The sequence below is a fragment of the Marmota monax genome, unplaced genomic scaffold (assembly GCF_021218885.2).
Source record: "Marmota monax isolate L192 unplaced genomic scaffold, Marmota_monax_Labrador192_F-V1.1 WCK01_AAM20220418_F8-fsc00096, whole genome shotgun sequence".
Lineage (NCBI taxonomy): Eukaryota > Metazoa > Chordata > Mammalia > Rodentia > Sciuridae > Marmota > Marmota monax.
The window spans coordinates 7,346,942-7,491,120 of NW_026695236.1; the positions used below are offsets into that span (position 1 = coordinate 7,346,942).

The following is a 144,179-nucleotide window of genomic DNA, read 5'->3' on the forward strand; positions in this document are numbered from 1 at the left end:
GACCGCTATATGCCATCAGAATCCGTACACAGTTTAGGAAATGAATGAATCTGCATTAAAGTGTAACAAAACTCATCATCTCTAGTCATAGTCTCCCATCACAAAAGAGAGACTCCAGAGACAAACAAAACCAAATAAATTTATAAGAATAAACAGTAACTCAGCAGTCAAACAGAACAAGAAGTAACATGAACAGCATGAAAAAGCAAGGAAGAAAAGGAGTACAAACAATGCAGGACAGCCTAAATATACAGGAGGACCTAGAAGCATCAGAAAAATGGTCAAATAAAGAACTCAAGGAATACCTTAGACAGATGGAATGGAATCTTAAAGAGGACATGAGACAGCAAATTCAAACAATGAAAGAACACATTGAAAATGAATTACATAAACAGATAAAAGAATCAAATAAGCATCTTTATCAGGAGATAGAAATTATTAAAAAAATCAATCAATAATTCTAGAAATGAAGGAAACTATAAACTAAATTAAAAACTCAAATGAGAGTATCACTAACAGAGTGGAGCAAGTAGAAGCCAGAACATCAGATAATGAAGACAAAATATATCATCTTGAAAAGAGTCTAGCCAACTCAGAAAGGCTGGTAAAAAATCACGAGAAAAATATCCAAGAGATATGGGATAACATAAAAAAACCAACCTTAAGAGTCATCGGGATAGAGGAAGGTATAGAGGTTCAAACCGAGGGAATGAGCAACCTGCTGAATGAAATAATTATAGAAAACTTTCCAGATATAAAAAAGGAAATGGATGTACAAATTGTAGATGCATACAGGACACCGAGCATACAAAATCATAGTAGACCAACACCAAGACACATTGTTATGAAGATATCCAATATACAGAACAAAGAGAAAATATTAAAAGCTACAAGAGAAAGGAGGCAGATTACATTCAGGGGTAAACCAATAAGGTTAACAACGGATTTTTCATCACAGACGCTGAAAGCGAGAAGATCCTGGAACAACGTATTTCAAAAACTGAAAGACAATGGATGCCAACCAAGAATTTTGTATCCAGCAAAATTAAGCTTCAGGTACGACAACGAAATAAAAATCTTTCAGCATAAACAAAAGTTAAAAGAATTTGCAGCCAGAAAACCAGCATTGCAAAGAATCTTGAGCAAAACACTACACGAGGAAGAAATGAAACAATAACCAAAACCAACAGTGGGAAGTACCTCAGTAAAGCAAGAGGGCAGGGGGAAAGCTAATCATGGAGAAACAAACCAAATTAAAATAAAAAAAGATAAATAATCAAACATGGCTGGAAGTACAAATCATATATCAATAGTAACTCTAAATGTTAATGGCTTAAACTCACCAATAAAGTGACATAGGCTGGTAACATGGATTAAAAAAAAACAAATCCAACAATATGCTGCCTCCAGGAGACACATCTGATTTGAAAAGACATACACAGGCTGAAGGTGAAAGGTTGGGAAAAAACATAGCACGCACACGGTCCTCGTAAGCAAGCAGGGGTGGCCATCCTCATATTGAATAAAATCGACTTCAAGACTAAGTTAATCAAAAGGGATAAGGAAGGACATTATATACTGTTAAAAGGAACCATTAACCAACAGGACATAACACTTATCAATATTTATGCACCAAATAATGGTGCTGTGACGTTCATAAAACAAACTCTCCTCAAGTTCAAGAATCAAATAGACCACAACACAATAATTATGGGTGACTTCAACACACCTCTCTCACCATTGGACAGATCCTCCAAACAAAAGTTGAATAAAGAAACTATAGAACTCAATAACACAATCAATAACCTAGACGTAACTGACATATATAGAATATATCAACCATCATCAAGTGGATATACTTTTTTCTCAGCAGCACATGGATCCTTCTCAAAAATAGACCATATATTATGCCATAGGGCAACCCTCAGTAAATATAAAGGGGTGGAGATAATACCATGCATTTTATCTGATCATAATGGAATGAAACTGGAAATCAATGATGAAAGAAGGAAGGAAAAATCCTACATCACATGGAAAAGAAACAATATGTTACTGAATGATCAATGGGTTACAGAAGACATAAAGGAGGAAATCAAAAAATTCTTAGAGATAAATGAAAATACAGACACAACATATCGGAATCTATGGGACACAATGAAAGCAATTTTAAGAGGGAAATTCATTGCCTGGAGGTCATTCCTCCAAAAAAGAAAAAAACAACAAATAAATGAGCTCACACTTCATCTCAAAGCCCTAGAAAAGGAAGAGCAAAACAACAGCAAATGTAGCAGAAGGCAAGAAATAATGAAAATCAGAGTGGAAATCAACGAAATTGAAACAAAAGAAACTATTGAAAAAACTGACAAAACTAAAAGTTGGTTCTTCGAAAAAAGTAAGTAAGATCGACAGACCCTTAGCCATGCTAATGAAGAGAAGAAGAGAGAGAACTCAAATTACTAACATACGGGATGAAAAAGGCAATATCACAACAGATGTTATGGAAACACAGAAGACAATTAGAAATTATTTTGAAACCCTATATTCCAACAAAATAGAAGATAGTGAAGATATCGATAAATTTCTTAAGTCATATGATTTGCCCAGACTGAGTCAGGAGGATACACACAATTTGAACAGACCAATATCAATGGATGAAATAGAAGAAGCAATCAAAAGACTACCAACCAAGAAAAGCTCAGGACTGGATGGGTATACAAAGGAGTTTTACAAAACCTTTAAAGAAGAATGAATACCAATAATTTTCAAGTTATTTCAGGAAATAGAAAAAGAGGGAGCTCTTCCAAATTTATTCTATGAGGCCAACATCACCCTGATTCCAACACCAGACAAAGACACTTCAAAGAAAGAAAACTACAGACCAATATCTCTAATGAAACTAGATGCAAAAATCCTCAATAAAATTCTGGCGAATCGGATACAAAAAGTACATCAAAAAAATTGTGCACCATGATCAAATAGGATTCATTCCTGGGATGCAAGGATGGTTCAATATACGGAAATCAATAAATGTTATTCACCACATCAATAGACTTAAAGATAAGAACCATATGATCATCTCGATAGATGCAGAAAAAGCATTCAACAAAGTACAGAATCCTTTTATGTTCAAAACACTAGAAAAACTAGGGATAACAGGAACTTACCTTAACATTGTAAAAGCTATCTATGCTAAGCCTCAGGCTAGCATCATTCTGAATGGAGAAAAATTGAAGGCATTCCCTCTAAAATCTGGAACAAGACAGGGATGCCCTCTCTCACCACTTCTATTCAATATAGTTCTTGAAATACTGGCCAGAGCAATTAGACAGACGAAAGAAATTAAAGGCATAAAAATAGGAAAAGAAGAACTTAAATTATCACTATTTGCGTATGATATGATTCTATACCTAGAAGACCCAAAAGGGTCTACAAAGAAACTAGTAGAACTAATAAATGAATTCAGCAAAGTGGCAGGATATAAAATCAACACGCATAAATCAAAGGCATTCCTGTATATCAGCGACAAAACTTCTGAAATGGAAATGAGGAAAAACACTCCATTCACAATATCCTCAAAAAAATTAAAATACTTGGGAATCAACCTAACAAAAGAGGTGAAAGACTTATACAATGAAAACTACAGAACCCTAAAGAGAGACATAGAAGAAGATCTTAGAAGATAGAAAAATATACCCTGTTCTTGGATAGGCAGAACTAACATCATCAAAATGGCGATATTACGAAAAGTTCTCTATAGGTTTAATGCAATGCCAATCAAAATCCCAATGGCATTTCTTGTAGAAATAGGTAAAGCAATCATGAAATTCATATGCAAAAATAAAAGACCCAGAATAGCAAAAGAAACTCTAAGTAGGAAGTGTGAATCTGGTGGTATAGCGATACCAGATTTCAAACTATACTACAGAGCAATAGTAACAAAAACAGCATGGTACTTGTATCAAAACAGGCGGGTGGACCAATGGTACAGAATAGAGGACACAGAGACTAATCCACAAAGTTACAACTATCTTATATTTGATAAAGGGGCTAAAAGCATGCAATAGAGGAAGGGTAGCATCTTCAACAAATGGTGCTGGGAAAACTGGAAATCCATATGCAACAAAATGAAACTGAATCCCCTTCTCTTGCCATTCACAAAAGTTAACTCAAAATGGATCAAGGAGCTTGATATCAAATCAGAGACTCTGTATCTGATAGAAGAAAAAGTTGGCTCCGATCTACATATTGTGGGGTCGGGCTCCAAATTCCTTAATATGACACCCACAGCACAAGAGTCAACAACAAGAATCAACAAATGGGACTTACTTAAACTAAAAAGTTTTTTCTCAGCAAAGGAAACAATAAGAGAGGTTCATAGGGAGCCTACATCCTGGGAACAAATTTTTACTCCTCACACTTCAGATAGAGCCCTAATATACAGAATATACAAAGAACTCAAAAAATTAAACAATAAGATAACAAATAACCCAATCAACAAATGGGCCAAGGACCTGAACAGACACTTCTCAAAGGAGGACATACAATCAATCAACAAGTACATGAAAAAATGCTCACCATCTCTAGCAGTCAGAGAAATGCAAATCAAAACCACCCTAAGATACCATCTCACTCCAGTAAGATTGGCAGCCATTATGAAGTCAAACAACAACAAGTGCTGGTGAGGGTGTGGGGAAAAGGGTACACTTGTACATTGCTGGTGGGGCTGCAAATTGGTGCAGCCAATTTGGAAAGCAGTATGGAGATTCCTTGGAAAGGTGGGAATGGAACCACCATTTAACCCAGCTATTGCCCTTCTTGGTCTATTCCCTAAAGACCTAAAAAGAGCATGCTACAGGGACACTGCTACATCAATGTTCATAGCAGCACAATTCACAATAGCAAGACTGTGGAACCAACCCAGATGCCCTTCAATAGATGAATGGATAAAATAATGTGGCATTTATACACAATGGAGTATTACTCTGCACTAAAAAATGACAAAATCATGGAATTTGCAGGGAAATGGATGGCACTAGAGCAGATTATGCTAAGTGAAGCTAGCCAATCCCTAAAAAACAAATGCCAAATGTCATCTTTTATATAAGGAGAGCAACTAAGAATAGAATAGGGAGGAAAAGCACGAGAAGAAGATCACCATTAAACAGGGACGAGAGGGGGGAGGGAAAGAGAGAGAGAAGGGAAATTGCATGGTAAAGGAAGGAGACCCTCATTGTTATACAAAAATTACAGAAGTGAGGGGAAAAGGGGAAAAAACAAGAGAGAGAAATGAATTACTGTTGATGGGGTAGAGAGAGAAGATGGGAGTGGAGGGGAGGGGGGATAGTAGGAGATAGGAAAGGCAGCAGAATACAACATACACTAGTATGGCATTATGTAAAAAAGTGGATGTGTAACCGATGTGAATCTGCAATATGTATACGGGGTAAAAATGGGAGTTCATAATCTGTTTGAATCAAATGTATGAAATATGATATGTCAAGAACTTTGTAATGTTTTGAACAACTAATAAAAATGTGAAAAAAGTCACTTCTTTTATATCTTTTCAACTAATAGTAATCACTCCCTCCTCTCTAAATTCTTCTAGCACCTTATCTTTATCTCTTTACCACTAGTAACTTTCTGCCTTATATTATCTTTGTTTTTATATTTAAACTCCACGTAAGCATAAAGGTCACAGGGGCAAAGTGTACACCTTATTTCTGTCTATTGAAACTGCTTCACAAAATGTCTTGCACATACTAAGCACTCCAGTTGAATTAAAGGAATGGCTTGAGTTAGGGAAAGGAGAGAGACTCACTAGAAATAACTCTAGGAGTCCAGAGCCCTAGCTTTGCTAACAACTAGCTATATGACCTTGGACTTCAGATTGTCAGTATGTTCATTTGCAAAGTTCGAAGAGTGGGTGAACCAGTTCTTCTTTTTTTAAACTAGACTGTTACATATTAGTTGGGTGTAAAATTAATTTGGAGGTTAGAATTTTTTGTAAATTAAATAAAAAGAATATAAGAAAAAAGCTATGAGAGAAATTTTAAACCAATACCATGAAGAAATCCCTCACAGAATTATGTAAAATATGAGATCAGTCATCTCAGAAGCCTGGGATTTTCCTGAATTAAAGGTAACGCAACATTAATTCAAAGACCACATCCTAGGTGTTTTGTGGAATTCATACAAATATCAGATATTTCTTTGACATATAATACTGATAGATACTTTGCAAATACATCATTCTCTCTGCTTCTTCCCTTTCCTTGAATCTTTATAACGGTGCCTACCTATCCCCTACATTTGCAGGGCTGAGACAAGAGCGCACAGCAGATCCACTAACCAAATGTTCTATATCACACTGACAAACTGTAAAATAAAATATGTTCTAAGGTTCCATTTCCAGGTATGCTACAGAAAATGCACGCCACTCTCTCTCCCACTGAATACAAGTATCCAGCCTGGAGGGAACCCATAGGGTAGTTACAAGGACTCCAAGGAGTAAATAGCAGCAGGTGGGTTAGGGAAGACCAGAATCAGAATTGCCACCAAATCAGCAGGACACTTACCATTTTCTAATCAACACTGCATGTAAACATCTTGATAATTTGAGAAATGTTTTGTCCAAAACTGGAATATAGGGTTAACTTGATTTAGACTTGCCTAGTATCTTCAAGGCTAAGGACACCTACCAGCCACCATGACCAGAAACACCAGACCATAAAAGGAATTGTTATGGTTTAGATATGAGGTGACTTCCAAAGCTCATTTGTGAGACAATGCAAGAATGTTTAGAGGGGAAATGATAAGATTACAAGAGCTATAACCTAATAGTGGAGGGATCCACTGATATGGATTAATTGGGTGGTAACTGTAGGCAGGTAGGGCGTGGCTGGAGAAAAGTGGCTGGGGGTATGGCCCTGGGGTTTATATTTTGTCCCTGGTGAGTTGAGCTCTCTCTTTCTGCTTCTTGCTGCCCTGTACTGAGCCCTTTCATCTGCCATGGCCTTCTGTCATGGTGTTCTGCCTCACTGGGACCTTGAAGAATGGAGTTGGCGGCCAGCTATCAACTGGACCTCTGAACTGTGAGCCAAAATAAACTTTTCCTAGTCTACATTGTTTTTGTCAGGTCTTTAGGTCACAGCATTGAAAAAGGTGACTAAAACAGAAATAGAAAGAGGTGGCACCTGAATTTCTGGATTATTTTTGCCTGTTCTCAGAAGAGACATAAAACTTTCCTCCTCTTCATTAGCCTACCTTTCTCCCTACCCTATACCTGTGATCCTTCAACTCCCTGGAGATGAGAGGCTAATTTGTGAGCTCCCTCCTCTCCATTCTTTGCATACTTGAATAGAGCCTTTCTTTCTCCCAACACTCATCTCTCTGCCTGCTTTTTCTGTGGCATGACCCTCTGAATATGGGTATGGAGAAAATACTAGTGCTTAAGGGAGCTTCCTACACTTTAAATTCAAAGTCTCCAAGTTTGTAAACTCTCTAGGGTTTGGTTTTGTCTTGTGTGTATAAAATAAACTTTTAGCAGATTTCTAGCTTTGATCTAAATTTTATTTTTGACAGAAGAGAGAAAAAGATGTGCAAAGCCTTTACAGAAAGTGGATGAAGGAAGATATTAGAGAAAACTAGTATAATGACCATGGAGTGTTTCAGGCTCTGTTGAGGTTGTTAATCATTAATTTATATGAAATCAGCCTGTCTAATCTGTGCTTTTTGATTTTTTTCCTTTGTAGTTATTTCTCTTATTTTCAGTTTTGTTCTCTACAATGGTGGTTATAAAACTTATCCAATAATACTGCTTTGTTGAACTTAGTACTGCCAGTGGGCTTCTTTCGTAGATAATCCGACTTGATCCCTGCTCAGGGCTCCTTCCAACTTCCTTTTGTTTTCTCCTCTAACTCAGACAACTACTGCTCCAGTCCTGAATCCCCAAAAGAAAAAAATTCGAACCAGAGATACCCTGGATAATCAGAAACCTGAAGGAAATGTGTAGGGAAGTCTCTCCTGAGGTGCCTATCTATAAAGAGCATCCTTCCCCAAGTTGAGGAAAGAGGAAGCTTAAAGAAAGGGGCACACCATTGTCCCATGCAAGGTTCTAGTGTACAGAGGAGGCGAGGACAGAGAGAGGGGTACTTCTGGGTAGGAGAGCAGGATGAAAGGATAGAAGGAAGGAAAGCAGTAGAAAACTAGAGTCTAGGGCACAAGAACGATGCTAATTAAGAGGTTTGAGATACTGCTTGCCAGGGTTCTGAAGTGGAAAGTGTCTTCTAGGTGTTTCCTTTGCAGTTACTTAGTGATGCCTACATCTGTGGTCTCCAAATTATAGATATGCCTGATGCCATGAAAAGGCTCTTCAAGAGAACTCAGATGGCGGTACTTTTAGCCAGATGATTGTCTATAGCCTCAAATTCCACATGTACTTGTGCACCCATTCTTCAGATTGTGCAGGAGGTGGTGTAGGCTCTCACAGTTGTCTTTCTTCTATATAAAAAAGCAACACATAGCTTTACCCATCCCCCTTCCCCTCCTCTTCCCTTCCTTTTTCCTTTCTTTCTATTTTCCTTCCCATCCTGAAGAACTCAGATCTAAAGATTTAGGTGGAGAGGAACAAAGTAGTCAGAGCCAAGCAGTTGGGGTGTCACTCATGGAGGCAGTAGTGGGGAGGAAGTCCACTAGGGTAGATTTCACCTTGGAAGGGAAGACCAGAGCACAATGAGGAACTGAGTATGACAGGAATTATCAGAGCCCAAGCAAGGTGAGGAGGGCATCGTCGTGGACAGAATACTCAGCATTCTGAAGGAGAAGCAACGGAGATGAGAAATCAGCTTTCTAAGGGGCACTGATCAAAAATTGAACATAGTAATGGCAACAAGAGTTAGGGTTCTGGCTTACAGAGAAGAGAGTTACAAATATTGAAGGGAAAGAGAATGAACATAAGCTTGGATGTATTAGATTATAATTGGAGGCTTTGATGTTAACTCACGTTTCATAATAAACTCATTGTATACCTTATATACAATCAGAAATATGATAAATTGTGCTATAAAGGTGTATTAAGAATTGTAATGCAAAAATAATAAGAGAGCTCATGTAAAAAATTAAAATAAAATAAATTTTATAAGTTAAAAAAAGATAGATATAGAAAGAGATACAGATATAAAAGTGGGTTCTCTAGTTCTATGCATTTAGAGGGTCTGTGAATGCCTCAAGGCATAACCGGCTGATTCCAGGACTTCGAAGGTAAAGTACAACTTGAACCTGGGATATGTTTTATACCAGCAAGTAAGGAAATGTTCAAAATATAGACATGCTAAAGGAACTCAAATTATATGATATAATCTTTACTATTTCAGCTGATGAAGCAAAGGATAGAGCTGATGACACATTCCTAAATATTGGTTTCTAGAACAGTTAAAAATAATTTCTTATATTTAAATACATTTTATTAAAAAGCTTTATTTGATATTTAACATTTATTGCCAGTCTTTTGTTTTACTTTCATAAACTCCCCACAGAGGCAGTGTAATTTTTCAATATTCAGATAAAAGGTATAATTGTGGGACAAACTCATTATTCCCACTATTATTTTTCTTCTTTTTATTTTAGCTATGTCTATGGTTTAAATATCTGTCCCCTCCAGGCTATGAAAAAAAAAAAGATTCAGAGACAAATTTGAATGCTGAGAGTAGTTGCTTGCAAAGAGGCCAGCTTCCAAAAGAACTCTTATAACTCAATAAAAATAATAGAGATATTTAAAGAAAAAAAAGCACTAAGTTAGAGTCGTTTATTCATTATTCTCATTGATAGGAGCTCCTCAACCTGATAATAATATATGTACTACACACCTGCAAAAGTGAGCATTGCAAAAGAGTTCGCCATGTACCCAAGCTTTTTCTTGATTTTATTATCCTTTTTTTTTCTCTTGGCCTTGTGCTATGATTGTTTAACCAAATATTAAAAAATGAAAAACTCCATACATTAAAAAATAGTTAGTCATACGGTTATTTTTCAAGAGACTTAGTATCTTACAATGGATCCAAAGTTATGTCTATTTTAGAAACTAATGTTAAGCAGAACTATTAATCAATTTAATGTTTTTTTCTCAAAGTGCAAAGTATGGCTATGTTCCATGATTTTTTTTTGGCCTTATAAGTGAACAGTATTAACTTAAAGGCAAGATGTCAGTTTTCCTTTCTCATCTTCCTGATTCAGCACATCCCAACAAAGGATGGTGGAGGGGTGACAGAGAGGGCGAGAGATAGACAACAAGGGGGGCCTAATGTTATCCCTTTATCAGTCAGGACCCTGCTCCAATGATAATTCACCCCTCTCATCATAGTGACATGACTTCATTCATGAGGGTAGACTCCTCTCTTGGCCTAATAGCCCCTTAATAGCCCCACCTCTTGATAACACCATAATGGCAATTAAATTTCAGAATTAAATTAAATTAAAGTAAATTTAAGAAGCTGTGGACAAAGATGGTAGAGACTCTTAACAAAGAATCTCAGTGCTCTTCAAATAAATATCTTTATACCAAAAAATCTCTTTATACAAACTCACTACAAGATTAAAATATTTGATCCAGTATTTCCTTTGTCTTTCTCCCATACCACACATATTTATGATGGAATTCAAAGGAAGTGTTTAAAAAAGGAAGACAGGAATAAGTCTTATTGTTTTGTTTTTATTTTTGTTTTGGAGGGGACAAATATTTAAACCATAGACATAGCTAAAATAAAAAGAAGAAAAATAATAAAAAGTGCTGCCAATAATATGGAGAGCCTGGCATGGTGGCACACACCTGTGATCCCAGCAACTCAGGAGGCCAAGGCAGGAGGATTTCAAGTTCAAGACCAGTCTGGGCAAGTTAGCAAGACTCTGTCTCAAAATTTAAAAAATATATAAAAAGAACTGGGGATGTAGCTTAGTATTAGAGCAACCCTGGGTTCAATCTCTTGTATCTGAAAAATATAAAATAAAATAAGACAAAATGAAACAAAAATGTGGAAAATTTGGAACTCTCACACATTACTGGTGCAAATGCAAAATAGTGCAGCCACTCTGGAGAATAGTTTGACAGTTCCTCAAAATATTAACATAGAGTTACCCTCTGACTCAGAAATTCCTCACCTAGGAGAATCAAAAAGATATATCCATACCAAAATTTATATATGAATATACATAAAAACATTGCTCATAATAGATAAAAAGGAAATAAACTCAAATGCCCACCAACTTATAAATAAACAAAATGTATGACCATGTAATGGGATTTAAAGGATTGAAGTGCTAATACATGCTACAATATGGATGAACTTTCAATGAATTATGCCAAGTGAAAGAAGCCAAACACAAAAGTTCACAAATTGGGATTCCATTTATATGACATGTTCAAGATAAGAAAATCCACAGGGAAAGAAGATTGTATGCTTTTAAAGTGTAAATTTTATGACATGTGACTTGTACCTCAACCAAGCTGTGTGAAGAAATTTAGCTGTTTCTAGTGACACCCCTTTTATGAACATGTTCAGGGCAGAGGTGCATGTGGGTATGGCTATTCGAAGTGAAAGTGCTGTGGAAAATCTTTCTTTTTCTTCCTTCAACTGACTGGTGATGTAGATGGAGCCCTGCAAAGTAGTTAAGAGGAGACCAGTGAATATCCTAGAGGGATTGTTCAAGAATGCAAAGAAAATTGTGGTTGGGAGACGGCAATCTGATTGTTCTAAATTTGAGTTCTTAACAGGTAAGACTTCTAACTACAAGTGTAATGTGCCACCCAGGAGAGTTGTTTTAAAGAATCGAAGACCTCATACTTCATCAGCTCCTGAACTTTACAAAACAATAAGACTTACTCTTGTTTTCCTTTTTTAAGCATTTCCTTCGAATTCCATCATAAATATATGTGGTGTGGGAGAAAGACAAAGGAAATACTGGATCAAATATTTAATCTTGCAGTGAGTTTGTATAAAGAGATTTTGGTATAAAGACATTTATTTGAAGAGCACTGAGATTCTTTGTTAAGAGTCTCTACCCTCTTTATCAACAGCTTCTTAGATCTATGCATTAATTCCACAAATATTCCCTTCCTTGCTTCTGATGGGTATCTGGTTCTTCCAGCTGGAAAAAATTCAGCTTCTTTTGCCCTAGTGAGATAGTTGCCAAAAATTTTTTTGGTAGCCTGCCATTTCCTAAACTTTCACAATATTTGGATTCAGATGCACCCCCTGCCCCGCCCAATGTAAAACATACGAGTTGAACTTCATTTTTTTCAGAATGTCTTCAAAATGTTTTAGGCTTGTCTTTTTTACCAGATTAGTCACTTAGATGGTGGTGCAAGATGAGCAGCAAAGGTAAGAGTGAACATCTGGTAACCTTTATTCAGCTACAGCAACTATACATTCTGCTTGACCAAGGAAATGCTCAACTGCCTAGCGAGCATCTCCACCAGTCAACTGCACTGAATGCTTCTATCAATAAAAAAGAGATCATAGAGCTCCTGGAGAAGTTCAAGGCACAGGCATCTAAAGAGCACAGATTTGACCCTATCTTTGATTCAATAGAGAGAAGGAGACCAAGGAGTCTAGGCCAGTGGTCCTACTTGGAGTTCAAAGTAACAGAATACAAATTTTGATCTTATTCAGATGTTTCTGTCAATTTGTAAATGATATACAAAACTCATTTCAAAGTAATTATTTTAACACAGCATATACTTCCTGCAAACTAAAATTTTATTTTTTTTTAAATTTTAATGAATTGACCTTATCAGTTTTTTCTTTCCATGGGTCATGCCTTTGCTGTATCTAAAAAGCCTTCATCAAACTCAAGGTCATCTAGATTACTTTTCTATGTTACTTCTAGAATTTTTGTAGTTTTATTTTTACATTTGGGTCTATGGTCCACTTTGAGTTCATTTTTGTGAAGGAGGTAATGTCTGTATCTAGAGTCAGGTTTTCACATGTGAGTGTCTGATTGTTCCAACACCATTTATTGAAAGGACTGTCTTTGTTCCATTGTATTACTTTTACTCCTTTGTCAAGATCAATTAACTAGGGCTGGGGTTGTGGCTCAGTGGAAGTGCTCTTACACAGCCTGTTTGAGGCATTGGGTTCAATCCTCGACACCACATAAATAAATAAATTAAGGTATTGTGTCCATCTACAACTAAAAAAATATTTAAAAAAAGATCAATTTGCTATATAAGTATGCATCTATTTCTGGGCCCTTCATTCTATTCCAATGGTCTATCTGTTTATTCTTTCACAAATACCAAACTGTCTTGACTTCTAAAGCTTTATAGTAAGTTTGAAATCAGGTAATATCAATCCTCCAATTTTGTTCTTTTCCTTCAGTATTATATTGGCTACTTGGTCTTTTGCCTGCCTTTCTATATAAAACTTCAGAATTCATTTGTTAATATCCACAAAATAACTTTCTGTGATCATTATTATCTTGAACAATAAGAAAAATTAATTTGATTTCAAATTTATGCATATATAATATGTATATATTATATTGTAAAGAAAAGAAAGAACTATTTAATTCCTTAAATGTGATTCAAAATGATAATAAAAATATTTTAAAATTTATATCATCAACTTGAACAAATAAAATATCTCACCAATGGTGAATATCATGAAGTTGAAAAGATCATGCTTAATAATCATAATTGATAATTATCTGTAGTAATTTCAAGTATAAAATGGGAAATAAAGGTATTTACTGAAGCAATATCAAATGTTATAAAAATTTAGGGTATTTATACTTATTCTTTTGAAATTTAATATTTAACATGCTTCCTAATAATTTCTACTTCATTGTCTTATCATAATCATAGGATATTTTAAATGTAATTTTTAATGAAGCCTATGTAAAAATCTACAAATCTCCTTCCAGTTTACTACAGTGTGAAAAAGTGGAATCGTTTTTTTTCCATGTGTCAGGATTTACTTCCTACTCTATAAAAAATTACATTCTTTGTCTTTGCAGTTGCTGCCATGGCCATCTAAGACCCTGTATAGTTATATCACATTTCTCCATTGCTCAAGATTCATTCACCCACATATAAAGAATATGTCTTTTGATATGAAGAGAGCATGATCTTTGGAATTCTCTTCCTCTCTATTCTTTGGGCCAACTCCTTCCTAGATAAGCTCTGAGCAACTGGCTCTCTGGGCCCTGGGCCCAGGAAAGCAAACTTCGTAGCTGTAGCCACCAAATCCCTCATCATAGTGGCTTCTGAGTGCGCTACAGTCCCTTCTTCACTGCTAGTAACCATATTTTTCATGTCTTGGTAGGGAACATCAGAATCCTCCCGTGGGCAAGCTAACGTACTAAGATGTGTGAGGAACAGCAAGACTGTGGAAGCCTGGGTGTTTCTGAGTGGCCTGAAAACCAGAGTCCTGAAATGTGTAGGAAAAGGAACAAGAAGCTCAGTCAGTTCCTAACATTAGCACTGTAGATAAGATGTGCCCCTCCTGCCTGGGAGTGAGATTTCTGTGTTCCCTTCTATTCTGCCCCTTGCCTTATATCTCAGAGTTATAATACTAAGATACTGATAGAATTCACCTTATTACATCCATTTCCCAAATCCAGCAATCTAACTTTTCGGGTCCTCGTCGACCTCCCGCTCCCATAAGGAACTAGGTGAGTTAGGTAACATTTCCAAGGCACAAAATTTAAAGAAGCCCTCACTCCTAGGGCTCCTGATCCAAGGGGGAGGGATCCCTAAGCTCCTGGACCCTCTCAAGCAAGTTCATGCTACTGGATCCCCAGACATTATAGACAGAATGTACATTTAGAAGTGAGTCGCTAGCATGTAAAATACACCTGGAGCCATGTATTAGTATTTGTTGTAATAAAATATAAAAAACAAACAATTTATAAGAGCAAATACTTATTTTAATCACAGTTTCAGCATTTCAGTCTATGGTCACTTCGCTCTGGGGCTTTGGGCCTGTGGAGGCACAGTACATCATGGTGGGGAATGCATGGCAGAGAAGGCTGCTCACCTCATGGTGGCTGGGAAGCAAGGAGAGAGGAGAGGCTGGGTTCTGAATATCCCCTTCAAGGGCATGCCTTTCAATGACCTAGGTTCCTTCTCTTAAAGGTTCCACCACCTCCCAACAGTGCCACAGACTGGGAACTAAGCCTCCTTTGGAAGACATTCAAGATCCTGACTATAGCAAGCCATGAGATTATAAGGAATCACCAAGAGAGACTAAGATGCAGGGTGAGAAAGAGGAACCAGAGAAGGAGAATGAGTAGAAGCAGCCAGATATGTGTGAGGAATAGCAAGACTGTGGAAGCCTGGGTGTCCCTGAGTGGCCTGAAAACCAGAGTCCTGAAATTCGTGAGAAAAGGAACAAGAAGCTTAGTCTGTTCCTAACATTAGCACTGTAGATAAGATGTGCCCCTCCTGCCTGGGAGTGAGATTTCTGTGTTCCCTTCTATTCTGCCCCTTGCCTTACATCTCAGAGTTCACTTTTTTTTTTTAAATCCCTCATTATTACAGACTCTCCTTTTGCAGCATGAGCACATATCCTCGGGATTGCCCTGCCTGGGTCATCAAAAAAGTGTCTCTCCAACTTACCATGGCAGCCTCTTCTCACTCTATCTCTGTTTCCAGGTTGCAGGTAGGAACTCCTGTTTTTCTTTCCTATTCTGAGTTTCTGGTTGTATGATACAAAAGAGAGAGTGAAAAAAAAAGGAAGAAAACTCTGAAGAAAGGAGACAAAAGTACAAATAAATTCTTTGAGAGCTCAGAAAAAGTAAATAAATTAGCTTTAAATTTAAAAGTAAATAAATTAGCTTTTAATAAGCCTCACATGGTAATTAAGAAGCACAAATTCTTAGAATCTCATGAAATGCCAGAATAAGACCTTGCAAACATTGGTTTGCATGTCGCATTTTCTCACCCCTTACTTGTGGCAAACATTACTATCTGTTTTCAGTCGTGATTCCCTCTGGGCTGTTTTGGATTTTTTCTTGATACAGTTGTCCATTTATTTGCTCTCAAGCCACCAGGGTTCCTATGTGAACCCTCCCTCTTACAGGTGAGAACGTACTGTAACCTGAAGAAGTTATTACACCTTTTCCCCAAATCCAGCAGTCTAACTTTTCAGGCCCTCACCAACCTCCCACTCCCATAAAGAACTAGGTGAGTTAGGTAACATTTCCAAGGCACAAAATTTAAAGGAGCCCTCACTCCTAGGGACTTGCCGCCCCTGCAATTGCATCCCTAGGTGCCTTGTGAGCTTCCCTCTAGCCCAGGCCCACTGTTCCTATTTTCAACATCTCTTGCCCCTTTCTTGACCTCAATCCTCCCTGACTCCATCTCCGTTTCTCTTTTTTTCAGGGGCATTCCAAATCCAAGGGTCCCATGAGCCTGTGGTGGCTGTGCTGGGTGGTGAAGCAGAGCTGCCTTGCTTTCTCTCATCTCATCAGAGTGCTGAGAACATGCAGATAAGCTGGTCCCGCTCCCTGTCCTCCCAGATTGTACACCTGTACAAGGATGGGAGCAGTCAGCCTGGGGAAGTCATGGAGGAGTACTCAGGGAGGACAAAGCTTGTGAGAGATGCTATCAGTAAAGGCATTGTGATCCTGATAATCTTCAACATCTAAACCTCTGATGATGGGCAGAATCACTGTGGGTTTCAGCATGACTCCTTCCACAGTGATAGACTGACCAAACTGAAAGTGGCAGGTAATGGCCCAGGTTCTGCCCTTGACACTCACCCCCTCAGGGTGAGTTTACTCCCAGATGGATTTCCTTCTCTGACCCATGTTCCTTGGAAATATAAAGAGGTTGTAATAGAAATGCAGGTGACTAATACCTCAGCCTGTCGCATAATTTTATATACCACTGCTAGGATCAGGCTACCTTCAGGGTTTAGGAATAAACATAAAAAAATAGAGTCACGGAGGGAGTCAAGAAATGTGCAAAGCTGAGCGCAGTGGTACATGCTTGTAATCCCCGCAGCTTTGGAAGCTGAGGCAGGAGGAGTGCAAGGTCAAAGCCATCCACAGCAATTTAGCAAGGCCCTAAGCATCTTAGTGAGACCTGGTCTCAAAATGAAAAACTAAGAAGTGCTGAGAATGTAGCTGGTTGCTGGGTGGTTAGCTGCCCCTAGGGTCGATCCCTGGTACCAAAAAAAAAAAAAAGAAAGAAATAAAAGAAAAAAAATGAGCAGTATTGGACTCATCTCTTACCTGGATCCTCATCCATTGATGCCAATTTTCCAGAGCCTCAGTTTCTGTTCTACATACTACAATCTGGTCATCAGTGCCGGCTCTTTAGGGGGAACACAGGGGTCTGTGTGTTGGAAATGGCTTAGTCCTGGCATCTCTTCTTCTTCTCAGCTCTAGGTTCAGTTCCTCACTTCCATGTGGATGTTACTGAGACCAAAGAAATCCAACTGGAGTGCAGGTCAGAGGGCTGTTTCCCTCAGCCACAGGTCCAATGGATAAACTCTAGTGGAGATTAAATTCCACCTGTGTCTGAGTTTCAGACCCAGGACCAAGATGGCCTGTTCCAGGTAACCACATTGCTCCTATTCAGAGATTCTGCAAAGATGAACGCGACATGTTCCATCTGGAACCCGATCCTGAATCAGAACAGAAGAGCAAGTGTCCATAGCAGGTCAGTTTTCTCTCTTCCCTTACTTACTTGGAACCTTGGCAGATTGCTCCTCTACCAGCTATGCTCCACTCCTGCTTCTGCTCTCTTCCATCACACCACAGCAGCCTTTAGACAGGACCGAATTTCCCCCTCTTTTTTCTACTTCCTCCTTTCCTTTCCTCACCAGGCTTTTCCAGTCCCATTCTACTTAACATCTCCTTGAGGACTCTTCATCAAAAAATACTATCAAATCTCCTCTCTAGATCTCCAATACACCAATATCTCCTACTCTGCCTTTTCAAGGTTCCTCCTCAGATATTTTATTAGGTAACTCTCAGCCAGGAAGCAGTGCTGTTTCCAATAAATATTGCTGAAAACAAAACAACAACAAAAAATTGGGGCCGGGGTTGTGGCTCAGTGGTAGAGTGCTCGCCTAGCATGAGTAAGGCATTGGGTTTGATCCTCAGCACTGCATAAAAATAAAATAAAGGTATTGTGTCCATCTACAATTAAAAAAAATATATATGTATATATAATTAATATATATGTATATATATATATATATATATTTATATTTAAAAAAAAACATTTGTTACCTAAGTGTCCTGCTGAAATAATTCTTTTAAACTTAAACACAGATGGGAATTCCCTATAGATAGGCATGATTTTGACATATCTGGTCACCTACATTCTACCTTCTTTCCTATTTATGCAAGGTCCTATTGTCTCTTTCAATTATTTTCTCTATTCTTCATCTGGATAATGCCTACTTACTCTTCTAATTTTTGCTACAATACTACTTCCTTAGAGAAGCTTCTTTTACTGCCCCCTTAGCTGAATTAGATTTTAGCACTATTCTCTGTTATAGAACCTTGTTGTTTTCATAACCTTGGTACCTAACCAAATGTAAGTATCTGTTTTCTTTGTATTTATTTATTTAGTGTCAGTGTAACTCATTACAGAGTAAGTTTTATGAAGATGGGAGGTATGATTTTTTTCTAATCACTCAAAACTTACTGCCTCATATAGTAAGTTTAACTAAGAAATAATTCAATAAATATTTATTGACAAGAGTTTCATGAAGACAAATGTTTTGGATTGCTTGTCCATGTGGACACTGAAGTCACCAAGGACAGTGGCATAACTAACCTGAACAGTGGTATGGGAGCCAGGGCTCCTCCTTCCGTCTGTGCCAAGCGGCCTGCCTCCTCAAAGTTTTCTGTCTCTCCCCTCAAGTTCCATCTACTTTCTTGTCTTAATTAAAACCTGAATCCTACCCCCCCATCAAATACCCCACTTTCCTTACACTCCATTCAATTCCTACCACTATTTACAGACCTTTGTCCTTCTCTAGGGATGAAATGCTTCCGATTTGTTAAGATCAGACTTTGGCACCTGGATTGCCATGTACCTCTCCACCCTGAACCTGTTATCACCTTAGATCACTTTCATGACCAAGGAGACAGCTCATCTGACACTCCAGAATCTCAGATATATAAATGCCACAAATCCACTATTGCATGTTCATTTACTTATTTATTTAACATACATTTATTACAACTTCTGTGAGTCTGCACAGGCTAAACACTAAGAATGCCACAATGGCAAAAATATAGGATGTATACTTACAGAACACGAAGAGAGATTACAGGAAGGGGAAGAAAAGGAATCAAATTATAATATTTAAAGTATTAGAAATATAATTCTCAAATAAATGCATAGAAATCAGGTGCTATAATTTTCATTAATGCATAAATGAGGGAAGGAATAGGTTAACAAAGATAGTTCAAAATCAGTGAAAAAGGAAACCGAAAATATTACTAATTTAATGTCCACTGGGGCAATAAAACCATAAAGAAATTTCTCAGCTATGTTTCTGACTTCTCATGGGATTGCCAGGCCCAGACTAGCCCTCACAGATCCAGTCACTATCCCATGGATCTGAGTTTCAGACACCCCAAACTCAGCCATGGTGCAGTCCCAAGATCTCAATGTCACTCCAATTTGTAGAGAGGCCACCAGGGATATGCTCACACAGAGGAGCAACCCTGAGAAACATCAGCAAAATGGTGCCACCGGCCTCCCAGCTGGAAGAACCCAGGCACAGCCAAACCCACAGGCACTCTGAAACTGGAACTCCAGGTCCTAGCTGGCATCCCCAGACAGAGGCAGCTGCACCTCAAGATGGCAGTGGCAGCAAACCTGCTGACATACCCCAGACCTGGCGTCCCAAGATGAATGAAAACACATGGAATCAAACCTGAAGTCTTCCTGGTAGCAGACCTCTGGGCAACGGTGGCAGCTGCAGTGGGTGGTGGGTTGGTGTCAGTGATGTCAATGGTAAGCTGCACCTAAAAAAAAGGCCTCTAGTGGGCAGCTGCAGTGTCGGGGTAAACCCAAGTAGCCACTTTTAAGTAATCAGAACTGGTTTGGGAGATAAAAATTCTAGGTCAATCAGCCTGCATATTTCTAAAATTTGCAGGTTAAAGGTGAGTTTAGAAGAGTTCAATTATAGATGTGGGTGCCAGTCTGTACTGGTAACTGCTGATGAATTTTTAGTCTTTTGCTTAGTTCAGTTTGACCAGAAATTTCTTGGATGTATCAAATGTTCTAATATAAGTTATGGTCCTTTTTATCAAGGAACTTAACATCCAGTGAGTGAGTGAGACAAAGGGTTGACTGGCTGATGGACGGTGAGATGCTTGAATTCCTGTCCACAGGAAAAAAGTCATGGGGGAATGAGGTACAAGGAATGTTTGGAGAGTCCATGGGCCAATGGCAGCATTCTGTCAGCATGTCATCTCAAGATGCTTGTTCTGAGCTTCCAGATGAAGTCTGTAGTGTGGTTAGTAGGCTCTGTAGCTTTTCTTCCCTGTTCCCAGACTTTCTCTACCATCCAACTTTGCTGATTACCTCAGTATTTTGGTAAAGAAAGAAGTGAGTCTCTTGGGAAGTATATCTTATAGCCTGGGGAGCTGGGGAGCTGATCACTCACTGACTACTCCTTCTCTTTCTCCATTGGAAAAATTAAGGCCTGAGGCCTCCTCTTGACATTTACCTTTTCTGCTTTGGGTAAGGGGTGACATGGGTGATGTGAAACTCTTCTTGTTATCCTCTTCAATGCATTATTTCTCAGAGTTTATTATCCATTGGTGTGCTGGGAGTTGTCTCCTGGGTCCCTGCATTCCCATAAAAGTATTCTCATTTGTTAATAGTTGTCTGTATCAGTGCTTTTATGGAGGGATGATGGTGGAAATATGATGTCTTGCTGATGTCACTCTCTGGAGTCCAAGTAAATTTCCAAAGATAATTGGTAATTCATTAAGTAGGTAGGTTTTTGGAGTAAGGTAATTCCAGGCAGATGGAGGAAAAGGCATAAAGTACAAAACCATGTAGATTATCATTGCATATGAATATCTTCATTATTGAATCCTAGATTTCTGCTAGATATCATGTTCCTTGAGGGAAGAGTGGAACAGGAATTAACATCTATATAATGCCTAGCTCAATGTTATGTGTTCAACAAATAACTGTAGAAACAATGAATGGCTCTTACCTAGCTTTTCTTTTATCTCTATGCTGGCATCACCTATTTTATTAAGTAGTATATTTACTGAAAATCTCTAAGTGTTCTAAGATCAGTTGCATTGAGCAGTCAAGTTGATTTCAGTTAGATAGGATTGACCACACATACCACTGGAGCCATAAGTTGGAGATAAGGGAAGACTCCAAGAGTAGCTGTTGTGTCAAATGGGACTCCTTTGAGTATCTATAAATAGGATGGCTCCTAGTTACCATCAAAACCTGTATATTTTTTGAAAGACAAATATCTACTATTAATAATTATACTGGGGATAACAAGCATAAATTGGTGTTTATCATTGGCAACAGAGAACCAGATTGATGTTCTATCCAAGGATAATAATGACAACAAAAGACTATGGGGGTTCAGTAGAAAGACAGGGGATGGCTTCTGGTTGGAAGACTTAGGGGAATATTCAGTAGAGATCCAGAACTTGAGCTGGGTTTTGAAGGACATTTTCAATTCAGATCCAAACTGTGAAGGTGGGCATTGCGGCCCAAGGGGGAATGGTGTTGACTTTTGGAGGCAGCAGAGTGTATATGGTACATCAGAGTGTGGGGAGAGGAGCTGTTTCATGTTCCTGGTACTATTGGATGGGGAGGATTGAAACTAAAGTTGAACCCAGTCTACATTTTTTTAAGGTCCAAATAAGGAGGTTTAAAAAAATCTGTACTTCTGAGATCATGCACACAAAGTTTGGAAACGCTTAGGTAGTTCACTAGTTCATTACCTTGAGGAAGGCAATCTTTTTTTTTAAAATTTTTTTTTAGTTGTAGATGGACACAATACCTTTATTTTATTTGTTTATTTTTATGTGGTGCTGAGGATCAAACCCAGTGCCTCACATGTGCTAGGCAAGCACTCTACCACTGAGCTATAGCCCCAGCTCGAAGAATGCAATCTTATTTGTAGCTAAATTTAAAATTGACTCTGAGTTCAGAGCATGCTGTCAAATATTCACCTATGATTCCTCTTTGGGTCCATTTCAGTCCTCTGTGGTTTCCTGGAAATCCTTTTCCTATATATCATCTCTCTACATTTTTAAAGATTCTTATTGAGATTACTAAAACTCTTCACCTCTTTTGTCCTGAGTTTTCCCTTTAAGTTCCAGAGTCCAGATTCCCTATGTTAGACTGATTTTTTTTCTTCCTAAAGTTGGCAATATTTCATAAACAGCTTTGTTGTATTATTATGTTAAGAGACCCTTTCCATACTTGACTAAAATGAAAATGGGTTTTGAGGGAACTGAGAACTCCACATTCCTTTATTTGTTTGTTAATTTATTCATTTAACAAGTATTTGTTTTGTTAGGCTGTGTGGCTATAGTGTTAAGTAAAATATTTTATTCACTTCCTTAGGAGACTCATATTTTCATTTGGGAGCTAGTTATAACACAACAGCTAATAATACAACAATTAATATTTAATCATAATGGTGGCAATTGTTACAATAAAAATATTCTAGAGTATTCTAAAAGTGAATAATGAGGGAACTAACCCAGCCTGGAATATGCCAAAGAAGGCTTTTTTGTTGATATTTCTAAAGATTTATTTTCATCACCAACATAATGTTTTTATTGTATTGGCTTTTAAAAATTATTTTAGCTTTAAAATTTACAGATAAAATTATATGTATTCACTGTGTATGTAGTCATGACATTTTGCATTTTGAAATGTATGTGTGTTGTAAGAATGACTAAATATAGACAATTATCACACACATTTCTTCATATAGCTATCTTTTTTTTTTTTTTTTGGTACCAAGGATTGAACCCAGGGGCCCTTAACCATTGAGCCTTATCCCCAGCCCATTTTTGTATTTTTTATTTAGAGATAGGCTCTCACTGAGTTGCTTTGGGCCTCATGAAGCGACTGTCTTTGAACAGTTGCTGAAGCTGTCTTTGAACTCATGATCCCCTTGCCTCAGCCCCCCAGAAGCTGGGATTATAGGTATGTGCTACTGTAGCTATCATTTTTGTGGTGAGAACACTTTACATCCAGTTGTAGCATTTTTCAAGAATACAACATGTTATTAACTACAGTCACTATGTTGTACCATAGATCTCTTGACTTTATTTCTCCTAACTTAAATGTTGTACCTTTTGACCAACCCCTTGTGACCCCAAACCCCTTCACCTTAGTTATTCCTATCCCTAGTAGCCACTCTTCTATCCTCTATTTCTACGAGATCAACTTTTCAAGATTATACCTGTTATGGTATAGATATTAGGCCCCCCCCCCCGCAATCTCCCCCCATAGTATGATACAATGCAAGAACATTCAGAGGTGAAATGATTGGGTTATGAAAGCCTTAATCCAATCAAGGAATTAATCTCTGATGGGAGTTCACTGAATAGTAATTGAAGGCAGAAAGGGTGTGGCTGGAGGAGGTGAGCATTTTGGTGTATGTATTTTGTATCTGGCGAGTGGTGTCTCTCTCTGCTTCCTGGAGTGATGTCTTGAACTACTTCTCTCTGCCACACTCTTCCACCCTGTTCTGTCTTACCTCCAATCCTGAGGAATGGAGCTAGCTATCTCTCTGAAACCGTAAGCCCGCAAATAAACCTTTCCTCTTTAAAATTGTTCTTGCCAGGTCTTACAGCCACAGCATAAAAAAGCTGACAAAACATCACCTGGGTCAGATCATGTGGTATTTTATTTCTATGCCTGGCTTATTTTATCTAACCTAACTTTCTTTAGGTTCATCTGTGTTGTTACAAAGGACAGGATTTCCTTCATTTTTATGGCTGAATATTATTCCATAGTGTAAACAGACCATATTTTATTCATTTGTTGATGGACACTTAGGTTGAATCCATTTCTTGGCTTGTGAATAATGCTGTAATCAACATGGGAGAACAGATGTCTCTGTGACATACTGACTTTATTTCCCTTGGATAAATACCCAGTGGTGGAATTGCTGTACCATAGGGTAGTTCTGTTTTTAATATTTTGAATCACAGTGGCTGTACCAATTTACATTCCCACCAACAGTATACAGGATTTCCCTTTTCTCCATATCCTCCCCAGAACTTGTGGCCTTTTGTCTTTTTGATAACAGATGTTCTAGTGGGTGTGAGGTGATACCACATTGTAATTTTGATTTACATTTCCCTTGGCAAAGAAGACTCTTGTTGATGAATAAACTGAGATTGGAAAGACAATGAGGAATAAGCAAAAGGGAGTAAGGGGAGGGTAGACAAGAACATTCCAGGCTGAGGGTAAAGGCTCTGTGGGAAGAAGTGTATCACCTGTGGAGACAAGTGTGGTTGGGAAATGGAGAAAGAGAATAGGCAAGAGGGATCCAGAGAACTTCACAGGATTCCAGATTATACATGAATTTTCTGAACTCATTCTACTGATTTAAATCTTCATCTCTTCAAAAAATATCCTCACAGATAATGCTTTACCAGCTATCTGGGCACCCCTTAGCCCAAATTGAAGCATAAAATTATGTGGGTAATGTATTGTGCTATGTGATTTATATCCTTGATCATTTTTTTAGTGCTTAAAATAGCTTAAAACATACATTTAATTATGCACACATTATCAACTGAGCCCTAAGTTTCTGAGAATTTATTTAAACTGTTCAATATTGCATGACTAGCAAGTAGAAGAACTGTTGCTTCATCCCATGGCTGCCTGGATCTAAAGTTCATGTTCATTACATAGTAATATGCTTCCTTCTGTTTAAACTTTAGTGTGAACCTGAATGTCCATATCCAAGGAACATTACTATTACATGTATATGTAGGCTTTGACATGTCATGTATAAAACATCACATTACAATTATTCATTCCTCACCCCTCTGTGCTGCAGTAGAGGCCAAAGAGACCTTGAATGGAAACCTAAGAAGAAAGAGGAAGAGGAAATGAAGAAGGGGAAGAAAGATGTGATGAAGAGGAAGATTAACTTATAGAGATCTTTGGAAAGAAAAACAGAGCATAGAATATTTAAATCCACATTTGTTTTATTGGGAAAATACCAAAGAAAAATGCACTGCATGCATGTTAACTGTTCAATACTTGAGTGCTGAATGCAAATTAATTGCTAAAACCATCTGCTAATCATTTGAGTCTGGCAATAAAAGTGATGAGTGAAGCGTTTATCATCAATCTGAAAGCACATTTTTCTAATGGATCCTTTATTCAAGTTCTATGTTTCTGTTGTGAATTTAAGATTTTTTCCAGGCACATAGTGCTTTCAACTTGCGTTTGTAATTAGGATTATCCTAACAACATTGTGGTGACACTTTCAGAAGTAATACTGCATTTGGCCTTTATTGATCAATAGAGTATCTACCTCTTGACCCCACTACATAATGCAAATTTTGATTAAATTAGGAGAAAATCAATTAACATACTTTTATTTTTAGAAAGTTGTTTACAGATTTTACAGTTTGCATAGAATCCTCTGTGTGTGTGTGTGTGTGTGTGTATGTGTCTGTGTGCATGGGAGTGCCTATGTGCACGCATATGTGACATCTGTGGCTTAAGGATACAAATTTAAATTTCTATTGTTCATCATTTCAGGGAGACTTCCCTAATCTTGACAGTGATGTGATATTCAGGAAAGTAATCAAAGGGAAGTGTATCTTTGGTATCAGACTAACAAACATCCTCAGGGAGAGTGTCACCCGTAAGCCCTGTAGAGGAGTCCCTATACAGATCCCTGTGGTTAGTTGGCCCTGCAAATAACAAACACGTGAAAATGAAATGTTTTGAAGAGGACATGGAGACCTCTTTCACCTACAATCTCATGCTCAGCATGGGCACATTGCAACTCATTATCCTGAAAATCAGTTCTTGAGTTTACTACCATTTAAGCCCCAAGGGAAGCTCTTCTGTATCTCTTGACCTGTGTTCTCTAAATAAAAGGCAACTACATGAATTTGAAGATGAGGTTTCATGGGTCTTCTTCAATTCATGTCAGAGATGGATAGCTCTTTTAAATGTGGGGAGAATTTGAGTAGCAGAAACTTTAGGTAATAAGAAAAGGCAAAATAACTATCTTATCAAATCTTTCCTCATAGGTAGCTTGAATGTAATAGATTTTTGCCTAAAACAAACTGTTTTATAGGATTGCCCAGCATCCATTAGGAACTGTTTCTCTTTGTTTTTAATATGTGGTTCCCAGGGTTCTCATAACAGCATGATATTCACAAGAGCTGTAAACAGGTGTGGGGCAATATTTGGGGATATTAAAGTTGCTGAAGTGAAAGTGAACATTTTAAACTTCAAAATGTAGTTGAAATTAATATTTTTAATAAAATATCAACTATTTGCAATTCTAGAGTTCAATGTTACCTATTTTCCAGTGTGAAGAATCAGTCTTAACACTTCACTAGTATATGTTTAAACCTGCATCTGTACAAATTAGCTGGTGAAATTTTAAATTAGCTGGTGAAATACTGAGTGTTTTCAGGGGCCAATTTCAGGACTTCTTAAGATGGAATGGATTTAGGAAAAAAAATCTGGGTAAAAATGATCAGAGGACATTGTTTGGATAAGGAGTTAGATGGATACATAATAATCCAAAGTATGCATTAGTTTTTTAATTGATGCTGTGACAAGTTATCACAATCACAACACCACAACCTTCCATCTCAGTTTCTGAAGTCAGAAGTCCAGGTACAAAGCTCAGCTGCTTCTCTTCTTAGAGTCTCTCGAGGGCATAATCTAGGGGTCAGCAAAATTGCCCTCCATTTTTGTAGGCTCTGCGGAAGGATCTGCTTTCAAGTTTGGGTTATTGCTAGAATTGAGTTCTATGTAGTCTTCTAGGGACTGAGATAGGTCCCCACATCCTCGCCAACATTTATTGGTATTTGTCTTCATAATAGCTGCCATTCTGACAGGAGTGAGATGACATCTTAGAGCAGTTTTGATTTGCATTTCTCTAATTGCTAGAGATGATGAACATTTTTTTTTCATATATTTGTTGATTGATTGTATATCCTCTTCTGAGAAGTGTCTGTTCAGGTCCTTGGTGAATCTTTACAATTCATTCTTCCGCTTTCCTCTTGTGCTTTTAAGTATCCGTGTGATTACATTGGGCTTCCCTGGATGATCTGGGTAATGTTCCTGATTATTAATGTCTGCTGATTAGTAACCTTAATTCTGTTTACAGAGTTCATTCATAGCAGTTCCTGGAGTTATGTCTTATTGAGTCACCACAGGATGGGACTCATGGTGGTGATGGGGCACTTTTAGAGTTCTGTCTACCAGAAAGTACCTGATGATAATAAGGATTTCTATTTTTATTTATAACTTTACTACTTATCATGGATGTTATCATTCATTAATTTGGTTCTTACAATAACCTCATTAGAAAATGTCATCTCCATTTTACTAATATGGAATATAAGCTAGAAGATAATCAATGATTTGTCTCCCTATATCATTCTTGCCATCTTGCAGATACTTCTCCTTTTTGCTGCGTTTTCCAATCATGGTGCCATGATTACCTTTTAGATTTGAGGTCTGGGACCTAGCCTTATAACTCTACCTTTTATTTTTTTTACCACATTCTATAAATTATCTTTATTTCTGTTGCATTCATTTCCCCATTTCCCCATTCAATGACTGTAGAATGTACCACGTCACACTAGCCACTGAAGACCTTTACCTTATTTATGATGCAAAGATAATTTGTATTTAATAAATGCCCACTAGTGATGGTGGTGAATTTTAAGTGGTAAGTTCTTAGGATCTAATGTACAGTACGGTGACAATAGTTAACAATACTAGGGCTCAAGATGCACCTTTGTGGGTAGAATGCATGAGGCTCTGGGTTTGATCTCCGGCCCCACAAAACAAGAAAACCACATTGCATGCTTGAAATTTGTATAGTAATATACTCACATAACTAACTATTGTAAAGCATTTCATAATATATAAATATAGCAAGTCATGCTGTACATCTTGAACATCTTATTTGTCAATATAGAACTTAATAAAGCTAGAACTAATAAACAAACAAGAAAAAAACTCTTAAGGAGTATTATGAAAAAGAATAAATACTGGGCAGAGGATTTGAGCAATTATTTCATAAAAGAATAATGCCCCAAAGTCTAATTAATAAATACAAATTATTTATTATTTTCAATCTCATTGATAAATAAAAATAAAGTGACAGAGTCTCATGATGCAAAAACAAAACAAAACGAAAACCCCAAACAACAACAATAACAAAAAACCCAAATAGACTCATGAATAGGACATTTCATATAATTTTGTAAGAAAACAAAGTATCTACTCATATTCATCAGGCAATGAAAAAAGTTTTATTGGTGAATTATAAGCATATATACTAGTAGTAGGCATCATTGTGATATATTCATACCGGTTCATAGCATTATTTGGATTTATTCACATTCCCATTCCTTCCCTCTGTCTCTCCTCCTTCCTTATCTTAATCTTCTGGTCTCCCTTCTATTTTTCTGAAATCATTCTCCCCCTCCACCTTTTCTCTCTAGCTTCTACATATTAGAGAAAAATATAGCTCTTGACTTTCTGAATCTGGCTTATTTCACTTAGTATGATGTTGTTCAGTTTTATCTGCATTCCTACAAATGAAATAAATGGTATAATTTCATTTTTCTTTATGACTGATTAAAATTACATTTTGAGTGCACAAGTGTGTGTGTGTGTGTGTGTGTGTGTGTGTGTGTGTGTATGTGTCCCATTTTCTTTGGTGACCAACACCTAAGCTTTTATTATTCTTTTGCTGGCTGTGGAGTAGCAGTTATCTACCTATATTCTTTTCTTTGGCCAATCTAGCTGGTGTTCTGGACACCTTCATGGTATCATCTTGTTCCTGTGAATAGCCTGTATCACTTCTTATTTTTGAAGACTTTGTGGTAGAATGGAAAGAATGTAAGCTTTATAGTTAGTGAGACTCTATTGTTATCTGAGTATATGATCTTGGGTAATCGATATAATCTCTTTGAGTAAAAATGTCTTTAATCATAAAAGTGTCAACAATTATATCTGCCCCTCAGAGTTGCCTAATATTTAAAAGAGTTAATAATATATGGGTACCCTTGTCTATAAAGTTGCTATTTTCATAGCTACCAGTTTAAATTCCTGCTTTCCCTTTCCACTGGAGTGCTTGGAGGGCCAAAACACATTTTAGTCATTATTAGGTCTTTGTTTTCTAGCACATAATGGATTCTTAATAATTTCTTTAAATTTAAAATAATCTGTAAGACTGGAATTCTTCTTAAATATCTTCTCATCACTTTATGGAGAAAATACTTGTGATAAGATTAATGTTTCTGATGGCTACTGCTCCTTTGCTATTAGTTGAAAAAAAATGGAACTAGAAGTACATTATTTTTCCTTCTCTTCATTAACTTTATTTGTTTTCACTTGTCCAGGCTCATTTTCATTGACTCTAAATTGCTCCCAGGTGTGTGATTTCATTAGCTTTGCTCTCACACATGCTTTTGGCAGGAACCTGACACTTTTTTGTATTGTGAAATTTTGCAATCCTGTTCATGATCCTCAGATTTAGCTCTGTGTGCAGCATGGTGATGCTCCAGATAACTCCTGTAGCCTTTCATTGTCCCTGGATGGCCTCGCCAGTGAATTTATTTTCAAATACCTCTGTGCTGCCATGGATTGATGGCTAGAGGTGCTTCTCCCTAAATGGAATTTCCCAACACATGCAGGTGCTGCAGACACTTGAATGACTTAATCTGTTTCATCAACTGTTTTTTTTTATTCAATAAAATTGAGAAAAATTTGTTTGTAACATGGGGTCTTTTCTCATCCATTGCCTAGGATGAGGCAGGACTGGAATGTAAAATACATAGGCTAAAATACCAAATCAAAAATTAATGCCCTAGGCCTGGATGCTGTCAACTTTGAACAGGATTAATACATTGATCTTCTACCTGGGATACCTGCATTCATCCCTGCCTCTAAGTTATTCTCCATGAAATATCCAGGGAAATACAGGTATTTTTGAAATGAAGATATCATGTTGTTACTCCCTTTACCTGCCACACTTTTAAACTCTAAAAAGTTCAGTTATTAATATGCTAGTGAATTTGTTGGCATTTTATCAGCTAGGACAAGCTATAAATTTTTTTATTTGTTCAAATTAGTTATACATAATCATACATACACCTGGAGTATAACTTCTCATTCTTCTGGTCGAACATGATGTAGAATTACACAGGTTGTGTAGTCATATATGCACATAGGGTAATAATGTCCAATTCTTTATACTATCCTTTCTACTTCTGGACCCGTCCCCTCTCTTCACTCCCCTTTGACTAATCTAGAGTACATCTATTCTTCCCTAGCTGCCCCCCCCCCCATTATGAATTAGCATCTGCTTTGGTGTAGATCTGTTGTAATTTTGTACATTTGGTGTCCTGTAAGCCTCTTGTATTTGGTTTTCCAATTTGTTCTTCATGCTTGGGAAATTTTCTGATATTATCTCATTGAAGAGATTGTGCATTCCTTTGGTTTGAAACTCTGTGCCTTCCTCTATCTCAATGATTCTTATATTTAGTCTTTTGATGCTGTCCCATAATTCTTGGATGTTTTGTTCATGGTTTCTAACTTTTTTCACTGTGTGACCAACTTTATTTTCCAGATTATATGCTTTGTCTTCATTATATGATATTCTTTCTTCCAAGTGATCTATTCTGTTGGTTATGCTTTCTATTGAGTTTTTTATTTGATTTATTTTTTCCTTCATTTCAAGGATTTCTGACTATTTTTTTTTCAGGGTATCTATCTCTCTCTTGAAGTAATCTTTTTCTACCTGTATTTGCTCTATTATCTCATTGTTGGAGTGATCAATTTTTGCTTATATTTGCTCATTCATGTCGTTCTTTAATTCACAGATCATTTTAATTATGAACCTTCTGAACTCCTTCTCTGACATTTCATCAACTTTGCTGTCCATGGGTTCTGTTATTATAGTGTCCTGGTTTGTTTGGGGCACTTTCCTCCCTTGTTTTTTCATGTTGTCTATGTGTCTTCCTTTCTTGCAGTATATATCTGAGATATTACAGTTTCTTTCCTATATTCTTGTAGTACCCATGCAGATTGTCTGTACTCATCTTGATGTTGGGCTTCTAGACCCTTCTGGTGTCCCTCAATGCACTGCATCTTGGGTCTGGGTCCTGCATAAGTTGGAGTGGGTGGATTTGGGCTGCTGGGCTTGACCTCCCATGATAGTCTGCTGGTTGAAGGGGTGGTCCTGCACCAAAGGTTAGGCTCTGGTGGTGTCTGTTAATGAAAGGATATTTATCCTGTTGCAATGGTTTGATCTTTGATCTTAAAGATTCCCTTGCTACTAGGCTGAGAATCACTTGTTTTTTTCTTGTTCCTCCTTACTGATAACTAGGGGACATCCTTTTTGCTACCTTAAGCGGGGGGTGGGGGAGGGCTATGGTGTCAGCTTGAAGTTGCTATATCTGATTTAAATTTTGATTTTGAGTCTTCTTCTAATAAAAGGTGTTGGATGAGATGTAGATAGGAGGACTGGCCAGTTTATTCTGTCAGACAAACAATATTGAGCTCCATCCTGGATTAGTTTTAATTTGTATGACAAGAATCCAGACTAGGTTAGATAACCTTACTTTGGAGTAAGACAGTGTCCTCTCTCTAACTCTTCATTGACTTTTCTTTCTTTCTTTTTTTTTGAAACTTTTTTTAGTTGTAGATGGACACAATATCTTTATTTTATTCATTTATTTATGTGGTGCTGCCGATCCAACCTAGTGCCTCACACATGCGAGGCAAATGCTCAACCACTGAGCTACAATCCCAGCCCCTTCATAGACTTTTCTACTTCACTTCTGATTAGACTATCAATTCCTTATAGGCAGGGGCTCATGTTGATTATGTTGGAAATTATAGTCTGGCACCTTCACTATCCATTTGGTATTTGAAAAAAGTGTTTGCTGGATTAAACAAAACCAAAGCAAAACATAGCATAGTTAAAAATAATTTTAAAAATACTCTTTATCAGGGAAATAATAGTTTAAAATTGTTTTGAAAAATGTTCTTATGTCCACTCAGACTCACCGTTAGTGCCAAGGAGTCAGACATTTTCATTTCATTCAGAATCTTGTGTATGTCAGTTTTCTATGACATCCTCATATGAGGCTCCACTCTCTTTTCTGAAAAAGAAGTAACTGCAGCTAGAGGGATAGTTGAATTTACCAGCAGAAGTATCCCTTTGCAGCAACAAGCTTTTAAGGACTAATTTTCTTCAATTAAACTACCTGGATCTTGCTGCATTGATCAAGCAATTAAATTGACAGTTGAAGACTTACCTGAAACTGCAAGGCAGCTTTTTATTTTAAACATATTGATTTTTGTTCTCCTTTTCTCCCATTGCCCACCTTCAATATGGATAAATGTTTGCTTTTTTTTTTTTTTTTTGCTTGGTACATGAATATCCTTTGGTCTTTCTCCTACAACTCACTTGGACTCAGAAAATAACATAGTTTCGATCATATAAAGATAGCTCTTCATTTTTTTAGTACACATTTGTGGTTGGGCTTTATCATTTTTTTCTTACTATTTGACTTATTTTCTCTTCAGATTATATGAATTTATATACCCCTAAATAGGTTTGCTATAAGCAAAGATAACAACCTTAATCTTTTCATCTCTGTGACCAAAATTCCTGCCAAGAAGACCTTAGAAGAAGAAACATTTATTTCAGATTCACAGTGTCAGATGTTTAGTCCAGAGTTGGCCAATTCCTTTGTTCTGGGCCCAAGGTAAGGCAGAACATCCTGGTGGAAGGTATTATGGTTTAGATGTGAAGTATGTCACAAAAGTTCATGTGTGAGATAATGCAAGAAAGTTTAGAGGTGAAAGGATTGGGTTATGAGAGCTTTAATCTAATCAGTGGATTAATCTACTGACATGGATAAACTTGAGGTAGGCTGTGGCTGGAGTGGAAAGGTTTCTGGGGCATGTCTTTGGGGCTTATATTTTGTCTTTGGTGAATGGAGCACTTTCTGCTTTCTGATTGCCATGTCCTGAGCTGCTGGCTGGCTCTTCTGCTATGATGTTCTGGCTCAGGTGGAGTCAGCCATCTGTGGGATGAGATCTCTGAAATTGTGAATGCCAAATAAACTTTCCTCCTCTAAAATTGTTCTTGTCAGGTATTTTGGTCACAGTGACGAAAAAGAGTGACTGCAACAGAAGGGCTTTGTGGAGGAAAGCAGTTCAGCTCACAGCATGGGTAAGGCGAGTGCACTAGGGATGAAGTGTAATCTCTAAGGGCACACCCCCAAAACCTACTTCCTCCAGCCATACCCAACCTGCCTATAGTTACCACCCAGTGGTCCTTTGAAATTATTAATCCATCAAATTAATTAATCCAATGACGAGGTCACAGTTCTCATAATCTATTAATTTCCAATCTGAACATTCCTGCATTGTCTAGCACACAAGCTTTTCATGGGACACTTTGTATTCAAATGGTAACAGTTCCATAGCCAAGAGATCTACTGCTATTAAAAAGGGTACTTATTTCAGCAAAGGTGGTTCATGTTGGCTTGGAAAAACCATCAGCACCTCACAGACATTGCTTCTTTCTTGCTTCAGAGATATATTCATTAGTGGTCCAGAATCCATTCCTAAGAGTATACAAGAAAAGGAGATCAGAGATGGGTGCTATGATTGGGAGGTGGAAAGTGAACAGAACTTTCTTTAACATTTTCAGGCAATAGTATAAATGAAAGCCCATGTGCCACATATATAAATATTTCAAAATAATAAATTAAGTTATGCCTGCAACCTGACTCAGGTTTTTACCCTCAGCTTTGTAGCATGTGCCTAAGTATTGTTCACATAGCTAAAAAATACTGTACTTTTCCCCAGATGATCCCTGTCTTCCATAAACCTCAGATGTGCTGAGAGAAGGAAGGTAGAATATGGGCCAGAACTCAGGACTCCCTGGCAGTGACTGTGTTACCAGTCAGCTGAGGGTTCATTTGCTTAATTTGGATAGAAATGATGAACTGGCAAAGTGCAGCTCCCTTAGTGTTAACAGCTCAAAACTTTGAAATGCCCCATGGCCTCCTTGTTACTTTGCTGGCAACCAGAACCTGCAGCTACCAGGAGCTTTCTGGAATTCTTCCAGTGGCTGTAGCTAGCAGCTCCTAGAAACTCTCTTTTGCCCTCCTTCACCCTTCTTCAGGACTCTCTGGCAGCTAACTGCTTCAGTGTTACCAGCTCAGCCTGCTGTATTCATAGAAATAATGAACAGGCAATATAAAATCCATCTGAAAGTAGAAGGGAGACTATTAGAATAGAAGGAGAGAATCAGAGGGAGAGGAGGGTATGGAAGGTAAAGTGGGGGTGGATATGATCAAAGAATGTTATATAAATGTGTGAATATGCCACAATGAAATCTATTATTCTATTAAAACGAACTCAAAAGTTCATCTGAAAGAGGTTTTATTAGGACTTATGCTGCAACATAAGGGGAAGCAGTACATAGACTTTCAATACACCCAAAGGGAAGACTGCTTATATAGAAGAAACGGCTGGCTCATGCATGTGCAATGTCCTTCCAGCTGATCACGGGCTTTTTATTCAATCATGGGTAGAGGAGAGACTTCTTGAAGACCAGATTGGGGATAGCTGAGGTGGTGGCAGAGGGATGGGATCAATTGGGATAGACCCAGGCTGACGCTTGACACAGCCAAAGCAAAAGTCTGAGCTGGCTACAACTGGCTGTGAGGTGTCTTGGCTTTCCAAGAAGGAAAATAAAAATAAAAATAGCTTCTTGAGGAGTGCTGGGGCTTTCTCTTCTGTCTCAAGTGGATGCCAACCATGGTGGCACACACCTGTAATACCAGGTACTCTGGAGGCTGAAGCAGGAGGAGCTCAAGTTTAAGGCCAGGCTTAGCAACTTAGCAAAACCCTGTCTCAAAACAGTATTCATATTGGATCATCTTGAAGACAGGATGGGGACTGACCTGGTTAAGCTCTCCAGGGGTTGAGTTGAGTGTTTCTCCCAAGCATAATACTTTTTCAATTCAGGGATTACAGGCAGTTGTAAATACTTCCTCATACTATACCATCTGAGCAAAAGGGATGAGGTAGAGCAGTTAGCAGGTCTATCTGGCCTGTCTGGATTCTAGAAACTGCCACTTTGGGTGAATTTGGGTTAAATAAATTTAAACAGAAGCAGTATTTCTTTGATTTCCCTGCCAAAAGATGTGTTTGCTCTTTCTTCTGAGTATGCTTGCCAATCCTACATCTTTCAATCTTGGTGAGGCATATAGAAGGGATGCAGCTTGCATAATCCTCTTCTGTAAGTCCTGTTTCTCAAAGGGTTACTAAAATGTAGAGAAAAAATTTCTTTCTTTTTTAGAGGATGGTGAGGTACTGGGGATTGAACTCAGGGGCACTCGGCCACAGAGCCACATTCCCAGCCCTCTTTTGTATTTTATCTAGAGACAGGGTTTCACTGAGTTGCTTAACATCCTATTTTTGTTGAGATTGCCTTTAAACTCGAGATCCTCCTGCCTCAGCCTCCTGAGCCACTGTGATTTCAGGCATGTGCCACCATAACCAGCAAGGAAAATATTTCTTAGGAAAGAAACAAACAAACAGTTGTCGTGAAACACGGGGTCATCCAATACCTGGGTCCCAGATCAAGGGATCCCCTTACCTGGAGTTACGTGTGGGTTGTCTAGGTTTTGACCTGGCCCCTCCAGTGGCTTCAATTTAGAATATCTGAATAATTGAAAGGCTGTGACTTCAAAACCCCTCCGTTATGTATTGGTCAGTCTAAACAAATGACACCAGTGCCTCTTCAACTGTAAGGAGCCACAGGTGGATGGTAAAATCTACTGTGGCTGGACTTCAGGCAGCCAGGAGAAGGGGAATTTGTTGTTTCTATTGGCAACATTGTTGGCATCTCCAGTGTTGGCAATGCCAATGTTAGGAATACTAGGCTGAGGAAGACAATTCTTCCATATTCTTTGATCTCACTGAGATATCTCTTCAAATATTTTTTGAAGATGAGCAAAAGAGTAATTTTCCTTGGAATTTCTATTTTATCTTATTTATAAAATTATACTTAACTGACAAATTACTATTCCTCAGAGACTATGTTAATTCCGTTATCAGCATTTGATTTTCATAGCAACCATATCAAGTAGACATATTTGTACAGGTAAAGAAACTGAGGCATATAGACATATTTGTACAGGTAAAGAAACCCAGTAAGTAAGTTGAAGAGCAGTGATTCAAATACAGGTTTTTCCCACTCCCAAGCCCTTGTCATTAACCTTTCTGCATGATTACCTCTATGAGAGCTCATGTGTATTTATCTACCAGTGAAGTTGGGAGCAGTATCTTGCTCATCTTTTTATTCCAGGTAGCTGAATAATACAGGCATACATCATTTTATTGCAGTTCACTTTATTTAGCATCACAGATACTGCTTTTTAAAAAAAAATTGAAGATTTATGGCAATCCTGCACTGAGTGAGTCTTTTGGAGCCATTCTCCCCCAACCTCCCATAGCTTAGGTGATTATTAGCATTTTTAGTAATAAAGTATTTTTAAATTAAGGTATGTGGCCTGTCTTTTAAAAATAATGTTGTTGCACATTTAATAGACTATGGTATAATGTAAATATAACTTTTATATATAGTGAGAAGCCAAATTTTTTGTATGGCTCACTTTATTGCAATATTCACTTTATTGCAGTTTCCTGGCACTGAACTTGTATCGTCTCCTGGGTAGCCTTGTACATATTTATCTGCCCTGTATATATGTCATCAACTCGAGCCAAGGTTTAGGACATGGGCTGGAAAACTGTTACTCTGAAGGACTGATAGCAAATATTAAATTCTGGGCTATATGATGTAGTAGGAAGAATAAAAGCTTCCCAAAGATGTCCATATCCTAATCCCCAGAGCCTGTGCATGTCATGTCACCTGGCAAAGGGAAATTAAGGTTGCTAGTCAGTTGACATTAGAGAGGTTATACTGGGTTATCTGGGTATCCTGCCCAGTGCAATCACAAGAGTCCTTAAAAGTAGAAAATGGTGGCAGAAGAGAAGGGTGATGTAATGTGAGAAAGCCCTGGCTGGCTGTGGCTGGTTTTGAAGATGGAGACAGTGGGCCATGAGCCAAAGCATGGCAGATTCTGGAAGCTGGAGAGGGCAAGGATATTGAGTCTCCATTGGAGCCTCTAAAATGAAATGCAGGCCTGCTGACACCTCGATGTCAGCTGACTGAGACCTATGTTGGACTTTTAACTTGGAAATTATAAGGTAGTAAATGTATTTTATGCCATTAGTTGTAATCTTTTATAGTGACAACAGATGGCTGATATATAAGGTCCCTGTCAACTGCTAGAATCTGTTGCTGATGGGTGATGGGCAATGTCTAAAGCTATGGGGGTGGCCTGTTCAAATAAAACTATATATGAAAACATGTGGTCAGTCAGATTTGGCCTGTGGAATATAGTTTGTCAATCTGGTTTATGATTTAGGACAGACTTAACTTTATTTTGTAGACAAAGATAAAGATGCTCATGATAGTGAAATGAGGATTAGGGCATGTATCAGTGGGAATTTTACAAGGTAGAATGGAAAAGAAAAGTGGAACAAAGCTAATATTTATTGAGCATCTATTAAGTTATAGGTATCACTCTAGGTGTTTTATTGTATATTTTATTTCTCAGACCTTGAAATAACACTGTAGGATTTGTATTATTGCCCTAAGTTTTTACAAACTGACTTCAAAGAGATTAAGAAATTTAGGTTCACACACCAATGCCGCAGTCTGGCTGGGCACAAATGCCGCAGTCTGGCTGGGCACACAATCACGAGCCACCACACAGCTTGTAGATTCAAACAGCAACTCTTTATTCCCGAACTCACACCAGCCATCTACAAACACGTTCTGGGGAAATCCACGTTCTCTGCCCAAATCCACTCCCACTGGGCTTCTGTCTCCCAAAAAATACTGTCTGAATCCCGTGAGAACTCAAGGGGAACTCAGGCAGCAGGATACGCCCTATTCCTAGCAGGAATAATCTTAAACCTTAAACCTGGAACCTAAACCGGGAACGCCCTAAACCCGATTATCCTAAACCGGGAACACCCTAATCCGCCCTGGTCCTTGAGCAAGGTCACCTACATGCAATGTCACTGCAAAATGTCCTATTTCCACGAGTCCTTCCACTAAGCAACACGGGGTACGCTGGCAAGGAAATTGTCATACCTACTTGGCTAATGGCTCCCAGCACACCAATAAGTTAGGTTTTGATCCTAAGTCTCTCTAGTTCTAGGCACCCATTTTTCTATGCTGGAGTGATATCTTTTTTGTTCTCTATTTGCTGCTTTGAGTCCCCATAATAAAAAGATGCTCTGCTTGTGTGAACTAGACTGAATTGGAGAGACTCTTATATATCCCCTCCCTTCCCCTTTTTTGGACTCAGATTTAGTGATAACATTCAGCACTTGTCTTTTCCTTGTTTTGCCCGTGTTGATACTTCATATAGCCTTGTCCATTCTCCAGAGGACTTAGATGGTTAGAAGGAACAACAGCAGGCAATTGCTAATTTGATTTGGGTTTGAATGTCTTATTAAAGTTAACAGCAGTAACAAAACAAATGACACAATAGGTAAATTCTCATTGGAGTAGCAGATTTAAGTGCACACTTAGGGATATTTCTGCACATCTCACTTCTTATGTACAGAATTATCAATGCATCAATCTTAAGATCATACTGTTATGGTTAGTAATATTCATGCCTGAAATGCTTTATCTTGATTATGCTTTCCAAAGTCCACCCAAATTTGCAAATGGGAATCAATAAAATTAGAACAAAAGGCTATGGCTTAGTGGTAGAGCACCTGCCTGGCATGTGTGAGGCCCAGGGTTTTGATCTTCAGCACTGTGAAACCAACCAATTAACCAAATAAACAAAGTGAGAACCAGCCCCATGATTATATCCTGGATATTATGGTATTAAAAATTTTTCAGGCTCAGAATTCAACCTGATGAAACACTGAGTAAGTATCATACATCTAGCATGTAAATAGTTTCCAAGATGTGTTTCAAAAATATTTTAATGAAGGGTTAAACAAAATTAAATAGACTTCTGAATATGGGAAATCTTACAACCTCAACAATGTCCAGGAGAAAAAAGATGTGCAGTTTTTCTAAAGCTTATTTGACTAATGGTCATTTGTTTTACAGAGCCTCTTGGGGAACAGGTATTTCACAATCTCCCATCGGGAAGCATGGAGGAAAGGGCACTGACAAATACACACAAACTAGCCTGGCATGCCTGGGGACAGTCAGCGTTCACCATGGTGGTGGCTTGTGGATGGGATAAGGCAGAATCCAGGTAACAAAGACAAGTGTAAATAGTTTTGCCCTTATCATAGACATTGAAAACAATTGAAATATTTAAAAAGGTGAACAAATGATCAGATTTTATGCTTTAGAAAGATCCCTATGGGTTTGCTGTGGAGATGATATTTGAAGGACTGAGAACTGGAGGAAGTCAAGATGACCAGTTTGTTCCCTCTTGCCTTAATCCAGATGAGAGATGTTGGAGGACTCAGCCACCACAGAAGTGACATTCTCATTGACTGGAATAGAGAGGAGGGGGAGATAGTGAGCAAGTGGATTCTATGGAACTTGGTGACTGAAAGGTAAGGAGTATGGCTGAGTTGATTTAAGTGTTTGTGGTTTAGATGGGTAGGGGACAGGGGAGGCATTCACCAAGGTAAGGTCTCAGGAGGAATTCAGGTTTGGAGGGTGAGCTAATACGCTCCAGCATGCACTGTATTTATAAATCATCAGTCTCCATGTGGAGCTATTTGGGAAGTTGTCACCATCTTGTTTAGTATCCTGCCATTGTCTATTAGATTTCTTTCTTCACTTTCCAGTAAACTTTAGACTATTAGGCTGTTCCAGTTAAATTCTCCACTGTTTTATGAGTAATTGTAAAAGAAAAAAAGAGGCTCTTATTTATTGAGGGCATAATGTAGCCAGACACAATGCTAAAGTACCTTATTTAAACAGATATTATTTATATTCATTTTTTAGCATCTGTATGTAATAGGTATTATTGTACCCATTTTACAAATAAAATTTTGAGAAAAGAAGACAAAGTAACTTGCTTATGTTCACTTAATTAGAAAGCAGCAGGGTTGGGTGCCAACTAGATTTTTAACCATTAATATTATGCTAAATAGGTGTGCATATTGGGTCCCTCCACAGTAAGTTCTTAGGAGTCAAAAACTTTCCCTGGACCTGCTTAGCAGAATGGGTGGCTCCTGTCTTTTCACGCTGAAGACCTTGGTTTGGTGTCTTCTTAGAGGCCCGACCTCATTCTTTAAAATCTTTGCATTATTCCTGATAGAGTGCTTGTTTTCCTTTCTCCAATGTGGTCATTTTCTTAAGGACAAAGACTCTCTCTGACTCTTATGTTCATCCCCAAAGCCCAGTACAGTGTCGAGTATAGGAAGACTGCCCTATATCCAGATTTTCACAGGCTAGGATGATTATTCTGCTCTTGCCTCTAGATTTACTCAGCATTGTACCACAAGCACCTTAAGTTGGGCATGGATTTATGTGAGCTTCCACATTATTTAGTTGGGTGGCAAGTGCCCACTGTGTGCTTAATGAATGATTCTATTATATTCTTTACCTGCTTACCTTGCTCTGTGTTTCATCATAGAACTTACCCTGATGAAATTTATACGATCCATTAACTTACCATCTGCTGCCTTTACGAACAATGTGAGCATCATGATGGCAAGGATTTTTGTCTCTTTTTCCCAATGTTGTGACAAGATCTACAATAATTCTTGTAACATAGTAGGTCCGCAAGACTTAATGAATAGATGAGTTAATTTTATTTCTTGCTCTATCAATGCTGTGAGATAGATATTATTCAAGGTTAAATGACTTGCCTACCCTCTTTCAGCTAATCAGAGATTTTGAAATCTTATCTTTCTGACACTCCAAAGCTTGTACTTTTCATCATAGCTATCATAAACACAGAAGAAAGTATAAGAACTCAGAAAAGGCATATAGATATAGTGTACAGGGAGTCTTGAAGAGGTACAAAGTAACTTCCTTTCTGCTCTGGTTTTCGAGGGGCCATGTGGTGTGGGAAGAAAGGCACAGTTTTTTAGACAGAAACATTTGAACCTGAATTCTGATTTGTTTCTTATTAGTTGGGTCACCTTGGAGAAGTTTCCTAAATATTCTCCCCCTCAAATTTCCTATTATTAAATGCTTGTAATACTTTCTGTTTAGGATTACTGGGACAATTGGATGAGAGAATATTTGCAACACACTTGCATGTAGGGTAAGGTTAGTAAATGGCTTTTTACCCCATAGTGGCACTTCTCTCCACAGACCTTTCAATTCAGCACTTAATTATTTTATCAGTTTTCATGTGTGTTAGTCCTAGCTCAATGACAGGCTCCTCAAGGACAGAAGAGATCTCTTCACCTACTTATGTATTTCAAACAATACTCCATGGGCTATGATGGGCCACACTTTTCTTTATGAGAAATTTTTTTAATTTTATTTTTTCTGAATCCCAGGAAAATCCATGGCAGTGGGGATGACAGTGGAGATGCTCTTGTTGGCAGAGAAAATTAGTTCTAACAAACTGAGGTAGAAGATGGACCATTTTCCAGGATGAAGGCTAATTATGTTAAGCTTCAAGTTGAACAAACAGAAAAAGTCAAAGTGTCTACATGACACTTAATAAGATGACACTATATTATAGATATTGTCACTTGCTATCTTGTCTTTCTTTTCTATTCCTCCCCCCCACCCCACAAATAAATGCTGTTACTAGAATTGGAGTTACTAGAAAATAAGAGCTAGGAAATTCATTCTTTGAACTAATGTTATATGTTTAAAAACTAAAATGGGTTTGTCAGGTACTTTAAGATTAGATTTCTGGATTTTTTTTTAATAATCTAAGCTTCATTACTTACAAAATATCTATTTAGACAAGAGGCTCAGTACCCTATGGGAAAGTCTTGAAGATGAATTTAAGCAAAACAGAATATTATATAAATAAGTCTTTTAATGTGTGAATTCTAAAGAGATGGTGGTAAAATAGGAAATATGCATTTATTATTAACAACTGAGGTTAGGAAGGCATTTTGATTTACAACAAAGGAGGATTGCAATTTCACTTTCCACTGGGTAGGCTGAAAATGGGCTCTGCCTCATTACATTGTGAGATTAGTGTTTGTGCTGAGTCCCCATCCAAGTGAACTAAGTGACTCATTGAAGGCTGAATTATTGGGTTCCTTTCCAGGAAGCTTTCAGTTCATATAGAGTCTACTGTTCCTCCTTCTGTTTCTTGCCCCACTGTTTTTTCTCCTTATTAGAGATTCAGTTGTGAGCAGGTACAACGAACATTTTAAATTCCCTCACACTATCATGTCAAGCTTACTTGTTCAGAGGCAATGGAGAGCTCTGCTTATTTGTCCATCTCCAGTCTACTTCCATGACTAGCAAATCTAATCTTTCCAGTGACAGGACATGATAGGTATGGAAGCAATTCAGATGCTGCTGCAAATTCCTATTCCTGTATGCTTTGTTGTTGGATCAGTCAGTAATGCTGTGTGATACATTTCTCCCTAAAGTAGCTTAAAAACAACTGTTTAGTGAACTCATGCATTTGGGGTCAGCAGTTTGGGCTGGGATTTTTGAATATTGTTAGACCTTGCTGATCTTGGCTGGACTCTCTGATGGGTATGTATGTGGTCAACAGGGTTGTCTGGGAGCTGGCTGTTCCAACATTGCTCAGGGTATCTTACCTCTGTGTGGTCTATATTATCAGACAAGCCTGGACTTATGATGGTGCCAGTGGCAAGGATCCTAGAGAGAAAGTAGAAGAGTCGAAAGCCTCTCGAGGCTCAGGCTTAGAACTCCTAATATCACCTTCATAGTGTACAAATATCCAAAGGATATTATTAGCCAAGATTTATGGGGGGAGAAATTTGAAATCTTGAAAGAAGGAACTGAAAATAATTGTAGTAACTTTTATAACCTACCATAGGTGTTCTTTGTGGTTTTGTTTGTTTTAAGGATTCCCTTCTATTCATTTGAAGTTCATCAGATCCTTTTGTACTTAAAGGAACTCTCCTATGGAGTTATTTGATTAATCCTTTTGTTCCTTCCTCAATCATTTCCAGGTCTTATCACAAATATTTAGATGCTTTGGCCACAAACTGTGATCATTCCTTATACTTATCACACACTAGGCAGAGAGGTTACACAAATTGAACCTCAGAAATAGTCACTATGGACCAAGGTTCAGTTAAAGTAGTATCCCTAGATTCTGAGGTACTTTGTCATTTACTACCTCTTCCATCCTCGCAGCCGCCCACTGTTCTAAGCAGGAAAGATATTCCTTTCCTTTTTTTCCTGATACAAAACTGAGGCTCAGAGAGTTTAAATAATTTCTGTGAGTCCCCAGTGCATGCATGCGCATGTTTTCTCTCTCTCTTTCCTTCTTTTTTTGTCCCTTGGTGCTGGGGATTGAGCCCGGGGTTTCCTGCATTCTAGGCAAATGCTCTGCACCGGCTTACACCCCTAGCTCCCTCTCCTGACTGTATTAGTGGTAGTGTTTGCACACCGGTGGAGACCATTTCTTGATTCACTGTTTGTGTTGTCCCTAAATGGCTGGCTTTCTTCAGGCTGACATTAGACCAGATTGTCATCCCCTATTGGGCATAAGTAATCCCCTATAGCAGTTCTCCAACTAGAACTTTAGGCCGTAGGTGATAAGGAGGACAGTGGCCTAGAGTACTGAAAAAGGGTCAGAGTAAACTGTAGGGATATCCAAGGGCTAGTCTGGTACTGTGAATGTTGTTCTCATCCTTTTTTGACTTTAATTTTCTGTGGTCTTCCTTAACTACGACATGTTTAAAACAGAGAGGCAGCGGGGAAGAGGGAGGCTGGTGATTAATATATCAACTTGAAAACACTTGAGAACACTGTTTTAGTTTCATATTGGACTTTTGCTGTAATTCTTAGAGTCCTGATAACATTAGGCACAGAAATGGGGTAGTGGAAGGATGAATTTTTGAGTCAGACACATCTGGCTTAAATTCCTGATTTTCCATTTACTACTCAGCCTGTTCATTTGTAAAATGAGGTGAATTATTGATAACTGTAAGTTTATTGAATAAATAAAATAATATATTTAAAGTGCTTCATACAGAGTAAATGCTAAGTAATTTTGTATGTTCCCCAATTGAGAGGTACAGTCATATGAGATTGAAATTTTTCTATTATTCTCTAATTCCAACTCTTGCTGCACAAAAGTGTATGAAATATGGCTTTTCTCTCCTGTCTTCAGTTAAATGGATTTCTCTTTTGATCTGAAGATTTAGTAAATCAATTTGCCCCCAATATATTCAATTAACATACCTTCTACATTAGGTATTGTGTTAGGTTCTAGGCTCTTGGTGGAAACAAAACAAAATGACTGAAATAAATCTTTGCCCCCAAGTTCCTCACTCAAGGAGGGGAAAAGTGAACAAGAGGGTTGTACTGTAATGTAGACTATGATACAAATGGAAATACTGGGCCCAACAAATAGAAGGCTGGTTGTTAGTTGGTTAAACATGGGATATAATGCTGAGTAACAGGCCAAAAGAGAAAGACCAGTAACTTGTACCTGAATAACTGCAAATCTCCCTACTTCTACCCAGATTACTACAAGTCTACTAAAAAGTTTGCCTGCTTCTATCCTTGAATAGACTTGCTTAGTCTATTTTCAACATAGTAGCCAGATAAGTTAGATTATGTTTACCCTTCTGCTAAAAAATCAATATTTTCCATGAGTACTTTATCCAGAGTAAAAACTAAAATCCTTCCAATGGGCTATGAGACCCTATGTGATCTGGCCTTATACTACCTTTCTGACCTCATCTCCTGCTACTCTGCCCTTCTCTTTGTTCAGACATCCTGGTTTTCTTCCACCTCAACTTCACAAAATATGCCTTTGGCATAGTGAATATTCCCTCTGTCTGGAGAATATCACAGACATCTCAAGGGTGACTGTCTCACCTTTAAGTTCCATTCACATGAGGCCTACTCTGATAATGCCATGACTTGTGTCCTCTCTTCTTTTCCCTGTTTACTCTATTACATTACGGTTATTATATTATGCTACACCGTTTAATTTCCTTTTTAAATCTAAGGGTCTTATTTCCGTGTGTTTATGTGTTTCATGTGTAAGCCAAACATCTAAAACAGTGTGTGGTACAGAAAAAAAGCAGTCAAACAACATTTGTTGAACAAATAAATGAATTATGACAGAATTTCTATCCATTTACCATCCTGTCCAAATTCTTTTCTCTGCTTGTTCTGAGTTAAATACATACCATGTTTCAATTGGCAACTCAATTTATTTTTGTAGACTAGTTTAGCTTTTGAAGAACATGATTGTTTATAAGCAATTCAAGTACAATATATAAAACTAAAATTAAGCTATTTTGAAGAAAAGAACATATTTATACAAATATTAATATACGTTTACAGAATCCTGCATTGCGAAAAAATATGTCTTGGGAAACTGATCGACTATGGAACATACTATGCACATGAATTACTACTCAGCTTTATTTCAACAGTTTTTGTGACTGTGTAGGTTTGAGATGAAAACCTTTGCCTTTTGATTTTCAAATCATTCTTTGCAAAGTCTTAACCTGACCTGCCATGTCCACTTACTTTAATGAAACATGAAGCTGCTTAAAATGAAATTTCTCATCTCCACATTCTGTTTCTCTGATTAATTTAGTGTTGGCATTTAAGCATGATTACATTCCCTTGGGAATCAGTGATGTTTTAGGCAATTTCATCTGTTTAATTTACATTTTGTTGAAAGACTTAGGAAGGCAACTGCTTTTTAAATCAAGATCCCCAAATGTCCATGCATTCTGATTATAGCTGATCTTTCTATTTTCATTATGCTTTCATGAGTTGAACTTATTAAAATATGAAAATAAAGGAAAGCAAATCCACCATGTCAAATAAAATGCACCACTGCTTTCTACTCTCCACAAAGAGATGCTTTTCCATCATGCCTCCATGCTTTTTAAATTAAATGTCAGATTTTGCACAGCCACCTCAAGAGACTTGATCATAGGGTGCTTTTTAATTTTTTTTTTTTGCTTTGCTTCATTCTGGATTGTATTAGATTTAGTGCTTATTACCAATAGTACTATTATCAACTAATATTGGATTTTGACATTGAACAGCCAAGGTGTTTTTAAAAACTGATATCTATCATTGCTGTGCCCCATCATTATATATAAAGAAAATAATGAGGATCTAAATCCTTGTTATTAAGATATCTATTTCACATATTCTCTATCATTTTTACTTGGTAGCATAAACTGCAGAAGACAGAAAACCAGAATCACTGTATTTAAGGATTAAGTTTTGTGACTGTGTAGATTTTATTATTTTCTATTCCATTCCATTCCCCTATGGGGAAGGAGCTGATTATCAAAAGCTGGAGAATAAAGAGGGAGAAGAATGAAGATATGTGTGTTAAGAGAGCTATGGAGTAGTACTTCTACTCATCTCACTTGGTGGTATTGTTATGCTCTGTGTAAACAGCACATGTTAGAGTTGTACAGTTTTCAAATTGCAGAGCCATTTATAGTGATTCTTAGGTTACCCTGATGTGAGAGATTAGGGTCTACTATTTATTTAGAGGGCAAACAGTCTTCCACAAATCTTCCCTCACTTCAAACACCAATTGCAAGTTTGATGGAAGGGTTCCCAAAACACCTCAAGTTAGATAGTTTCTAGAAAGTTTCATAAAATTCACTAGAAGCTTTTATCATCAATGCTCATGGTTTATGGTGGGATTTAGGTCAGTGGGCAGAAGACATATATAGAATAGAATACAGAGGGAGACCAGTGTGAAGCTTTTATTGTCCTCTCCTTTGTAACCAGGATGCGTTTTTACTCTTGGTATCAATGTATTACAATATGTATGGAGAATTACCAACCAGGGAAGCTCACCCAAGCCTTGGTGTACAGCCTGGGACTTCATTATGTTGGCATGGTGGATTGATTGCCCATGAAGTTGATCTAGTTTCTAGTATTCAGTTTGAACCACTAAGTCCCTACCCTAAATCACAGGATTGGTATGGATCAAAGTATCTATCTTAAATTACACTGTTACTATTTTGGCTAGCTCCAGGCACTTCATGTGCCAGAAGGTGAGGACAAATGCCAGATATCTTTTTGGGAAAGACTAAATTACTTACTACACATTTGAGAAAATTCCCTAATTTCCTTTAATCTCTTTTGTTCTTTCATTTATAAAATGAGACAAGTTATGTTATAGTTAGTTTTGTATTTTTGGATAATTTTGAAATTTATAAACTACCTAAGAAGTATAGGAATAGTTAGAATTCTTTTTTCAGTGTACCCCTCTCTTTATGTACAGTCAACTCTCTGTATTATTGGGTTATGTATTGATTGGTACGTTCTACATCCATAATTCAACTAACAGTAGATATTTAAAATATTTCAAATATTAAAAATATTTGAAAAAATAAAATAATGCATCTGTGTCCAAGCTTTTTTCCTTCTCTTTATTTCTAAAAGAAATCATATAACAACAGTTTAAATAGCATTATGTTGTATTAGATATTATAAGTTATCTTGACACGATTTGAGGCATGTGGGAGGATATCAGTAGCTTGTGTACAACTACTCTGCCTTTTATTTAGGGGACTTGAGCATCTAATTTTGGTATTTGTGGAGATCTGCTGTGGATATGAAGGGGCAACTCTATACACATGTAGGTTCTGCCAGCCCAGTATTGGCTAATTTTGTGTTTATTCTGAACTCTAATTCTTTTGATGGACACAGCCATAGTCACCCTCACTAGATGTTCTTGGGTTTGGATTTTTTCCTGCTTCACTGCACTGGTTCATTATCTTTATCTGGATTCCGTAATATTAGACCTCTTTAAGTTTTGTTCTGTGCTTTAAGCTCAAGTATTTTCTCAAAGACTTTGCCTCATCAGTGTCTCCATTGTCCAAATGGAATTTCTATGGTCATTCCAGGGAATTCTATTATCAATTTACTTTTTATTTATTTATTTTAAAAATTATTTTTAGTCAAAGGAACTGCCATTTTTTTTTACATGATGGCAGAGTGCAATTCATTTCATATTACACATATAGAGCACAATTTAGGAACTGCCATTTTGGCATAATAGCTGATATATCTCATTCAAATTCTGGTATGCTTTTGTACTTGGGAGGGTTAGGATGGAAAATTTAGGATCTTCTTTGATTTCTGAACCAACTGAAAAATAAGAAGACTAAGTAAGCAGGGCCTGCCTTTTTTATTGACCAAATTTAGGTATTAGAGAATGTGCATTTTATTTGCAGAAAATGGATTCTCTCCTACTGACCCTGTGAATTCAACTGATACAGGCAGCTCTTAAAGTAAAGGGGGAATGTGTGCTCTCTGTAGGCAGACCCATTCCAAATGGGATAAAGAGAACTAGCTGAGCATGTTTTCTTTATTTTCTCTCAAATTTACACACACATACACACACATTCATTCATACTTTCTAGTGAGGAGCAGAAAGTAGACAGAGGCAAAGAATATCAAATGATCTAGCTTCTACTACATAGAAGAAAATATCAGAAATGGCATGGTTGATTATTGTCATAAAAGTCCACAATTTGTTCACGCCTTTTGTGTCCATAACTTTTGCTAGTGTCTTTTCACACTGACTCTAGGTTTTGCTATATACCTTTCTTTGACTAATGGGAAAGTAGTAAATACTTGAGATAAGGTTTGAGAAGTGCTTTGGCTTTGTAGCTTGTCCTTTCTTTCTGCTCCTGGAATTCTGATTCCATGTGAGTAAGAACAGGTAGTGAAACCAGAGATGATACTAGTGTTCCAAGTCCCGTTCCCCTATGTTGACAATTGAACACCTGAGAAACACCAAGTCAAGAGCAAAAAGTTTTATTTAAAGGATAGGAGAGAGACAGAGGGAGAGGGAGAGGGCAAGGGTAAGGGCGAGGGGTATGGGGGGGATCCTCTGCAGAGGAGGGGGTCCAAAGCTGGTGCCTGAAGGAATGGGGGAGACCTCCCCTTTATAGATTTCAGATTTCCTCTGTTCCCATGACCCCTCCTTCCATCTTGCCTATGTGACCTAAAAGGTGGAATGATTGAAGGGCAGGAAAGGAGCAGTTCAGGGGTACAGGCAACCCAGGGGCTACTCATTAATAGCTCATTGCAGGGAGAAACAATTCCCTAGATGCAGGTAACCTTGGCAATATGTTGGATAAGGGGGAAGTGCTCTAGAGGTCTTAAAATTTTATTTCCTTTGAGTCAGCCCCCATCTTCCTGATCCAAATTCATTACCTACACTGACTGTCCTTTGCCCCAGCTTTAATCCCCCCTATGATAATGGAACACTTACTGCTGTAGGGGAAATGGATAATGACCACTTTGGCTGCTTCAGGCTGAGAGGGGGTGATGTGGGGCAAGTAGTCTGGGCTTCCCTTTTAGGAATGTTTTGGGTCACTTGAGGGGTCTGTGGCAAAAGTCTGATTTGGAAGCAACAGGTTGTAAAGTCATCTGGGAAGTGGGAGGTTCTATGAGAGAAACAAAAAGACATGAGTACTGGAATGAGATTAATATAAAATAAATATTATAGCATCTGGAACACGTCAATAAATATCATCATGATGATACAAACCAGGAATCTCTCAATAAGAGGTGCAAGAGCTAAGAAGTTGTTCCTATAATAAGTCTAGTGAGGACATGGCTTCTATTTTTGGAATGTAAATCTTTAATGATATTTGTTAGATTGTCAGAGAATGTAAACATAACACTTAGTTTTTATAATGTCAGAGATGCTCCCATAAGATATAGTTAAGATATCTAATGTCATCTGATTTTTGTAAAATACCTTTCTATTGGCATAACTTCTGTGTTTAGTGGACATCCCTTTATTTTTGTCACTTAGGGCTAGATAATCATACTAGCAAACACAAATCAAGACTGCCTGTGTAGGGGCTGGAGTTGTGGCTCAGTGGTAGAGCACTCACCTAGCACATTCGAGGACCTGGGTTTGATCCTCAGCTCCACATAAAAACAAACAAAATAAAGGTATTGTGTACAACTAAAAAGGTATTGTGTACAACTAAAAAAAATATTAAAAAAGAGTACCTGTGTAGAAGGTTAGGAAGATTTGTAGGCTTTAAATTGACTAAAAAACCACTTATGACTCTGATAGTCTCTTTTGATAGTTATCAGGCATTCTGTTTAAGAATCTCTCTTTCGTAGCCTCCAGTCTTACTTACTCTTGGTGGGGATAACACAATGTACCTCTTAGGTTAAAAGAACTATTGCCTTTCCTTTTTAAATGCCCAGGTATGGCTCTACTTTGGTTATAACTGTTATTTATTTATTTATTTTTGGTCGGTGGTGGTGGGATACTGGGGATTGAACTCAGGGGCACTCAACCACTGAGCCACATCTCCAGCCTATTTTGTATTGTACATAGAGACAGAGTCTCATTGAGTTGCTTAGTGCCTGCTATTGCTGAGGCTGGTTTTGAACTCGTGATTCTCCTGCCTCAGCCTCCTGAGCTGCTGGGATTAAAGGTATGCACCACCATGTCCAGCTGGTTATAACTGTATTTGCTGGGTGTTTAAGACCAAGATGATCAAATTGACCTTGTTCCTATCTGTTGTTAAGAGTCAGCTGAGTTCCCTCAGGGGGTCACTCTTGAGAACTTGAGAGAAGCCTTTTAGCTCATCTATTGCCATCTGCCAGGATAGGTCAGTGTCTCTGTGACTTTTTGTCTTCTCTTTGAAGCATTAGGGACATCTCCCTCTCCAACAACCCTCCTCTTTGTAGCAGTGTACCGGTCATATTTCCATTCTCTAAGCTCTCATTGATTCTCCTGATTGGGAGGTCATGTGGTCCAGAGTTGCAAAGAAATCCCTTTGTTTCCTGGGCTTAAACTGACATGACCCAGAGGGAAAGAGCCAAATATTGGCTATTTTCTTTCTTGATCTTTTTATTTCCTTTAGTCTCCAAATTTTGATCTTAAACAGCCAGCAAGCCAATTTTACCAGTCTTAAAGTAAGAATACTGGGTTTTAATTTTAATGTTTATAACCTTACAATTATTTACCCCTTCCATTTAATTGAGGTCAATATTAGTACTAGAATTCATCCTTACATTTTGTCTGTCTGATAGGCAATGGCCTATTATCTCAAATTAACTCTGGTTGTTTTATTAGAAGTTATACTTCTGTAAGTCACTAACAGATAATAGTTATAAAGTTTACAAAGAAAATACAAAGTGAAACTAACAAGAGTAAAAACATGTTTAGTTTGTATAATAGCTATGAACCAAGAAACATAATTTTTATAATCCCCAAACTTTACTTAAACTTTAATTTGAAGAACCCAAGCTTGGTAAAATGTTCTTTTAAATCTTACACATTAAAGACTTGTATGCTTAGAATATATAAAATACTTCTATTATACCAAGAATACAGTAACAGCACTAAAATTACACTGATGTTCTTATATTAATGAAGTTCACCTTAAAGAATTGACTCTAATTAGTATAATACTCTAATAATTATTGTTTAATGACAGTTGTACAAGTCCAGTTTCTTTAAAGAATAATATTTAACAGACACAAGAAATTATCTTGATAGATAGGAGCAGATTAATGTTTTAAGAAATCTTTGTTACTTCAACACATAGAGGACTAAACTTTGGTTTATAGCAGTTCATAAATATCTGACCTGATGAAGAAACCTTGAATAATTTCAACTGATTGTGCTAATTATATATAAATAACTTAGTTACACACAAACTTTTTAAAATTTACCCTCACAAACCTTCTGCAACCTTTACATTCTATAACTTTTTACTTTATCACACAAAGACTTTATCATCTAGAAATATTTCTTTTTCCTTTTACTTTCATATTAAAACATATTTACATATCTAGAACATTTGAATATCTCTTTCCTAGCTGTTGACTCATTTTGAAATTTACATTCTGAAACAACCATTGTAAAATTTCTGAGTTTAGACAAATTATTCCATTTTAATAAGATGAAATTTCTTTATGTTTTTATGGTACTTTAATTAAAACTCAACCAAAAACTCTGTAAATTTACTATTTGTAAATATATTTACTCTTTGTAAATATATTACCTTATGAAATTTAAGAAGTCAAAAGTTCTTGATTTTTATATGTAACAGTTGGTATTTTAGCACTTTAACTTTGTAAATTAATCAGATGTCTCTTGTAACACATTTATGAAAATTAATCACATTGATGTTAAATCTAATTTATTCATTTTTAACTATAAAAACCAAGATATCAAATAAATGTAGTCAACAGTACTAGCTATATTTTCCTGGTTGAAGAAAAATCCTAGAAGCAATGGACATTATATTCCAGATATTTTATAGAAATCAATACTCTGTTAATTGACCACCTAGAAAACTTTCTGTTAGTAATTTTAAAGACATCTTTACTCCCATCAGTTTATCTAATTTAAATTGAAACTTTTTAAGTCTTGTGAACTAAAAGGTATTTAGATTTATTGTCTTTTAAATTTTGATTTATGGGCACTCATTTATCTATACCAATTTTGACACCATGTACATGATATTTGGATACAAGCGCACATGTAGATACAGTATAATACAGAGAGAGGTATGCATACATACATAAAACAGACAAGAGACAGAGATCTTGTAGCTATTTGTAGGTTGATCTCCACAGGTATGAGGCAATGCTACAAATGTTTATTAAAAGCTCTATTATGTTTAGCTTGTTAGAAATTAAAATAGAGCTTATGAGACTTTCACTTTATGACTTAAACATAGTTAAGGCCTGTACAGTTGGAAATGGTAGGTATAAAGTCTGACAGCCGTGACAGACACTGAAATCAAAGGTTCAGGTGGCCACTTATCCTCCATGCCTGTCTGTTGAGAGTCACAGCCAAACGGGCCCCAGCAAACTTTCAGACTGCCAGCTGATGATTGGCTCACAGTGGCCCCAGCAACTTCTAGCTGATTGGCTCCTCTGCGGTGATGCTCATTGGGCTGTTTCCCTGCCCTTTCAGACTAAGGAGCTGCTCATTGGGGGACTTTTTATTGGCTCCGCCCACGCAACCCAGCCCATCGGCCTCAAGAGCAGGAGGAGTGTGGGAGGTTGAGAGACTGAGGAGAAGCCGTTGGTGGCAGTTGGGCTCTGAGGGTTTTTCCTGAGGAGCTGTTTTGTTTGGCGTGTGTAGTTCTAAAAATAAAGTTTCTTTCTTTTGACAAGTGGCTCCTGAATTGTGCCCAGCCAGACTGCGGCACCTGTCAAATTTATTCTCAACATCACCATGTCTGTGTCTTTAGGATTTTGTAAAAGGAGATTTTCCAATACATTTGAGAGCTAATCCTTGAAAAATTGGCCTCTGAAAAAAGAGTGTAAAAACCTATGTAGTTAGATAAAATAAAACTGATCAGAAAACTATATTAATGTAGGTATGCAAGATCAAGTGTGAATTCACCATAAAACCATGAGCTCAAAAATATAGAGTTTTAAAAAGCAGGAGTTCTAAAAAAATAAAAAATGACATGGCCATAATTACTCTAGTAAAGGAGCATGCAGAATATATCAGATCAGAGTTCACTGTTTTTTTTTTTTTTTTTTGGCTCAGATTACAGCCAGTTCAGATATTCAAAGAATGAGGAAGCCTTGAAATCCTTAGGTAAAGGTTCTCAAGGTAAAGAAGACTTGTATATGAGATCATTCCTTCTTCCCTCCTTGTGCTGTAGTGTTTAGGAAGGAACTTGTTAAGAAAACAGGGTGCTCTATATGTGTAATAAGAATTGTAATGCATTCTGCTATCATGTATTTAAAAAAATAAAATCAATATAAATAAATAAAATGAAATAAAATAAAAGTTAGAAGTAATACTCAAAAAAAAAAAAAAAAGAAAGAAAGAAAGCAGGGTGGTAGAATGAGAGAGCAGATAAGGTAGCCAGCCATTTAGGTCTCACAGTGGCTTGAATTTCAAAGTGACACTTTTTTTTCCTTTGGGTCATTTTGTTCTCTTCAAGCCTTGTAAGTCTTGTAAACTCTGCAATCCCTATAAACCTCTGCAATTTACATTTCAAATGCAAGCCTTGGAGGGATAGAGATTGGGTAGAAGCTAAGTAAGGGAAGTTGCTGTTTTGTGCAAAACCTCACGCACAGGGCATTTAACCATTTTTTTCCCCAGTTGGTAATCAGGCCAAGTTTGGATGCAGAAAATTGTGAGACATTATCTCTCATTACTTTTGAGGATGAGGCTGCTCTCTGAGCAACATGAAACAAACAAATGGAAGAGTTCAGATTCCATAGGTGCCTGCACTGAGGAACGGTCTCTTTGGCTAGGTGACATCTCCCTGATATTGGAGCCTTTAGTGGCCAGCAGTTTCTGCCCCTACTTCCATGCATGACATCTGAATTTAACTGCTACCTTATGACATGGGTCATAACCTATGTGCTTTTTCATGGGTGGTCATGAAAAAGATGTAAGCCTCTAGATTATTTACCCTTACCATGTGATTTGTAATGCCTGGGAGAACATGGGACCTCTTTTTGCAATGAATTTGATCTGTCTGTGTTGAGCCTCCCATTAGTTAATGACCTTGGGGTGGGATAGATTTGGCCTCACCTAGAATGGAAGATCATAGCTGAGTCTAATTTAAATTTTTGGTGCAATTCATGTTTTTTAAACAAGGTCAGAGAAGTCCTTAGGCCTGCACATAGGAACATTGGACTATTTTCTTCCTTTTTATAGAATAGGCTGAGTTGTAGAATGGTATTAAGATTTGTATTTCCCTCTGATGGCCATGATTCTTTATCAGATAGAGAGTTGGTATTGAGATTATGTTTGGCAGTAGAAGAACAGTAGGGGTAAAGGCTGGGATAAAAAGTTTACACTTGATGCGGGCCAAAGGAACCTTCAGAGGGTTATGGGAATATGTCTCTCTTTTTGCCACAGGAGCATAGAAACAACTATGGGAAGAATCCCTACAAGCTTATAAAGGCTTAAAATGTGAACAGAGAGAACCCAGGCATTTCCTTACAAACCACCCTATGTCCCCCTCTCAATCCTAGAATCTGATGGGTGAGGGGAGGGGTGTGCTCAGGAGGAGCGAGTGTGGGAGGGTGCAGCACAGCTCATTAGGAGGTGCATGTGTTATTGGGGCTTTAGTTCAGTGCGGCTTGATGGACCAGTTGCCACAGGATACCCCATATGGGTAGTCAGTAGAGAAGTTGGGAAAAAACCATTGAGGTTCACTGGGGAGTGGCCCTGGCTAGAATCTCACAGTTGTTCCAACTCTTTGTCAGTCTCCATGCATCCAAAGGCAGATTGGGATTAGAGACAAGATATACCCATGCCAAAAGTGCTCTGAACCTGCATAGGATAATGAGAAATGGCTTTGGCAGAACCCCAACATGCCTGGCCCACAGAACAGGTGATTAGGAGCCACCTAGGCCGTGAATCCTGCATGGTGGAGAGCAAGGCCTATGTGGAGAGAGATCCTAGTCTCTGGGCTACCTCAGATGAAACCTACCTGTTGACCAAAGACCTCATAGGAGTAGAAGAGCAAAAGAATCCCCCAGCTGAGTTTAGATCACTTTACAAACTCACAGAATTGTGATATAAATAATGTGGATTTAAGTCACTTAGTAGTAGCAATATGGTAGGCAGCAATAGGCACCTGACAGATGGAAAAAATGCATTCTCACAACACAGGAGGTTTATGGCTTCTGAGAGAAGAGGGGCAATGTGTTTGTCAGAGATCCTACAACAAGCAGCATTTTATTATAGATAAAGAAAGACAATCCTATACCATACTTCCTGCAAACTACAACCATGGAGCCTGCCAATAGGCAAAAAGAGCTCAGAAAGAAGAAGATCAGCTATGACACTGATATTCATAATAGATGATGGTGCTATTTCTGTGTAGTTATCTCAGCAATTAAATCCACCAAGTTCAAGATTCTAAATTGACCTTTGTTAGACTTCCTCATATCATCTTTGTTCTAACTTTATATCCTGTTCTATGTGGGTGAATTAAAAGTTGTATTTTCTCAGGCAATTTACAATCTCTGGTGGTAATTTACCTGATATTTCTCTGGGATAGATAGGTTCCTACCTTTGGATTTATTGTTTTCAGGGCCAGAAATCTCATTTCAGAAGAATTTTCTTTCTTAATTTGATTTCAGTACATAAAATATAAAATATATAAAAAGAAATCAGCAGCTGCAATTATAGAAACTGCTTTCCCAGTGGGAGAATTATACAGCTATTACTAAAGCATAGCACAATGTGACTGCCTGAAATATAAATATGCATACAAATCAACATCACTTCATATTTCAGATAAACACACAGAGCACAAACACTTCTGTACCAAAAACACCCTGATAAGGAGGATATAGGGAAAATGTAGAGTTTGTGTTTTGCTGGGAGAAATATTTGGGGCAATTAATTTAATTCATGCAACAAATCTTTATTGGATATGCATTCTCTGTCAAGTACTCTTCTGAAACTATGGGTACAGAGATACTAGACTTCTTTATTGTCTTCAGGGAAACTGTTGTCTAGTGGGGGCAAGTGGTTTGATTAGTATTATGACAGAGATAAGTATCTGGGACCACAGAGAAAAAAACAACTATATTACTTCGGAATGGAAGGAGGTCTCAGCAGCTCCCCAAAGTTCATCCTGAAGTAGGAGTAGGAGTTAGGCAATTGAGGTTGAGTGGGAAGGTTGATCTGGACAGAATAAATGAATTAGGTAAGAGTGTATTGGGTTGGGGGATTAAGCATTGTGGAGATCTGTTGAACTACTAAGAAACTTTACTAAAACAGCACTCCAGGGTATACATAGGAGGGTTGTTGAGCAATAGACCTCATGAGGAATATTGTCCAGATGATCAATGGAACTTGTAGCACATCCTGAGTACTTTGCAGTTACCATGGCACAGTGGGGGATTACCGAGGGATTTTAGGCAGGACAGTGATATTATGAGTTGATAAGATTTGTTTTTTATTGTATTTTTTTGTGTGTGTGCTGGGAATTGAACTCAGGACCTTGAACATGCTAGGTAAATGCTCTACCACTGAACTAAAATTCTAGCTCCTAAATTTAGTTTTTAGAAAGACATTACTAAATAAGAAAGACATTTCTAAATAAGAAAATGGAGAATGGATTAGAGTCTAAGCAAGAGGCCATTTCTGAAATCCAGGATGTAAAGGAGGAAGTTCCAAACAAGAGCAAAGGCATTAGTATTGAAGAGAAGTGGACAAATTTGAAAAATGCATATAATAAAACTGCATAGGTTTAAATTATGTATTAATCAGAATACGAGAAATTGAGGACATATTTCAAACTAGTTTGTTTATTATACAGTTTAAATAAAGAAACTGTTTACAAAGGTGAGGGCAGAATGTTGATGATTCATAAAGGAGACAGACAGAATGGGAAGTTATTTCCAACCCTAGCAAGTGAAGAGAATAATCACTGGAACCTGGCAAGGAAGTGCTGTGTGGGAAAACCGACAGGCTCTGTGACAGGGTCCAGTTCACAGGGTAATGGAGGGCTGGGGACTTGGGCATAACTACCTGACTTCTTTTTCTTCCTTCTCCTTGATGCCTTCCTGGGACTTTGCATGTAAATTCACTGATACCCTTCATATTGAGCCAGCTTCTAAGGACACAATGCAAGGCAGAGATAAGAAACAGCAGGAGTTTATCCAGCTCAGGAACACATTAGATGTTGGGGATCAAAAGCAGGAGTTAGGGTGATTTCCAGAATTATACTGTGGTACACAGAGTGAATGGTCATCCCATTCATTGATTCAGGAAAGTACAAGGCAGATCAGTTTATCATTGTATTTTTGGAAATGGGAAGTTTGGAGAAAGTGAATATAGTTTTGGAGATGCTGAGTTTCCGCCGCCCTTGTTCATTTAGTAGACCTATGATGGGACATCTCTGTGATGATGGAAAGTTATTTATTTTAAAGGTAATAAGTTCTATCTCCTTCGAGAGTCCTGGACCAACACTTTTTTTACATTTTAGTTAGTATCAGTGATCTTGATGATCTGAGTCAATGAAAAAGTCTAAACAGTTTATTGTGTTTGAGTAAGGCTAGAACCAGTCAAACATGTTTCCATAAAAATGATTAAACTCAAACACATTTTATTGCTTTAATAGCATCAGCTTAACATATCATATTGAGTTGAAGTAGCATGATGAAATGGAAAAAGCTAGATTTGGAGCCAGACACAATTTAATTAGGATATGAGCTCTGTAATTTACTTGCTGGGTGCCCTTGGGCAAGTAATACAAGTAATATAATTTTTCCGAATTTCAGTTTACGATTTTATACATGAGGATAACACTTGATATGTCAAAAGTCACTAAAACAGTGCTGGGAAATGTAGTAGAGGTGCAAAGAGGTTAAAGCAACATTAAAATCTCCCATTTAAAGTTTCTTTTTTAGTTGGAAATAATTTTTAGTGCTAGAAATCAATTCAGTAGTAAAACATGTATAATAAAACTTAGGTTCTCTGTGACACACTTACAAAGATTTTTGTGAATTTGTCAAATGCTAACAATTTATTTCCAATAAAGTCAGAATTTAAGTAGATAATGTTTTTTTGATAATTAACTTTTTAAAGAAATCATAACTGGGCCAAATGTTTTCCCATTGCCAAATGGAATAAGTTTTCTGGAACGGCAACATTCCTTGTCTCTCATACTGTTTGCTAACTGATGAAAGTTTTTCTTGGCATTTCTATAAACCAGGCAAGTTTGGCAATGTGCTACTTTTTTTTCCTGTCATTAACCTGTCCAGTAGCATGAGACTGACCTGGGAAGGCCATTGGGATGGAGTTTTGCAGTTGGGAGAGGTGAAGGAGCTCCAAGTTTCTTGTGGATGCTTCACTACTGTCAACAAACACTCTTAGTTCACCAAGGTCTGCATTGCTAGTGTCTTTTATGACATACAAATATGGTAACACTAAAATGTATAAGCAACACTGTGCCAGTTGAGTTATATATTTCTATCATCAACATACACTCTTAAAATTAGATGTGCAAGTGGCTTTTGAGTGAGACTTTTTGGGAACATTAAAATCAACAAGTAATATTTTAATAAAAGCTTGTTTTGATTATTAAAAGCAAAAAGAGAAACACTAAATAAAATCCTGCTACAACGTAAACGGAAGTTTCTTATACTCTGCTGGAATGGAGAGCCCAGAAGGGGAGCTTCTGAATGTCCGGACCTCACTAAAGAAATTGAAAGTTGCAACTAAGGCAAAATTTCTCATCCTTCTGATCCATGAGGAATCTGTGGTTGCTCTTCAGTGGTATCTTTTCTGCTATCTGTGCATCTTCTTCTTTCTTTCATTCTATAGACCAGCATTCTCTTCCTTTGTCATCATACTGAAAATGACTCATCTTTTAACCTGCATTCTACACCAGCCTTCAGCCATAACATATTCTACCAACTTCAATTAATTCATCTTTATAACTGACAACAATTTCTCAGGTTCATATTCTCAACATTTTATATGACTTGTCTAGCTAACCTTTCGGACCTGGATCTCATTAATTTCAGTCACCAGTCAACTAATGATTGGCTGATGTTGGACTCAAGCTATCCCTAAACCATGTGCTACCACCAGAGGGATGGCATTGTGTGAGGGGATGCTTCTGCAGCATAAGCTGTGAGTGGGACATGCAAAGATAGGTGTATGTTTTACAAATAGAAGCAAATAGAAAAATGTAATCGACCCATACCAATTCCAAAACGTGCTGTGACTTATTCCTGAGTTATATTTCAGTAAGATAGAAGAAGGGAAGGAAGTAATATGCACAAGTTTTGACATGTGGGAAATTACCTTGAAGCAATGGCAGTGTCCTTTTAAGCTACCAGGCAATCTCGGAGGTCATGAGATAGAAAGGTTCACAGACTAAATGGACATGCTTGAGTGGGAAATTAATTCAAAACAGTGAGAGCAAGTAAAACAGAAGCTAGGGGAAAGAGATCAGGTGAACTAATAGACTTGGTCTAAAATGCAATTGATATGTATAGATCACAGTACCCAAGTTATGCTATGTGTCTATTTTCTGTAGATGTTTGTCTTTGTCTGTCTCTCTCTCCCCATTGTCTCAGCCTTCCTCCTTGATGTTCTGTATACAAAGACCAGAATTGAAATTTGGACAAAAGAGCCCCAGGTACCAACAAACAGAAGGCACCTGGGGTCCAAATACAAAACTGGTCTTTTAAGAGGTGCAGGAGCAAGTATACCTGGCTTAGCTGTAACTTGTTAATTAGCCTAGGAGTGATTACAGGTTTGGGATATATTCTCTCATACATTCTGTGTATTCTATCCATTTTGAACTTGTCTTTTGAGTTTCTAAATTACTTACTATTGATATTATATCTTGTGAATTCTACCTATGTTTTACAAAGTACTTGCTGATATCTGGTTCAAGCTTAACATTTCTAATAGATCTCATTAATTCTCTTTATTTTTATTGTCTTCTAGAACAGAATTGACTATTCTCAAAGAATATAGCAAGCACACATTATAACTTCTATGGTGCATGCTGTGAGATAAAAACTTTCACGTATGTTGTCTCATCTAATATCCTCAACAGTCCTTAGAAGTTAGTTACTATTAAAATAGGAAGAAAAAGCTAAATGAAATTATGTAATTTGGGCAAAAATTCACAAGACGATAAATGGCAGTGCTAGAATTCACATAAGTTTTGTTCTTCCTCATGTTACGGGCTCACTGAAAGTTCCGAGTCTTGACGCATGGTGTAAAAGCCTCTAATATGGCCCTTGTATTACAATGAAGACATCTGCTTACAAACCTGTTTTCACATTGTATTATAAGAGCTCACAGACAGGGACTGTGACTCATGTATCTCAGTATCTGCAATGCCTTGCCCAGGATTTCATACAGAATACATCTCAGTAAATGCAAATATTCCCTTTTTGAAAATTGCAAGCTGCAGCCTACCATATTATTTCCTTCTTTTTTTCCTTCCTTATTGAGTGCCTCTCTTCCTTTCTCCCACCCACTCTTTTCCTCAAGGAGTCATAACATTGTTAGATGACCTTAATAGTCTCTGCAGAGGATGCATTTAAATAATTTCCCATCTTATCTTGTCCTTTCCCCTTGCTCACCATCTTTGTTTCAGACTGTGCTCTCACTGCTGAACATCTGTAGGGGGGAGAATGAGCTCTAAATGTCGGTTCAGTTCTCAGGTATTATGACCTGTCTTTTCAATAGCACAGGGAATAGAAAGCAGTTTTATTTAATGAGGCAGAACATCGAAGCTGCTAGTCCAGGAAAGATACCAAAGAAGGTTGCTCATGTAACTTGTCAGCTTCTAGATTTTTACTGTGCAGGCCTTCCTACTTCCCTGGGACATGAAAATGTGTCATTTAAAAAGCACTAGATACATTTTTTTTCTGGTTTAGCATGTTAAACGAATCTCAGACATTATAAAAAGTTGTAGAGCCTATAACTCTTTATGTGCCCAGTGTTTGCAAATTATCTACATGAAGCCACAGGGTAGCATAGAATTATAAAGTGTGGGTTAGTTATCATCTAGCAGAGTGTAAAGTTACTCTCTTTTATATTTTTCAGATAATAAACTGACAAAATTAATTTGGGAATGAAAATGTTTGTAGGAGACATTAAAAAGCACGGGCCTGTGATTTCTTTCGTCTGGAGAGCTGAACAGTCTAACTGGAAAGATAAATGGCATGCCCAAAGTCCTACAGTGATTTCTCAAGATTCTCTCACGCCCTGTGCTATTAATCCATTCACTCATCCAATGCATACACATTTATTGAGTTCTCCTATGCATCAGGCATAATGAATGACTAAGTATCAACTTATCCCTGAAAATACCTTATCTATGTCAAATGCCACAATCCTCCTAGACAGTTAATTTTGCCTGCCTCTGACATACCACAACCCTCTGATTGTGCTGCCTTGTAGATCCTCTCCCTTATCTGTTCCTGCTCTTGCTTCTTTCTTTTCCACTTACTTCTTATTTCCCACCTCCCCTCCCTTCTTTCTTGAAATGGTTGCTAAGTAAACGTGTTCAGGGAACTGGGATTGACACTGAGAAGATAATACAGTCTAAGAGTTTCTGCTTTCAAGAGATCCTCTGTATAAATGAAGAGAAGCATGTCAAGCCCCAAATTACAATACAATGTAATGAAACTCTGGCTTTACATTTATGTAATCTCACTCGCATAGTCCATGGTAATATCTCAATAATTCTTAGGGGACAAATCTTCAAAATTTGAAACTGGTTCCAAGCCATCTTTGTGTGTTTCAGAGTCCTTTGCATTTACTGTACATGCAATAAGTGTTTTCTGAATTATAACTGAATGGATCAAAATGCTGTGCAAATCATATGAGACACAAGGTCCTGGCTTGCTGTCTTTGGTTTCTTGCTGCCTTCTCTTTCTTAGTTTTTTCCCCTGTGTCATGATGAAATAGTTTACTTTTATTGTCCACTTATTATGTGTTAAATGCATTGTGTTAAGTGAAGTAAATAATGTCATCCACATCTTACAAATGAACTAATTGAGGCATAGTTAAATAAAAAATCCAATCAAAATCATGATTCTGTGGAATTGAAGAAGCTTGGATTTGGTTCTGTAAAGTGAATTCTTGTTTACAATTCTAAAGAGCACAGCAAATATAGAATAAGAGGTTTGGAGCCAAGTAGCCTTGAATGCTTTATACAAAATTGAGTAAATTAATTAATTCCTTTGAGTTTGAGTTTGCTGAAAAATGGTGATAGTAATATTTCCCTAAATTATTGCCTTAAGGATTAACTAAAATAAATATTCATCACATGTCTGGCACTGAAGAAATGCTGCTTCTTTCCCTTTTCCTCTCTCTTCAGAAACCCAGTATTCTTGAGAATGGGGACTTCCAAGTTCCTATGGGGAATCAGCATTTTACACCAGTGTGGAAGTTCTCTGTCCCTTTCATAGGACTTAGTGGGAAGCAAGCAATGTGGCAGTGAGAACGATGAAGGGGTTTTGGACTTCTAAAATCAATTATATTCCAGAATTAGAAGAAAGCCACAGTGGCCATGTTATGCAGGGGCTTTAATAAATGTTGCATCTGAATATGGAAGTATTCCTAGAAATTGTGCACAGTAGCTTCTTGGCAAATTTTCTGTCTTTGGAATTTCTTGAGAAAGTTTGGGAGAGTAGCACATGGTTCCTAACCTTAGTGTCCTTTTCTCCAATCACAGAGTGACACTTGGTGTGTGCCCTCTTGTCTTACTCTGATAGGCCCAGGGGTTTTAGAGTGCTCATCTCTTTTTGGAAGCTACTTCTTTGCTCCCTGCTCCATTCTTGGTTGCTTGTAACTCTCCTTGCTTGTTTTTCTTCCTATTTGTTTCTTTCTTTTTTTTTTTTTAGTTGTAGATGGATACAATATCTTTATTTATTTATTTTTATGTGGTGCTGAGGATTGAACCCAGTGCCTCATGCATGCGAGACATGCGTTCTACCACTAAGCTACAACCCCAGCCCTTCCTATTTGTTTCTAAAGGAAAAAAATCTAGAGAAACACTTCTTATTTCAGGGGTTACCGATCATTAAAAAATGTAGATATTTTAAAAACATTTTATTAGTGCATTATAGCTATTGCATTATAGTGGGGTTCACTTTGACTTATTTATGCATACATGGAATATAATTTGCTCTATTCAATCTCCAGTACTTCTTTTTTCCCTTCCCTTCTCCTTTTCCCTGTTTCCTTTCCTCTACTATACTGGTCTTGTGTTTATTTATCTGTTTTATAAATAGGTGCTTTGTAGATATGCATAAAGGCAGAATTCATTGTGGTGAATATATCTATCCCTCTCTCTCTCTCTCTCTCTCTCTCTCTCTCTCTCTCCCCCTCCCTCCATATATATATATATGGGGAGAGAGAGAGAGTTGTGCTTCCAGATCTGATATGAAAACTAGTCCTGTTGCTTTCATTCTAATTAGTGGGGGCTACCAACCTTTCACTTTACCCCTAATTTACCTTTTAAAGACACCAAATTGAATATAGAAAGAAAGATGATAATGATTTGTGTCTCTTAATTTCTAGAAGATAATTTATGCTATGCCAAGAGATCATCTTCTGTGTGTGGTGCACACTTTTTTGACAGTCTAATATAGCTTTTAGAGCACTTACAATTTTTTAATTGTAAAAGATATATAAAATTATGGAGGATATATATATATATATATATATATATATATATATATATATATATAATATTATATTATATTATTTGGTCAAATTCATTCTGCAGTTCTTCCCTTTCCCTTTCCTTCCTCTATCCCCCTCAGTCCCCTTCCTTTACTTCACTGATCTTGTTTCTATTTTCATGGAAATCAGTCCCCACCCCACTTTTTCCCTGCTTACTTTGCTTTAGTTTCAGCATATGATAGAAAACATTTGACTCTTCACTTTTTGATTCTGGCTTATTTCACTTAGCATGATGTTCACTAGTTTCATCCATTTACCAGCAAATACCATAATTTCATTCTTTATGCTGAGTAGCACTTCATACATGTACCACATTTTCTTTATCTATTCATCTGTTGAAAGATACCTAGCTGGTTCCATAAGTTGGCTGTTGTAAATTGCACTGCTATAAACATTGATGTGACTGTCTTACTGTAGTATGATGATTTTAGATCTTCTCTGTAATACCAAGGAGTGGGATAGCTGTGACAGGATAGATAGTGAGGAATCTCTATACTGCTTTCCAAATTGGCCTACTAATTTGCAGGCCTGCCAAGAATGTATGAGTGTATCTTTTCCTCTACATACTTGCCAGCATTTATTTTTATTTGTATTCTTGATGATTGCCATTTTAACTGCACTGAGGTGAAATTTCAATGGAATGTAATGACTATAAACTAAGTAACAAACTTATAGAATTTTAGAGAGTTGGGCTTCCAGACCTGACATGAAAACTAGTCCTGTTGCTAGACAGAAAGACTGTGATTCAGTGTGACTAGGGACAAGTCTAAATACTACTGAAAATTCAAAATGGTGATTGGTGTAAGTGGCTATCCTACATGATCTTTTCTCCTGGTGATAAAGTGACATTTATTGCACAGTTATCTGCTTTGTAATTTATAGTTTATGAAAATGCTGAATTTCAATTAGTGATAAGCAAAAATAAGATCAAATATTTTGTCCATTCTAGTTTTTTTTTTTTAATGAGGGATTGAACCCAGGGGTGCTCAACCAGTAAGCCACATCCCCAGCCCTTTTTTATATTTTATTTAGAGACAGAGTCTTACTGAGTTGCTTAGAGCTTTGTTAAATTGCTGAGGTTGACTTAGAATTTGTGATTGTCTTTGCCTTAGCCTCCTGAGCTGCTAGAATTAAGGCATGTGTCATTGTGCCTGGCTCATTCTGGTTCTTGAACCCCAGATATCTCTTCATAGTCCTGTTAATATTCTATGGACTCTGTCCTAGGGCTTCTTGTCAGCTGTCCTCTCTCCCTTTCCTTTTCACTAGGCTACTGTACCTGCCTTCTGGGTCTTTATCATTGGTCTATAGTTTTGCAAAAATGTAAGGAAAATGAAAAGAGACACAGAGACAAGATTCAGAGGCAGGAAACAATGATGGGAGAATGGCAGAAGGGCCAAGCTGTCATGCTTTGCTTAACCTCTTTATCAATAGGTTCCTTTAGGTTATTGGCATCATTAGTACATATTGTTCATTGTATTACTAGGCAGGTTACAGATTTAGCAACATTATGCAGCTTATTCCTCAGTTACATACTATGATGCAATGTGCAATGATGAGAGCTTTGTGTAGCTCTCAAGGAAGTTCATTGTATAAAGGTACTGTTATGTGGGCAGGTTTAGGTTCAGTGAGACATTGTGGTTGTCTTACAAGAGAGTCCCTTTAATCCTAGGAGCTGTGTGCTTGAGATCAAGGTCAAGGCTGATAAGACTCTAACACAGAGCCTCCTCATGAAGAACATTGCTATAGCAGCCAGGCGTCCTGTGTCTTTGCACAGAAGTTTTCCCAGCAGCAAGGCATTCTGTGTCTTTGCACAGAAACTTCCTAGCCACCAAGCATGCCACAATCATGAAGTTATCAGATACCCCAACCCCAAACACAGAACCCTACACAAAAATATCATGAATTGCCACTAATGTCAGGAAAAATTAACAGCATATGAAAGAATAAGGAAAGTTGAATTGTCAATTTTGTTTGAGACTTCAAAATACAGTGATGAAATTTTGCTTTCCCACCCTTGCCATTACTTGCTTCTTTTTATTTTTTGCAATTTTAAAATTTGTTCCCTTTAGATATACATGACAATAGAGTATATTTGGACATATCATACATACATGGAGTATAAATTTCCCATATTTGTGGTTGTACATGATGTGGAGTTTCACTGGTGGTGTATTCATATGGGAACAAAGGGAAGTTATGTCGGATTCATTCCATTGTCTTTCCTAATCCCATGCCCTTCCCTTCATTTCCCCTTATCTGCTCCAATGAACTTCTATTCTGCCCCTGTTCTCCCATCTTGTGTGTTAGCATCCACATATCAGAGAGAACATTCAGCCTTTGGTTTTTTTGGGACTTCTTGCTTCTTTTAAAAAAAATCAAATATTTACTTGAAGGATCAAGGGGTGGGGGAAGGAATATGGCAGTTGCAGAAGGAGCATAAGGACCACATTGCTCACGGCAAGTTTCCAGATGAGCATGAATATGCAGATTTTAGGCATACGATAATCAAAAGACCTGGAGCTTCTTTTCCTACACTCCTTATATTTCAGTGCTACACTCTGATGATCCTAATTAGGTTTTTCTCCTAGATGTATTAGGATTTCAATTATGATTTTATGTGTATCAATTTATGAGTATAAGGAGATGTTATCTCATCCCTGCATCATCTGATCTCTATTGACACTGCACTGACAGGCAAGGGAGTCTCCTTGTCCCAGTGTCTGGTGCGTTGTGCTGCTGACCTGTGAGCTGAAGTGCCCCATACCTCTGGGCATCTAATGAACATGTTTTAGATGGTGCCAACTGTCATTTTCTTTAGCATGGATGAGCGTGCATATCCAAATTACCACAGGGGTTCTTTCAGGAATTGTATTCATCAGAGTGTAGTGTCCTGAACAAAAGAGATAATAATCTTACTGTTTTTTTTTTTCCATATGTACAGGACCATTTCTCTGTAGGAAAATTTACAAACCCAATGGAATATGGTCTGCAGGATTTGGCCTCTGCTTGTCTTTCAGTCTTTCTCCTGGTACTCTCTCACACTCTCATGTGTACTCTGAGATTGAGGCACACCAAACAATCCTTAGATCCCCAGATGCACCAGGCCATGTCCCCATCTGTGCTCCTGGATGTATTGTCCTCTCTGGCTAGAATTCATTCATCTTGCTGCTTTCTGAACAGCTCAAAAGTTTCCTCAAATTGGACCTTATCCAATTAAGCTTTAGAAATATTTCTTCCTATTTCCAGGAAGAGTTGAACACTTTCTGCCCTGTGTGCTCACATTGCTGTGTTTGGTGTTTGCCTATCAATGGTAGTTTGTTCATTTTTTTAGTATGTACTTGTTTGAGATCTGCTCAGTTTTGGCTCAATTTCTAAGCTGTGAAGAATAAGACAGACATCCCTAGCCTTCCCAGGGCTTATGGCCACACAATCCATAAACATTCCACATCACTGTACCTTCTTGTTTACCAGTTTATTACCACCAGTTTGAATAAGATACATGGTCCTCTTTTCCATAGTTTCTCCTCAAGCCATTCACAAAGAGCATGCATGTTGTAGTACCCTTTCTTTACAGAGGAGTTTTTGCTTTGGAGACTTTAAAAATATAAAATCCAAGATTAGACATCTTCTTTCTTAAAAATTCTTTCATTATATCTCACTAAGTTTCAGTCTTCTGCCAGGCTTATTCCTATCTTTGCTTAAAGAGACAATCACATTTCAATTTCTTATATATTTTTTTTCTCTTTTGAAATTTTTCATTGCTTTAGTGACTTCCAGGCACACTTTCTAGAACCAATAGCTAATTGGAGCACTCCATTAAAATCGTGCTATCTACCAGGTCTTACACTTTGATAGTACAGAATAGGAGGAAATTTAGGATTTTCATCTTTTTTTTTTCATGAAAAGAAAAAGAGAAGTATCTAAGTAGGGATCTTTTTTTTTTTCTTTTCTGAATAAACTTGGTTTAGTTACATCATTGAACTTCTTGAAGGTGAAAGTGTATGTAATCAGATTTGGTTTAAAATAATATAAATATTTCTGTTATGATGCTATGTGTTTATATAGAATTTATAGCTCTATTATAGATCATAATTTCATCTTTACTGATAGTTAATAATAAAAAGATTAGCAAACTGTAAAAAGATAAATTTAGCTTTATTATAAGAGACATGGGTAAGCTAAAACCTGGGGTGGGTTTGCTGAGATTATTTGTAACAGAATACCATTTTGGTAAACCTTTAAAAGACAATCTATTATACTTTTTTTGTAGTCATAAATCAACTTCTTAATAGTTTCCTCCCATTTTTTTCTGATTTTATCACAGAAAGTTTCTGTAGCCTGTGAAAGTATTGAGCCATCATTTCATTATATTTTTGATTTTTTACATGTTTAATGTAGATTTATATACTTATTCAGTTGTTTATTTGTTTCTAGTGGCTAATAATTTCCTGGCTTTTTGGATATGGGCTTGTGTCAGTTTGAATGGAATGGATCTCTATGTTCTTAGCTTGATTATTATTATTTCTACTGTTACTATTATTATTTGGTGTGTTGCATATCAGAAATTTTCATGAATATTTGTTTTAATTTATGTTAGAGAACTGTTATAAAAATCCACATGATATTTTTATATCTGGCTTTGTTCAGTTAATGGTTAGTTTGCATTTTGAGTAGTATTCAAAACCTGAATTTTTAATGACTGCATAATATTTCAGTAAATTTGTATCAGAATTTACTTCATCATTTCTCAAGGTTGAATAATTAAGTTGCTTATTTCCATTTTTGTCATCAGTATAAGTAATTCTGTGATTAACTTCTTCTTGGATTGGACTTTTTCTATATTTTGAATTCCAGAGATATGATTAGTGTCAATAAGTTTGTTTTCATGCCCTTGATTTCTAGTGTTTTTCCAAAGAGAGGAAACAGAATAAAACATTACGAACCATATAGAAAAGTTATACTTTATTGCTTTCCACAATGAGTAAATTCACTAAAGACATATATAACATGAAAGATGTTACCTCACTCTTGATATAGTTAATTACTATATTGCTATAATTGAAGTTAATTTATTAAATAATATTTACATGTTTTATTATTAACTGTGTTTCCTCTTTTGTGACTTTTTGCATTTGTATTCTTTGTTATTCTGTTATGATCCCAGTGCTTGTTTTTTACTTTATAAGGACTTTCGATCTAATAGTTATTTTCATGAATAATATTTTTTGTAAATATTTGATACAATTTTATTCTCCCTTTTATTATTTTTTAAAAATGTGTTATGGTACAAAAGAGATTTTAAATCTTCATATTATCAACTCCATGCATCCTTTTTCATACGTTAGAAGCCAGAAGATTGGAGTAGATGTCTTCACTTCCAGCCTTTTGATTCGGGATTTATGATATTTTTCTTTGTTTGTATGTTTCTTTTTTATTTTTTATTTTTATTTTTATTTTTTTTATTGGTTGTTCAAAACATTACAAAGCTCATGACATATCATCTTTCATACATTTGATTCAAGTGGGTTATGAACTCCCATTTTTGCCCCAAATACAAGTTGCAGAATCACATCGGTTACACATCCACATTTTTACATAATACCATATTAATGACTGTTGTATTCTGCTGCCTTTCCTATCCCCTACTATCCCCCCTCCCCTTCCCTCTCATCTTCCCTCTCTACCCCATCTGCTGTTGTTTAATTCTCTCCCTTGTTTTTTTTCCCTTTCCCCTCACAAACTCTTATATGTAATTTTGTGTAGCAATGAGGGTCTCCTTCAATTTCCATACAGTTTCCCTTCTCTCTCCCTTTCTCTCCCCCCACTCGTCTCTGTTTAATGTTAATCTTTTCCTCCTGCTCTTCTTCCCTGTTCTTTTCTTAGTTGCTCTCTTTATATCAAAGAAGACATTTGGCATTTGTTTTTTAAGGATTGGCTAGCTTCACTTAGCATAATCTGCTCTAATGCCATCCATTTCCCTGCAAAATCCATGATTTTATCGTTTTTTAGTGCTGCATAATACTCCATTGTGTATAAATGCCACATTTGTTTTTATCAATTCATCTATTGAAGGGCATCTAGGTTGATTCCAGAGTCTAGCTATTGTGAATTGTGCTGCTATGATCATTGATGTGGCAGTATCCCTAGAGTATGCTCTTTTAAGGTCCTCAGGGATTAGACCGAGAAGGGGAATAGCTGGGTCAAATGGTGGTTCCATTCCCAGTTTTCCCAGGAATCTCCATACTGCTTTCCATATTGGCCGCACCAATTTGCAGTCACACCAGCAATGTACAAGTGTACCCTTTTCCCCATATCCTTGCCAGCACTTATTGTTGTTTGACTTCATAATGACTGCCAATCTTACTGGAGTGAGATGGTATCTTAGGGTGGTTTTGATTTGCATTTCTCTGACTGCTAGAGATGGTGAGCATTTTTTCATGTACTTATTGATTGATTGTATGTCCTCCTCTGAGAAGTGTCTGTTCAGGTCCTTGGCCCATTTGTTGATAGGGTTATTTGTTATATTAATGTTTAATTTTTTGAGTTCTTTGTATACTCTGGATATTAGGGCTCTATCTGAAGTGTGAGGAGTAAAAATTTGTTCCCAGGATGTAGGCTCCCTATTTACCTCTCTTATTGTTTCTCTTTTTGAGAAAAAACTTTTTAGTTTAAGTAAGTCCCATTTGTTTATTTTTGTATTTAACTCTTGGGCTATGGGCGTCCTATTAAGGAATTTGGAGCCCGACCCCACAATATGTAGATCGGAGCCAACTTTTTCTTCTATCAGGCGCAGAGTCTCTGATTTGATATCAAGCTCTTTGATCCATTTTGAATTAACTTTTGTGCATGGTGAGAGAAAGGGGTTCAGCTTCATTTTGTTGCATATGGATTTCCAGTTTTCCCAGCACCATTTGTTGAAGATGCTATCCTTTCTCCATTGCATGCTTTTAGCGCCTTTATCAAATATAAGAAAGTTGTAATTTTGTGGATTGGTCTCTGTGTCCTCTATTCTGTACCATTGGTCCACCTGCCTGTTTTGGTACCAGTACCATGATGTTTTTGTTACTATTGCTCTGTAGTACAGTTTGAAATCTGGTATCGCTATACCTCCCGATTCACACTTTCTGCTTAGAATTGCTTTTGCTATTCTGGGTCTTTTGTTTTTCCATATGAATTTCATGACAGCTTTATCTATTTCTACAAGAAATGTCATTGGGATTTTGATTGGCATTGCATTGAACCTGTAGAGAACTTTGGGTAATATCGCCATTTTGATGATGTTGGTTCTGCCTATCCATGAACAGGGTACATTTTTCCATCTTCAAAGATCTTCTTCTATCTCTCTCTTTAGGGTTCTGTAGTTTTCATTGTATAAATCTTTCACCTCTTTTGTTAGGTTGATTCCCAAGTATTTTATTTTTTTTTTTGAGGATATTGTGAATGGGGTGGTTTTCTTCATTTCCATTTCAGAAGTTTTGTTGCTGATATACAGAAATGCCTTTGATTTATGCGTGTTGATTTTATATCTTGCCACTTTGCTGAATTCATTTATTAGTTCTAGTAGTTTCTTTGTGGACCCTTTTGGGTCTTCTAGGTATAGGATCATGTCATCTGCAAATAGTGATATTTTAAGTTCTTCTTTTCCTATTTTTATGCCTTTAATTTCTTTTGTCTGTCTAATTGCTCTGGCTAGTATTTCAAGGACTAAATTAAATAGAAGTGGTGAGAGAGGGCATTCCTGTCTTGTTCCAGATTTTAGCGGGAATGCCTTCAGTTTTCCTCCATTTAGAATGATGTTAGCCTGAGGCTTAGCATATATAGCTTTTACAATGTTGAGGTAAGTTCCTGTTATCCCTAATTTTTCTAGTGTTTTGAACATAAAGGGATGCTGTACTTTGTTGAATGCTTTTTCCGCATCTATCGAGACAATCATATGGTTCTTATCTTTAAGTCTATTGATGTGGTGAATAACATTTATTGATTTCCGTATATTGAACCAACCTTGCATCCCAGGGATGAATCCTACTTGATCATGGTGCACAATTTTTTAATATGCTTTTGTATTCAATTCGCCAGGATTTTATTGAGAATTTTTGCATCTATGTTCATTAGAGATATTGGTCTGTAGTTTTCTTTCTTTGAAGTGTCTTTGTCTGGTTTCGGGATCAGGGTGATGTTGGCCTCATAGAATGAATTTGGAAGAGCTCCTTCTTTTTCTATTTCTTGAAATAGCTTGAAAAGTATTGGTATTAATTCTTCTTTGAAGGTTTTGTAAAACTCCGCTGTATACCCATCCGGTCCAGGGCTTTTCTTGGTTGGTAGTCTTTTGATGTCTTTTTCTATTTCTTCCTTTGTTATTGGTCTGTTTAAATTGTGTGTGTCTTCCTGACTCAATTTGGGCAGATCATATGACTTAAGAAATTTATCGATATCTTCACTGTCTTCTATTGTATTAGAATATAGGGTTTCAAAATACTTTCTAATTATCTTCTGTATTTCCGTAGTGTCTGTTGTGATATTGCATTTTTCATCCCGTATGTTAGTAATTTGAGTTTTCTCTCTTGTTCTCTTCATTAGCATGGCTAAGGGTCTGTCGATCTTATTTATTTTTTCAAAGAACCAACTTTTAGTTTTATTAAATTTTTCAATGGTTTTTTTTGTTTCAATTTCGTTGATTTCTGCTCTGATTTTAATTATTTCTTGTCTTCTGCTATATTTGCTGTTTTTTTGCTCTTCCTTTTCCAGGGTTTTGAGATGTAGTGTGAGTTCATTTATTTGTTGTTTTTTTCTTTTTTTGAGGAATGAACTTCAGGAAATGAATTTCCCTCTTAAAACTGCTTTCATTGTGTCCCATAGATTCCGGTATGTTGTGTCTGAATTGTCATTTATCTCTAAGAATTTTTTGATTTCCTCCTTTATGTCTTCTGTAACCCATTGATCATTCAGTAACATATTATTTATTTTCCATGTGATGCAGGATTTTTCTTTCCTTCTTTTATCATTGATTTCCAGTTTCATTCCATTATGATCAGATATGGTGCATGGTATTATCTCCACACCTTTATATTTACTAAGAGTTGCCGTATGGCATAATATATGATTTATCTTTGAGTAAGATCCATGTGCTGCTGAGAAGAACGTGTATCCACTTGATGATGGTTGATATATTCAATATATGTCGGTTAAGTCTAGGTTATTGATTGTGTCATTGAGTTCTATAGTTTCTTTATTCAGCTTTTGTCTGGAGGATCTGTCTAATGGCGAGAGCAGTGTGTTGAAGTCACCCATTATTATTGTGTTGTGGTCTATTTGACTCTTGAACTTGAGGAGAGTTTGTTTTATGAACATTGCTGCACCATTGTTTGGTGCATACAAATTGATAATTGTTATGTCTTGTTGGTGGATGGTTCCTTTTAACAGGATATAGTGACCTTCTTTATCCCTTTTGATAAACTTAGGTTTGAAGTTGATTTTATTCGAAAAGAGTATGGCCACTCCTGCTTGCTTCCGAGGGCCATGTGAGTGGTATGATTTTTCCCAACCTTTCACCTTCAGCCTGTGTATGTCTTTTCCTATCATATGAGTCTCCTGAAGGCAGCATATTGTTGGATTTGTTTTTTTGATCCAGGTTACTAGCTTGTGTATCTTGATTGGTGAGTTTAGTCCATTAACATTTAAGGTTACAATTGAAATATGATTTGTACTTCCAGTCATGTTTATTTATTTATTTATTTTAGTTTGGCTAGTTTTTACTTTTTGGTTATTTTCCTCCCCCTTTACTGAGATACCTCCCGCTGTTAGTTTTGGGCACTATTTTTCAATTCTTCTTCTTGTAGAATTTTGCCCAAAATGCTTTGCAGTGCTGGTTTTCTGGCTGTGAATTCTTTTAGCTTTTGTTTATCATGAAAGATTTTAATTTCATTGTCAAAGCTGAAGCTTAATTTTGCTGGATACAGTATTCTTGGTTGGAATCCATTATTTTTCAGCATTTGAAATACATTGTCCCAGGATCTTCTTGCTTTCAAAGTCTGTGATGAAAAATCAGCCGTTAACCTAATTGGTTTACCCCTGAATGTAATCTGCCTCCTTTCTCTCGTAGCTTTTAATATTCTCTCCTTGTTCTGTATGTTGGCTATCTTTATAATTATATGTCTTGGAGTTGGTCTATTACGGTTTTGGATGTTTGGGGTCCTGTAGACTTCCAGGATTTGGCAATCCATTCCATCTTTCATCTCTGGGAAGTTTTCTAGGATTATTTCATTTAATAAGTTGTCCATTCCTTTGGTTTGAACCTCTGTGCCTTCTTCTATCCCAATGACTCTCAAATTTGGTTTTTTGATGAGGTCCCATATCTCTTGGATAGATTGCTCATGAGATTTAAGCATCTTTTCTGTGTTGACTATATTCTTTTCAAGTTGATAAACTTTGTCTTCATTATCTAATGTTCTGACTTCTACTTGATCTAGTCTATTTGTAATATTCTCGTTAGCGTTTTTAATCTGGTTTATGGTTTCTTGCATTTCTAAAATTACTGTTTGGTTTTTTTTTAAGATCTCTATCTCCTGGTAAAGTTCGTTCTTTGCAGTTTGAATTTGTTTGTTTAGTTCGTTTTCAAAATATACTTTCAATACTTGGACTTGCTGTCTCATGTCTTCTCTAATATTCCGTTCCATCTGAGTTAGGTATGCCTTGATTTCCTTACCTGTCCATGTTTCTGATGCTTCTAGGTTCTCCTGTAGATTTAAGTTGTCCTGCATTATCTGTAATCCTTTTTTCCCTTGTTTTTTTCATGTTGTTCATGTTACTTTCCAGCTCTGATTGACTGCTTTGTAACTGCTTTCTCCTATACATTTGTTTTGGCTTTGTATATCTCTGTTGTCTCTCCTTTGTGGTGGGAGATTATGCCTAGAGATGTTGGGCTTTATTGTACTTTAGAGCTGGTTCATTCAATTTATAAAGGGCTTCCGGATTTTGTATGCATATAGTGATTTGTTGTTTGTTCTTAGGACTTTAGGTTAGGTGCTATGAAGGTATAAGGGTTAGTATGTCTTGGCTACTTTAGAAGATTGCTCTACTGAAGGGGGATACTAACCGTCGATTGGATCAGGGTGTTGGTAGTAGCTAGGTATTTAGGAGCACTATAGATGGCCTCAAAACATTCACCTATTTGCATTTAGACAGTTACACGAAATGGAGGACGTAATGCTTGGGATGAAAGTTGGGGGGAAGGAAGGTGTTCTTGAAAAGAAAGAAGGAGAGGGAGATAGATAGCATAGAGGAGAATGGAGAGAACAATAAAACTTGGAAGGGGAAAGAAAGAGGGGAAAAGGGAGAGAAAAAATAAAATAAAATAAAATAAGAAATAAAATTAGGTCTTAGCGATCCATTTTCTTCTCTTCCCGTAGGCAAAGCTGTGCCCTCCGGGCTGAGTTTTGCCCTCAGTGTGTTGACAGTCTCTCAATCCTGTTGGTCCAGAGCCGTTTCACTTCTACGGCCCCTCCTCCCCTTCCTCCTGCCAGCCAGCCAGGTCCTGCTCACCGGAGGAGGTTCCCCAAGGATCTGGTTACACTTTCAGCCCCACCGCGTGCCCTATTTCCCGAATGACTGAGCACTCTCTCTGTCATTCATCTAAGCCCCAGTGCTGTGGAGCTGTGGTCTGGGAGTCAATAGTTTAATTTTTCCGGACCCCTTTGGTGGGCACACCCTCGGAGGCTGGCAGCTAAGACCTTTGGTGTCGCTGCTGGTGGTAATGGGAGTTGGGGGTCGAGGATCCCCTCTGCTTCCCTCAGCCCCTACAATCACGACCACTCCGCTGGCGGTAGGAGGAGTTGGGGGTTTGGAGTGTCCTCTTTTTCCCTCCGCCCCTACCGTTACGCCCTCTCAGTTGGCGGTTGGGGGAGTTGGGGGTGGGGAGTCTTCTCTGCTTCCCTCCACCCCTACAGTCATGCCCACGTCACTGGCATTAGGGGGAGTTGGGGGGCGGGAGTCCCTTGGCCCTTACGGTCGCGCCCACGGAGAGATTTTTGAAGTTTCCCGGTTGTTTGTGTCTGATGTGGGTGGGAGTCACACACCTGCTAAAGTAGATTCCACTGGGAAGGAATCTCGTTGGCCGAACTTTGGTGACTTCCCCCTCTGCTATGGCGGGCCCCTGGCTCCTTGCCAGAGTGTCCGAAGGGAGGGGTGGAACTGGCTTGTCTCTGGTCTGACTCAATCTCTGGTTTTAGTTCCCAGTTCGTTATTTCATAAAGGCTTGGTTAGATTCCCTTCACGTCGCCTCCTGAGCCGGGCGGGTGGGGCCGTTCACCGATTCCAGTGGGCTGGGGGCCGTTTGCCAGGTGGGCGGGGCCGTTCGCAGAGCCGGGAGGGTGGGGACCCTTCTCGCCGCGCCGGGCCGCCGGGGGCCGCTTGCAGAGCTGGGCAGGCGGAGGCCGTGGGACTGGACCTCTGCGCCGCGTGGTCAAGATTCACTCATCTGGGACAAACTGTCACCTCTAATAAACTTACTAATTCCCGGCAGGTGTCCTTTCAGCGGAATTTTGCTAGAAGTTCCTCAGTAGGTAGAATTTAGGTGTATTAATGGGTCTTTCTGATACCGTTAATGTGGAGATACTGAAAGTGCTGCTTCCTCGCCGGCCGCCATGTTGGATCCCCCTTTTTTATTTTTCTTTCCTTTTTATTTTATTACTGCTGGGTAAGAAATTTAAAGTCTTGAGCATGCTAGACAAATTCTCTAGTATGAGCTGCATCCAGAGCTCATGGGTTTACAATTTTATCATAATCAGCTTATGCATTTTTTATGCTTTAATATGGTCTTAATGTAACCTACATTTGCATCCATGTTTCAGAGCACAATTTCTTCATTTTTTATGGTTCTGGGGATTGAACCCAGGCTTGATGCATGTAGGTAAGCATTCTACCACTGAGTCACATCTCTAGTCTTCAGAGAATAATTTCTTAGAAATAAATTTTATAGTAAATTATAGTGCTATTTGGCACAATTAAAATCCCCCAAACAATGGGGAAAATTCAATGCATAACTCAAGAGACTTTCATATAAAAATGTTTTACAGGATAGTTGTGAGTTATAAACCATAACCATGTATGTTATTGCAACAATAGTCAGGGAAACATAGCTGTGTTGTTTGTCTGGTTGCAGAACCTGAAAGCTTCTGTTGTACTTTTATAGTTGAGTGGTCAGAGGGCTGTTTCATGATAATTTTTTAAACAGCATAATTAATTTAATAACAATCAAAATGTATCAAGGGCCTATGATATACTATGTACTCTTCCAGGAGCTGGTGATACAAATAGACAAACCCTTGCTCTGCTAGAGCTAACATTTGGAGTTGCATTATATAACAGAGAAGGGTGAGGTAACACTGCTGAAGTGCTCCTTCCATTACTGTTCTTTTCCTTTTCCTCTTCTGTTTCTTTCCACCTCCTCGAAAAACAAGGAAGCCCAGAGAAAATATTGTGGCAGGGAGAAACTGATTTTAAATAAATATGACTGAAAAAAAGTCTTTCAATATAGGAGTTAGAAAATCTTGACACTGAGGAAAAGAACTGAAGAAATAAGAAAAAAAAAATCCCCAGAAGATCTGTCTTTGAATAGACAAAGATCCATGGACTTTGGAAATTCATTACTTCTTTGGCGCCTGGGAGATTAACTTGCTATGGCTTTCACCCTTTCTGGAGGGATAAAGGTCACATCTAATATAGTTTCTAACCAACCCTCCATATTCCAAAAGGCTGAATAAATGTGAATGTAACTTCTCAATTTCTTCTAAACTTCAGTTAATTATTAATAAAAACTTCAATGCAAATGTCAACTCAGTCTCCTGTCTCATGTTCTCCTCATGATATCTACATATCAGCAAAGCCTAGGAACTTACTTTAGTAACTTACTTTAGGATAAATGTGGGTTCTAGGTGCTGGAAGGACCAAAGACAGTGAATGCCTTTGCTGGTCTGGACCAGGGCTTCCTCATGGTGCCCTCTGTTCCCTCTTTTCTATCTGCCTCCTACAAGGTGATTGTCTTAGTTGGGGATCTTTGCAATGCATGGAATCAAAACTTACTCTAAGTAGATTCAAGAAAAAGAGAGCTATTGGAAGGGCTCAGTAAAACCTCACAGAAGTATTCTGTGGAGACCCAACTGGGGAGCTCCCTGCTTCTTAGTCTCTACCTCTTTGTATACCTGTCCTGCTCCCATGCTTATTTCTGAATAGGAGCTCATGCTTCTTCCCAGTTGACACATACAAGGAGAGTCTGGCTGCTGATGTTAATTCTCCATGATCTCAACTCATTGCAACAACTTGGTGGAGATTTCCAAGAGGTAAAGGGTATGCTGGCTAGGTTGCTGGCTAGTCAATGAGTTGATTAGCTTTGAGCCAGGTGTCACATGTGTTCAATCAACTATAGCCCAGGGAGGAGGAGTTCATTACAGCCCCATTTATATTAACCAGAATATGGGAAGCTTCTCTGAGAAATAATGAAAGGGCCGGGAAATTTGCTATATTAATTTAATGAAATGATGAATTAAAAAAACGAGCATCTCATAGTAACAAAATAATGACATAAAAGTTCACAACACTTAAATGTAAAAAATGTTTAAAATATTTTTCAAAAGAGAAAAAATCTTGAACAAGAAAATAGTAAATAAAATTGCAGAGGCAAGAATATGTAGCCAATGAAGTTACAAATTCAGCCTTTTAATAGCAGTTACTCAGTATTGGCTTTATTTCTGAACTTCTTCTAGGGGATGATTAGTTACAAAAATAGGCATGTTTTCTACCCTTGGGAGGCTTTCAGTCCACTATTAAGACAGGAATTAAATAATATAAAAATAAATAATAAATAAATAACTGCATTGTTATAAGGCATGAGAGATGCAAAACAATATTAGTAATAGCAACAAAAATGCTACCAACAACAAATGGTGCTGTGAGAACTGGAAATCCATATGCATCAAAATGAAACTAAATTCCTGTCTCCCATCATGCACACAACTTAACTCAAAGTGGATCAAGGACCTGGGAATTAGACCAGAGACTCTGTGCCTAATAGATGAAAAAGTAGGCCCAAATCCTCACCACATTGGATTAGGCCCCAGATTCCTTAACAAGAGTCCTAAAGTGCAAGAAATAAAACCAAGAATCAATAAATGTGATGGATTTACACTAAAAAGATTCTTCTCAGCAAAAGAAACAAACAATGAGGTGAAGAGAGAGCCTACATTTTGGGAACAAATTTTTTGTCACCTGAACATCAGATAGAGCAGTAATCTTCAGGATATATAAAGAACTCAAGAAACTTAACACCAAAAAAAAAAAAAAAAAAAAAAAAAAAACCCAATCAATGGGCTAAGGAGCTGAACAGACACTTCTCAGAAGAAGATAATATATTCAATTAACAAACATATGAAAAAATGTTCAACACTCTAGTAATTAGAGAAATACAAATCAAAACTACTCTAAGATTTCATCTCACACCAATCAGAATGGCAGTTATCAATAATTCAAACAACAAGAAGTGTTGGTGAAGATATGGGGGAAAAGGCACACTCATCCATTGCTGGTGGGACTGCAAATGGTGCAATCAATCTGGGAAGCAGTATGGAGATTCTTTAGGAAACTTGGAATGGAACCACCATTTGACCTAGCTATCCCACTCCTCGGTCTATAACCAAAGGATTTATATCAGCATACTATAGTAACACAGCTATATCAATGTTTATAGCAGGTCAATTCACAATATCTAAACTGTGGAACCAACCTAGACGCCTTTCAATATATGAATGGGTAAAGAAACTGTGGTATATATACACAATGGAATATAACTCAGCATTAAAAGAGAATAAAATTATGGCATTTTCAGGTAAATGGATGGAGTTGGAGAATATCATGCTAAGTGAAGTAAGCCAATTCCCAAAAGCCAAAGGCCAAATGTTCTCTCTGATAAGTGGATGCTGACTCATAGGTAGGAAGCATGGGAAAAATGAAGGAACTATGTTGGGCAAAGGGGAGGAAAAAAGGGGAGGGTACATGGGGGCAGGAAAGATGGTGGAATGTATGTATGTACATGTATGACTGCACACATGGTGCAACACTAAATCATGTACAACCAGAGAAATGAAAAGTTGTGCTGTAATTGTGTACAATGAATCAAAATGCATTCTGTTATTATATGCATCTAATTATAATAAATAAATAAATTAAAAATTACTACCAAGTAACAAACAGGCTATTATGATTGAGAATTTAAGCCAAGATTTAGATAAAAGGATAGAATTAATCATCTACAATCAAGGGAAGGGCCTTGCAGGCAGTAGAAATAGTTGGAATGCAGGATTGACTGTAGGAACAACCTTGATGAATTTGAATAGCCTAAAATGATGATTGGGATGCTAAAATAAACATCTAAATCAGATTTAGGGAAATAAAAGGTTGAGGTTAGAATTAGAAGTTAAAGACATGTTTAAATTAAGTTAGAACAAGGCAAAGAAAGATAAAGACCAATGGATGTGAGATGTCCCGCAAAAGCTCACATGTGAGACAATGCAAGAAGATTCAGAATAGAAATGATTGGGTTGTAAAATTCTCTCTCTCTTTTTTTTTTAAGGAATCAAATAAGTGCCTTTTATTTATTTTTTATTAGTTTTTTTTTTTAGAGAGAGAGAGAGAGAATTTTTGTTTATTTTTATTTATTTATTTTTTTAGTTTTCGGCGGACACAACATCTTTGTTTGTATGTGGTGCTGAGGATCAAACCCGGGCCGCCCGCACGCATGCCAGGCGAACACGCTACCGCTTGAGCCACATCCCCAGCCCCGGGTTGTAAAATTTTTAACCCAGTCAGTGATTTAGTTCCCTGATAAGGATTAACTACTGAGTGGTAACTGAAGTGGTAGGGTGTGGCTGGAGGAGGTGGGAATTGGGATGTGGCTTTGGGTATATATTTGTATGTGGTAGTGGAATCTCTCTCTCTGCTTTCTGATCACCATGGAAGCTACTTCCCTTTGCTACACTCTTCTGCCATGTTGTTCCTGTCTTGACTGGAGCCCTGAAGAATGGAGCCGGCTGTCTAGGATTGAGACCTCTGAAACCGTGAGCCCTGACTAAAAGGTGACTAAAACACAAATCCTTTCCTTCAGTCCATCAATTTTGTTTATAGAGTTTCAAACTGTTTTCTGGCTTGTTATTGATTTTGTTCATCCTTTTCTTATAACTCCACCTTGTCAATCTGATAATCATATATAATTCAACTCCTTATAACTCAGGCTTCCCCTCCTCTTAACCTTGTCCAGCCTTACCTCACTTGTGCCATGGCCAATTTGGGTGCCCTTTTGCTGTAATCCCATAGCATTATACTCTTACCTGTATTATAGCACTTACCAGACCTACCTTCTTTCTCAATATACTGTAAACTCCTTAAGAAATAGATTTTTCCCCTATTTCAAGCATATGGCATATAGAAAGCTTTGAAAAAACATTTAATTGATAATTGAATTATTCAGAAAAATCAACATTTATTGAATGCATACTTTATTTTGGGTTAACAGGTGTATATGTCCTATAATAATCGTTACTTTGAATCTTCAGTATTATCACCCATATTTTACATATGAAAAAATTGAGACTTGCGGAAGGTAAATAACTTTCACTAGGTCACATACAAGGGGAATTGTGATTCAAACCCAGGTACACCTGTACTTCCTCCCCTGCATTAATCTGACTGCCAGTAATTACTACCTTTCATAGCTATAAGGTATTTCAGTATGTCAAAGTTCATACCAGTGACAATAAATATTCTAAAACACATTCTAACATAATATCACATTATGCCTGTGCAGCAGTATAAATTCTAACTGCCCCCCCGCAAAGTGCTCTGATGGCAAATAATTGCTGTGTTAGGTTATATTTGCATAGTGTTTTCTATATGCCAGATCCTCTCCTAAATGTTTTAAAAATTTTAGTCTTCAGGTTTTATAAACCAATGCAGAAAGTACTGTTACCACGCTACTTTAGAGTTGTAGGATTATATTACTTGTCCAAGGTCACCCAACTAGTAATGTTATAGTGCTGAGATTAGAACCCATGCAGTCTGGCTCTAGAAGCCCTTGTTGTAATCATCATACTTTGTCACCTGTCAAGTAATGTTAATAGAGGTTTTTTTGTTATTTTTATTTTTTTTATTCCCACTTTCTCCAGTGTGCCTTATTCTGTTGCTGTAACTGAGAGATGACTTGTTTGAGTAAGTACCTGTCCTGCATCATCACTGGAACTTCACAAGACAGACATTTAATGTCATTGCAAATCTAACAATCACAAAGTGACATTGTGTTTGAGGCAGGAGATTGAAAATTGATTCTGTGGGCTTTGATGAATATCAATCATCTTTTTATTTATAACAAGCTGTTGATGTAAAATTATTCAATACATATTCATAAAATATTGGTAAGGTAAATTAGCAGTCGTAAATTACCAGCTAGAAATCATTTTCATGTCACTTAGCATGGAAGGTGAAGAGTGGGTTGGAGTAGTTCCTGTGTAATGTATTATCAACCCTGTGCAATTTCAATTAATTCTGAATAAATATGACCTCAGTCTAGAAGTGAGCCAATATCAATGTCCAAGGGGCATCAAATATACTGAATATCTTTTATTTCTGAGGACATATGTGTATACACCAACCTCAATGAAATTTAGGAGGCAGTGTGATAGATTCTGATGCAGGTGAACTTTAGAGACAGGCAGATATTAGTTCAAATCTTAATAATAATGAAAACTGTCAGGAATTGACAGTTCACTATGCATATATCATTAGACTAAGTGATGATAAAATAGCAATTGATCCAGGGCTGAACCTGGATCCACCAGATCCCAGCTTGTGATTCTGGCTTTCTTTCTTCATCTGGAAAAATGGACATGTTTTTTCTTGTGAAAGTGAACACTCTTTTCTATTAGAGAAGTGACTTAGCTGATTGTTCGGTCATTAGCTTCTGTTTTGTCAAGTGGGCATGTTAGTATCCAATTTTCTGGGTGATTGTGAAAATTTAAGAAGAAAATTCAGGTTAATAGGTCCCATGCTTCTTAATTCTAAATAGGAGCTGCTCAAACACTTGGGTTTTCTTCTGAATCCCTCCTTTCTGACCTAAGTTGAAATTGTTCAGTTGTCATCAGTGTAAGTACTTATGGAAATATTCCAGTTGCTTATGTAGGGAGCAATGCATTTGAATGAGTAAGAATTATCATGATAATTGAAAGATATTAAAAAGTAGTGAATGTACCAATTTTAGAATTAATGCTAAATAGTTATAAATACTCCAAAGCAACTCAGGTTCTCTTTGTAGTTGGTCTGTAATCACTTTCATCTGGAATCTGATGTTTAGAAAAGCCTAGCCAAATTAAACTTTTAACTTCAAAGCCACTTCTCTTCCTGTGTGCTCCACTGCTACCATCACCAAAGTACGAGCGTATCCATTACTGAGCTGGCTGAAGATTGTTTTCCTCCTGTCCAGTGGCCCACAAATACTGCTCATTTCCTCCAGTTCTTCTCTGACTATGAGTCACACACCTGAATCCAAGTTAACAGGTTTCTGGGAATGCTAGTTGTTCTACCTCTATATTAGGAGGTAGAACTCTGAATGTAAAAAAATTGCCAAAATTTAGGATAGCATTCAAAGCATGGTCTGACTTATGTTCAGTCTTTCATGACTAATGTAATTATTTTCCTATAACTAGGTACTAGAGTTGTCTCTGAATCTTTGTGCTTTTAAATATTGCTATGTTGATAGCTCCTTGTACAGGCCACCACTGATCCCTTAAAAACAAGGGATCTGGCCCTGGTAAGACAATGTAAGGTGGCATTATAGGCCTTTGAGTGAGCCAGAGCAACTTCTCTGCCAAAGTCAGCTTAATTAGACTTCATTGAATTTGGCCATTGCCATCCTATGTATGTCTGTGAGTCTATTCATTTATCTGCCCTTGGCTGATTTTCTCTGACTCGTTGTTTGCTTGCTTGTTTCCTTTGCTTCAGAAGGCTATTCAAGATGTGTTAACCAATCTTTAGGAAGGGAATTGCTAACAAATATTAATACAAAGGGATGGATAAAGGTGGGGAACAGGGGAATGGCCAGGCTTGATGGCTCAAGTATAAATGAATAAGAAATTCTTTAGGAAGTATCAGTTTTGTGATCAAGTGATATAATATAGGAATTGTATAAAAGGAAAGAATTGTCTGCTACTGATGGCTAGAGAGGTACTTCAGAGTCTCCTTGATTTGCATTTTTAAGGTTCCTAAGATTATAGCTTCCCCATTCCTTTGGCTGTATAGCAAACTTTTAATCCACAGTTGTGCCTTATTGTCCTATTATAGTTGTATTCTTTGATCCATCAATAAATACTTGTGGTTAAAACAAATAAACAAAAAAATAATGCTATGTTGAATATTGTTTATAAATTGATTTTCAAGACATCCCTTGGGAGTGTATTTCTACAAAGGGAATTGTTGAGGCCTAACTATAAATAACATCCTGTGATTTTTAGCATGGGTAGAATATTCAATATATACCAAGATTTTGGTAATATTCCACCAGTAGTTTTTTTTTTTTTTTTTTTTGGTACTAGGATTGAACCCAGGGGCACTTAACCTCTGAACCACATCCACAGCCCTTTTTTATATTTTATTTAGAAACAGGTTCTCACTGAGTTGGTTAAGTCCTCAATAATTTGTTGAGGCTGGCTTTGGACTCAAGATCTTCCTGCCTCAACCTCCCAAGCTGCTAAGATTGTAGATGTGCACCACATGCCTGCCCATAAATGGTATCTTTAAATGTTTGATTCACTATAATCATGAGCATTATCAGTTAAAATACTGTATAGAATGTGCTACTTTCATAATTAAGTTGCATTTTCATGACAACTAGAAACAATGACTCTTGTCTGATTTTATTCCTTTAAAAATTTGTATTTTATTTGTCAACTTTATTCCTTTAAAATAGAAATGGCCAACAAATACATACAAAAATGTTCAATATTATTAGCAATTATGGAAATTCAAATCAAAACTATACTGAGATTTTATCTTACACCATTTAGGATGGCAGTCATTGAGAATACAAATAGTAATAAATGCTGGAAAGGATTAGGAAAAAAGGAACATTTTTACATTTTTTGGTGGGTTTATAAGTTAGTACAATTACTATGGAAATCAATATAAAGGCTCCTCCAAAAACTAGGCATGGAACCACCATATGACTCAGTTATACCACTTCTCGGTATTTACCCTGAAGAATTAAAGTCATCTTACTCCAGTGAAACATGCATATTCCTGTTTATAGTAACACAATTAACAATAGCCAATATATAGAACAAGATTTCCATCAATGGATGAGTGGATAAAGAAAATGAGGCATGTATACAAAATAGAGTTTTATTCAGCCATAAAGAAAAATGAGATGATGTCATTTTCAGGAAAATGTGTGGAACTAGAGACATAATGTTGTTAAGTAAAATAAGTAAAACTTAGAAGGTTAACAGTTGTATATTTTCTCTCATTTGTGGAAGCTAGAGAATTAAAAGAAAAAAGTGGAATGTATACCCACAAAATCAAAAGGAGATCAGTAGAGAAAAGGGACAAAGAATTGGGCAGTAGGCAGGGATGGGGGAAATGCTGGAGAGTGATATTGGCCAAATTATATTGTTGTATTGTGTGCACGTATGAAAATATAACAACAATTTAAATCAATATAAATGACTATAATACACCAATAAAAATGTGGGAAAAAAAGAAGTGTCTGATTGATATCTACTTTTGCATACCTAATTTTGTTGTGTTGGGTGTTCTCTCTCTTTCTTTTGATTAGTTGGCTAAATGTTTAACAATCTTATTTATCTTTTCAAAGAACCAATTCTTTCTTGCATTGATCCTTTTTATTTTTTTTTCTTTCAATTTCATTCATTTAAATTCTCGTCTTAGTTTTTTTCCTATCTTCTACTGATTTGGGAGTTAGTTTGTTCTTCCTTTTACAGACCCTTGATATGTAACATTATATTGTTTTCTTGGGTTTTTTAAAATTTTGGTACTGGGGATTGAACACTGTGGTCCTTAACAACTGAGCCACATGCCCAGCCCTTTTTATTTATTTATTTATTTATTTATTTATTTATTTTTTTGAATTTTGAGACAGAATCTCACTAGGTTACTTACAATCTTGCTAATTTTCTGAGGCTGGCTTCAAACCTGTGTTCCTCCTGCCTCAGCCTTCTGAGCTGCTAAGATTATAGGCATGCCCCTCCATGCCTAGCTGATCTTTCTTTTTTTAAATGTAGGCACTCAGTGATATAAACTTTTCTCTTAGAACTGCCTTCATACTCTCCCAGAGATTTTGATATGTTGTATGTCTGATTTTATTTATTTTGAACAATTTTAAAATTTTTTTCCTGTATTTCCTCTATGATTTACTCCTTATTCAAAAGTATATTATTTAATCTTCAGGTATTAAAATAATTTCTTTTTTTAAATAATTTTTATTGTTGGTTGTTCAAAACATTACATAGTTCTTGATATATCATATTTCACATTTTGATTCAAGTGGGTTATGAACTCCTATTTTTACCCCGTTTACAGATTGCAGAATCACATCGGTTACACATAACTGTTTTACATATTGCCATACTAGTGTCTGTTGTATTCTTCTGCTTTTCCTATCCTCTACTATCCCCCCTCCCCGCCCCTCCCCTCCCCTCCCCTCTTCTCTCTCTACCCCATCTACTGTAATTCATTTCTCCCCCTTGTTTTTTTCCCCCTTTCCCCTCACTTCCTCTTGTATGTAATTTTGTATAACCCTGAGGGTCTCCTTCCATTTCCATGCAATTTCCCTTCTCTCTCCCTTTCCCTCCCACCTCTCATCCCTGTTTAATGTTAATCTTCTTCTCATGCTATTCCTCCCTATTCTGTTCTTAGTTACTCTCCTTATATCAAAGAAGACATATGGCATTTGTTTTTTAGGGATTGGCTAGCTTCACTTAGCATAATCTGCTCTAATGCCATCCATTTCCCTGCAAATTCTATGATTTTGTCATTTTTTAGTGCTGCATAATACTCCATTGTGTATAAATGCCACATTTTTTTTATCCATTCATCTATTGAAGGGCATCTAGGTTGGTTCCACAGTCTTGCTATTGTGAATTGTGCTGCTATGAACATCGATGTAGCAGTGTCCCTGTAGCATGCTCTTTTTAGGTTTTTAGGGAATAGACCGAGAAGGGGAATAGCTGGGTTAAATGGTGGTTCCATTCCTAGCTTTCCAAGAAATCTCCATACTGCTTTCCAAATTGGCCACACCAATTTGCAGTCCCACCAGCAATGTACAAGAGTACCCTTTTCCCCACATCCTCTCCAGCACTTGTTGTTGTTTGACTTCATAATGGCTGCCAATCTTACTGGAGTGAGATGGTATCTTAGGGTGGTTTTGATTTGCATTTCTCTGACTGCTAGAGATGGTGAGCATTTTTTCATGTACTTGTTGATTGATTGTATGTCCTCCTCTGAGAAGTGTCTGTTCAGGTCCTTGGCCCATTTGTTGATTGGGTTATTTGTTTTCTTATTGTTTAATTTTTTGAGTTCTTTGTATACTCTGGATATTAGGGCTCTATCTGAAGTATGAGGAGTAAAGATTTGTTCCCACGATGTAGGCTCCCTATTTACCTCTCTTATTATTTGTTTTGCTGAGAAAAAACTTTTTAGTTTGAGTAAGTCCCATTTGTTGATTCTAGTTATTAACTCTTGTGCTATGGGTGTCCTATTGAGGAATTTGGAGCCCGACCCCACAATATGTAGATCAGAGCCAACTTTTTCTTCTATCAGATTCCGTGTCTCTGATTTGATATCAAGCTCCTTGATCCATTTTGAGTTAACTTTTGTGTATGGCGAGAGAAGGGGATTCAGTTTCATTTTGTTGCATATGGATTTCCAGTTTTCCCAGAACCATTTGTTGAAGATGCTATCCTTCCTCCATTGCATGCTTTTAGCCCATTTATACCAGATTTCAAACTATACTACAGAGCAATAGTAACAAAAACAGCATGATACTGGTACCAAAACAGGCGGGTGGACCAATGGTACAGAATAGGGGACACAGAGACTAATCCACAAAGTTACAACTATCTTATAGTTGATCAGTAGTATATTTTAGTCTGGGGAGATTTTACTTAGTTTATGTCTGGTTGACCAATAGATTGGTGTTTGAAGTCAACCAGTATTATTGTATTGGAGTCCATTGTATTTATATGGATGTAGATATACCAAAATTTAAGGCATAACTATTTAAAATCATTATGTCTTGCTGTCAGATGATTCCTTTAGCCAGTATGGGTTAACCTTCTTTATCTCTTCTGATTAATTTCAGCTTGAAGTATATTCGTTAAAAACGAGAATAGCTTTGTCTGGCTTTCACTCTCCACTTGTGTGGCATAACTTTTGCCCCACCATCCTCTTACCTATGGCCTTCAGAGGTCTTTGTGAACTGCTTGTAAACAGCATATGGTTGGGTCTTGTTTTTAAATCCATTATATAAAACTACATCTCTTGGTTGAATAGTTTAGACCATTTATATTCCATGTTATTATAGACAGATAATTTTTATTTGCTTCCGTCTTGATTTATTTCCAAAGCTTACTTCAGACTTGATTTCCTGTTAGTTGACTGTTCTCCTGGTGAGATTCTTCCACATGCTGGCTCTGATATTTATTTTTTACTTCTTTTGCATGATATATATCTTTGAGTGTGTGGTAATACTGGCTTTATGGTTAAAGATTGCAGTTTATGCTTATCATAGATTGTTTTTTATTTCATATTTAATTCTGAAGGATAATTTTGCTGGATATAGCAATCTTGATTTATATCTGTTATCTTTCAGGGCTTGGTAGATATTATTCCAAGACCTATCTTTTAGGGTCTGGTCTGAGAAATCATTTGAAATCCTAATTGGCCTACATCTAAATGTGACCTGCCATTTTTGTCATTTGGCTTTTAAAGTTCTATCCTTATTCTGTATGTTAGGTGTTTTAATAATGATGTGTCTTAGGATCTTTTTGACCTTGCTTATTTGACTTTGTATTTGTATTTACATTGCATTCCTAAGGTTTGGAATCTTTTTCTGATATTATTTCATTGAAAAGCTTTTGCATTCCTTTTGTTTTTATTTTGGTGCCTTCTTCTACACCAATATTTCTTATGTTTGATCTCTTAATGTTACTTTAAATTTCTTGAATATTTTAGTCAGGGTCTTTTAACATTTTTATTTATCATCAACTTAATTTTCAAGATTATGTGCTTTGTCTTTAATGCCTGAGATTTTGTCTTCTAAGTGGTATAAGCTATTGATAATGCTTTCAACTGAATTTTTCATTTGATTTATTGAGTCTTTCATTCCCAAGCTTTTTCTTTGGTTCTTTTTCAGTGTAGCTATGTTTTTATTGATATGATGTTTTATTTCCTATATTTTCTCTCTTTGTTAATTCCTTACATTTTCTTTTAGTTCATTGAACACTTGAACTCTGAACTTCCTAAATTCTTTCTCCAATGTTTCCTCTTCTGTGGTGTCAGGGGATTAGTTGTTGAAGTGTTGTAGACTGTTTGTAGTGGTTTGTTCTCTTGCTTTTTCATTTTGTTTGTATGTCTATCCATCTGCTGGAATTATTATCAGTTCTACTTTAATGCAAGAGATTACTTGGTGAGTTTCTTTCTCTTACTAGCTGTTTTAGACAGCCTTTTCACTGCTGTGACCAAAAGACCTGCAAGAACAATTAGAGGAGGGAGAACATTATTTTGGGGCTCATGGTTTCACAGGTCTTAATCCATGGATGGTTGAGTTCATTCCTTGTGGCTCAAGATGAGGCAGAACATCCTGGAGAAAGACTGCAGTAGAGGAAAGGAACTCAGGACATTACCAGGAAGTAGAGAGAAAGAGAATGTTCCACTCAGGAAAAACGCCAAAGGCATGCTCCTAGGGATTCACCTCCAGCTTCACCCACCTGCCTACAATCACTACTCAGTTAATCCCTGAAGAGAATTAATGCACTGATTACATTAAGGCTCTTATAACCTAATCATTTCAACTCACATCATCTCACACCTGAGCTTTTGGGGAAAACCTCACATCCAAACCATAACATTCCACCACTAACCCCCAGAAGCTCATGTTAACCTCACAATGCAAAATACATTTAGTCTATTTCCAAGAGTCCCCATAGTCTTAACAGTTTCAGGATTGCCCCAAAGTCCAATTCCAAAGTCTCCTCTGAGACTCAAGGTAAAATCTCAAGGTGAGCGCCTATAAAATCAAAAGCAAGTTACATGTATCCACTATATAAAGATACAGAATATAAACATTTTAATACAGGAAAATAGGGGCATAAAAAGAAGGGATAGGACCAAAGCAAGACAGAAATTCAGCTGGGCAAAGAAGTCCTGTAGTTCTGTGTCCAAAGTCTGGGCCTCATCTTGGTATCAATTTCTGTTTTAATCAGATTTTTCCTACTGTGACCAAAAGACCTCACAATAACAATTAAAAGAAGAAAAGTTTATTTTGGAGTTCATAGTTTCAGAGGTCTTGATCCATAGATTGTTGATTCCATTCCCCAGGGCTCAAGGTGAGGCAGAATATCATGGAGGAAGAGTGTGGTGGAAGAAAGTAGCTCAGGACATTACCCAGAAGGAAAGGGAGAGGGAGAGGGAGAGGGAGAGAGTGAGGGAGAGGGAGAGGGAAAGGAAGAGGGAGAGAGAGAGGGAGAGGGAGAAGTCTGAGAAATCAGATGAAATCCTAATTGGCCTACATCTAAATGTGACTTGCCATTTTTGTCAGAGAGAGAGAGAGAGAGAGAGAGAGAGAGAGAGAGAGAGAGAGAGAGAGAGAATGAATGAATGATTGTGTTTCACTTGTCCAGGACAAAATATAAACCTAAAAATCATGCCCACAGAGATCTACTTCCTCAGCCATACCCTTCTTGCCTACAATCACTACGCAGTTAATCCCTAAAAGGGGATTAAGACACTGTTGGGTTAAGGCTCTCAACACATAATTATTTCACCTCAAAATCTTCTTGCATTGTCTCACACATGAGATTTTGGGGAACACCTTAATCCAAACTATAGCAGGAGCCCAGGTTGGATGAATATCTGATATTCTCACTCAATATTTATACTCTGCTATGCTGCTGTGCCATCACTTTGAGGTGAAGATACTAAACTCTATTAACTATAATTGAGTCAGAGCAAAGTCATGTACTAATAAAATTAGATTAAAAAATACTTACTGAAAATGATCTCCACAGTTCCTCTAATCTAGGTATAAAATTATATTCATGTTTTGGAATAGGTTGAGAAGTTAGCTATTAAAGTTAGTAAAATTACTATTACATTAATTAGGTATTGGAAGGGTAATGGGAAAAAGAAACAGAAAAGATAGAAAGGAAAAATACAAAATGTGATAAAATGAAGAAATAATGTGGGGAGGTTTGAAGCAGGAGTAGGTAATGCAAGATGAAAAGAAAAACTAAGAAGAGCAAGTGTAAACTTGAGATAGGAAAGTAAATAAAGAATGATTCCAGTTAATCCTTAAAAAAATTAGAAGGATACAATCAAATGTGTTGAGAGCAGCAATAGTGAATAGTAGGGGAGTATCTGTCTATTCAGTTTGAAAAATAATATCTGTAAGATCAAAATTGGCATTAGAATTATTTATGATAATCCATGCCAATGTGAGAGATTTCTTATTATGTTTTACTAATTTGGATTTCATCAGGATTTGGGATATTTACAAGATACTCATTGCTCTGCAACTTTACCTTTAAATTTCTCTGGGTGTGCAGATTGTGGGCACATTTGCTTCCTTCTGGTACAATTCTAGGAGTCTTCATCTCAATTTTTGGTGTATTCAGGTACATACTAGCTTTCTGTTGGGTCAGAAGAGATGGTCCTTAATTGTCTGTCACTTAGTGGTCAGGTCATTCTGTTAGTAGATGCAGTGTTGTGTGCCTTCCTGGAAAAATTTTCATGAATCCAGTGCTGCCCAACCCAAGGGCTCCCTGTGTATATTTCAGAATGTGTGGGTGTGGTGATCTAAGGTAGATACTATAGTGCGTTGGATGTTGTGTGAGGTGGGCCATGGGGGGTGGGTGTGAGGGTCTGCTGCTTCCTCTGGAGTTCACAGGTTACAGACCAGTGGGCTTGTATCTGAGCACACTGGGTAGTGATTGATTTCTGTTGGATATTCCTCTATAGGCCTCTAGGAATGTAGTGCCATTGCGTATGCACAAGGTTCTCTGTTGACTGTTAGGGATTTCCCCAGGAATTGCCTTCTGTGGGTTAGTGCACATGAATGAGAATTGAGTCAACTGGTGACTCTGCCCCTCACAGTTGTGGATTCCCATAGAAGTGCTGGGGTACAGGAGTTACTTCCCTAGTTGCTATGGTTTTCTCACCAGCTGGTGCTTTGACATCCCAGAGACCTGTGTATATATGCTTAGAGGGTGTTTCATCTACTGTTTTTTTTTTTTGTTGTTGGGGGGGGGGGTTCCTGGGGTGCGGGGTGCAGGCTCAGGACTATTGCTAAGTGCTGTGGGTAGGGGCTTCTTCATAGCAACAGTGATCTTTGTGGCTGTCTGAAACTGTGGAGCCTCTTAATGCAGGCTCTTTCTGGGCAATATTTGGCACAAACGTCTTCACTCTGGCTGCTGAAGATCACCAGGGTTCCATCACCATGAGTGAGGTAGATTGTCATTTGGGCCTCCTTTGTCTGAACTCCTCAGGTTGATGGCAGTGAGTTTATGTGCATTTGCTCCCCTCTGTTTGTTCCTATGTAGTGCTCTATCTAAGCACTTGGTGACTATCTGAAACTGTGTGGCCTGTGGGTGCTGGCTTTCTGTGGCACAGAAGCTTCCATCCTGGATACTGCAGATAACTGGAGCTTTACCCATCACTGTTCTGGGGTCAGGTGTCAGTTAGCCCATCTTTGCTGGAGCTCAAGCATAAGTTAGCACTTCCCTGTGAACAATGTCATGGGAATTTTGATGGGTATTACATTGAATCTATGTATTGCTTTTAGTAGTATGATCATATTAACAATATTCATTCTGCATATCTGTGAACACAGGAGGTTTTTACATCTTCTGAGATCTTCAATTTCTTTTTTCAATGTTCTATAGTTTTTATTGTAGAGATCTTTCATTTTCTTGGTTAGATTTATTCCTAGGTATTTTTTTTTAAGGCTATTGTAAAAGGAATTTTTTTCCTTATTTTTTTTTCCCCAGAAGATTCATTGTTGATATATAAGAAAGCTATTGATTTTTTTGTTGTTGTTGATTTTATAACCTGCTACTTTGCCATATTTGTTTATTAGTGCAAGCAGTCTTCTGGTGGAGTATTTTTGAATCTTCTAGGTATAGGATTGTACCCTCTGCAAACAGTGATAATTTAACTTCTTCCCTTCCTACTTTCATATTATTTCCTTTGTTTGCCTAATTATTCTAGTTAGAATTTCTAGTATATTAAATAGGAGTGGTGAAAATAAACATCCTTGTTTTGTTCCAGAGTTTCAAGGAAATGCTTTCAGTTTTCCCCTATTTACAATGAGGTTGGCTTTGGATTTTTATATATAATATTTATGATGTTGAGTTCTTTCTATCCCTAGTTTCTTCAGGCTTTTATTATAATGGGTGCTGAATTCTGTTGAAGGCCTTCTTCTGCATCTATTGAGATTACTTGTTTTTTGTCCTCAATTCTGTTAATGTGATAAATTACATTTATTGATTTGCATATATAAAACCATCCTTGCATTTCTTGTATACAACCAACTTGGTTGTGGTGTTCAATATTCTCATTATGTTATTGAATAATATTTGCTAGTAATTTTTGCATCTAAGTTTATCAGAGATATTGGTCTGTAGTTTTCTTTCCTTGATGTGTCCTTATCTGGTTTTGGTATGAGTGTGATACTGGCTTCATAGAATGAATTTGAAAATGTTCCATTCGTATTTCATAGAATAATTTGGGGAGTATTGACATTAGTTCTTTTTTAAACTATATTTTTTCTTTTTTCTCTTTTAGAATTAAACCAAGAATCCATCTGGTTCTGGGCTTTTCCTTGTTGGAAGGCCTTTTATTACTGCTTGTAACTCATTATAAAGTATTTGTCTCTTTAGATTTGCTATGTCTTTATTCAGTTTTGGCAGATTGTATTTGTTTAGAAATGTACCCATTTCTTCTAGGCTTTCCAATTTATTGGAGTATATGTTTTCAAAATAGTCCCAATGATCTGCTGGATTTCTGAGATGTCTGTGGTGATTACTTCTTTTTCATCTCTAATTTTATTAATTTTTGAAAATTAAGGACAATGCCTCAAGAAGTATAATTGCTTGCAAAGCTCTTTAGTGACTATTCTAGTAAAGGGAGTCCTGGAAATGTAGTTGAGATTCTCCAAGGAAGAAACACAAAATCAAATAGCTTTGTGAGGCTTTTGGAGGTGTTGTTTTTGACAGGAAAAAAAAACTTTTACAATCCTGAAAAACAGCATACAACAATCAGAATAAGAACGGCCAAATTAATCCTGGAGTTTTTTTTTCCATTCATGTCTTACCATTACAGTGCCAGGATTATGTTTTAGCAGGAAAGGTATGTAAGAGAGTCATTTTGATGATTTTTCTAAAATTCACCCAACAGCAATGGTTTATAATGAGCACTTTGTCCTTGATGTGGTGTTGATTTTATGCAAAATCTAAGCAAGGTTCTACTTGAGATCATCTAGTGGTAACAGCCAGTTGTCTTTGGGGATGTCACAAATTATCTTCATATAACTCACACCCATATAGTTTGTAGCACTTGGTTTTTGATGATGGGACTGAATTTTGGCCTTATACAATGGCTTATTTAAGCACATAAAAGATCTGGGCATTTGAAGAGCCTCACAATGGCAAGTACCTTTTAAAGGATTATCTGCTTGACATAATGATGAACCAGAGTCTCTTAGTTTCTAGATAATCTACTCTTAAAAGAATGTCTGCTTTTAGATGTTACTTCCTTTACCATCTAGAGGTTCCTTGTGTGCTTAATAATTTTGCTGGGGCTCCATTTTATATTTAGAGATAATTGCCCTTTTCAAAGCACCTTAAGACATGGATCATCCCAAATGTCAATCTTTCTCTCTAGATGTGGGCTCTTTGCTTGGGGGAATCCAAGATGGTTTGGGCCTATTCAATTGTTTTACTTTGAAAAGTCATTGATTTGTATTTGAGTCTTCTATTTTGTTCTAAGACCCTCTGGATATATTTGAGAAATTGCTAAATTTCTGTTAGGAGAATTATTTCCCATTCTAGTATTTGTTTTCAAGTTCTGCTTTCTAGCTTAAGGCCATTCATTAAAAATGAGCAGAGTATAGCAGAAACATCTGCTGGTGGTTCTATCTCTCAGGGTTGACTGAAATTATTGAAAAAATGATTCTAAAACCTATGTTGGATTTGCCTTTTCTTTGCTTGGTAGACTAGATTAATATCAGGTAATTCTTTGCTAGAAATATAACAAATGCAATCCTCAGTAAAGGTTATCCCACATTTTGTGCTATTTTGCATCTCTGTTCCCTTTGATGGGTCTCAAGAATAACTTCACATTTTTAAGTATTTCCAATAAGTTGTTTGTATTGGTGGTGGTGGTGGTGGTGGTGGTGGTGGTAGTAGTAGTAGTAGTAGTAGTGTGTTTGCCCCAGCATTAAATGTTGAATGAACCCACTAATGCAAGAATTAGTTATCATAGGTCGGGGAGGTTAGAATAGTAAATTTATAGTATTATTGAAGTTATTTAGTATATTTCTGTCTTTTCTCTTAGAGGTTGAGAAAATGTGATGTTTTACTGTAAGTAAGACTGAATCCAGAGATTAAAACCTGCCTTCCATGTGTATATTCCTGTTTTGGTGATATACTTTTTAAAGGAAATTGTGACTTTTAGTATGGAAATGAGGGTTGGAGGTAGGCTTTAGATAAGAAGATTTGGAAGAAAGGGGAAGATGATCTAAAGAAATGATAGGAAAACTATTGAAAAGAGGAAAATATACTGTGGGATATAGGCAATGATTAGAGCCACAAGACTTTTGCTTGTAAGACATGAAATTATGAAAATACTAGAAGGAAACACTTCAAGACATTGGTATAGGCAATGGTATTTTTAGATAATACTCCCAAAGCACAGGAAACAAAAACAACAAAAAAAAATAGTCAAGTGGAATTATATCAAACTAAGAAAATTCTGTATGTCAAAAGAAACAGTGTGAAGAGACAACTCACAGCTGGGAGAAAATAATGCAAACTATAAATCTGAGAAGGGATGGATATACAGAATATACAAGGACTTTGAAAAACTTAATAATAGCAAAAGACCCAAATAATCCAATTAAAAATGGGGAAAGAATGTGAAAAGACACTTCTCAAAGAAAGATATTCAAATAGACAATAAAGTGATGAATAAAGACTCAACTTTATTATCTGTCAGGGAAATGCAGTCAAAATCACAATGAGATATCATGTTGCCCCAGTTAGAATGGCTATTATCAAAATGACAAAAGAAAGATACCAAATGCTAGTGAAGATATGGAGAAAAAGTACTTTCATATGCTATCAACGATGATGTGAATTAGTGTAGCCACCACAGAGAACAGTATGGAGGTTCCTCTCCCCAAATGAAAAATAGATCCAATATATTGTTCAGTGATTCCACTTCTGGGAAATATACAAAGGAAATGAAATCAGCCTATCAAAGAGACACTTGCATACCTAAGTTTATCGTTGCACTATTCACAATACCCAATATATGGAATTAGCCTAGATTCAAGTCAGTGGATGAGTGAATAAAGAAATGGACTATCATTCACTAACAAAAAAATAATAACATTTGTACCAAAATGGATGGAACGTAAATGAATGAAATAAGTGATACAAAAAGAAATACTTCATGTTCTTTCTAATATGTGGCATTTGAAAAATTTGATTGGAATGCATAATAGTGATTGCTAAAGACGGGGAGGGGTGAGGGTAGAGAAAGGGAATAGTGAAAGGTTGTATAACAGCTACTGATACACAGATAGAAGTAATTAGTAATAACTGTTTCATTACATTATGCGGCAGAAAACTGGAGCAATAGTATTCTATAGAATAGTGTGATGCTATTGTACATAATAATCTGTTATATATTTTAGAAATAACTGGAAGAGAGAACTTCAAAGTAATGATAAGAAAAATAAAAGGCTAATTGTGCTAATTAAATCAGAAAATACTATATTGAAGTATTGCACTGTACCCTGTGAATATGAACAATTATTATATGTTAATCAAAAAAATTGAAAAGATGTTTAAGGAAAAAAACAATTGTTTCTAAAATTTTGTCAGCTTTGGGCAAATAAATTTTTGAAGAAGGTATTTTGAAATACACACAGATATGCACACACACATATGCAAATATATATATATATATATATATATATATATATATATATATAGTATGTGATCATAATGAAGCTTCACTGAAGAATTTTTTTAAAGCAATCTTTTTATTCCCAGAGAAGAGAGAAAATGGTTGATTTTTAGGAATTTTGCTACCTTTTAGCTCTAAGATACCTCCAAATGGGGAATTTTGGTTATATAAAAAGTTCCCCAAAATGCTATTATAATTCAAAAATTATTTCTGGTGAAATTGTGCCATTTTGTGAAATCAGCAAAGAACTGGGATTATAATGAGAATACAGATAAGAAGCAAATATTAAATTTGGCAGTAGCACAAACTTTGACATGATAGATTTTTCCCTATTTCTTGAATGTGACATAGTTATTTTTTTTTTTTAGGCCCACTGTACTTGCCCTACCCTCTGCCTTAGCTGCTACTTTATGTCATTCAGTTTCATTTATATGATACCTGTACAGAGCTGTCTTTCCTTCCCCTTACTTAAAATAGTCTTTGGACTTTCTCTCTTTTTTTTCATAGAAATTATGCCTGGTGTTTATTTATTATATATTCATATGTTTTGGGCCTGCTTCATAAAGGCAGGAATTTATTTGGCATATACATTACTTTATCTTTGCTCTTAAGAATAGTTCCTGTCATGTAGCAGGTGCTTAGTAAATATTTATTTAATAATTAAAATATAGTCTTACATACGCCAGAATCTGTCTGACTAGAGTGATATTTTAGCTTAATAACTCATGTTTAAAAACTCATTTGAAAGAGCACAATTTAATAGTATTTTGTATATTTAATACTATATATAACCATCACAGAAGTTGACTTTAGAACATTTTTATAACCTCAAGAAGAAACCCTGTGCCCTTTAGCTGTCATTCCCTTACTCTTGGTCCCCTTTCCTCACTTATTTTTTCTTGACAAATGAACTGAACACTACCAAAGTCACCATTGTGGAAATTATATTCAACAGATGAAGCACCTTACAGTGCCAGATGCACAGTTGGCTGCAGCGTGTGGATGTTCTCCATCTTCAATCTTTCAACATCTTAACAGCCACAAAGCCAGATATGTTATTCCTCAGTTTTAAGATAAGAAAATTGGAACCTAAGAAGTTAGCAAAGGTGTGAGTGGTTGTATAGCTTCTCTCCATAGCTCTCCTCTATCAGTGGGGGAGACAGGGAATGTGCATGAGAGCCACAACCACATTTCCTATTGGTGATTATATGACATGCAGAATTTGACTCCAGGCAGTAAAGATTGAGAAGGAAGATATTGTATGCTAATGAAGGAATGTAGTTCTATACAAAAGTACACATTGAAGTGTAACTAATGAAGATTCTAACAGTGTTTCTTTTTGGTCACAATGAAAATTTGGACTTGAGTCAGTAAGAACTGCCTAGCACCCACTCCTTTCTCTTAGAACAGCCCTACACATCTTTCAAATTGAAATGGTGACAATTTTCTTATTACTATTCATTTATATATTCATGCATTTAGCAAATATGCTTTCCAAAATTCTACAATACTCTAGTTTTCCAATTTGAAAATTCTTTTTTCCCAAGGAAATTATCTGACATATAGAAAGAGCTTTTTGCAGCAAAGTTATATATTATTGTTTATAACAAAGAAAAATAGGCAACTAACAAATTTCCCAATAATAGGAAATAGTTAAATAAATGGATGCATTTCATGTCTAAATATTATGTAGGAAGTTAAAACAAACATTTTATTACTCAGGGAACACTCAGGATATAGCATTAAATGACCAAAGTAACATATAATGTCAGAAATCGTATTATTCAACTACGTGTAAATAATGCTGACATAGATGGTTTGGGAAAGCCTGTAATCCATCAGATTAGATTTGGTCTCCTGGTTACAAATTCCTAACTCACTCCATACTTTTCCTTTGTTATACTATCACATTCATTATTAGTTATGGAATGTCTACTGTTTCTAGTAGAATGCAGATTCTGTTAGGGCAGAGACTGTCTTTCTTACCCAGAGCCCAGCCTCCAGCACAGGACCACCCCTACTGGCCAGAAGACTACCATTGGAGTCCAGACCCGGCCCAGATCTGCCCACACCTACTTTGTGCAGGACCCAGGTCCAGGGTAGGTCCTAGTTTATCCCCCTACCCCCCACCCACTTGGGAGCCTAGGCCCAACCCATTTCCATCTTGGGACACTGCAGTCATCACCATAGCCTTCCCCACACAGTAGCCCCTAACATTTTGACAATAGACAGCGCCTAGAAGCAGCTGCATCTCAGAGCAAGCATCCCAAAAAGAGTGTGAGGCCCACCCTTTCAGCCCCATATCTGTAAGACATTGCTTCCATCTTAGGGCATCTCAACTATTATCTTGAGTTACGTTGCTATTGCTGCCATCACCTTTAGATGCAGTAGCATACATTGAGGGACACCAGCAGGGAATGTGATGGACATCATTATCCAAAGTACATGTATGAAGACATGAATTGGTATGAATATACTTTGTGTACAACCAGAGATATGAAAAATTGTGCTCTATATGTTTAATAAGAATTGTAATGCATCCTGCTGTCATATATAAATTAAAAAGAAATTAATTTTAAAAACCACAACAAATAAAATAAAATGGCAGGAATTAATAAAAAAAGAAATATTTAAATGAGTAAATACACTAATTAAGTAAAGAAGAAAAATGAGCAACTAGGTGAAGTGGTGCTTGCCTTGTGGAAGATGAGTGTGAGATTTGCAGTAAGACACCCTAAGTTTTTAATTAGGCACTACTCTTTGCTGCTGCCCCCTTTCCTTTACTATAAAATAAGGTAATTTTGATACACACCTCTCTATTTCCTGATGAAGATTATGTGAGATAATACATGCACAACATAATAGAGGGCCCAAAGAAAGGAAAGTGTTCACTAGATGACAGCCATTGTGATTATTATTATTTTTCTGTATTTTTTTACTATGTGAATATATTACATTTGCAGTTAGAAAGATGAAATTTAAGAAAAAAATTCCAAATTGGTATATTTCACAAGTCTTCTTACTTGTCTCAGTAAGTATTTAAAAGATGTAGATCAACTATTTACTGAGATGCTGTCCAGATGTGTTAGAACTTTTGTGAAACTCTTTCTCTTCCATAACTCCCACTTTTTAATGTTTGGAAGGCATGGGACAATCCAAGTTTGCAAAATGTGGTAAAAGCAAAGTTGTTCTCAAGTCAAAGTTTTTATGGCTTAGGAAAACAAATATAGCTAATATAGTTTGTTGAGTGTTCCCTATACATATATAAAGGTTTGTTGAAAATCCTGTAACCAATATGAGTAAAATAGAGAAAATAATAGTTTGTTATTTGGTTTAGAAATCTATCTTGGAAGAACACTTTTAAAAATTTTAAGAAAGAAAAAAACCAGATGATCTCACTTATATGTGTAATTTAAAAAAATTAACCAAATAGAAGCAAAGAGTAGAATGTTGTTTACAGTGTGCTGGGGTGGGGTTGGCTGGGATTAGAGAGATGTTGGTCAAGAGAAACAGAATTTTAATTCCAAGTGTGAATTCATGATATCTATTTTTGTACATCATGGTGACATTAGTTAATTAGTCATTCATAATATATACATATTTCCAAGTAACACATACATTATAAAGTTATATAATTTTCATCAACTAAATACATTTTTGAAAAATAAGTAGGTGAGGTGATGGATAGGTTAATTATCTTGATTTAATTTTATATGATGTCTACATATATAAAAACATTACCTTTAACCCTATAAATATATACATTTATTATTTGTGAACCAAAAATAAATAAAAAAGTCAAGAGCCTGGGAAAATAATCCATAGGAATCTAGTGAGGGAAATACCAAGCACCTATCTTTAGAAAAGTTGTCACCTTTATTGGTTACTAATTGTGTGTGAACAGCTGGAGGTTATTGGTTCTTGTACCCGGTAAAAACAAATTATATGTTCAACTCTGTCATTGCCTCTAATAAACAAATCTCTGGCAAATTCTGTTTCCTCAAGACCTCTGTAAAATCTTATCTTCACTTTGCAGCTGTTCCTGAACCTTATGTAAAGTTAGCTTTGTTTTTAGGTTTACTATGTTTATTATATTTAATTCTTTTTATTATAAATGACTTAAGGAAAAGTATTTATCTTATTGTGATTTTTGAACTATCTGAGCTCAGCAAAGTGCCTGAGACATGATCAGGAAATATTTATTAAGTGAATGAATAAATGAGTTAAAGGCATCTTTAATAAAGTGGGATTTACAATCAGAAAAAGAGGAAACAGAGAACACAAATTTGTTTAAGCTTCTATGACTATGCAAAATTACTTCTGAGCACATTTTTGCTCAGAATTGTGGTCAGAATTGATCAATATTGATACTGTGGTTCATATTTAATAATTAAATTTAGTTGCTAACTCTTTGAGGGTAGGAATTACCTTTGTGTACTCTGTGTCTAGCACAGTGCTTATGTTATAAAAGAAGACCTTCAATTCTGCAGGTGCATTCTGCAAAAACCCTCTTGGAAGACATTTTCCTGATAAAATATCTCCTGATTTTTAATTCTCAAATTTCATCTCTCATTATAATATAATATCTTTCATTAAAATGTTTTCCAGATGATATTAATTTAAGGAAAACTATGTTTACATCATCAAACTAAATGCATTTTAAACAAGTTGATGGAAGGAAAGTCTTGAGTTACATTACAGATACAACTTGTAGAGTTGTCAGAATCACATGAAATATGTCTGCCCTAGGTGCCAGAATCTCTTCATTGAAAATTCCTTAGACTATTGGGAAAGACAGATAAGACAGATAGCTGTGCAATCATCTGAACCTAGAACTACCAGGAGGATGTGCAACTAGCAAGACTGTTATAATTTGGCTATGAGGTGCCCCTCAAAGCAAGAATGTTCAGATTTGAAATAATTAGATTATGAGAGATTTTACGTAATCAGTAGATTGATCCACTTGAATGGATTAGTTGGGTGGTAACTGTTGGTACAGCTGGAGAAAGTAGGTCACTGGGGGCATATCTTTGGAGTTTATATTTTGTCCCTGGCACCTTGCATGCTTTTTGTCTCTGTCTGTCAGTCTGTCTTTCTTCGTCTTCGTCTTCGTCTTCCTGGCTGTCATGCGCTGAGCAGCTTTCCTCTACCACGCTCTTCCACTGTGATATTCTGCCTCATCTTGGGCCCAGAGCTATGGAGTTGTTCAACCATAGACTGAACCTCTGAAAACATGAACCCAAATAAACTTTTCTAAGTTGTTCTTTTCGGTCTTTTGGTCTCAGTGATAAAAAGCTGACATATCGGGAGGGTGAGAATTTGCTGAGGAAAATTTCCAGGAAAGCTGAACAGCTGAGCTGAAAATTTTTTATGGCAGGTGAAATATACCAGGGTGAAAAGATTTTAAAGAAGGAAAAACTATATGCAAAATATACATAAAGACACAGTGGTGAGAAGGAGATAATGGCCCATCTTGAAGGTCTGAGTGGTCCATGTGGCTGGATGGTGAGTTATGATTATGGTAATCATGTGAAAATGGCCTACTGGCAGGTAGAAACAGAGCATAAAAAGCCTTGTAGAGCATGACAGGGTGTCTAGATTTGACCAAAGACCATGTGGTATCATAAAGGGGCATAAAGTTGACACTAGTCCATGGACAAAACTTTTCTGTATTTGTAATTAGAAAGAACAGGAGTAAAGTATCAAAACAAATCCTATAGCTGTGGAATCCTCAGCTCTAGGTAACTTCATGACTATGGTGACCGGACACCAGAGAAAAGTCTAGGATTCCAAGTTTTAGCTTAAAAGATTGTGTAGATCATGATGCCATTTACTCATTCACTTGGTTTTTCATTCAATAAAGAGTAATTTAGCATGCACCACTAGTAGCTAGTTGTCCAAGCATTATGGATAAGAGATGAATAATAGACTATGGAACTTGACTTCCGGGAGCTCACACACTAGCAGGGAAGACATAATGCACCACGTATTCAAGGGGAAAAGTTTACTCCAGCAAAGAGGACATTGCAAGCAAAATCATGATGCTTTCAAAAAACAGCAAATAGTTCAGTATGATTCAATAGTTCAGTATGAGGTAGTTGAGAAATGAGGATGGAATGTGGTATTTAAACATCATGATTCTAGGACCATGCTAAGGACTCTGGATCCTTTTAGGCAAATCAGTAGTTCTTCTTTAAGACAGTAGACTTCAAGTGTGTTTCTGATGTCTAGGCTCATGGCAGGCCTCCTGAGTTAAAAAGCTGAAAAGTGAGACTCCCATGAATGTTATATTCAAAGCTCTATGGACCAATCTGATGAAAAGCCACTGTGGGCAATGGTGGAACCATTGAAAGTTTTAAGCTGTTTTTCAATGCCTCATAGCGTTTCCTTGCTCTTCTATTTTTGTGGTGTGACATACACTTAAGTCACAAAATACAAATTGGATCATAAGGATTACTGCCCAACTTTGTAATAATCAGTTGCCACTTTCCTATCAGATGCACAGAATCAATAAAATCTGATGACTATGGAAATATCCTTCTTTGTAGCTATATCTTTGCCAGAAACTGCATAATGTAAAAATGACCATGAATGATTTTTTCAAAACCACTTTAGTTATAAAATCTTCTCCAAGTATATAATTGAAAAATTCAATAGACTTTTAATGAGTTAGGAAATGTTGGCACTTGTGTAATTCCTTTCAATGTGCTCCGTCATTTGTGGGGAAATGTCTCATAATGTTTGGTAAATAGAAGAAACAAAAGTGATGTCTATACTCTTGTTATCCAAATATATAAGCTATTGAAACTGAAGACAAGAAATGAAATGATTATTTCAAGCAGAAAAATGGATAATCTCCTATCTCTGATGAAATTGCAGTGAGAACATAACCACATACTTAGGAAATGGGCGGCTCACTCTACATCACAGTGTGAGATTTCAAAAGCTGCAGAGATGCCTGGATTTCACTTCTCAACTCCAAGTGGCATTGAACATAATTAAAATCATCATACTGACTAGGAGAGTGAGCAAAATATTGAGAAAGAGTATAATCAGCTGGATTTACAGAAGTTCCTTCTGTTTTCATTGTTTTAGGAACTACTAGCATTATTTGAAATAAAGGAAATAATGAATCACAGAATTACATGGCTAGAGAAACTAAAGAATCATTCAGTTTAGTATTCATTCACACTTAAATCCAATTTCTTGAAAAGAATCCTGCTTTTAATTTAATCCTTAGCTTATTAGATAGTGACTTCTATAAAGTCAGCATTTAATAGATATGGGTTGAATTAATAAATATTCAAATCACTTTAATAGAATCCAGTCAAATGGTTTCCCAGCCCTTTCTTTTATACCTCTGGCAATGGAGACATGACACTGTTCAGACAGCTCTGTTTCAATGCTTTTCTTACTTTTAAGCATATACCATTGTGGTAGAGAATATGCATTTTTGGATATCAGCAATCCTGAGTTAGAATCCACTGTTCATCAGTCATAAATTACTAACAAATCATTTAACTGCTCTAACCCTCTGTTTTTTCATCCACAGAATGAAACCTACCACTTACATCATCGTCAGGATTAAATGAAATGATTCACATAAAGTACTTAGCACATTGCCTGATGGATAATAATTGCTTAATAAATGTTAGTTTATTTTTAATAGCAGTAATGCCCCATACATTGGTCTTAGATCTCTTCTTTGGAGTCATACAGAACAAATCAATTTCATCTTTCAACCCAAAGCCTTTCAAATATGGGAAAATGTTCATACTATTTATGTAGGTAGAAGTGAAGACTATAAAGTAGATAATTTTAACATGAATCATATGCCACAGGATTTAATATTCTAAGGGCCATATTCACCACTCCTGATACTTATCACAGTTACTGTAGTATGCATATATTTATTGAAGTATCCTAAATATATCTTAATTTCTTTCTCTGTGTACAACATGGAAACAATGACCTGACCTTAAGTAGGAATGAAAAATTTTCAGTGAGATGATCTAGGTAGATCCATTTGTTTGGAATTTGACTTAATTCTTTTCCATATTTTTTAGGTTGTTTCTTAATAGCAGCAGTTGTCCACATTTGCATGTCCCCACATAGGCTATATAATTCCTCTTCTTTGGCACAGAACTTCATCCATTTGTTATTGTAAGATGTGCATAGACTTTACAATCAGGCAAGCATATAGGTCTGTTGGGAGTCTGGTAGCACATTTTCTTAGGCAAGTTACCCTCTTAAAGCTTCACATTCCCATTGATGAAATAGGTAGTAGACTAGTCACATTGAATTTGTGAGATATTATGAGAAAATAATAATTGTAACTAGCACTTATTACCACACATTATGTGCCAGTTGTTACCACTATATATACCGACCATTCTGAATTTCATTAACTGCTCTGAAAGGTAGAAACTCTATTTTCACATATGTAATGGGTCAGAGTGTCACTTTCAAGTATCTTTCTCCTGTTGCAAAATTTCACAGGAGTGTTTCAATTTCATGGTGAAGAAAAGAGGCAATATCGTTAAAAACAGAGGTTCTGTGTCAGATTTTAGGAGGGCTTACTCTAGTCCTCTCAAATCCTAACTGTATGATATTGGGCAAATTATTTGACTTTTTAAAATTGTAACTTGTTTATTTGTAAAGTGGGAATGATAACATCAGTACCTCATAGGATTTTGTGAGGTAAATAAGATAAGGCATTTTAAGACATAGCACATAGTAGGTTCCATGTGATAATGAGAGCTAACACTTTAATTGTATGTCAGCTACCATGTGAATTGCTCTTTGTGCCATCCACTGTCCAGCGGCAGATGGATAGGTGGCCAAGAGACCAAAAAAAGACCCAGAGTTGCGATGTAAGACATAAGGTTTTTTGAGAAATTCTTACAGGGAGGACCCAGTGGCATCATGCTGGGCAGGTGCTTTGCCAGAAAGTCCAGTAGCTATGGACTTTCTGGTGTACAGGTGCACCTGTTTCACATGGTACTTTGCCAGAATATAGTGCCTTTATGACCCCACCATGCTTTTCCCAGTGGCAGGCAGCTGAATGAGCCTTTCTCTGTCCACAGTTCTCTGATCCACACCAGGTGTTTTATAGGTGAAATTACAGAAGCAGCATCAACTTTGCTTGTTTTGTCCCATTGTATGACCAGCATCTCAAAGAACTTGGTGTGCATGCAAGAAAACAGCTTTATACAGATAACATTAACTTGTTCTGACTCCCATCATATGTGAAAGAAAGCCAGTGCTTTTTAAGATAATACTTACTTGTACATTCTAGCCCAGACTCATTCTCATTGTTCTCTTAACTTGACTAAATTCTTGGAAATGAAGAGGGGCCGTTCAGGGACATGGTATTTATTTGTCTTTTATGCAAGGATGACGCCTCTCTATATTAACTCATTTATTATTCAAAACAACTCTATGAGGTAAGAACTGTATTTTACCTTATTTTTTAGGTGAAAAATTGAGGAAGAGATAGATTAAGTTACTTACCCACATACAGGGACAAATAATAAAGGGATTGGATCAAACATATGAGGGATTGGATCAAACATATGTGTGCATAGGCACATGTATGTGTGTGTGTGGGGGGGAGGTGTACTCTGAAAATCAACAAAGAAAGCACAAATAGAAAAACTGAAACCAGAGAAATGATAGCACCATATACTGGGGGGTGTTATGGAGCTTCTCATTCTGTTAGAAGTTGCTATTAGACATGTAAATTGGTTCAGCTACTTCAGAAGACAGTTTTCTTTACCCTACCAGGTTCAATTATTCATGTACCTCCTGATCCAGCAAAACCACATAGAGGTGTAAATACCTAAGAGAAACTCCTACATGCATACAGTGGGAGTGATACCAGCTGTTTACAATGGCTATTTTTACAATAGTAGAAACATGTGAAATGGCTCAAGTGATAAACAACAGGGAAATAGGAAAATACATTTGCAGAGTGGACTATTGCATAAGTGTCAAAGTGAATAGACTATGATGACCTGTGAAAATGTGGGGGAACATTAGCAAATACAATATCAAGTTTGAAATAAATGCCCAAATATTACTTATCAGTGGTTCTATTTTTTTTTGAAGTTGAAGATGATAAAGTAAAAATGTTTTTAGAATATGCAAATACATGATAAACTAGAAAAATGAAAGAAAATCAAGGGACTATCGATATAATTCATTAGGATGATTATCTTGGATGAAGTTAGACAGGAAAAGTGGTTATGGGAGTGTCCATAGATTACATGTAGGTTATAGTTATGGTCTTAAATTTTGTTTTCAGTGATGAGTTCATGGATTTCTATTTCATTGTTAATAGATAAGTGAATAAACAACTTTATATGAAGCAATGATAAAAATGTTTTATGAATGTAGATTTATTATTATTCTAAGTTTGTTCACCTGGCATCCCAAAAGAGGGCACAAAAAATAATCCAGGGCCATTTGAATGTTTGTCTCAACAGATATACTATATTATCACTGTTTTTTTCTTATTATTGCAAATTATAAAATTAAATAGTTGTTTAAATATAATTCACAACAGATATTGTGAATTCTGTGCCTACTGAAGTGAATCCAAGATGCAACGTTCCCTCATTGAACTTACATTTTTCCAAATTTCTTGCAAGCCAATCCTGGGCACTGAGACAAGGCAAGAAGTCCAGTGACAAAACTCTAGGAAAGTTTTCCTTCTTTCTAAAAAGAATGCATTATTGTGCTTATTTGGGAACCTAGAAAAATACAGCAGCCTCTTTAAATTATAGCAGGAGCTACCTTGAGATCAAAACTGATATGTTGAGGATGGAAAACTTGTCTTTAAGAACATTGAGTAACTGAATTAACCAACTCTGGAATCACCTTATTTAGGTTTTATATGAATGGTTTCATAAAACAATAAATTTGTCTTATTGCTTAAGTCATTTGAATTGGAATTTCTATCATTTTCTACCCAGAACTTTATCTGAAAAAGAATTTAGTACCAGGAGTGAAATATTGCAAGAACAGTCCTTAAAGTTTTGGGGAGAGAGAGAGAGAGAGAGAGAGAGAGAGAGAGAGAGAGAGAGAGAGAGAGAGAGAGAATATCACGATGTTCTTGATATCTTTAAATATCCCTTAAGAGGATTAAGTTCTTCTAGAACAGTGATATGAACTCTAAGAAGATGTGGTGCATCATAAAGAAGCTTTGTTAGATACAGAAGAGCCCTGCCTTGCATGAGTAATAAAACTGGCACCTGTAGACACCTGTTGGTTAAGCTATGGTGAGAAAGCTCTAACTGCTCCTCCTCTGTGAGGCCTTCTTTAAATAAGAAAAGGAAATGTGTGTGTGTGTGTGTGTGTGTGTGTATTTTCATGTGTTTTCTACCAGTCCCAGCCCCTAACTTATCTACCTTGTGTTTAGTTCCATGAAAAATACAAAAACGGAAAAAGATCCAAGGAACCTGAGGAGTATCCACAGTACCTGATACTGATCCACAATAGGCCAAATATCCCGCAAGTAGAGATGTAAAAAAATGGAATTGTAATTCTGAGGTATGAGAACTCATACCACCTTGCAGGAAAGAAAAGATTTGAGACTCCATGCCATTTTCTTCTCCTTGATAAACCTCTTGAACAGGCTCTCCATATCTGTCTATTTCTTTTTTCATCCCTGGGAATGAAAAGATCATGGGTTTATAAGTCAAGATTTCTCATGTTCTGATCCTTAGTAGCTGTGCTTGCAACTCACCACAATAGCTGAATGACCTTAGGAAGTTTTCTTTGCCTTTCTAAGCTTCAATGTTCTTGTGTCAAATGGGCATATTTAACATATTTCAAAGAGCAGATATAGAATTAAATGTTTGATACACAGTAGGATTAGTCAACCCTTCCCCATCTTTGATATATTTTTTTCTCCTGCCTTTGCTAGATGTACTTAGTCTTTCACACTTTCTTCAATTTCCTCTTTCTTTCTTTCTTTCTTTCTTTCTTTCTTTCTTTCTTTCTTTCTTTCTTTCTTTCTTTCTTTCGTGGAAGAGCGTTCTGGCCTCTGAAACATTCAAGCTACATTCTTCAAATGGTTATTGATTTTGCAGTCAGTGTATTTTAACTTGCCATGTTTCCCACTTGACTTTTTGTTATCTAATGGGAACACTTCTGAAGCATTCTTTCACATTCATCTTTCCCTCTGGTCCTGAAATTTCCCCATTGATTTAGAACATCTTGGAGGATGTTCCAATGCTGCCAGTCAACTTGTCAGGCTTAATATGGAGAGTGGGTTCACTGCCTCATTCGCTGAATGTTTTCTGATTCTTATCCATTTTCTCTTCCATTTATGTTGAGCTAGAGTTAATGAGGTTTTGTTGGCATGATTTTCCTCCCTCTCTCCCTCTCCTTCTTCCTGTCTACACCCCCCCCCCCCATTTTGTAATGTTTCTGAACCTTATTATATGCACTAGAGAAACAGATTGCATAATACCTAATAACTTTATTGATAATTATGGGATGGTGATTAAAAACATGAGTTTGGTCCTGCCTGTAACAACTATTTACAGCCTGATCTTATATAAACTATTTAGCTTTCCTGAAAATGTGGATAATGTTTATATCTTCTCTAAGGAATTTCTGAGAAAACCAAATGAGTAAGTGCTTTACTTCACTTTTTGACATGTATCCAACAGATTTTTAAATCAGCATACTACAGTGACACAGCCACATCAATGTTTATAGTAGCACAGTTCACAGTAGTTAAGCTATGGAGCCAATGTAGGTGCCCCTCAATAGGTGACAGGATAAAAATATGGTATATATATATATATATATATATATATATATATATATATACACACATACATACACAATGGAGTATTACTCAACCATAAAGAATGACTTTATGGTATTTTCTGGTAAATGAAGGGAACTAGAGACTATCAGGCTAAATGAAATAAGCCAGTACTCAAAAGTCAAAGGTCTAATGGACATCAATTCTAAATAAAGAAGGGAGTTAAAAAAGAGAGAAAAGAAAAAAGAAAGAGAAGGAATTTCATCAAAATAAAGATCAGTGGAATAGATAAAGAGGATTTAGCAAGATAGAGAAGGGGTTAGAAAGGGAAGAACAGTAGAATGAATCTGAGCTTTCTTTTTTATTTGTTCTTTTTAGATATACATGACAGTAGAGTATATTTTGACATATATACATGGAGTATAACTTATTCTAATTAGAATCCCATTCTTGTGTTTAAACATGATGTGGAGTTACATTGGTGGTGTATTCATATATAAACATAGGAAAATTATGTCCATTTCATTCTACGTCTGACTAAACTTTCATGTGTGGATGCATGGATGTGGCATGGTGAGTCCCAGCACTGGGTATACCTAAGAGACATTGTTTTTTTTTTTTTTAAAGTAAATTGTAAATGGATTGAAGAGGGATTGGTGGAGTGGAGGGAGGGGAGCTGGGGACAGGAGTAGGGGGAAGTTCTGGGGACTAAATTGGAGCGGGTTCGGTTCCATGGTTTTGTGATAATGTCAGGGTATATCCTGGCGTTGTAAATAAGTAAAATAAAAATATGTAAGAATGAAAAAAAATGTTAGCCATTTCCACTCATCTCTGATACATGGAGGATTCTGCTAATACACAATTCTAAAAATTTACTATAAAAAGGCAGTTTCCATTTATTCAATAACCACTATGTGATGAATCCTGAATAATAATAGTAATAGCCACAGTTTGTCTCTGACTAGATACTGGGCACTGTGCTGGGTGCTTTCCCTAAATGAATTCATAGGAGCAATTTAAATACCTACACTAAGGTCACAGTGGGCTCATCGTCCTGGGTCACATTATCTCATGTCCTCTTAAGAATTTATGTCAATGATTCCCACAATTTATCCTCTTCCAAAAGGTGCATCCATTCAGCCATGAAAAGGTAACCATCTGTTCACCTTCTTTTCTTCCTAACCCATACTCAGATCTAGCCTCTCTTCTAAACTATATTCTTCTCATTAGAGCCTCTTTTACCTTATTTAACCCTCCACATAAGATTTTCTCCATTTTTTTTACTGTGAGTTAAATCTAGTTTTCCCCATAAAAATATTTTTTCCCTTGGAATTTTCCTAGTGGATCTGCCCATGATTTGATATCCTGAGAAATCAGAAGTTGTGCCAGGATCATCCAGCTTCACAGAAATGCTTCCTGGTATTCCTTTACCTCTTGTAAAAGCTCTTTTCTTGTGAGTTAGAGGTATGTAGAGGGTGCTAAAGCAATAGAAGATGGGGTGAGTTCCAGGGAATTTAATCTTTTACTATGGAGCTAGACATAAGAAAGTCCAAGTCATGTCTTCTATTAATTGTGTGACCCTGGGCAAATTTAACTTTTAAAGCTTCAAATACACAATTTAAAAAATTGGAATAAAATAAGTACCAACTTCATAGCATCCTCATATGGGAAAAAGAGAGACTCTCCTTATACTGCTAAGTGCTGTGCTGGTATCTATAAGGAAATTTCGGTGTCAGTAGCGATTATTAATTTATTCCTGTTCTTGCAATTATTTATTGAACATTTGGAATAGATACAATCTGGTGAAAGGTGCTTAATATTTGTTGGTCATGTCCTTTTAGATAAGGTAGATATTATTTTTAACTTTTTGGCAAGTTTTACTGTGAAGAAAAATGAAGGCAATAGCTAGAGGAGGGTAATATTAGAACAAAGAAAGTTTTCTTAAAAAAAACCCAGGAGATATGATAACATATAAATGATGATGTAGAAAAAAACCCACTAGAGGAGGAGAGAAAAGATGCAAGAGAGAGTAGGAGAGAATGAGGACAAGAGAGAGTAGAATCCAAATGTGAAGACTATTGTTAGCAGAATTCATGCTTCGTGGTTATAACAAGAGGGGAAGCCAAATGGCTATAGATTTGTATGTTTGATGAAGGGAAGGAATGGGAGCTACTCAAGTGGTTTCTTCTCTCTCTCTCTCTTTAAAATAAAATACAGAAGCCATTGCCTGCTTAATAGTTTCTGTTGCTGCGCTTGAGTGGCCAGGCCCAGCCGCAGCTGCAGCTGCAGCAGCACTGAGGAGCCAGACACAAAGAGAGGGTGGTTTGCGGGGTGGGGTAGGGGATTCGCTCTGTTGGATGATGATTTGAGGGCCAGCGCCAGCTCCTCCTCCTCAACTTTGTCTTCCAACCAGCAAACTGAGAAAGAAACAAACACCCCCCCAGAAGAAGGAGAGTCCGAGTCAGCATGAGCAAAAACTCCAAGCTCCTTTCCACCAGCGCCAAGGGGATTCAGAAGGAACTGGCAGACATCACTTTAGACCCTCCACCTAACTGCAGTGCTGGTCCCAAAGGTGATAACATCTGTGAATGGAGATCAACCATTCTAGGGCCTCCAGGATCTGTGTACGATGGTGGTGTATTTTTCCTCGATATCACTTTTACATCAGAATATCCCTTCAAGCCTCCAAAGGTTACATTTTGAACAAGAATCTATCCCTGTAATATTAATAGTCAAGAAGTTATTTGCTTGGATATATTGAAAGATAATTGGAGTCCAGCACTAACCATTCCTACAGTTCTCCTTTCTACCTGCTCACTTCTTACAGACTGTAATCCTGCTGATCCCTTGGTGGGAAGTATTGCCACTCAGTATATGACCAACAGAGCAGAACATGACCGAATGGCCAGACAGTGGACCAAGAGATACGCTACATAAATTGGGTTTTCAAAATTCTTACATTATTTGTCTGTCACAGAAGAGAGCTGCTTATGATTTTCATGGGGTGGGGGAGGGTTGGAGCTGGTAAAGGGTAGGGTATTTCTATAACAGATATTATTATTTAGTCTTATTTCCTAAGATTTTGTTGTAACTTAAGGTATCTTGCTACAGAAGACAAAAATGATAGCAGCAACTTTTAAAACTGTCAATAGTTTTGCAATATTAGCTGAAATGTAGTACGGAAAAGAATGTACATTTAGACAATTGGGTTCAATTACTTATAGTCTAATTTTAAAACAGCTTAATTTTGTACAGGTTACACATATGGTCATTTATGTAAAAGTCCTAAGACTACATACTTTTTGTTTTAAAAAAAATCTGGAATTTTTTCCCCTTCCTGAAAGGGAACATTGTTATTTAACAGTTTTTAGACATTGTCATCTCATATATATAAGACACCATGTAGGAGATCAGTAGTTAATGTATTTTATTTTATATGTAAATCCACTTAAAAGGTTTAAATCAGGACTTGTGAAAACCTGTAGTGAAATACCTTAAGCTGTTAGGGTGTGAAATAGGAGTCACTCAGTGGATTGGTTGTATGTTGTAGACTTCTTATGTCTGCATTTGTTACTGTGCTAATAAATAATATTAAAACAAATAAAATAAAATACAAGGCCAATTACTATAAAAAAGGGTGAAGTATGAGATCTTTGAGAAACTGTAGGATTTTTGTATAGTAGGAAGCTGAGTTTCTTGAAAGAATGAAGTAACATTGTGAAGTAATGTTGTTTGGTGGTAGTGTTCATGAATATATGATGAAAGCAATTTTCTCAGTTAGTGATGATCTTTAACAAATTCAGCTGGATGAATGAGGTGAGAAGGCAGATAGTTAACTGTATTCAGGGTTGGGATGAACACAGTTAAGGGTCACTGAAGCTGGAGAGTTAGGGATATTACTATGAGCTTTGGTAATACCATGGGCTATGAATCTGGGTTGGGTCTTCATGGTAGAAGGCTGCTGGTTAGAGAGAAAGTGGAAGGGTCATTGCATCGATGATTCCATTGAGGTTGAATATAGAGGTAGTAGAGCAAATAAGCTAGCAGAGTAGGGGGTTTTGATTGATTAGCAAGCTATCAAATTACTGATTGTGGAGGAGATGCTGCTTCTGGCAATGGCATGGTGCAGACCACATGTAAGGTGAATGAGATATAAAGCTTTGTTGTTGCAAATCCTTGAGATCTATGTGCTTTGTCACTGCAAAAAAAGCTGATTGTTTTAAGGAATTATGTAGAAGATTTGAACTTCTTCCCATTGCAGAAATCTCTGGGCCTTCAAAGAGCCCTGCTTGAAATCCATGGATACAGGCAAAACTCACTCTTAATAAAGAGTCTTAATAAAGAGTCTCAGTTTCAGGTATTTTCAAATGTATAAGATATGGGCATTAAAATTCAAGTAATGTCATCAGGGAAGTTAGGCCTTCTGCCTTGTTAACTAGTTCTCTTCCTTCTGGGTAAATCCCTAGCACTTACAGATTCAGACACTGTGGCATAAATTTTTAAGTCAGATAGATCTGAAGTCTAATTCAACTTCTTTCACTGAACAGTTGTGCAACATGGGGTAAATTATCCTCTCCAAGCCTCATTTTTTAATTCATAACATAGGCTGTCATGAAGATTAAATGACACAAGTTATCCAAAGCATTGAGCACACAGAATGACAGAATTCTATTTATTGAATCATGAGGTAGTAAGTATATCATAGTGCTTAAGAGCAAAGTCTGGTATCTCTTGCTGAGTTAGTTTCAATACTTAACAGCAAGCTCTTGAGCCTCAGCTTCTTCATCTGTAAAATAAGACAACAATAGGGCTTGCCTCACTGGACTACCAGGAAGGTTATGTGAATTAATGTTTGTGAGGCAGTTGGAATTATATCCAGAGCATGATTAGTGCTATATGCAAGCAGCAGCTTTTATTATTTTTGTTTATTTTTATTTTGCTACCTACTTGTGAGCTTCAACTCAAGGGTATAGAAAGCTATATAAAAAATTAATAAGGAGTTGAACAACCTTTACTTTAGTGTTTATAGGCAATTAAGGAATATGATAAGCTAAATATTTAGTGTCCAGCCATCAGTAGAAAGAATGAACATGAATCAAATTGCTTTTCAGTGGAAAGTCCTTCTGGATAGTGGGTCTTAGAGGAGGAGGTTTTTGTTTACTAGAACGAGCAGTTCCCCACAAGAAAATAAACTGACTGCATGAATAGGGTGTATTAGAATGAGAGATGTCTTGCTCACTTTTTCTTTGCCTGGAAAACCTACAAAACAGATGGTGAGTGGCTTGGTGCTTATGATGAGGATTACTGACTTTTAAGTGTCTGGGACAAGCTTCAGTGGAACCCAGAAGTACTGCCCCTTTCCTTTGCATTACTTCACCTCCTACAGCTTTAACTAAGAAGATAACTGCTTATACTGTTTGTTCCCCCTCTACTCTGAGATCTTTCACTATTTAGCACCTTTGCCCATGCTGTTCATCTTTCTGGAATACCCTGAAACATTCTCTGTCTGAGACATTCTTATTATCAGTTTAGACTAAGTTCACATATCACCTCTTTTGTGATGTCTTCCTGACATTCCCAGAGCAACTGCTCTGTGCATGGACAATATCTTTCTGTGTTCCCACAGCTCGTTGTCAAACCTCTTGAGCACGACTTACTGTCTTTAATTATTTAAGTGTCTATCTCTTCCACCAGACCTTGGAGTCCTTTGAAGACAGGGTCATGTTTATTCATACCAGTACTCCTATCCATGTTAAATAAGCCATTAGCCTGAGACTTCTCTGTACCATGACTTCTTGTGTAACAAAGTGTGACTTTACTAGGCAAGCAAAAAAAAAAAAAAAGAAAGAAAAAAGAAATCTGACATAGGAGTATATATATTTTTTTGTAACAAATATCCAGATTTCAGCCAATGATCAATAGCTGTGCTTCAGCCAATCACAGTCAGTTGATCATGTCATGCACAAGTAAGGCAAATGCCGCATCACACCATGTTCAAAACATTGTAGTAAATCAGGAGGCTTCTCTACTTTCTTCTAGGTTCAGTCTAAAAAACTCACTGTTTGCATTGCTTTAACATCTTTTGGTTCTGAGTGGTGCTCGACTCATGAATGTTCTTTATTCAAATAAACTTTGTCAAATTTTATTTGTCTAAAGTTTTAATTTTAGTAGGCACTACTTTAGTGCTTGAAATACTTACTAGTGAGTGAATAAGCAGAAGAAAGAACAAATGTCATGGAAATGGCAGCCATAATATTGCAGTCTTAAAGCATAGGGAATAACGAGAGAACTTCTGCACCAGGTGACTGATGGATGTACAAGGCCTGTGGCTGTGTGGTGTTGATGTCTTATGCTTTAATGGTCATTGTGATCAGGTAGGAATCATGATTGAGTATGATAGCCATACACTCCACCATGCTCCATTGGTATAACACCCAGTAGATTTCACTCTTTTATGCTAACAGCTTGCATTTGAATTTGTGACTCAGGATCTAATTCAATCCTTTATTGTACAATTAAACATTTTAATATTCAGTGATTAAGGTCTTGCAACAATTTAAACTTCAATTAAAGAGCAGTTCCATAAAGATAAAAGTTAACTGGCTGCTTTAACATAGACCTAAAATCTTGTTCTGTAATTATTCTGATTCAATTTGAAAATCAGTTTTCCCAATGTAAATAGAGGAAATCAGCCCCACAAGGACTAACTTAAACTAGCCACATTCTTAGATGATTGTTGTAGAAATCAGAATAGCCATTTATTAATTTATATGAACTGTAATGGCACATGGTTGAGATGAGTATTAGCTGGTTGTTTCTCCAAACAGGAAACAGTTTAGATGAGGTGTGAAAATAATATTCAAAAGATGGATTGACTCATAACAGAAAAAACTACTGAGAGAATGGAGGGTAAAGTTCAAGCCACCCTGATTTTATTACTTGATAGATTAATTATTAAACTATTTATTTTCAACTGAGTTTGCCAAATATTTTGTATATGCAAACTGGGACTCAAAGATGAATTGCATATGGTCTCTCTTTCCTAAAGAAACACAGAGTATAATATGAAAAGTTGGAAGATTGATATGGGATAGGCTTTATAATTTAAGTATCATTAAAAAAAAAAAAACCTAGTAGGATTCCAAAGATGAGTGATAAACTATTCTACAAAAGCCACAGGAGGCCTCATGAAAGAAATGTACTCACTTTAGGTTTTGAAAAATGGTTAGGGGTTAACTAATTGGGGGTGTGTGTGTGTGTCTGTGTGTGTGTGCGCACATGCGCATGCCTATGCACGTATATATTGCCATATTTGGAAAACTTCAGTATCTGCATTATGGGAAATTGAAGTATTTGAGGTATGTTTGGAGGTGGGATGCAAAGAGCTGCCAAGAATAAGGATGGAGTCAGAGGGCAGAATATGGAGGAATGTAACACTCTACTTACTAGGTGAGGAGCTTAATAATGTGCAAATTTACATTTTGGAGCCATATCTTCAAAGTCAGTGTGGAGTATGGATTGAAAGCAGGAAAGTCAGGAGGCTGAGAGACCAACTTGGAAAATGTTAAAAAAGAGAGGTGATAGACTGGACTTCAGGCAGTGCCAGGGTTTTGGAAAGGAGACATAGCTAAGAGTGTCAGAATAGAATGGAACAGAGTTATCTTTCTGACCCTTGGGGCTCTTTCCAAAATGCTTGGAATATCCATCAGCCTTGTGGTAACATGGGGAAGTCCCTGGTGAGTATGAGAACTTGTGATCAGACAGATGGGTAGGAACTGAGATCTGTAATTCATTCATACAGGGGTGAGGAACATGAGGGTCAGAAGAGGCCGTCACACAGGCTGAGAAGCACACTACAGCTGTGGAGCAGATGATTCCTTTCCTCATTCAAAGTTACCCCAATCTGCCCCAATTCTTCTCAGTACATAGCACAAGAACTTTAAAGTCGAACAGGCATGGATTAAAATCTGAGCAGCACCATGGGTTTTCTGTGTCATTTTGAGTTTGCTAATAAATCTGTTCAGCCTCACTTTTTGTCAGATATGAAATAGATATACAAATTTTTCTAATAAATTTATTGAAAAAATTAAATCATGTTATAACATATATAAGTTGACATTGGAATGGTGAGGCCACAATGAGGGGTCTTAAAAATACTCTTTCTTCTTTTTCTCTTTCCTTCCTTCCTTCCTTCCTTCCTTCCTTCCTTCCTTCCTTCCTTCCTTCCTTCCTTCCTTCCTTTCTTTTTTCTGTGATTTTCAGCAATTAGGAAGGCCAACCAAGGGAAGGGAAGTCACATGAACATCTGAGGGACTTTCAGATTCTACCGTGGAGTGTAGTAGTTGAAGCCCTGGTTTGGAGGGAGAAGGCCTGGTGTCAATCTAGCCTGACTCCACCTTGGCATTCTCATTTTCAGCTTGCACCTGGAAGCCATCCTGATACAAGTTCTGAATGATGAAAGTTGGAATTTGGAATTTGGAGTCATTTCCAAAGCAAAGTTTAGGCAGCAGTGGTGGTTTTATTTTGTTCATGGGGCCACTGGTCATTTCTAGGGCATTTCAATCCCTAGCCATGGAGGGCAGAAATAGTCTAAGGGAAAAGGAAAAAAAAAACAAAAGAAACTCCCTGTTTGGAAAGGGTTTTCTGTGTGACATTCAGTTCAGCACAGTAAAGCTTATTTGAGCAACTGTGGGTTACATGGGCCAGAACACAAAGGGCAGCAATACCACATTCCCTGTGCTGGTTCTGAGGATTGTGGTTCTGAGGATTATGCTTAGTGCTCAGGCCACTGGGTTCACTTTCCTCTTGCTTTTGTATAGAAATAGTCTATAGAATGGAAGCACTCTGGCTGAGGATGCTAGATTTCAGCTTCCTGACCACATGCCACTATAACAAAAGCAGAGGGAGAGTGGATTTTTCCAGCCATGAACTTCTAAGACTTGAGCTGGAATTTTAAGATCCATACTCTCCTAGAATAGGCCATGTGATTTTACTCATTCTGCAGGACCTCTTCCTGGACATTAGAGTGGGCCAGTTTAGGAACATGCCAGCTCATTTTTCTCTTTCCACTGTGAGCTTTACTTACTCTTCTGATGATAAAAATGCCAGGATGGATACATTTCAAGTAAATGAACAGTTTAAATTGTTGCCTGTTTAAAAATTAAAATTAATTTGCCTTGTGAGTCATGAGTCTCATTTTAATAGTGTCCTGAATAATTCAAGAGCTGCAGAGTTTCTTTGGAGCTTGTGCTGCAGCTTTTGGCTGTCTTGCTTGGGAAGCAGCCCATGCAAAAGTGCTTAGCAAGTGCAGAATGAATTCTCTGGGTACTGCGGAGCACAAGACCTTAGGGATATGGTAACGGAGGGTGCAGCTTAAAAGATTTTAAGGAAAGGATTAGAAAAGGTATGTGGTTTGACCCAACTAAGAGAAACAAGCTGGTCTAAAGTGTGGATGAGTTGGGTATTACTTGTGGATCTCTTCTCTCTGCTTAAACCTTCTCAGAGTACTGGGCTTATTTGCCTGCCAGTGTATTTGTTTTCTTTTGGGGTCACCAAACCTGGGATCTCATGCATGCTAAGCATATGCTCTACCATTGAGCAATCCCCTCTTCCTTTGCCATTGCTTTTTATATGTATCATACTTTGTTAATTTATGTCACTCTCAATTAAGAGTTACTAGAGGTCAGGAAACTGGCTTCATTTTTCCTGATACTCCCAATACTTTGCTATTTCCTGGACATGAGTAGGTGCTACATAAACGTTCAATTCTTGAAAATTGGGCTTGACAAAAAATTAGTGCACTATTGTTCTGATTAAAGAATGTTTCTTATATTTATTTTAATTCTGAATATAATGGGGGAAATGGCATTTTTGGTTCTAACTGCTTTTCTTTAATTTAGTAATCTAATTCACCCCCTATTTATTCATAGCCTTTCCTACTATTGAGGATTTACAATTAATTGTATTATATGCCCATTTCTACCTTTTCTTTGTTCTTGTCCTTATAGATCATGAAGTTGATTTTCTGTGAAATGCAGGTTCCTGGTGCATTTTTATAGAAACCCTAGTAAGAGACAAAAAATATCTTCTTCACTATTACTAAGGCAGAACCCTAAGAGGAGCCACAGTCCCTGCCGATTGGATATTTCTAACATTTCAAGGCCTTTTAAATAAATCTTGACACAATCTTCTCACAAAACCTCAATTCAGAAATACAAAGTTAGCAATGTGGATCCAGTATGATTAATTCATTTTTAAAAAATTATAATCCCAATATGAGTATTTCTTGGGATATCTGTCCATTTTAGTCAGTTTTCTTTCCTTGAGAACTTGCCTCTTAAAGTTCTGTTCAATGTGTGAAGCAAACATATGAAAACAAATGAAGAAAATAGCAGCTACACTGAGAATGGATTTGTTCTTCAATTCCTTATGAATCATTGAAAAGAAAACGTTTTAGCTGTCATTTCTGTTTAGGAAACAATGATGCGATTCTGAAACCTCTTTAACCCTGGTCACAGTCTGAAATATAAAGTCTCCTTATTGGGTATCTCTTAAAGATTTTGGAAACCATCAGGACCACAGAATTTTTGTCAATTAAAATCACGTTTCTTAAATAAAACATGTGAACCCCAATGGGTCAGTGAATATGTATGACTACTAAAAACAAAGCAAAATGCCTACATCATCTTAGGCTACATTAATTTTGAAGCTCAGAGTGAAGGAGGGGATATTGCTTTTAGCTCATTTTACATTTTGGCCACAACTTAAATCATTGCATCAATTTCTGGGAATTATGATTTTAAGAATATAGGATATTTTTGAAGGAAGATGTTCAGAGACAGATCTGGATGGTGGGAGGCTTCAGAAGTGGCATCTTGGAAACACTTGGAGAAACTAGGCTTGTATATTAAAACAAAACAAACAAAAACAAACTTACTCTCTTTTCTGCTTTTGAAAGAGGATTTAAAGAAGCATCCACTTAGTCTAGAAACAGCTTGGAGGCAGGCAGGTCCCATTCATACCCATCCAGTTTCCTTACAACTCACTGCCCTCCTTATCCCAAAGCCCTCTATACCCTGCTGACTTCTCTGTACTCCCATGACATCCAGCCTGGTCCTTCAATTCCACTCAAATTAGCAAATGCTCCCAGAGCACCTTCTTCAAGATCCTTTATTTAGGCATCTCCAGAAGGTTTCTGAGGGTGAAAAGGGATGCAAAGCACAGGGTACAAAGAACATTTGATTTCAGTTCTGTTAGTTATGTGATCTTGGAGATGATCTGATCTTCACGAGAATTCTTGTCTGTAAAATAAAAAAAAATACAAAAAGAGTTATGGTTAGGATTAAATAATACAACATTTGAGAATGTAGTTGGTTTGATAAGTGGCTAGTTTCTTTTCCTAGTTGGACTAGCTGCTATCTAATATTTACTATAAGACTGGAAGATTTTTTTTTTCATTTCTGCCTACTGTCTTCTTTTAAAAATGCCTAGCTTAAAAATCCACTTGAAGCTCTTAGAATAAAAGCAGCATGACTCTGCTGCTCTATAACTTTCCCATTAGAGAATTATTTTTTAGATGTTTCTAAATGAGTCTAATATGTTAAGGCTGTGGTTAATATTTATTGATTTATGTACATTGATACAAATTTTCAGAGCAACCTTTCAGGTTAGGTACAGTGTATTACTTTGGCTGCTTTACAGGGGAAGAAGTGTGGCTTGGAGTGTTTGAGTGATCTGACACAGGACATGCACCACTGCAAAGCAGAGCCCAGATCCAAAGCCAGGCTAATATGGATGTAAAAACCATGTTCTTTTCTGTAGTAACACAGATTTCTGAATTATAATGGACAGAAACTTTATGTCAAGTCTTCTTGTAATCCCATTCCTAGCAAAATGTTGTGCATAAAGAGTGTTCAACATTGGTTTATTCAACTGGAATGAATTGAACCAAATGATTATTGCATCACTGTTCTTTGTTTTCCTGTTTATAATTCTAGATGTGTCTGTCTTCGCTCCGTTAATAACTATTAATATTCATTTCGCCTGACATATCTGGAATTAGGTAACCTGTTGTTAAAAATATTTTTCTACCTTTCCAACGGGATCATAAGAATTTTATAAATTTTTTAAATTCATGAGGACTTTTAATAGGACTTTGGTGTTTTAAAGATTAAAAGTAATTGAGGAAATGCCAGAGCTGTATTATGCCAGGAAATATGAATTGAAACATATATTGTAATAATGATGAAAATGCTGTTTTTCAGGATCAAGAATTTTAGAAAATTATGTCTTGGAATTTTATGGAATCCTATTTATTTAAAAGGATGTTCATATTTAGGAAGCACATGGACCCATCCAATTTTCATGCATACTAACACTTCTCCCATAACTCAAGAGATGGTAGACATCAAATTGCCTTCATTCTGTCTCCAAATTTGGAGGTTATACTTAGGAGACAGATTGACCTAGAGGAAAACTCATTGATTTTTACATCAAATAGGCTTGAATTTTAATCTTCATTCTACCTCTTGCAAACCTTTTATCTGGACTCCATGTATCATTTGCTACTCATTCGGTCTCTTCCGTACATCACCATGACAGTGATTCTTCTAAACTTCACATATAATAATCTTCTTTCCTGTAGAAAACCTTTTATTTATTGCCATTTCTCTAAAGTGAAGCCTAGAGTTCAGAGTGACATGTGATACCTTTCACAATTCAAATTTAATTTAGTCTGAGCAGTTAAAAAATAGCTTTAGCATTTGTCAGATGTATGCTGGAGTTCTGGCTGTTGACTTTGGGAAGCTTAACTTCATTATACTTCAGTTTCCTCAACTGCAAAGTGGATAGTAATAGTATGCTGCTCACAGACCCATTGCAAAGAAGAGATAATGTATTGCATATATTCTGAGGTCAATATTTTATTCTCAAAAAATAGGTGATTTTATTGTTCATTGCTAATTTATTATTTTTCAAAAGCCCCTTGACATTGAAATGTTGGAAAGAGGGATGACAGAAGGGTCTCAGAATTTCTTTCTTTTTCTTTTCTTTTTTTTTTAAGAGAGAGAGAGAGAGAGAGAGAGAGAGAGAGAGAGAGAGAGAATTTTTTTAATATTTATTTTTTAGTTCTTGGTGGACACAACATCTTTGTTTGTATGTGGTGCTGAGGATCGAACCCGGGCTGCATGCATGCCAGGCCAGCACGCTACCACTTGAGCCACATCCCCAGCCCTCTCAGAATTTCTAATTATGGGAAATTACTGGAATTTAACTGGGCCTCTCTGGTTTAGAAGATAGCTTCTGGATGGGGCAATCTCTTTGGATAATGCTCCTCTATTAAATCCCTCTCCTCCCTGCTCTTCTCTACGTGTGAAATGGGGCTGAAGCTACCTATGGCAGTACCACAGGGGAGCCCTCTGGCTATCCTCGTCTCCATGGCAATGCTATTTTTGCCTGACATTGGTATAGAGCCCAAAGTTTATGTCAGGTAAACTCACAGTCTATCTTCAGGCTCTGGTGGGTCTCCTGCCCCTTCCCCATTAACTCTATCCTCTTTTCAGTGTGCTGAGGGTGGTCCTGATTAATCTGTGTAGTCAGTCCTTCCGGTAGCCTTCATCTATGTGTGGCATTACTCCTGTCATAGTGTGTCCCATGGCCCAAGGGGAGAACCATTGTCTCTGGAAATGCCAAGTCAGGCTCTCCCGACTTAAACTGAAGGTGTGATGATTGTCACCCAGGCTGCTAAAGGACTACTGTGCCTTTGCCTCTCACTGCTGGCCTCAAGTTCCAAATGGACAGCAGAGCACAACTTGAATCTCCTGTCCCTGAGATTTGGGGTTTTGACATAGTATCTGCTTTTTTTGTCTTCTTTTATTTGGAAATATCTAGATTCCTTCTCTACTCACAGTCTATCCTCAGGCTCTGGTGGCTCAGCCATTTTGAGGATCAATCATTTTGTTTTCTTTTGGGCTGGATGGAGCCAAGAAGAGAGCAAGCCAGAACCTCAGAAGAGTTTCTTTTAGTCCCAAAGAAAGGTTAGACATTTTCAGTATCAAGAACCAAGCTGAATAAATCAGTAAAAGGGATATTTTCTTTATGTCATGGAAACTTCTGTGATCCAATTCATTCAGCTTGGTTCTTGATATAGAGGTCACAGGGTAATGAAGAACTAGGGCTGAACTGTGCTTGGCTACAATTCAAGACTTCCTAAGCGTTTCACAAGTTTTAGTTACTGTTAGCTTTTTATCACTCTTGCCTTTCAATGTGCTTAGCTCTCTTTCTTGCATACTAAATACTGAGTACTTTCCATATGAATCTGGATTAAATTTAATTTTATAACTTCAATAAAGATGGTTTATTAAATAAGCCAAAGAAAAATTAATTTCTACACTTTTTATGAGAACAAAGCAAATTTTAAACCAGGAAAGGCAGATTTTTAGAAGATAATAATATTGAAAATATGTAACCTTTTAAAAAATACCGTATATGTTCTGGAAACTATATTTATTATTTCATTTAATCCTTGATTCTCTGTCATAGGTACAGTTTCTATTTTGGATATAATTTGGATAGCATAATTTATTTTCTCAAGGTCCCAAGAGTAGGACATGATATAGTCAAATGGAAACAGGTTTTCTTTGTTTCTTTCTTTTTTTTTTTCATTTGAACATTACATTATTTTCACTAAAATGATGGTATAAAGTTGGAAACATGCATGTCAAACTTCTAGTATATCAATCAAATAATCCCTTCTAAACTGTCATTAGACTTACTATCTATCTATACAGCAATAAGAATACAAAAAAACCTATTATGTTCTCTGATAATTTTACTTATTCTCAAATTTTGGTGTCATACATGTTTTTTTAATTGATTTTTATATATGACAGTGGAATGAATTACAATTCATATTACACATACAGAGCACATTTTTTCATATCTCTGATTGTATATAATGTATATTCACATCAATTAATGTCTTCATACATGTACTTTGGATAATAATGTTCATAACATTCCACCATAATTTCTAACCCCATGCCCCCTCCCTTTCCTTCCCATCCCTCTGCCCTATCTAGAGTTTGTCTATTCCTCCCATGCTTCCCATCCCTACCCCACTATAAATCAGTCTCCTTATATCAGAGAAAACATTCAGCATTTGTGTTTTTGGGATTGGCTAACTTCACTTAGCATTATCTTCTTCAGCTCCATCCATTTACCTGCAAATGCCATAATTTTATTCTCTTTTATTGCTAAGTAATATTCCATTGTGTTTGTACGCCACATTTTCTTTATCCACTCATTCACTGAAGGCCATCTAGGTTGGTTCCACAGTTTAGCTATTGTGAATTGTGCTGTTATAAACAGTGTTGTGGCTGTGTCCCTGTAGTATGCTGTTTTTAAGTCCTTTGGGAATAGACCAAGGAGAGGGATAGCTGGGTCAAATGGTGGTTCCATTACAAGTCTTCCAAGGAATCTCTATACTGCTTTCCATATTGGCTGCACTAATTTGCAATCCCACCAGCAATGTATGAGTGCACCTTTTCCCCCACATCCTCGCCAACACATATTGTTGTTTGTCTTTATAATAACTGTCGTTCTGATTGGAGTGAGATGAAAACTTAAAGTAGTTTTGATTTGCATTTCTCTAATTGCTAGAGATGATGTACATTTTTTCATATATTTGTTGATTGATTGTATATCCTTTTCTTAGAATTGTCTGTTCAGGTATTTGGCCCATTTATTGACATTGGGTTATTTGTCTTTCTTTTTTTTGGTGTTTAGATTTTTGAGTTCTTTATATACCCTAGAGATTAGTGCTCTATTTGATGTGTGAGGGGTAAAAATTTGCTCCCAGGATGTTGTCTCTCTGTTCACCTCACAGATTGTTTCTCTTGCTTTGAAAAAGCTTTTTAGTTTGAATCCATCCCATTTATTAAGTTTTGATTTTAATTCTTGCACTATAGGTGTCTTATTAAGGAAGTTGGGGCCTAATCCCACATGATGGAGATTAGGGCCTACTTTTTATCTATTAGATGCAGGGTCTTTGGTTTTATTCCTAGGTCCTTGATCCACTTTGAGTTGAGTTTTGTGCATGGTGATAGATAGGGGTTTAATTTCATTTTATTGCATATGTATTTCCAGTTTTTCCAGCACCATTTGTTAAAGAGGCTATCTTTTCTCCAACGCATGTTTCTGGCACCTTTGTCTAATATAAGATAATTATAATTTTGTGGGTTAGTCTCTGTGTCCTCTATTCAGTACCATTGGTCTATCAGCCTGTTTTGGTGCCAATACCATGCTATTTTGTTACTGTTGCTTTGCAGTATAGTTTAAGATCTGCTGTAGTGATACTACTTGCTTCACTCTTCCTCCTAAGGATTTCTCTAGCTATTCTTGGTTTCTTATTTTTCCAAATGAATTTCATGATTGCTTTTTCTATTTCTATGAGGAATGCCATTGGGATTTTGATCAGAATTGCATTAAATTTATACAGTGTTTTTGGTAGTATGGTCATTTTGATAATATTAATTCTGCCTATTGAAGAACAAGGTAGATCTTTCCATCTTCTAAGCTCTTCTTTGGTTTCTTTCTTTAGGCTTCTGTAGTTTTCATTGTATAGATCTTTCACCTCTTTTGTTGATTCGTAAGTATTTTATTTTATTTTTTGAGGCTATTATAAATGAGGTAGTTTTCCTCATTTCCCTTTCTGAGGATTTGTCACTGATATACAGAAATGCCTTTGATTTATGGGTGTTGATTTTATATCCTGATACTTTGCTGAATTCATTTACTAAGTTTAGAAGTTTTCTGGTGGAACTTTTTGGGTCTTCTAGGTATAGAATCATACTGTCAGCAAATAGTGCTAATTTAAGTTCTTCTTTTCTTATGTGTAGCCCTTTAATTTCTTTCATCTGTCTAATTGCTCTGGTCAGTGTTTCAAAAACTATGTTAAATAGAAGTGGTGAAACAGGGCATCCCTGTCATCCAGTTTTTAGAGGGAATGCATTCAATTTTTCTCCATTTTGAATGATGTTGTCCTGGGGCTTAGCATAGATAGTCTTTATGATGTTAAAATAGGTTCCTGTTATCCCTAATTTTTCTAGTATTTTGAACATGAAGGGGTGCTGTATTTTGTCAAATGCCTTTTCTGCATATTTGAGATGATCAGATGATTCTTATTTTTGAGTCTATTTATGTGATGAATTACATTAGTTGATTTCTGTATGTTAAACCAAACTTTTATCATTGGGATGAATCCCACTTGATTTTGGTGCACAATATTTTTGATATGTTTTTGTATTCAATTTGCCAGAATTTTATTGAGAATTTTTGCATCTATGTTCATTAAAGATATTGATCTGAAGTTTTCTTTCTTTGACGTGTCTTTGCTTGGTTTTGGGATCAGGGTGACATTGGCTTCATAGAATGAGTTTGGAAGTGCTCCCTCTTTTCCTATTTTCTGAAATAAATTGAAGAGTATTGGTATTAGTTCTTCTTTAAAGGTCTTATAGAACTTGGCTGTTTATCTCTCTGGTCCTGGGCTTTTCTTGGTTGGTAGGCTTCTGACGGCTTGATATTGGTCTGGTTAATTTGTGTATATCATCCTGATTCAATTTGAGCAAATCATATAACTTAAGAAATTTGTCAATGCCTTCAATATCTTCTATTTTATTGGAGTAAAAGTTTTCAAAACAATTTCTAATTATCCTCTGTATTTCTGTAGTGTCTGTTGTGATATTACCTTTTTTCATCACATATGTTAGTAATTTGATTTTTCTCTCCTCTTTGTTAGCATAGCTAAGGGTCTGTGAATTTTATTTATTTTTTCAATTCTTTCTTTTGTTTTGATTTCAATGATTTCAGCTCTAATTTTAATTATTTTTTGCCTTTTATTGCTTTTGGTGTTTATTTGTTCTTCTTTTCCTAGAACTTTGAGATGTAGTGTGAGGTCATTTATTTGTTGACTTTTTATTCTTTTAATGAATAAACTCCGTACAATGAACTTTTCTCTTATTACTTCCTTCATAGTGTCCCAGAGATTTTGATATTGAGAACATATTGTGTTTATGTTCTCATTTACCTCTAAATTTTTTAATCTCCTTCTTGATGAATTTTGCAACCCACTGTTCATTCAGTAGCATATTGTTTAGTGTCCAGGTGTTGGATTATTGTTTCTTTCATTTCAAGGATTTCTGGTTTTTTTTTTTTTTAGAACCTCTATCACCCTGTTGAGGTGATCTTTTGCTTCCTGTATTTGTTTATGTAGCTCCTTGTTGAAATTATCTTTTGCTGCTTGTATTTGCTCTTTTATATTTTCCTTCAGTGCATAGAACATTTTAATCATATGTATCCTGAACTCCTTCTCTTTAATTTTTGCTGGTGTGGTTGCCATGGATTCTAATAATGTGTTATCTTGATTTTTTTGGGGGGGGGGCACTTTCTTCCCTTGTCTTTTCATGTTGCTGGTGTATCTTCCCTTCTTGCTCTATGGGTCTGGGGTGTTATTGTTTTTACCCCATATGTTTGTAGTGCTCCTGTGAGGTTCCAAAACCTCTCCTTTGTGAGGAAGGACAATGTTTACAGATACCAATATCAACAATATACTACCTATTAACAATTTATTATTATTAAGATGTGTACAGTTTGGTCACAATGTACAGAAATGTTGGATTCAATTATTATCTATAATATAATCAGTAGGTTTGTAAAAGAGTTGACAATTTCTGGCGGTGGACAATGAAAGGTGAGACAGAGAATAACATGCTGAGGAGGTAGGATATGATGATATAGAGTTAATATATCTTAGGAAGTGTGAAAGAGAAATCTTAAGAGAGTGTTAGTAGCAAGAGATTAGACAAGAAGTAATTTTGGGTAGGCAAGTACGTGGGAAGACAGTAGAGTACATAAAACAAACACACAAATGAATTTAGAAAAATAAAGGATGTTAAAATAGTAAAAATTGGAGGGGAAAAGAAAAATAAAAGAAGAAAAAAGGCACATATATATAACACTTGTATAATATATTATTCAAATGTTCCTCTCCTCAAAATCCTAATTCAGGCAGAGTTCTTGGTATCACATATGTTGGGGATGTGAGGGTGGGAGTTAAGAGGGGGAGAAGAAAAAAGAGAAAAAAAGTTCTCTAAGGAAGAAATCAGGATTGTTGCTAGTTTTAGAGATCTGTGTCTTTCCTGCTTCTCTTCTCATCCAGTAGGTGGGGTTGTCTGTTGTTAGCTGGTATCTCTGGCCTCAGGGTGGTGAAGGTAGCTGGGATGGAAAGGCTGGTCCTGGTGTAGGGCACCTGGAAACAAGGAGTGGCACCCACCAGTCCCTGCAGGTAGACTGCACCCCAAGGGCCTCTTTTTGCGTCCACTCATATGACTTGAGCGCCTGGTCCTATCTCTCTATCTTGCCTGAAGATTTCCTCATTCCTGGCCTCTCTGTTAGTCTCCAAACTTTTGCACTGTCTCCCTCTCCCTTAGAAGTTCCCAGTTGAGGGACTCTCCCTGGGGTTCCCATGGGTGGCACCCTGGTTGCACTGTGCACCAGTCCCACTGAGAGCTGTTTTGTGCTGGGTTATCACTGCTGGGGAGAGGGGGGAGTTGGAAACCTGGTGTCTGTCTGCTGGAGATCCAATCTGGGAGCTGCCCTCACCAAATATGGTGAGGAAAGTGATCCAAGATGGAGGCGGTCTGCTTCCAACGCCGGGGTGTTGGATGGGGTGGAGGGAGGTGGGCAATGGCATTGTGCTTAGGGTAGGTAGCAGCTGAGTGAACTGTGTGGGAGTGGAGCAATGTCTGGGAGTTCTGCAGCAGAGCTGATTGATAATCCTGCTAAGGTACTTGGGGAGCCCTTTGTTTGCTAGAACTTTGGAAGTTGGGTGTTGGGAGTCGGGAGTCCTGCTGGAAAGCTGAGGCCCCGAGTCCTGCTTGAATGCACAGTGCTGGTGATTTCTGCTCAAGAGAAGCTGTATAGGGGTCCTCTGTTACCCTCAGAGATGTAGTATTCCCAGTATGTGAGATCCGGGTCACAGAGAGACACAGAATGCTGTCTCCCTCTGGCCCGCCATCTTGGATTCCCCCCATCTATCTAGTTTTCTGATGGCAAAGTTCATGCTTTATCAGTTCCCGTGTGTCTTTACTCAGGGCTCAGGAAATGTGCTCATTTTCTAATCCTAGTGTTGCTTTGTCCTTCTTCCACCTAGGTTCTCTGAGCTTTAGACATAGGCCACTCTTCCCCACCCTTGAAGTTTGCTGCTTGTTCCTCTCCAATGTGGCTTTAATTTGTTACTGTGCTTGTAGTGCTCTCCTCACCACCAATATGTTTACTTCAATGTGACTCTTTTCATAGTCCCATATTTGCTCTCATACCCCATATGAGGTCTTTTTGTTTCTGTCAGGGCACGTAACACACTTTACCTCTATGAGGGTTTTGTCTGTCTCCCTAAATTGAATGAAGGCTTCTGGATATGGGGGTAGTTCCATCCTTCATTATTAAAACAATTAGAATCAAAGACAAATCTTGGGCTGCAGATGTGGCTCAGTGGTAGAGCTCTTGCCATCACAAGTGAGGCCCTGAGTTCAATCCCCAGTACTGAGAAAAAAAAAAAGAAAGAAAGAAAAAAAGAAAAAAAAGGCAATTTTTTCTCTTCTCAGTGTTAATTACACTAACCCCTGAGTGGAAGCAGAGATACTGAGTCCCTGATGACTGTAGGCACAACTGGTCAAAGTAGCCAAAATAGGTAACTGTGGGGGTGGAATCAGTTAAATAGTGAAGAAATCTCTGTCACTTAGAAGCTGTCAGGAGCTAGTAAAAGAAGATTCTCATATGGAAGTCTATTTTGAAGATTCATGCATTCATTTTAATATTGCTCATGAGCTTCTACTGTGTGCCTTTTACATAGCTACTGTACTTTTATGTTAAGCACGGAGCGAAGAATTAACAAGCAAAGACCCTGAACTCATTGGACTTAATCTCTTTGGGGAGGTAGAACATAAACAAGAAAAATACCTGGTAATAACAAGTGCTATTTTTAGAGATGGGAAAGATGGTGATGGTTGAGAGAACAGATTTTAGGGAAGGGATAGAATGAAAAATTTTAACTTAGCCACATGGAGTTTGGGGTTTTATTAAGAATACAATTGAAGGTGTCATCTCGGCAACTGAGGAGATGTCAAGTGTTCAGCTGAGTGCACAAGTCTGGAGTTCTGGGGTGAAATCAGGAGCAGAAATGTGGATTTACCTGCATGTAGCCTACCTTAAAGTCACAGACCTAGGCAGAGTATAAACAGAGACAGGAAAAAACAGGGGGTTCATGAAAGAAGCCAAGGGCTGCTACAAAGGATGACTGTGTAGATACTCATTTTTCTTTTATTACCAGCCATTGTTAATAAAATGTTGCTTCAATATCCTTCCAGGTCCCAGGTGGGTTGGTTTGTTAAATAGAAAGTAGTACCCTGTGAATTCAGAAGGTGATGGTTGTTGCCAGTAGAGAGAGATTGAGTGAGTTGGTAGGTTAAGATAGGAGAGGCATTTTACAGTTTTCCCTACCCTTCTGGAAATCTCTTTGGAAACAAACTCAAAGGACCTAGAAATTATTTTGTTAAAGAAAACCTAAAATTTCATTTGGATGAAAATTGATCATGTCTCTTCCCCATCTGATTTCTTGCAGTAACTTTCCCTTGTCCTTCTGTTAAAGCTCGAACTCCTCAACTTGGTTTACAGATCTTCTGAATGTCTTTCCTGTTATTTCCTCTAGTCTTATCTATGCTACTTTTCTCATATATTATGTTCCAGATATATTGGGTGAATTCTCCTGTCCTTGAAAATGCTTATTCTCTTCATACTTGGGTTTTTACAGACCACTGGCTCCCCTGGAATGCTCCTCCTTATGAGGAGGAGGTTGATCCGCCTCTTTATTTGGCTGATCCACTCATCCTCCCAGTTCCAGTGAAAGATGACCACTTTGGCTTAATCAAGGAGAACATCTCTGACTTCTTGGAGGCAGGTCAGGTTCACGTTCTCTGTACTCGAAGGTACTCTACAAGTCCCCTTTGGAAATGTATTACATGTCAATGACAATTGATTGTTAAATGTCTTTTCACTATCTTTTAAGGCATACCAGTCTGACTCTGATTTGTGCCCAGGACCTAGTACAACTTCTGAACCTTGAAAGTACTCATTGCATGTTTGAATGAATGGATAAACAGTAAAACTTCTCACTAAGCCAGTCTTATCAGGTGCCTCCTTAGTTTTCATCTGTTGGTCCCTGAATATAAATCATTCACTACCATGCCAATTTCAAGTGAGACAGACTCAGGAAAGTTAAGTGATCTGTGCACAGGTGTTTAGCTAGTAAGGACACACTGGGAAGCACAGTCTGGACTGCGGAGTAACTTGGAGAGCAGACTGTCTTCCATATCTGGGCATTTCATAGAGCGTTCTTCTCCTCCATTGGAGGGTGTGGGAACCATTCTAATGGGAATTCCTGGGAACAGCGGGCTACCAGCTAAACTGCAGGACAAATTCAGAAAAGCATTTCTGAATTTTTATAACTTCTCAAACACTCTGCCTTTGCTATTTTTTCCCTGAATTGTCTTTCCTGTCTTCTCTTCTTATATCCAGCTTTTCTTGCGTCATTATGGCATCTTGTCCATACCTCCCTCCATCACACCATGCTTACCACTTGGTTCTGTATTTCTTTTTAAAAAAATATTTTTTTTAGTTGTAGTTGGACACAATACGTTTATTTATTTTTATGTGGTACTGAGGATCAAACCTAGTGCCTCACATGTGGAAGGTGTGTGCTCTACCACTGAGCCACAACCCCAGCCCAAGATTTTGTATTTCTTAATTTCAGGTTTCACCCTTGCTAACTTGGTGATAAACTAAGTGAAGACACATTTTGACCTTAAAGATTCAGTCTCTTAAGATCCCAAGGCTCTTTCCAAGTAAAACAGCCATACTAAAAATTAATTAAAATACAATGTGATAAATCCATTTTAACTAATTACTTTTGTAATTTTGAGTAATTAAGCAATGTTCCCAAGCCTTATTTTTCTCATTTATGAAATGGGAATTAAAAACAATATATACCTCATTGAGTTGTTGACCACCTTAAATGAGATTAGCTTATGTGAAGTGCTCAGTAGCTGGAGCATGGTAGCATCCTCTAAGTGATAGCTGTGGTGACTCTGATATAGAGAGCTGAGTTCCAAAGGGCTGGAGTGGAGAAATTGTGTGCACATGACAAGCCAAACAAGGAGGCTGATGCTTGAATTTGTTCTCCTTAGATGATTTAAAAATTCTCTTGCAAATAAGATGAGGTTGAGAAGGGTGTAAGGAATCCCAAACTGAAGAAATAGCAAATGCAATGGCATAGAACTGTAAGAGAATTTGGCAGTTTGGGAAGTAGTAAGTAATATTTTCATGTGGCTAGTACATAAGGTGCACATGGAGAAAAAGCAAGAGAAAAGGCTGAAGAGGTAAAGGTAGGGGCAAACTCTGGTTTGTATGCTAGGGGACAAACACTTGATTTTATACATCATAAGGAGTTATTAAAGGGTTTTTAGCTAGAAAGTATCTTGGTCAGATATTTGTTTAAGAAAATAATCATTCTGGTGTTGGCACTGTAAAGGGATAAAGGCTGAGTTGAGGAAATGGCAACATAGATAGGATAGGAAGGATGAAGTGGAAATGGCAAGACTGACAGATGATGTGATATATGGTAGAGGGATAGAGGATGACTTCCTGGTTACCGATTTCAGTAACCTGGATTTCAAAGAGACAGAGTCTTACAGATCTCATGCATTTTGCAGAACCTTTAAAAGCCACTAGGACATGCTGTCAGGAGCATTTGCATTTGGGGATAAAAAAACATATATATATAGAGAGAGCTGAGTTTTGTATTGAACAGTTCAGACAGCTTTGATTCAGAGTCTGTCAAAGTCTATTACTGTTTTTTTTTTTTTTTTTTTTTGCTATAATGCTGCATGAGGGAAGTCACCCAGGAAGGATGGTACAAACCAATGAGTACCTTAAAGTATTTACCCACTAAAGCTAAGGAGCTGCAAAAGAGTACAACCATCAAAGTGCTATTTCATTCTATGTTTACACCCATACAGCACACCTTAATGCACATGTACACACTTTAGCAAAGGGTAGTAGATCTGCAAGGTCTGTAACCTCAGTAATGAACACCTCGTATCTGTACAGCATTTTAAAGTTCATGAAGCACCTTTACATCTTTTCCCTAGTAATTCTTAACAACTAGTGTGTCAGAGAGGCAAACAGATGACTTTCTTTTGCAAAGGAGATTGTCCCTCAGAGCAATTAGCAGATTTCCAGTGTAGCAGAGTTGGTGAGTGATGACATTGGCTTTTGTACCATGTTCTCTGCTTATGGAATTCAAATTGGAATCATGCTTTTGGAATCCACATCTAACACTTTTCACCACTGAAATGAGTCAGTAATTTCTCAGAGTCTTGTTTTTCATCATGTAGCTTAAAGAAATGGTTTTTAAAGAACTTTTTTTTTTTACTTTATTAGAATCTATTACTATACTGATGATATGCCCATAAATAAATGCATAGATATGTCTGTATATGTTTGAAACGTATACAGAATAGTATTTATAAGAATTTCTTTAGTTGAAATTGGAAGTAATTGAATTTAAACTTGTTTTCAAAATAAGAGGATGCTGGGCTGGGGATGTGGCTCAAGCAGTAGCGGCAGGTGCCTGCCTGGCATGCACGGGGCGCTGGGTTCAATCCTCAGCACCACATAAAAATAAAATAAAGATGTTGTGTCCACTGAAAACTAAAAAATAAATATTAAAAAAATTCTCTCTTTAAAAAAAAAAGAGGATGTAATGTTTTACATAACCGTGAAGTCTAAGGTGGTTATTGTTTCCTTCAACCTTGGCTTGATTAGAAGTTCCTAAATGCTGATTGGTTCTTCTTGGTCATGTGCTCTTCTGTGAACAAATCTAGCTTCAACAGCATACTTGGATCTGGTAGTAGGGTCAGAAGCCCAATGCTATGGTGGTGGAAGGGCCTCTCCTAATCTCCTGATCTCTCAACATTGTATATTATGGAAGCATGTTCTTCAAAGGGAAATTAGATGCTATTATCAAGAGATGAACAGAGAATTCTGAGATAATACTGTACTTGAAATTTCATAGAGACGACAGCTTTCAAGATGAGTAAGACAATGGAGGGCTTCTTCTTCTAGCTCTTCTACTCTTTATTGTGTAAATTTTTTCAAATGCAGTTTTTTCAACTTCGAGTGAGGATAAGGTTCCTTACCCAGCTGCTGCATATGGCTACTTTTAGGATCAAAGAAAGGCCTCAAGAGCTTTGGGAATGGTCACAGCTGCATAGCTTCTTCAGCATCTGGGAATTCCTCTAGCGTGTTTCATTCCTGTCTGCATCTTCTCAGGCATAATGTGCGTGTTCAGGAAATGTTGGTAGTGCAGACATGGCATGTCAACAGAGGCCCACAGAGATTCACTGTTTAACCTAAAAAGATGCATTTCTAATTGTGGACTCATAAGCACCCCAGGGGAAAATGTTTGGTAGCAATCGTGTCTTCAAGTACCTCTTGTACAACTCCACCTCTCTGCTCTGCTCCAAAAAGCCACATGGTATGATAAAAAGAGAAGGGGTTTGGGACAAGGGGTATAGCTCAGTGGTAGGGCACTTGCCTAACATGTATAGAGCCCTGGGTTTTATCCCCGGAATCATAGAGAAGTAGAGAGGAGAGAAATGGAAAGGGAGAGAGAGAGGAAGAGGGAGAGAGGGAGGGGAAGAAGCCGGGAGAGTTATTTGCACTCCAGGAATCGGCATGTGTGTGTTGGGTAGTACACCAGCTCCATGACCTTGGGTTCTGTATTTAACCTGTGCATTGTTTTTCTTTCCTGTTAAACAATTTGCATAATTGTCCTGCTTTTCTTCCAACATCACTTTTAGGAACAAATGAGATTATGGTTAGAAGGGCTCAGGATAAAGGCAGGAGTTTGAGCCCCTGCTTTTCTGTTTACATGTACATTGCTAAGTTGATGCCCTTCCCAGCCCTCCCTGAAATGGAACCTTTCTGTAGTTTCTGTTTCTCCCCTAGCTACAGGTTTCTGTTACTTCTAGTGGCCTGCACCTGTGACTCTTCTTCAGTGAGTGGCCATTTTACAAGTGCTGGAAGGTTACAAGCCTCTAGAGGCTCTCAACCAATGCTGGAACATTAACCCAGTTCCCTCACTCTCAGCAGAATGACTGAGGTGAGATCTACCCTGCAGAGCCCTCCTGCCAATTAGGTCATGCCTGAAATCCAACCCTGGCTTTTTTTTTTTTTTTCCTCTCCCTCTTACGTTTCTCCCAACTCATTACTGGTTCCTCTTGGACCTCCTTTCTAATAAATTATTTGCATATAAATTCTCATCTTAAAATAAGAGAACTTGTTCCACGACAATTTACCTGTATTTAGCTTTAGATAAAGAGATTTACTCATAAGGAACCTCTTTTTACTCATCTGTAAAAGACAGTGATATCTACCAGATAAGGTTTTGGGGATCATTTTAGTTATTCAGTAAATAGTAGCAGTTATTTCTAAGTACATTTTGAGATCTTCTGCAAGTAACCACGGTGGGTGCATTTTTATTTTATGATATAGGAAGGTAGTCCAGATCTATAAATTCAAGCTGGTGTTAGGATTCAACTCCTTGTACAACTATTTCTTTACTTTTCAATTCCAGGGTCCATCTCTCCTTGTCTGGTATGTGATTGCACTGCCTGCCCTTGCCCTGCCTTTGGGGTAGAGCCTCTGGGATCTTTCTGGCAGATACCTTCCTCTAGGAAGAGACTTTTGAGCCATTTGTAGAAATAGCTTTTGCTTCAGTGAGCAGGGATCTCCCTTCCCTCATTCCCAGATTAAGTACTGGCTGCAGCTTCCCAAGTGAGCTTTGACGAGGCACATTTATTGCTTTAGATGAACTGTGGCAGGACAGCTGGGGATTGCCAGGCAGCAAAGGCTCCCACATGCACAAAGCACTCAGACCCTTTGGCTCCAATTTGCTGCTGTCTCGTGGGGGAAATTGTAACAAGAATGTGAGTGACTGGTTGAACACAGAGGGGATTCCAGCTGGAAGGACTGAAGAAAGCCTGTCTGACCAAACACTGGGCACTGCCGCCCTGTTCAAGGTGGGAAGGTTAGAGAATTTGCCCTGCTCACTCAGCTCTGCACCCTGACTGCCAAATATCCATGCTTGCTTGAGGCTATGACAAGTTTCTTCTGTAGCTCTGTGTAGGAAGTGACAGCTGTTAAGAAACATCAGGTAAAAAGAAAAGAGCCAGAGAATTTCTCTTAAGGAATTGAGCAGCATTTGAAAGCTGTGCATTTGGTAGGATTTAAAAAAGAAAGAAAACAAAAGAATAGAAAGCAATGGACAGGAAGCCATCTAAGAGATCCTATAATCTGATTCCTCACAAGGAAACTAGTTTTGCCTCAAAGTCACACAGCTAGTTAGTGTCAGAAAAGCATGTAGAACCCAAATTGACACAGGTAAATAGCTTCCCCAGGATCCCTTTCTCCCTGGTTACTTTTCCGTTTTAATTCTTCTGGGTATGGTTCTTTAAGTAATTACTATGCAGCATCTGTAATTTGAATCCCCACTGTGTGCCAGTCTCCTGCAGATCTGCTGTAGTTCTTACAGCAATTTATGATTTTGATGATGTGGTGAGAGGTTACACAACTAGCTCAGGGTCACACAGCTAGTATGTGGCCCAAACCTCTGTTTCTTTGACTAGAAAATTTCCACACTTTCCAAAATATGATGTTAACTCTGAGGATTGGTCTCTGTGGTCTCTCAGGATTATTCATAAAAATTTAAGAGAAAGGAGAAGAACTGGATGGGGTTTGATAAGGAAAGACTAGAATCAGGTAGCTGGGAAAATGATGGCTGCCAGTGGCCCCCGGAGTCCCTGCCAGCCAGAAAAAATGTGTCTGTGGAATTCTTTAGGAAGATAGCACAAAAGTGTGACCATGGACAAAAATCCTTTGTTTCAGGTTTAAAGTAGATTTATAAAATTTTAAAAAAGTGGGAAAAAAGAATAGGACAAAAAAAAAGTTTTTCTAATGTCTACAAAAGACAGGCTGAGGAACACATGTAAAAACATAAGACTATTGACTTGTAGTCTAACAGGTCGTGAGGCCATGGGAGGTTTGAGCTGTGGGATGAGCAAAAGGAAATAAATTTAATTTCTTGTGACTAGAAACTTATTTGTCCCAACCAAGGCCAAGTTGGCAGAACTCACATTCTGAATGTAACTTTATTTCCAAAATGGATTAGGTATGACAGGAGATAAAATGCTTTTCTCCAGGTGAACACTGTTAAAGCCCAGTTTATATAAACAGTGCCTAAGCATCATGCAGTCCCGTTTTTTAAAATTTTAATTTGTTATATATGACAACAGAATGCATTACAATTTATATTACACACATAGAGCACAAGTTTTCATATCTCTGGTTGTACACAAAGTAGAGTCACATTCTTCTTGTCTTCCTACATGTACTTAGGGTAATGAGGACCATCCCATTCGACCATCTTCCCTACCCCTATGACTCCTCCCTTCCCCTCCCACCCCTTTTCTCCTTTGCCTTATCTGGAGTTCATTTAATCCTTCCATCCCACCCCCACCCCCTGCAGCATATTATGGATAAGCATCCTTAAATCAGAGAAATCATTCAGCATTTGTGTTTTGGGGATTGGCTAATTTCACTTAGCATTATATTCTTTAGCTCCATCCATTTACCTGCAAACACCATGATTTTATTCTCTTTTAATGCTGAATAATATTCCATTGTGTATATATGTCACATTTTCTTTATCCACTCATCTACTGAAAGACATCTAGGTTGTTTCCACAGTTTAGCTATTGTGAATTGTGCTGCTATAAACACTGATGTGGCTGTGCTCCTGTAGTATGCTATTTTTAAGTCCTTTGGGTATAGACTGAGGAGAGGGATAGCTGGGTCAAATGGTGGTTCCATTCCCAGTTTTCCAAGGAATTTCCATACTCCATGAAGTCCCTTTTTAAGGTACCATACAGGAAATATGCAGAATTAAATATCTGAAATTCCAGGGAAACGTGGATTTTTTTGATATAGCAAATTGCCCTGAGGATGAAGAAGAAAATGAGAAGAAAGATGAGAGTGGCTTTGACACATCTTTTTGTTGTTGTTGTTGTTGTTGTGATGAAAAGTGTTTTGTTTCTATAAGATTATATTTTTCATCTTAAGAATTGGAACACAAAAAACTTGAAAAGAAGAAACCACAACCACAACCACAATGTTTGCACATGTTCATACCACTTCTAGCATTTTGATTTTCATGCTTTCCAATCTCTTCTGTTTTAGTCTTTTGTAATTGCAATTTTATATACAATTTCATGCAGTGATTTTTTTCTAATGAAAATAATAACTAAGCATCCTCTAGGTTATTATATAGTTTCCATAGAGGTGATTTCTAATGATTTCCTATACCCCTTGAGCAGACAGGTAATAATTTAAAACCCTTTCCCTACTGTTGAACATTAAGGTTATTGCTGTGAATGGTATTAAATTTTATAAAAACTTTGACATCTCTTGTACTGGCATCTCTCTTTTAATCAGGCAATGTAATTAACCACATTAATGAATTTCCTGATGTTAATCTATCATTCCATTCTTTGTCACGATATATTCTGAACCCCATTTTTCATAATTATATTTGGATTTTTATATCTATGTTCATAAATGTGATTGATATCTGCAGAAAGAAAAGGCAGCCTCATGACTTCTTTGTCAGACCTCATTTTGGATCTTGCACCTCCTTGTTATATGTCCTTGAACACAGTACTTACTTTTACATTTTATCTGTTCTTTTATTGTATTTTTATCTGGTCATGCATTTTGAGAACAACACTCCAGCAATGATGCTTAGCTGTGATTAAACACTGAATTCTGAAAGTTAATTTGAATATTATTCAAATTCTGAAAGGCAATTTGAATGACCCATTGCATGGGTCAAAGTTATTGTAAATTCACATAGGTAAACACCATACTTAAGATTGTGACAACATTTTTTTTTATTACCCCATGCTTTACATAATCAACCTTTAGAAATTGGTGGAATAAGTCAAGTCTCTTGGATTATGCAAATGTGTGAGGAGATATAGGCAAGCTGTTACTAGCATGATGAGATCTAGAAAATCCTAAACTCTGATCTATTGACTGAAAAGGAAGGACTATTTGGCCTTCCCACCAGGACAAAATCCACACTCCAGGTGATTCTCATATGTAGGCTCAGATAAAGCAAACAGATTTTTTGCAAAGAGAATCATACACTTTTTGATTCCACTGAGTTTCCAAGCACTGTTATTTATTTGTTGATCTCAGAAAAATTCCCTAACCTTTCTGAACATCAGTTTTATCATCTGTAATAAAGGTTTCATGACTCTATTATGGAGTTACAAATTGTCCTGTGTAGTAAGTGATCGTTAAGTGGCAGCTATTATTACTATGGTATTTATTTCCATGACACTGAGTTACTTCCCCCAACACATTAATGTTTCTGTGGTTGAGATTCTTCTCAAAATTAAGATAAACAATTCTGTCAGTTGCCAAACAGAGTAGTTACTAGACTGCCACATTGCTTGAAGATGTGTGAACTTGTCCATACTTGGAGATTATTACATAGGGGTTGAATTTTAGCTTAAATTTGTAATTCTAATTATTGACTTAAGTGACTTTAAAGCTACTGCACTATGATACAGCATTAAAATGAAAAATACGTTTCCAGAAAAATGAGTGACACATGCCAGGCAATGCCATGAAGGGAAATACAAACTGTTAGATTTCCCAGAATAGATCTTAAAAATCTTAAGAGTGGGAAGTAGGGTGACCAGTTTATGTGTTTGCAGGATTTCTGTTTAGGTGCCAAACAGCTCTTTCTCAAAACTTATTGGCTGACTTTCAAGAGAAGTTGGCTAATTTTCAGGACACTTTCTTCAGTTAAGAAAAAGAATAAAGCTATCTTAAAGCTATGAAGGCTATGCAGATAGAACACTGATATCCTTCTGTATACAAAAAACGAGTATAGTGAGTCCTAAACTTATGAGGAGGCCACTCTCCTACATGGAGTATCTAAAATCCCAAACTTGGGCTCCAAACCTGATTAGGCCACTGAGGAAAAAAATACCGGTAAATGTAGATCATTGTTAAATATAAAAAGGTGAATATTTATGTGATTACCCCGTCTCCCCCAAAGCTGTAATAAAATGGTATGAGGGCAATGGACAGCATATTAAAACCTAGAAAGTGTGGTAGTGTAGTTGGCTAATTACCTTAACATTTGTATGTGCACTCTTAGGACATGCTATAGTAATTCTCAGTAGCAATGTCCTGTTTTGTGCTTCAGTATAAGTCTGGATTTTGTCCACATATGTGAGCTTGGTATTGTTTTTATCTCCTTCTTTAAAGAGTTTATAGAAGCAAAGAGTTTTAGTTTTATGCTAGAAAACCTATAAACTCATGAGACTTTTAGTTCTTTTCAGTTTTTGTAGGGTTGCAGAGATGTAAGTGATGTTAACCTAAAGCTTAAATAGCAATAAATATTTATTTATATTGTTTAATGTCTTGCCTATTCTGAAATGTTAGTCACACACACCATGCATAGTGGTAATCCTATTCAGGCAAACTAGAGACAGAGGATCTTACCTCAACAGTGTCAAGGATATATCTGAAAAACCCAAGGCAGCATTATACTGAATGTAGAAAAATCGAAAGCATTTCCTCTAAAATCAAGAACAAGACAAGGATGTCCATACCACTCCTCTACAACACAGTTCTTGAAACTCTAACCAGAGCAATAAAGCAAGAGAAGGAAATTAAAGAGATACAAATAGGAAATGAATAAGTCAAATGATTTCTGTTTGTTGATGATATGATCCTATATTTAGAAGACCCCCCACAAAAAAATTTCCATCAGAAGACTTCTAGAGCATAAAAGCTCAACATACATAAATCAATCACTTTCCTCTATTCCAGTAATGAATCTGCTGAGAAAGAAACCAGGAAACTATCCCATTCACCATAACCATAAAAAATAAAATACTTGAAAAGAAATATAACCAAGGAGGTGAAAACTACAGAATACTGAAGAAAGAAACTGAAGACCTTAGAAGATGGAAAGGCTTCCCATATTCTTCAATAGACAAAATTAATATTGTCAAAATGATCATATTACCAAATTCATTATATAGATTCAATGCAATCCCTATCAAATTACCAGTGGCATTCTTCACAGAACTAGAATAATCAGTACAAAAATTCATTTAGAAGTACAAAAGACCCGGAATGGTCAAAGCAATCCTGAACAAAAAGAGTGATGCTGGAGGCATTCCAATACTGGACCCCAAAATATCCTACTGAGCTACAGTAACAAAAACAACATGGTATTAGTATCAAAACAGACATGAAGACAAATGGAATGGAACACAAGACACAGAGACAAACCTAGGTAGATATAGTCATCTGATACTCGACCAACGGGCCAAAAATATGTGTTGTAGAAAAAACAGTCTTTTTAACAAGTGGTGCTGGGAAAACTGGATACATATATGAATGAAACTAGTTTTATTCATAATATTTGAACCCAAGTATTATGTGTAATTATCATGCACCAGTGAAAAAAGCTTTGATGGTTAACTCTAACTTCAAAAATTCCTGGAATTCCTGAACTTTAAGAAGAATTTGAGTAACTAGCATAACAAGCCACTATTTGTTGTGTCCCCTAGCACTTGTCGTGGAAATATTAGACATTGATAGAGTTGATTTTTTCTTTTCTTTTTTTTTTTAAATTTTCTGATTTGACCAGTGGTCTAATTACTGGAACTGGAACTGAGAGACAGTTGTTGGGTCTACTCTGTTGAGTGACATCTTCATAATGTCATCTGTGGAATCTTTTAATTGGGGAATCTTACAGATATAGCATAAGTATTTGCTAAGAAGTTAATAAATTGTACTCAATAGACATAAGGTCATAGTTCTCTGTAAAACCGGAAAAATGTAATTGAGTGTCTACTTTTCATTAGAATATTAGGAGATGACTATGAATTTTCTCATACCAGGCAACTGTGGTCTGCTCGTATCTTGTGTCAGAGATGCCAGTAGCAGAGGGTATTTCATTTCATTGAAAGGCATGTGGATAAGGCAAAAATATCAGGTT

General features: G+C 37.0%; 1 pseudogene; it reads left to right on the forward strand.

Moving 5' to 3' along the window:
* The first annotated feature begins 20,336 nt into the window (after window positions 1–20,336).
* LOC124089377 (ubiquitin-conjugating enzyme E2 E1-like) lies at window positions 20,337–113,917 on the forward strand (annotated as a pseudogene).
* Window positions 113,918–144,179: the final 30,262 nt, after the last annotated feature.